General features: G+C 50.3%; 2 long non-coding RNA genes across 3 annotated transcripts; both read left to right on the top strand.

Annotated features, from left to right (window-relative positions):
• Window positions 1-1,521: 1,521 nt before the first annotated feature.
• On the top strand, window positions 1,522-10,205 carry LOC128854011 (uncharacterized). 2 transcript variants are annotated; one of them, XR_008452900.1, is made up of 3 exons: window positions 1,522-3,888; window positions 5,607-5,659; window positions 9,677-10,205. It is a non-coding gene; the product is annotated as an uncharacterized LOC128854011 (long non-coding RNA). The 2 variants fall into 2 exon arrangements; XR_008452899.1 differs by lacking the exon at window positions 9,677-10,205 and adding an exon at window positions 5,988-6,297.
• A 417-nt stretch (window positions 10,206-10,622) lies between these two features.
• Window positions 10,623-72,060, top strand: LOC128854010 (uncharacterized). The gene is made up of 3 exons (XR_008452898.1): window positions 10,623-11,068; window positions 17,928-18,433; window positions 70,284-72,060. It is a non-coding gene; the product is annotated as an uncharacterized LOC128854010 (long non-coding RNA).
• Window positions 72,061-121,896: the final 49,836 nt, after the last annotated feature.

The following is a 121,896-nucleotide window of genomic DNA, read 5'->3' as shown; positions in this document are numbered from 1 at the left end:
CGTGTTCTTACAGGAACAACGAAACCATTGCAGACCCGGCACATGTTCTCTCCCCCCACTTTGTCTCGTACAATCCTGTGCCTGAAGCAGAAAACCAAACCACTGCTCCAAAACCCATATGAAAATAGGAAAGGAAGAGAATGGCCTGGATCTGCTTTCCTTTTACTGCAAAATAATTTCCTTGCCATAAAATTACCAGCGAGAGCCAAGGGAAGATTAGGTCATATGGAAAAATGCCGGTTGGGAAACAATGGAGGGAGGTGCTGGTAACAGCCTGGGTGGGGGACTCCGCATCACCCTGGGGTCCCCCCCAAACCTCTGTCTCCACCGGGACCCCCTCTTCTGCTGGCCCTGAGCCCCAGCGCTCCTCCCCTGGCTGCAAAAGGCTCCAGCACCCCCAACCCATTTTATTTCCCTTTCTTTCCTGAGGTTAAAAATGGCAGGAAAATCCCAGTTTCTCCCAGTTTGGTGTTTCAGTCCAGGCTGGTAGCAGGAGCAAGCATGGTGTTGGACTTGGAGCATGAAGTAGCATCTTACATGGTGCTTTGTTTTCCCTCTTCCATTCCCTCTTTATAATTTGTCCTGGAGCTGCTCTGCCTCCATCCCTACCAACTCACTTGGCTCTGCTGGCAGACGAACAAACCCTCAAGGAGGTTCAGAGGTCACTTTCCCTGAATCTAGAGTGACTTTTTGTGTCCCTGGAAGTTGGAGACCCCTAGGAATTTTGGGGGAGATGTCTTAAAACTTGTCTTGGTGCAGGTTTCAAGAAAGCCCTCCAGTTCTGGGTGGTGGCTGCCTGCACCATGGAGAAAAACCTTTCTGAGACCAGGGAAACAAATCCAGACAACAGGGGCCCCAGGGCCTCCCAAGTCATTAAACAAATTAAGTTGTTTAGAAGAAGGAGGCCCAGGTGACTGGGTGTGAAAGCCCCCAGGCCTCGGTAATTGCTGTGTAAAGGCAGCACTGGTGGGTGGAAAGGAGACAAAGAGATTTTGGGGGATTTTTTCCTCCCCTTTGGCTTCATGGGGTACTCGTGGACTCAGCTGTGGTGGCACTGGGAATGCAGGCTGGGCCAGCTGATGTGATGCTGTGGGCCAGTGAGATGTTGTCCTGGCCCTGGGCTTTAGGGATGGGTGGACGGAGAAACCCTTCAGCCTTCCCAAGTGTGGTTCATGTCTTTAAGTGGACTTCGGCTCCAAGTCCTCCAAGGTGTTTCATTGCCTCTGAGCCTGCTCCTTGCTTTTGCTGCTTCCCCAGGCTTAGAAGAGGCCCAGGGGCAAAAGGGATATTTCTTTTTTACCTTGTGCAATTCTTTTTCCCTTCTGCTTTATGCAAAGGTGAGCAGAGTTCACCTCCATGCCAAAATACCAGGTATTTTTGGTACCTAAATTTCTCGGAGCTCCAGAAAGAAATAGAGGAGGTGCTGCCTTGCCTTTCAGCCAAAGATGCAAAATTCCCAAACTCGGTTGCCTCTTAATTCCCAGGGCTGGCTACAGGCTGTGCTCAGATGAGCCAGTAAGGCTGAGCATTGTGGTGAGTGCAAGTGGGATGCTGTGGCTATGGAGCTGCAGGAGGGAGTGGGAATTTCCTTGGGACTTGGACCCTCAGCTCCTCCAAGCCCCGTGTGCTCCGTGCTGGCCGTGTAGCGTGCACTAGGCATTCATTTCTTAAGAACATCAGCCTTTCAAGTCCATTTTAATTATTATTTGATCAGTGCATCTCAAATCTGAAAATATCAGCTGGTAACACCACCTTCTACTGCAAAGCTGCAGACAGAGAAGGATCAATGTCCCTTCCAGAGCGCAATGCCGAGTGTTTAATCACAATTATTCAATACAGCCAGGACCAGCTCCACTGGGCTGCTTAGCACTGTGTGCCTTGGCTCGGGCTCAGCTGGGCTGTGCTCAGAGACCCCTTTTGCAGAGTTTAAGATCCAGTGAACACAGAGGGGTCTCCACAGGGTCTTGGGCTGCTGGTAATGCAGCAAAGCACCCTGCACAGCGTGGAAAATGCTGGTGAGACCCAAGAAGGAGTTGGAGGTTCCTCCTCTGGTGGGCTTAGTTTCTCTCTCATCTTTATTTTTCCCTCCCCCTCTCCTTGAAGCTCTCTGAAACAAGTGCTGTTTTATTGCAGATAATTTACCAGCTGCACAAAGGCTGCCTTGTGCCGCTGAGCTCCAGATGTTTAACATTTCACAAATCCCCCTAATCATAAGGTACCTGTTTCACTGGAGGACCAGCTGACCTGGATGAGGAGAGAAGCTGCCTTCCAGCCTTTCCCTTCCCTTTCACAGGCAGCTGCCAGCAGATCCTAGTTCTCGAGAGAGCAGATAATAGCGGGTGCATCGTAGGGGACTTGGAGTCACAGTTCATGCTGCTGTGGTTTGGGGCACAGTGGCTGTGGAGTGGGACCAGTGTGGCTTTGCCTGAGATGTGCTCGACAGGAGAAATTTCAGAGGCTGTTGCCTTTCACTAAATCCTTTTGCAGAGTCTCTCCGCAGTGGATCAGCCTCCGATGGCTCTGTTGGAAGGTGCCTACAGGTAAGGCAGGTAGGAATATCTGTTTCCTAGCTGTGACCCCTGCTCGTGGAGAATGGGCATCTCCAGGATGGGTGATGCTGCCTCAGCAAAAACAGGTGCCCCAGAGAAAAGAGCTGGAAGAGTTTAGACCAGGGATCCAGGGATTTTGCTGGCTGTGGGGACAGTGGTCTGCAGGTCTTGGTTGTCTGCAGCAGCTCTGGCACAGGCTCAGGTGTCCAGCTGCTCCGCAGCTCTGTTCTGCGCAGTGAGAGCATGCCCCTGTCCCGAGGCTGTGCGAGGATCCCCGCGCCACTGCCCTCACCGAGCTGCCACACCGCTGGAGGTGCTGGGCTCCTCCACAAAAAGGTGGCCCCAGGTCCCCACTCTCAGCTAGGGACCCGCTCCTGCAGAGTCCTCAGGGCTGTGGTCCTGTGGGAGATCAGTTCCCTGGCTCTGCTCCATCCCCACCCCATTCCTTTGACTCCAATCCCTTAATTGTTTCAAAAAAAAAAAAAAAGCACATGGCAAAAGGCAGGGAGATAATTATAGTCCCTTGCCCCCCCTTATCTCTGGGGAGAGCATGTTGGGCAAATAGAAAACAGAGAATTAATTCTGGTGGTGGCTGGGGCTCCGTGGACCAGGCTCTGAACGGCAGGTAGGGCTGATTTACTGCCGTTGTTCACAGCTATATTCAGCATTTTATTGCAACTATAATTATTGTTCTCTGTCAGGATCTCAGGGAGACATCGGGCCAGCACCAGGCATTCCCTGTTCCTCTGGGCTGAGGGCTGGGCAAGCAGGACTGTCCCTGGCATGTCCCACCCTGGCTGAGGAGGGCAGATGATGCTACTCAGTGTCCCCAGGCATTTGGGGGCATGGAATCACAGAATAGTGGGGGTTGGAAGCAACCTGAGGAGATCCTTCAGTCCGACCGCCCTGCTAAAGCAGGGTCACCCAGAGCAGGTTGCACAAGAAGGCATCCAGGTGGGATTGGATCTCTCTGGAGAAGGAGATTCCACAGCCTCTCGGAGCAGCCTGTTGCGGTGCTCTGTCACCCTCAGAGTAAAGGTTTTTCTTGTGTTGAGGTGGAACTTCCTCTGCTCCAGTTTGTACCTCTTGCCCCTTGTCCTGTCTCTCAGCACCACTGAAGAGTCTGGCCCCATCTTCCTGACCCCCACCCTTTAGATATTCATCAGCATTGATGGAATCCCTTCTGTCTTCTCTTTTCTAGGCTAAATAGACCTAGGTCTTTTGACCTTTCCTCCAGAAAGAGGTCCCCTCATCATCTCTATGGCCTCCATTGGACTCTCTCCAGTTGTTCCATATCTTTCCTGAGCTGAGGAGCCCAGCACTGGACACAGGACTCCAGGTGAGGCCTCAACAGGGCAGAGTAGATGGGGAGGAACACCTCCCTCTCCTGCTGGCCACGCTCTTCTCCATGCACCCCAGGCCACCGTCGGCCTTCATGGCCATAAGGGCACATTGCTGGCTCATGGTCAGCTTGTTGTCCACCAGGACTCTGAAGTCCTTCTCCTCAGAACTGCTTTCCAGCAGGTCAAACCCTCACCTGTATTAATGCATAGGGTTATTCCTCCCGAGGTGTAGGACTCTACACACTGGCTTCCAGCCAGCAGCAAGCCCCTGCCCTGGCCATGGAGCTGCCATGAAGATGAGTGTGTTTCTGGGATGCCTTCCTCCCCAAACCCTATGGCTGTGAGAAATGAAGGCTCAAAGCGTAGCCAGCCTAGAGCTGTGGATCCCTCTGTGCACTGGGGGTATTTTCTGTGAAGGGTTATGGTGAATGGAGGAGGTGAAGCAGGTGGTGAATGGCCAGGGGAGCATCTGGTCTCACGTGGACAGGGCAGAATCTGACCTACTCTTTGGCTGGATGAGACATCTCAACTTTAAGATGTAGTGTGAGATCAAGCGGTGCCTCGGTGGTGGAGGTGGAAAGCCAAGCACACGCGTTTGCTGGAGAGGCAGGAGGAGTGCTGCCCATCCTTTGCGCCTGTCGGAAGGGGAGCTTTGCTGTGGGACAGCCGAGCGGCCACCGGCTCTCCTGGCAGCTGAAAGGCCTCAGGATTGGACTGACCCACTGGAAAGTGCTCCCCAGCCAAAGCAGCCCCTCATTCTCATGCTAAACGTGGAAGGGGGAGGGAATGAATCCCTCCATTGGGGAGCAGAGCAGGGCAACTTTGCAGCAATGAAGTAATCCTCCCCCAGCACCCTGAGCATATAAAGCACCACGGAGCACAAGTGCCTCTCTGTCCTGTGTCTTTCTTCTCCTTCCCTTTAATAATCTTACTCTTTTGTCCCCATACGTTCACCCTTGGTGTCATTGTCCCCTTCTGCTCTAGTAGCTGGCTGCCCATCGCGGCTGGACCCTCTGTCTTGGAGGTGCTCACAGTGCCACCTGTTTTCCCCACTTTATTTTCCAGGACACCTGATGTATTTATTTTCTTTTCTTTGGGTGTTTTTTTTTTTTTTCCTTCTGCTTTAGGGTCTATTAAGTTTACTCCTTCTTCCCCTGCCCTGGGAGACCGGTTAATGAGTAACCATAGCGTGCTCGGAGGCAGCTGTCTCAGACAAACTGACGGAGACTTTTTTGGAGCTGCATAAGGGAACGTTTGTTCTGCAGCTTCTCAATAGATCCTTGTGCAGGAGGCAAGAAGTGTGGGGAGAGAAAGAAAGAGACACTAAATCACTGGACTCCTTGAAAATCTCACTGCGTGTGTGTGTGTTTTTATTCCTTTTTATAATAGATGTTAGATGAGTCACCTTTTTGAGTTTAAATAATGAATTTATCTTCACAAGGGAGCACACAATGTACTTTTTTACTGCATTTTGGCTTTAAAGTTCTTTTTAAGTAACTTAAGTGTAAAACACACAGCCTATATATACACTGGCATGGGGTTAGCATCACATGAGGGTGGATTTTCTTTGTCTCAGTCCCAACATAGAGCAGATTTAGCTCTTACAGTTCGTAATTTTACCTGTTCCCTTCCTTTGCTTTGGTTATACGGAAATGTTTTAGGGATTTTATCAGATCTTTACCATCTGGGTTAAAGGCTGTTTTGTCTTCCCTAGGATGCCGGGGTGAGGAGGAGATTGCCCATGTGCTGTGGAGGAGAGCAGAACAGGTGAGCTGGTCCTGTGCCCCAGACCTTGGCAATGGCATTTAAACCTCTCTTCTCTCCTTTGCTTTTGTCACTGTGCAAACAGGTGACGGATGTGCCTCTTCTCATACTTGCTGTGGCTTTTTCCTTCCTACTGTGCTGGGAAGCTTGTGGAGGGTGGATGGATGTTGGGAGTAGGCAGAAAGCCATGGGAGCAGGATACCAAATTGCTCCTGGTTGTCTTGAAATGCCTCTCCCTCTCTCTGTGGCTCCTTAATTCTTTGGTTCATGTCAACCTTTGTGTTTCTTGTGGCCAGCTGTGCACCTTGTGGTGCCTGTTGTGTGCTTGCAGGGCTTGTTGTGCGCTAGGGAGCATCACACCAACCAGGCACTGTCCCCACAAGGCAGTGGGAGCATGCGGACTGTTGCCTGTGCGAGAGCAGCCCGTCCTTCCCAGGGACCCACCAGCGAGCGCTTGTGGTCCAGGCTGTGATCCAACAGCGGGGAGAAAACTGAAAACATGTAACCTCACTTTTCCTCCTCTTTTACAAAACCTCAGGCTTTTTTTTTTCCTTTGAACTTTGGGATTCGTTCAAGTTTTGGGTAAAGATTCAAGTTGTTTGTGTTCTACCTGAAACGCAGCTCCCCGTTCCCTGGAGCAATGGTTCTTTATTGGCTCTTGCTGACACTTGGCAGTCTCAATGCATGAAATAAAAAGCTTTTTGTTTCCATATTTCAATATATTTATATATATTTCACTGGTTTGAGGAGGGTATTTGAAGGTCAGAGGACTTTCAGAGGTTACTGTGCTGGCCAGGCCCTGGGAACAGCTGGCCTGTGGGAACTCATTCCCAGCTCACCCTTCCTGGATCTCTTTTCTCCTTTATTTTGCCCATGCTGGTGCCCATCACTAAATGCTTTTTATTAATGTTAAAATCAACAGCAAAGTCCACAGTGAACTTTATAGATGTGCCATTCACAAACTGGCATGTAAAGGTAACACGACCTCGAGCTGTGAACCCAACGGTGCTACCGAGAAGGTGTTTGTATTAACGACACTTTTTACAACAATAAGCACTTTTGGGGCTCCACCCTCCCACAAGAGGTTGATGCAGCTGCTGGTTTGGGCAGACGGGCTCCCGGCATCTCGTGGCACTTTCCCTTCTTGTCTGGAGGAGGCATCAACCCAGATCTTTTCTCCCTGCCGAACGCTGACCATCAGCAATTCAGGATCCCAAGGATATTTTTAGTGAGAGAAGAATCTGTGCCCATCCATCCTCTTGGTGGTATTTCAGCCTTTTTGGCAGCCTAGCTTTGACACAGACCCTAACCCCAAAGCCAGCCCTAGAGCAAAGCATAGAACTTGCTTCTCCAGCAAAACCCTCTTCCCTTTCCATTTACCATTGTGCTGAGGATTTCCTCTGCTTCAAAGCTTTCACAAAGCAACTTGAATTCAGAAGAGTCAACAGCCGCAGGCGGTTTTGCCCTCTGTTTGGCAGCCCTTGGACCAAACTGCCCTGTACTCCTCACCAAGGATTACCTGGAGTGCCTATCCTCGTGGGATAAAGGATGCTTTCAGCTGCTCTAAGTGGATCTGTTGGGAAACCGCTGATTTTCTACGACTTGGAAACATCTGGTTGACATTCTTATGTCCACAGGCTCTTGTGTAATTATCCTTATTACCTGATCCGCATGCTCTTTATCTTGCTTTGTGGGCAGTTCTGCTCTCCCTCCCTGCCCGCACCACCCACCACCATCACACAAGCACACGGGCCACTTTCTCAATTAAAACTTTGTGCTTTCTTCCTCTGGCTCAGGTCTCCCCTCCCCATCTCAGCAGTGGCCGAGGAATGCGAGACAGGAATGCTGTCCTCTCGCAAGGAGACGGGGAAAGGGGGGGGCAGCTATCACTTAAAAACAATGTCTTTGTGTTTCCAGCCGGTTGTAGTCACGCAAGGCCATGCTCGGGTATGCAAAGCCGCCCGCCCTGGGCCTCCTCGCCTGCTGCCTCACCTGGCACTGACACGGTAGAGTTCAGCATCTTCCAAACCCTTTTACCGTCACGTCATATTCTTGCAAAACCAGGGCTGAGAGCATCTCATAACTCAATGCCAAACTCTGCGGTGAATGAGTAGCTCACCTTTCCATCTCAATGCCTTCCTCGGAATGTTCTTGGAGGTCGGCTGGGGGTCTCTGTGCAGCGCAGAGATTCCTCACTGGCACCCAGGTGCTTTGCCTGGTCCTTTACGCCAGTCAGAAGTTACTGGCAAAAGCCCTTAGAGCAGTGGCAGAGCCCCCCGGCACTGCGAGTTGCTTTGGATGATGATGTCTAACAACGCTGAGTCCTGTGGGCATGTGGCTCTGAAGGAAACGTCACTAGAAAAGGGTGCAAAGCTCCTTAATTCACTTAATGGTAAATGGTAATTTGCCTTATGAAATCCCAAGCCATCCAACTGCACAGCTCTGTGCTCCCAACCTGTGCCCAGCTGATGGGACCCCCGTGGAGACCCAGTTCAGGTCTTGTTGGCTCAGCAAGAGCCTTTCCGTTGACTCTAATGATCTCTGGGTCTCATCCTGCCTGTGAGCATCACAAGGCCAAGTGCTCCCATCCCACCCAACGTGATGGGTCTTTGCTGCAGGGTGGCTGAGCCAGTTCTGCATCCATGTGACTCTATGTCCATCTGTCCATTTACGATTGAGCCGCTTTTGGGGGGAGTTCCTGGTTGAGACAGGTGAGGGACAGATTTTTCCAGAGAGCTGGATTTTGGTGTGCATTCCTCTTCTGCTTGTTTGTAAATATATTTGATGCAGTAGCATCACTTCTCCTTGGTGATGCCTATTTTTAGTAGTAACTGGCTTAGATTTAGACTGTTTTGGACTCAGACTCTTCTATCTGGGGGTTCTTCTGTATAAGAAATGATCAGAGCCTTAAATTTTAGGAGATCAAATGTCTTGGGCCACACCCGCTTTTCAAGGGAGTTCCTGGTTGAGACAGCTTAGGGACAACATGCCTGGACCTCAGCACATCCAGCATCTCCTCCCTGTTATAAATACAAAATTAGCATCTACTGGTTTTGGTTTTATTTTCCACGATCCTGAGTCACCCCTGAGGTGTCTCACCTGGTGCCCAGGGCAGGACGCCTGCCTCTGTTTCTTATTTGCTGGTCCAATTCCTGCCATGCTACCTCTTACGAGTGAAGGATTCCTAAAAGCAAAAGGGAGTTGGAGCCAAAGTGGGCTCCAGAAAGGAGGAGAGGCGAGAAGGCAGTGCTTCTCTGCCCATTACTCAGAAGCAGAGCAGCAAGCATCTGCTCACACACAGCCAGCCGGAGGAAAACAAACCCCATCATTTTACTGATGGGTGAGAAATGGGGGGAAAAGCAAGCAGCCAAATTTCTATGCTTGAATAAAAGCAGTGGAGCTCTTGGAGGATGAAATCACAACTTTTCTGCTACTTCCCAACAGGGAAGGATCATCAGACAGACAGGGCTGCGCTCTCTTGGGCCTCGAAGCTGCAGAGACTTGCAGAGGCGCAGCGCTGGGCTGGTGCAGGCAGCTCCTGAGGGATGGCAAACCCGGTGGGAGCAGGGTCCGGAGCCTTGTTGCTCTGTATGGACATTGCCCCACCAGCTGAGGGATAGGGGGACACATGGGGGCTGCAGCATAGCCCTGCGTTGGCGCATTTTCCCAGCTCTGCTCTCCGCTGCAACTCGCGCCCTGGCGCTTGCCAAACAGGTTTTAATTTCCACAACGCGAGTATGAAAAAGCAACACAGCCCCCTCCTCCACAGTGCTAAAATATCATTTTTTTCCCTCTTTTTAATATACCATAAACGATGACCTTTTGCCTCCTTACGAAGGCAGCCAACACAAGCACAACAATGTGATTTGTGCGGTGTTTCAGTTGCGGTTTCTTCAAGAAATTCATCTGGTCTCGAAGCAATTAAGGGAAGGGAAGCATTTCCACTCCAGCTTTGGGCCCTGAAAACCTGCCAGGAAGGTTTTTTTTCCTTCCCCTTCACTCTCATTCTTTCTTCCCCAGCCCCTCTTGCTCACTTGTCCTGGAAAATTTCTGTGGTTTCACTTCAGCAACGCTCCTGAGCTTATGAAGAGAAATCCTGACCTGGTGCAGGTGGGAAAACGCTGGATCTGGGTTCCTGTCGCCGTGCAGCCGATGGAGTGGGACATTGCCCACCTGGAGCCAAGCCTGGTGGCCAGCTGGGTGAAGGGTGTGCAGGATCATCCCTCTCCCCTGCCCAACATCCAGTCCTCCCTTTGGCAGAGGGGCTGTGCCTGGAGAGGGCACTGGGCACAGTGGCATTGGCCACCTGCTTTGTGCTTGGTGTCCCTCTTAGGGCATTTCCCTGCACTGTACAAACCTCTGGATGCAGTTAAAAGCACGTGGTTTCACAGAGCAGCAGGGAATTGTGTGGGACAAGACCCCATCCTGTGAGGACGTGGGGGTGACTTTGCCTGGCCCAAGCGAGCTTGCAAGAATGAGCCTTAAATTAGCTCCTAAGTCAACAGCACAGTTAATTGCTCATTCATTCCACTGATGGGTTAATAATTAAATTAAATTAATAATTGAGACAATAATTAAACTAAACAATAACCAATACACGGGACAATTGAAGTAATCGGTCTTCATGCTAAGTATTTGGTGGGGTTACTCATTTACCCGGGGGTTCACGGGACGGATTCTGCACTCGGCCACTTTGGCGTGGGGATGGTGAGACGCAGCTCTCGGAGTCCTGTGAACTGCAGGGCTTTTCCAGGCAAACCCATTGGCTTTTCCCCTCCCTCGGGGACCTCGAGGAGCTGCGGGGTCCCAGTGAGGAGCAAAAGCGACCCCGGCGCCCTCCCCCACTGCCTGCGCTGTCCCTTCCCCGCGGTGGGACAGACGGAGGGAGGGACGGGAGGATGGAGGGAGGGACAAGAGGATGGAGGGAGGTGGCTCCCAGCCCGCGGGGGAGGAACTACAAGTCCCGTGAAGCTGCGCCGCCCGCCCGCCGTCAGCGGGGCTATATAAGGGGGAAATGGCTCGAGCACTGCGGTGAGAGCATCTCTGGCTGCAGCGGCAACGGTCCTGGTCCTGGTCCTGGTCCTGGTCCTGGTCCTGGTCCTGGTCCTGGTCCTGGTCCTGGTCCTGGTCCTGGTCCTGGTCCTGGTCCTGGTCCTGGTCCTGGTCCTGGTCCTGGTCCTGGTCCTGCATCAGCCGCTTCCCTCTGCAGCGGAGGGTCCTGTACGCCGGGGGGTGGGAGCGGGGTCGTGCCCGGACCCCTGGAGGGAGAAATAGAGATGGAAATAGAGATGGATGAGGATGCTGATGCCGCTTCCCACGCTGGGACCCCGGGGCTGTTTCGGCGCTGGCAGATGCAGCGAGGGGATGCGGGAGGAAGCGGCTCGGAGGAGGCAGCAGCGCAGCCCGATGGAGGTAGGTGCCCTGCTCGGCCCGGGGGGGGAGAGAATGGGGTACGGAGGGGTCGCCTTCCTCCCTCTACCACCGCTTCTTCCCCTCCTTTCCCCCCGTACACTTGCACTTGCTCCGGTCCCGTTACTCGGTGCGGCCCCGGGATCCATCCCGGCTCGAGGGATGCTGAGCCCCGCGGGGCTGGGCGGGCTGGGGTCCCCCATCCCCCCGGTGTCCCTTCCACCGCTCCCGGCTTGGCTCTCCCCAACACCAGCCGCTTTTGTGTCCAGACGGGGGCGAGGGGGCTGCGACCTGGGGATGCTGAGCGCCGAGGGGGGGTAGGGAAGGATACTGAGCGCCGAGGAGCGAAAAGGATGCTGAGCGCCGAGGTGGGGGAGGGAAGGATGCTGAGCGCCGGGGGGGGGGGCGAGCGCCCGGTCCTGCCTGGTGGCGAGAGGGAAGGATTCCTCTTCTCGCTAAGAAAATCCGCGTGGGTGTGATTTATTCATCGTTTTTTTATGGGGGGGGGGGGAGGGCGCGACACGAATTCTCCCTTCTCCTCCCGTGGGAAAATCGTGTTGGAAAGGCTCACAGCGGCTCCTTGGTAGGGGACAGGCTGAGGGGACAGGCGAGGTAAGGTCCTGGGGAGCCCAGCACCCCTTCCGCAGCCCCTTCCCCTGCTTTTGCTGGGGTCTCCGCAGCCTTCGGTGCTGTCTGGCACGAGCCCGGCGGTGAGAAACACTTGATCGGGGTTGGTGATGCAAGGTATCTGTGATGCACAAGAGCACTTTTGTGTGAATTCTGGAAAAATATGAATGACTCCCTTATTTTCCTTGCTACAACAAAAAGACCACACCAGTCTAGACCTGCAACCAGTAACACACACAAAAATTAGTGCTGTCTGCTCCGAAGGACCCAGTGCATTGAGGACAACACCAGCCTTAACAGCATGTGAGCGTATGGAGGGTGAGGGATGCTTGTTTGGGGAAAGGATGTTTGAGGTTACTTTGACGTAAACAAGAGAAGCTTTTATTGCCCAGACATTGTTAGTGTTGCTCTTTACTGGCTTGGAATATGTTTCCTCTGAAAGGTTTTGAGACTAGAGAAGAATTGCTCAGCTCTTTTTCTAATTGAGACATCTTTTTATAATCATGGTCACAGCTGGTGGGATGAAAGCAGGGGGAGAGGGATGGTGTGCAGTGACTCAGGCCTTGGGAAGAAGCTGCATCTCGGTTTGCCTGGCACTATGAAGGGGAGATTCCAGCTGGGAGGCTGGAGCAGTGTCTGTAAGGGTGTGTTTATTCCTTGCTGTCAGGCAGGTGATGTTTTCAGGACATTAGCTTTCTCATTTCCCTGTAAAATTAAGGATTGGGGCAGGTGGAAATCTTTGCAGGTTTCCTCAGTTCATCTCAAACCTTCCTACAGTTGTGAGATCCAAGATGTGTTAGTTTGAGCCCCCTGACAGGGAGACACCATGAGGCAGAAGGTTGCTGCAATACATTTGTGCTTTCCTTTCTCAAAGGCTTTATTGCAAAAAGAGATAACTACCTAAACTTACTCTTCCTATCAGGCTGCCTGTTACTTTCCACGTCTAGGTGTCTTAGACAAAACATTGCCTGAGACATAACACCGCTCAAGCTTCACATGATGTGTTGGCAGCAACATTTTTGGGGTGCTGTCAAACAAGAGATTTGGGCTCTCTGCAGCCCCTGTGACAGTCAGGCTGTAAAGCTTTCTAATAGGAAGAGTCCATAACTCAAAAATGTGAAGGTGCTTTGCAAGCACAATGTATGTGAAGAGAAATACAGTCCATTTTTTGCACTGGTAGGAGGAAGTAAGCTTTGCTCTCATGGCCAGGAGTGCTCCCATCGCAATGTCTCTCAGGCTGTGGGGCAGGAGGGCTGTGCTGTGGGAGTTTGATCTCCATTTGCACAGCAATGTGGAGCGTGAGGAAGCCTGAAGCTGTTGAGGTGAGATGTTGGCTGTTACCGGCAGGTTTCTCAGCAAGGCTCAGGTGCTGAGCTCTGGTGTGTTTGATTTACAGCAGTCAGAGATGCTGGTGCTGCGGGTGCTTCTGCCCAACAGACTGGGAGCAGGAGTGTGTGTGCCTGCCCAGTCACCTCTGCTGAGCCGGTAAATGAGTGGCAGTAGAATCCAGAACAGATCTTTCTGCCCGCATCAATGCGGTTGTAAAAGCCATGGGGGAAACAACTCGAATGGTCTCAAACCCAAGTCTCTTGGACTTTGTCAGGACCCAGTTCAAAGGCTCAGAATTGGATCTCCTTCTCCTGATGAAGGACCCTTGCCAGGGTTCTGCTGGAGCTGTGACCTAGGGAAGGTGGATTCACCCCTTCTGGGCTGGAAGAAGAAGATTGCCCTAAAACAGACTGGGAAAATTGGTGGTCACACTGTCACTTGCAGTGGATGTCATGAACTGTTTGAGGGCCAGCTAGAAATTAAACTCCATATTACAGGGCTTTCAGCCGTTTCTAAACCGGGCTCTGGTGCTGTTTCATCTACACTTGCATGACTTGGGGCACAGGTTGTAGGGTGCAAAGCAGAGAGGACTTGAGGGATGCTGTGACCTGGAGCTGGGACCCGACTCTTTCCTAAGTGAATGCTTCTGTTTGTATCAAGGCACAAGCTGTGAAATCTGAAGTCCTGGGCTTTTCTAAGGGCTGGATTTTAGTGTGCATTCCTCTTGTGCTTGTTTGTAAATATATTTGATACAGTAGCATCACTTCTCCTTGGTGATGGGTGTTTTTAGTAGCAGCTGGCTCAGATCTAGATTGTTTGGACTGAAAGTCTTCTGGGAGTTCTGTAGAAGAAATGATCAGAGAGCCTTAAATTTTAGGAGATCAAATGTCTTGGGCCACACCCGCCCCCCCTCCCTCTGGCTCCAAGAGTCCCAGACAATGAGGGGATAATGGCAGGAGCACAATGCAGCTTGCTGGGGGGTTTTTTGTTTGTTTGAACTTTGAACAGAAAAGCAAAGCAACAAAAGAGAGGGCAAGAAAAGCACAGTGTTTTGCCAGTTGCCAAGGCCGGCCAGAAAGTTATAACTGCCTTACAAAGGGCAGCCTTGTTCGGAATGGCTTATTTCATCAGAAAGATGTATTTAAAACAAAAATGAAGGGGTGAATGCTAGCATAAAGTCCCCCATGTTAGTATAAACGCCGCATGAAAACACTTTTATTACCTCCTATAACTCCCTAATAAATACTGTTCCTTTTTGATGAAAGCTCTTAACACAGGATTAGGGTTTACAGCGCGTTGCCTTATTAGTCCCTGGAGACAGAGCCCGTGTTCAGTGTGGCTTCAAGTCCTGATCTGCAGCCTGAATTCAGAGCTTCAAGGGTTCCTCCTTTCTTTATTTTTGGGTTTCCCCCTCTGTGGCAGCACCTGAATTGCAGGCAGCGCTTTCCTGGACAAGCACTGGAGAGAAAAACTGGAATGAATGTGGTTAGGGAGGTTCTAGTTCCTCTGTAAGTGTGTCTTCTCCTAAACAGAGCTGATGAGGTGCGAAGACCTTGGCCCCAGGGTTGTGCTGCACCCATGCCCTGAGAAGGCAACATTTTTCCTTCAATTGCCTGGCTGTCTCTGCCAAGCCACAGATGTTTTTTGACGGCTAAAACCTAAGCCTTTAAATAAATGTGTTTGATCCCTGGGTGGTTGTGCAGCTTTCCTGCAAAAAAAAAACCCAACCCAGAGTGGGTTTGATATTGGGAGCAAATGTTATCAAGTCGGGCTCTTTCTAAAGCTTCTTATGGGGTTTTATTGTCGCCTTTTCTTCCTGGGAGGGGATCAGAGCTGTCATCTGTCTGGTACTGCTGCAGCAAAATTTTCTGTGGTCTCATGGAGGAGGAAACAAACAGTGGTGGCACTGTTTTAAGTAAAGATTAGCTGAATACAACCTTGAACCATTCAAGCAATATGACTTAGTCACAAGGGCCGAAAGGTTTTTGCATGGTCCTGTATGGGAGTTTTAGACTGGCTTCAAAGCACTGTTGCAGACTGCTCGAGTGTGTCCTTGAGTGCTGGGTCAGATGGAAGCAGGATGCTTTGGGACCTCAGTGTCACATCCTGTATCCTCTCTGGTCTGGGATGGATGGGGGCTTCAGTGCTGTGATTCGAGTTTGCTTCAGCTCCTGCTAATGGTCCTCTATACTGCGCTTTCAGACCAGTGCGTTTCAGAAGTGGCTTCTGAATTTTGGAAGTTTTTTCCAAAGTTGGTGTGAGAAAACACAGTTCTGATGTGTGTGGGCTCGCGCTGGCAGCCAGAAGGTGCAGAGAAGGTCCCTTTAGGACTTGAAGGTCTAATGATCATAGTGTTTCTTTGTCTGGTGGCATTTTCCTCTGCCCATCTTTGTTCTTTGCAGATAAGCTCAGCGCTGGGACTGGCACATGTCCAGGTGGGGTGTATCGCTGCTGGAGGGACAGGAACCTGCTGCCAGCGTCTGGGACCTGGGGTGCCAGTGACACCAAGAGGCAGTCTGACTCGTTCTGTAGCTCAGTGGCCAAATGCATAATGAACTTGATGTAGACTCTAGGAATTAAAGCTGACAGGACCTTCTCTACAATTCCAAGTCTATGGAGAAAAGGCTACCTTGCCTGCTGGACAGGGGCTATGTGTGAGCTCTAGCAGCTTTCTTCATGGCCAGCTAGAGCTCTGCCATGGACCTACTTTGTCCATGTTGTTCCAGCATCTCCTCAGCAAATTGGAGGTGAGGAGGAAACAAGGAAGTCTGGTTGAGTGAGACCCTAGTGAGATGCTCGTACACTTCTGGGGTGACAATGTCATGAGCAGAGCTCAGTTTGGGAGTGGGAAATTGTCAGCACTTGGGCTGTGACTGCTGCTGTGTGAGATGCTAGAAATGCTACAGTGCAGCTCTTGGAGGTGCAGGTACATCAGTGTCCTGCTTCGCTGCCCTTTGGAAGGGGGCTTGGTCACCAGTGGACATGTGAGTAGCAAGAGTCCAGTCTGGAAGCAGTTAGGATATGTGATGGTACTGGAGCTGAAGCTCAGCAGCCAAACCACTGTGCCTTTAACTCCTCTTTTTGGGCTTTATAAGACTGAGCGTGGCTGCAGAAAACTCCATCACGGTTAGGGAGCAAGAGCTGCTCACCTTGAGGTGGCTGGAAGGTCTCTCTCCATCTGAGTGGTGGGCAGGTGGAGTGTTAGCCGTGGAAGTACCATCCTCTCTGCATAGATATGGTACAGGCTTGTATCTGAGGGCATGGGGATGCACACAGTAGTTACTCCTGTATCACTGCCTGGATGGTGGCATCTTATTCCACCTCGTCCATCAGAGAACATTTGAGTCAAACATTGCTCCTGCTTGCAAGGTCCAGGCAGCTCCCTTGGCAAAGGGAAACTGGATGATGACCATCATCCTACCTTTTACATTTGTCCGAACGGTATGTGTCAAACGTTCCCAGCAGTGGACTCAGGAGGGGGAGGGAGGGCTTCCCAGCCCAGCAGACTGGATGGGAAATAATGATCCCCTTTTTATAGCTTCTTCAATTGTTCCTGAAAATCCTTTTTAAAAGGAGGAAAGTTCCTTCCTTCCTTTCAGCTCCCGGTATCTTTAAGAATTCACTCTATTGTGAGCCCAGGACAGAGACCCTTCTATGAGGGCTGCATAGGCACTCTTCAGAGGCCCCCTCCCCGCGCCCCCTCCCACCCCATCCCAACAAGCCCCCATTCTCCTCTGAAGAGGGTCCCTCTGTCTAACGCCAAGTAACTCTTAAGGGTAGCATTTATCCTGGGGCACTCAGCTCACAAAGAGTGCTGGAGTGTCAAATAAACTCAGTGCAGCCTGCAAAGAGAAGAGGAAGAAAATACAAAACCCCCTTTATTTCCACCCCTGCAGGGAAACAAATACGGACTTTGTGCTGGAGAGCAGCAGCGCCCTAACGAAGCAGGGTAGTGCGCGTACTAATGTATCTCTAATAAAATTGTGTGTGCATGCACACGTGACAGTGTGTGCACGGACCTGGCAGGCAAGCAATAAATCAAAATCCCTCCGTGCAAGCATTGGCCATCCTGCGTGGCTGCTGCTTTCTAGGCAGAACCAGTTACTGCTAGCTGGGAGCGTATCAGTGGCTTCTGTGGGTTTAGTTTTGGAGAGGGGTGCAGGGAGGAAGGTGCTGTTCTGTCCTGGGCCCTCTGCTGAGGTTGTCACCAAAGGTAAGGGACATTCGGGAAGTCTGTGCTCTGCTATATGTTTAATAGTCTGGTTTAAGCTCTTACCAGACCTTTGGAAGGGCTCAGCACAGCTGAGCTCTGCTGCAGGTGCTGATTTCATCAGGGAACTGTTGTGGGAGGGGAATTCAGCTCCTTGCCCTGCTGTGGGGGACTTGGCCACGGGACAGGACCATGTGCTGCTGTTGGTGTGACACAGTGCCTTCTTGTCAGCCTTGTGGCTATGTTTGCTGTATTTGCCACTTCTGCTCTGTGGAGGAGACGTGCTGCCCTGCAAAGAAATCATTGTGTCTTTTTTATGGATGGATTTAACTTAGAGTCCAATATGTCAGAAACCAGTGTTACCAGTACTGACCAAACAACTGGGACAATAACATCTAAGTGAGGAATTGGCCAATGCTGCCTGCTCCCTGGGGATGTCTCCACCAGTGTGGCCAGTACCTCTGCTCAGCAACAGCAAGAAAAATCCTGCTTAGTGATCCTCTATCTTGGCACAGTCCTGGCTTGTTAATGCTGAATTTGGGAATATCTTGCAGCTGTGCTACATGAGATGTGCTCAGCTGCTCTTTGATGTTCCTGCAGCTTACAGCAGACCTGGAGAACGAGGAGTAAGTCTGGCTGTGCTGTAGTGGCCAAGGTCACTGCTGTTCCCTCATCCTGATGTTTGTTTCTCTACAGGTTTTGGTAGCTTGCCATTGCTGAAAGAGGCAGATGCCATTCGCCGCAATAGCTGTTGGACTGTCTTTGTACCAAGAAGTGAGGAGATGAGGAGTCTGACCACGTGCAGGCTTGGAACTTCTTCCCTTCCACCAAGCAAACTGTCCTGAGCCAAGAGGATTTGTCTCTACTGGGATCTCTGGATTCATAAGCCCTCATGGACTGGCGTGGGTTTTGGATGCTCCCTTCTGTCCGTACATGGGAATGTCGTGGTTGGAAGGCTGCAAACACCTGCTTCTCTGAAAACCTGGTGGATTACTTCTTTTGGCATTATTCTGCCGGTGCTGTGGTTTTTACTAATCTGGTGGACCTGGCCTCATTACATGAAGTCTCCCAACTGACAGATGTGGAAAAGGAGCAGTTGCAGCCTAGTTCCGCAGTCCCCTCTTTCTGGGCTACTTACTCTGAGTATGGTGGCTCTGGAGGAGGAAGGAGTCCACATGTAGGACTAATCCTGCTGGTCTTGGGTGAGTCAAGAATACGTATTTTGCTTCCCTTTTCTTAAAAGTATCCTTTATGCGGGAAGAGCTTCTTAGAAAACTATATTTTCACCGCCTTGAGGAAAAAATGCTGAATCTAGTGAGCTGCTGTTCCAGAGGGAATAGGAGAGTAGGTAGACTTGTTTCTACAAGCTGAAGTGGCTTTCCCCTCCTGCTTTAATCAAAGCACTAACTTTTTAGTACCATTTGAGCTTGAAATCCCTAATAAGAGTTTTCTTCCTGGAGTTATATTGCTGAGTATTGGACCAAGGAGTTAAAGCTGCAAGCAGGTTTTTCTTTCTTTCCCTGGCATGGGGAACCCTGCTGGCTTTTTGCACTATAAAGCATGTCAAAGCAAGCGGTGGTGGCTGTCGGGCGAGCCTGCTACTTGTTGGGCTTACTGGGAACAACGTATGGCTTGTTTGGAGAGTACTGTGGGGCTCCTGGTGCCTGGGTGGATGCAGAGGATGAGCTGAAAGGCTTCCTGTGGAGGGGAGAGTGATGTAAGCCTCCTTGCAATGGAAAATCCACTTACCTGGGGAAGGTAGAGGCTGATAGAACGTGAGGGGACTTGTATCAGCGTTGACATCTTGAGGTGTGATTCTGGGAGATGTGCCCAAGAGGCTTTGCAAGAGTAGCTGTGGATGCGTGAGGGTTTGTGACCTGGAGAATGAGGATTAAAGGCGAGCACTTGTGCTTAGGTGGTGATTGAGTTGGTGACTCCTGTGCTGGTGAAGATGGGTTTTGCCGTCACCAGCCCTTGGGTGCTCTCTGTCGCCCAAAGGTAAATGCAATAATCCTGTCATGGCTTTCCTCTGGAGCTGGTCTGCTAGAACACCTGGTTTTCATGGTCCTTGTGTGTTTTGGTGAGGATATTCCCCTTCAGTCCCTGTTCCTTGTACAGGCTCTGAGCCTGCAGCTGCTGGGGCCCTTTCCTTTGAACTGTGGTGGATCCAGCTTGGTTTTGGGGCATGGAGCAGAACCGACCCTTTAGCTTGGGAAGGTGCTACAGTTCACCCTGCCCAGACATGCTTTTTCATGTGTGTCTTTTTTGTAACGAACTTTCTTCTTGGAGAATGAGCCTAAGAGATGTGGTGAATAAAGGGAAAACTTCTACTGGGAAAGATGTGTATTTTTTTTTTTCTTAAAAGTACACTTCTGGTTTTGATTAGTGCTCATCTCTTCTTGTTTGGTAGTGATCAGTCCAAGAAGTCTAATGCAGGCTGGCAGGAATGTGAGGTCTATGCTAGTGTCTGTTTGCGAGCAGTAAGGCTGTGTACATGTTCTGTAGCAGCTAAGCAGCGGACTGTGCCGGTATGGTAAAAGAGAAACTGAGAAGAGCTGTAAAGCTGCTGTTCTTCCCTTTTACTGACCACGGATCCAGGAGGATATGGTGTGTGCCCTCTGCAGGGAGACAGCTCTGCCAGCTGGGTGCTCTTAAGGAGGATGGAGATGGCAAATACCAACCTGAAGAGCCAAGTGGCCAGTGCTTGCTTGATTTCTGTTCTTCTGCGTGGCAAGCTTGTGACCGTCTGAACAGAGCTGGGGTGTTTTAATTTCCTTCCCTTGTCAGTGTCTGACTGGTGCTGTTATAACTGTCTCTTCCCAGACCTTTGGGATTGTGGTTTTCCACCGAGCATCTGAATGTACCAAGTATTTGACTTCATTTCATCCCTTTGCAACATCAATCCCTTGGCTTCCTGTCCTCAGAAATGCAGGGAGGAGGGATGAGTTCATGGACATCGTCTTGCTGTTCTCGAGCTCCTTGAGCTAAGGCAAGGTAGAGACCTTCTACCCCAAACTTGCATAAAGCACCTCAGCCTGCTTGGCTCTGAAGAGGTTTCTGTGAAAACGGGACAGGCTTGTACGTGGAGATTGGTTTTATTTTTCATATCTTCAGCTTTTACTGAGAAATGCTTTATGAATGGATGCCTTTGTCTGCTTGGTTGCTCTCTGCCTACGAGTCATGCACTGAGCTCTGCTTGCTCTGAGGTCCTTGCTGGCAGCCTGGGCCCCTGGTGCAGATGTCAGACCTCCTGAGAGGCTGCTCAAGGTGGCCACATGGCGAGGCAGACTTGGGTGGCTGAGTTGGTCCTGTTTTGTACTTCTCAGATCCTGCAGGATGGATAAAATTTAATCTAGCTGCAGAAATCCTTGTCTCTAGTTACAAGCAGCAAAACTTTTTAATGCCATCTTAAGTAGCCATCCCTTGTCATACAGGCTGTCTTGTAAACTATTCCTTGTCAGAGGATCTTTCTCACCTTTAATTGCTCAGTGGAGAGCAATTTCCCTGGGCAACCATGGAGCAGAATCTGTCCCCTGCCAGAGGCCCTGGTGTATGGTACCTGGTACCACTGGCTTGGTGGATGCTCCAGGGAAGCCCAGCGCTGCCGGGTGGCTGGTGAGGTTTGGGCCCAGGGGAACCCACATACAAACTGCCAAAAAGCTTTAGGCACGAAGTGACCCTGCTCAGTCCCTCTCCTTGCATGCATCCCCACCTTGGCCAGGCACTTTTCCGTGGCTGCCTGCTGTGCTCAACCTCTGGGGCATGAGGTACCGTCTTGGAGGGCAGCTTGCTCTGCATTCCTGGGAGCGGAGTGGTCTCCTCGGGCAGGGGGATGCTGCAATGCTCCAGGCTTGGGGAAGGGCGGCTGGAAAGCTGCCCAGTGGAAAAGGACTTGGGGATGCTGGTTGACAGCTGGCTGAATATGAACCAGCAGCAGCTTAGGTGGCCAAGAAGGCAAACAGCATCCTGGCTTGTATGAAAAAGGGGATGGCCAGCAGGGAAGTGATTATTCCCCTATATTCAGTGCTAGTGAAGCTGCACCTTGCATACTGTGTTCAGTTTCGGGTGTCTCACTACAAGAAGGACATCGAGTGGCTGGAGCACATTCAGAGGAGGGCAGTGAGGCTGGTGAAGGGTCTGGAGCACAGGGGTCATGCGGAGTAGCTGAGGGAACTGGGATTTCTTAGCCTGGAGAAAAGGAGGCTGAAGGGCAACATCGTTGCTCTCTATAGCTCCTTGAAAGGAGGTTGTAGTGAGGTAGGTGCTGGTCTCTTCTCCCAGGTGACAGAACAAGAGGAAATAGCTTCATGTTGTGCAAGTGAAGGTTTAGATGGGATATTAGGAAAAATCTCTTTGCTGAGAGAATGGTGAGGCACTGGGACAGGCTGCTCAGGGCAGTGGTAGAGTCTTCATCCCTGGAGGGGTTCAAAATGTGTGTAGATGTGGCATTTCATGGTTTAGCAGGCACAGGGGCGTTGGGCTGACGGTTGGACTGGATGAGCTTAGAGGCCTTTTCCAACCTGAACGATTCTATGATTCTGTGATTGGGATGGGAAGGGGCCCTGGCCTTGGCTTTTAGGCTGCTTTTTGGCTCTGTGGCCGCTGGGTCAACTCCTTTGGGACCTCTCTGTGCTCCGCCTGAGCAGATGGAGGCTGAGGCATTGGGTGCCTTGGGAAATGATGCATGAATAACAGCCTGATATAAATGTAATTTTGTCTGTTACATGGGTATGGTTGTAATCATAGAATAGATTGGGTTGGAAGGGACCTTAAAGATCATCCAGCTCCAATCCCCCTGCCATGGGCAGGGACACCTCCCACTGGCTCAGGCTGCCCAAGGCCCATCCAACCTGGCCTTGAACACCTCCAGGGATGGGGCAGCCACAGCTTCCCTGGGCAACCTGGGCCAGTGTCTCAGCACTTCCATGGTGAAGAAATTCTTCCTAACGTCCAGTTTAAATCTGCCCCTCTCCAGTTTATACCCGTTCCCCCTCATCCTATCCCCACAAGCCTTTGTGCACAGCCCCTCTCCAGCTTTCCTGCAGCCCCTTCAGGTGCTGGAAGGTCGCTATAAGATCTCCTCGGAGCCTTCTCCAGGCTGAACAACCCCAACCCTCAGGCTTCCTCTCAAGTTTTCCTCAGCAGCAGCTCTGTTAAAGAGAGGCAGAGAGTGGGCAGGGTGGGGAGAGTCAAGGGGTCTCTAATGCCCCACTGCCAGCAGCTCACCTTTCAAAATCTCACACCTGAAAAAAAGCCAGCAGAGAGCTGAAAAATGTACATTTATCTCTGCGGCACCGTTTTCAGTTGGTGACGGGTGTTTTCTAAGCGGTACCGTCCCTCAAGGGGGACCGAAAGCCGAGGGAAGGGCTGCAGGGCGGCTGCTGGGGGCGCGCTGCCCCCTGCCGGCAGTGGCGGGCAGAGCCGGCAGCTCCGAGCGGGGCCGCCGGGGGGGGGGGGGGGGGGCTGCCGAGGGCCCGATCCTGAGGCCTGCTCAGGGGAACCGGCCCCGGGTGATGCGGTCCCCCGTCCCCAGGGCGGGACCGTTGGCTGCTGCAACCCCAGGGCTCCAGAGAGATATGAGAGGGAACATCGCGATCCACAGCGTGCTGTGGGGTGGTGCCGCAGAGAGAGAATCATAGAATCGTTTGGGTTGGAAAGGACCTTAGAGATCATCCAGTTCCAAACCCCTCTGCCATGGGCAGGGACATCCCACTGGCTCAGGCTGCCCAAGGCCCATCTAACCTGGCCTTGGACACCTCCAGGGATGGGGCAGCCACAACTTCCCTGGGCAACCTGGGCCAGTGCCTCACCACTCTCATGGTGAAGAAATTCTTCCTTATATCAAGCCTAAATCTGCCCCTCTCCAGTTTATACCCATTCCCGCTCATCCTATCCCCAGAAGCCTTTGTGAACAGCCCCTCTCCAGCTTTCCTGTAGCCCCTTCAGGTGCTGGAAGGTCGCTATAAGATCTCCTCTGAGCCTTCTCTTCTCCAGGCTGAACAACCCCAACTCTCTCAGCCTGTCGTTGTATGGAAGGTGCTCCAGCCCTCCGATCATCCTTGTAGCCTCCTCTGGACCCATTCCAACAGCTCTGTCTCCTTCTTATGTTGAGGAAAAGATGATGATTGAAGATAAGAGCCCATCAGAAGAGCATCCCTCATCAGCAAAGTCCATTTCAGGCACTTCAGATGCCAGGAGAGAAGAGAAGGTGGCTGGAGGGACTTGCAAACCACAAATATGATCTCCACAAGAGTGGCAGAAGAGATTTATTGGTTTTCAGCAGATTTCCAAGGTGATTCTGTACTCAGAAGCAAACTGAGTCAAGGAGAAAGTATGAACAACATGCCCCTTTTTTTCTGATGCTCATTGGTGGTTGTTTTTTTCCTGATTCTCATTGGTGCGACCCCTCACTGCTGCACCACAAATGTGACTGCCTCAAGCGAGTGGCAGAACAGATATATTGTTTTTTGGCAGATGATTCTCTGCTTGGAAGAAAACTGAGCCAGGGAGAAAGTATGAACAACATGCTCTATTTTTTTTTTTCTGATGCTCACTGGTGGAACCCCTCGCTGCTGCACCTCCATAGCCCCGCAGGGACAAGAGAGGGAACTTCCTGATCCACAGCACACTATGGTATAGTGCCAAAGAGAGAGAAAAGGTGGTGATTGCTGATGAGAGATGCTTCTCTGAAGGGTTCTTGGCTTCAAAGTGCATTTTAGGCACTTCAGACAGTAGGAGAGAAGAGGAGGTGGCTGGAGGGATTTGCAAACCGCAAATTGACCAATGCAAGAGAGTGGCAGAACACATTTATTGTTTTCCGGCAGATTTCCAAGGTGACTGTCTACTCTGAGTCAAGGAGAAAGTATGAACAACATGCTCTTTTTCTTTTTTTCTTTCCTTTCCTGATGCTCATTGGTGCTTTGACTGACAGGTGGAGAAATTCTCCCTTTGATAGCTTTGAGCATTGGCTGGGAGGCTCGGTTCAGCTACCAAATGCTTGCTGGCTTTCCAAAAAGTCAGCAAATGAAGAGTCCTGCTGCTGCTGCCCCCATGGAAGGAGCTGGAGACTGTGACCACAGCCAGGGCAGCCTCTGTGGAACGCCTGAGTGTGTGGAGAACATCTCAGGAGGCCTCCTGATCCTCCTTTTCTTGCTTCTTTGCCCCTGCTCGTACATATGTGCAGGAACTTGTTCTGGTTGTGCATGAGGACCCTGTGGCCAGGGTGCTTTTGGCGCAGGGAAGATAATCCCACCTGCAGGTATGCACTGAGGGCTTGAAGCCTTGTCAGAAGGAGCCTGAACTCTTCTTAGATTGTTCTCAGGGGCAAGGAGGCACTGGAAGGTGGGGAACTAGATGGTGTTTACGGACCCTTCCAACCCAAACTGTTCTGTGATTTTTATGAATGAAATCAACACAGACCTCCTGCTGCTATGTCTATGCTTATCCCCAGTGCAAACGCCTCATGCTGTCCTTGTTACCCTCAAAGCTGAAAATGGTACAGTTGGACTTGATGATCTTGAGGGTCTTTTCCAGCCAAACAATTCTATGATTCTTTAAAAGCTGAGGGGAAAAAAAGTGTGGAGAAGGGAATCATAGAATAGTTTGGGTTGGGACCTTAAAGATCATCTATTTCCAACCCCCCTGCTATGGGCAGGGACACCTCCCACTGGCTCAGGCTGGCCAACGTCCCATCCAACCTGGCCTTGAACACCTCCAGGGATGGGGCAGCTACAGCTTCCCTGGGCAGCCTGGGCCAGTGTCTCACCACTCTCATGGTGAAGAAATTCTTCCTTCTGTCCAGTCTAAATCTGCCCCTCTCCAGTTCATACCCATTGCCCCTCATCCTATCCCCAGAAGCCTTTGTGAACAGCCCCTCTCCAGCTTTCCTGTAGCCCCTTCAGGCACTGGAAGGTTGCTATAAGATCTCCTTGGAGCTTTCTCTTCTCCGGGCTGAAAAAGCCTGGAGAACGGAGCCACCAGCTTCCTGGAGAGCAGAAGTTAGGGCAAGGCTGCTCCATCCAGGCAATTAAGTGGGTTATGGGGGGGAAAAAAATTCGAAACGGTGTCTGCTACGGCAAAAGTCGGGAGTGCAGTGCCGGAGCGGGAGCAGAGTCCCACGGCCGCTGGGGGGCAGCGGCGCTCCGCGCATCCCGCCCCGCTGCGCTGGTGGCTGTGAGCGCCTCCCCCGACCCTCCGGAGGTTTGGGAAAGAGGGATCCGCCGGGTGCTGCCGGGTTTCAGGATGAACCCGTGCAAAGCAGGCGGTGAGATGTTGGAATCCGCAACGTAAGAAGGAGATGGAGCTGTTGGAATGGGTCCAGAGGAGGCTACAAGGATGATCGGAGGGCTGGAGCACCTTCCGTACAGTGACAGGCTGAGAGAGTTGGGGTTGTTCAGCCTGGAGAAGAGAAAGCTCAGAGGAGATCTTATAGTGACCTTCCAGCACCTGAAGGGGCTACGGGAAAGCTGGAGAGGGGCTGTTCCTAAAGTCCTGTGGTGATAGGATGAGGGTGAACGGGTATAAACTGTAGAGAGGCAGATTTAGACTGGACATTAGGAAGAGTTTCCTCACCATTGGAGTGGTGAGACACTGGCCCAGGTTGCCCAGGGAAGCTGTGGCTGCCCCATCCCTGGAGGTGTTCAAGACCAGTTTGGATGAGCTTTGAGCAGCCTGAGCCATTGGGAGGTGTCCCTGCCCATGGCAGAGGGGTTAGAACTAGATGATCTTTAAGGTCCCTTCCAACTCAACTATTCTATGATTCCGTGTCCTCTTTCCCTCCTGCTGCCCAGGCTGAGCACTCATGGTGACATTCCTGCAGGGGTGTAGCTAGCCAAGCTATGCTTGGGGTTTGTTTTCCATTTGAATGTGGCTGTACAGAGAGATGGGGAATGACTTTTTGAGAGCTGGAGAAGGGGAAGGTGATTCTGGATTAGGACCATCCCTGGGCCAGCTGGAGTGGAGGATATAGGTAGCTCTTGGGGTGTGCTTGGTAGGTGGCTGGCCCACTGCCAAGGGCTCTTGCTGGGGCTTTGAGACCTGAATTAAATCCCTTACAGGATTCTCTGTGACAATAGGCACCCAAATAGGCCACTGCAGGGCTGTGTCTCTGCCCCATCTCCCAGCAGTTCCTAATCTCCTGGGATGCTCGTGAAGGTCCCTACCCAAAAGCAAGTACACCGAGACCTGGGTGTCAAGGCAATAAGGGATGACGCTGGGGAGGGATCAGGTCTAGGGCTATAACTATGACACTCATGAATCTGGTTTTAGCCAAAAGCATTTGACACTTAGGAGAACTGTTAAGTTGTAACTACAAAGCTGCCTATCCATGAACGTGACCTGGAAATGCAGGTGTTGAGGGCAGGGCTGGGGCTGAGGACACCTCACATGGTAACTCTGGGCTGTACCTGGGGAATTGGGGCTGGGGTGTGCAGGGGCAGGAAGACCTAGGAAGAGCAAGAGGCTGATGTTTGGATGATGATCACCTTAGGGGTGTTGATGCAGAGGCATCTGCTGTCCTCGAGTGTCTCCAGTGCTGCTGTCCTCGAGTGTCTCCAGTGTGCTCTGAGCAGGCTACCTACACTGTGTTCCTGGAGCTGTGTGGCTGGCACAGGGTTGGTTTGACATGCTGTCTTCCTCCAAAGAAAAGGTGTTGGAAACCTGCTCTGCCTCTCCCTTCCGCAACATCCCTCCTCTCTGTTCTCCAACTCCCCCAGGGAAAGAGGGGTTGGGAGTGCTGTCTGGCTCCACTTCCACATCGCTCTGTCTGGAAGTGGGTCAATTATTGCTGGATAAACCAGCGCGTTTGGCTGTCTTGAAAAGCACTCCCAGAGAAGTTGCAGACTACTTGGTCAGGACTATTCACGTTGAAAGGTTTCACTGTCCAGGCTGCCTCCTCGATAGCTGGAGCCAACTGCAAATTCCACCAGCGCTACCAGCCCCAGAGACGGGTTTCCATGGTGAATGCATTTTGGTTCTGCACCTAAAAGCCCAGAGCTTTAGGGAAGTTTGGTTTTTTTTTTTGCCATGGGTGTCACAGCTTGCCTATTGCTCTGTCCTGTTATGCTGGAGGAAGTCCTCTGGCTTTCCCCAGCTATCTACTGCCTTTTAGGGGAGAGCTGCCTGCCCGGCAGAGATGCTTTAAAGGCCTCTGACAGCGGATGCCTTGAGGACAGGCTCATGAGCTTTGTTCTCACGCTGCTGTGGACTCCAACACACCCCTCTGCCTCTGGGGTGCTGCGTGAGGTATGGGTCTGTCCAGGGACCTGTTTTTTCTCATGCCAGGACCTGTCCTTGCTGCACCGCGCTCCTTCCATGCATGCCTTGTGCCTTCCAGTTGCTGGTTAGAACCCTGGTTTAATTTGCCAAGGTGCTAGCTCAAGCCCTCTTGACACGACTTGCATTAAAATTAAATGAAATGTTTATATAGGGACTTTGCATTGAACGAGCTGCAAGTTGCACCCTCAGGTAACCAGGTATGAGCGTGTGCCCATCCCACTGCTCTGCACAGCCCTGGCCTGAGCCTCCTCTAGCACTGCTGTCCTGACTCCCTCCTAGCCTTGCATCTGTCTCTATGAAGCAATAAAACTTGTTTAAAAACTTTATCTAGGCTTCCCGTGCGTTCCTTTGCATGCCATTAACATGCAAAGGAGGTTTTGAGTTTATATATTTGCCCTTCCTCGGGGGTGCATCTGCCCAGCTGCTCTGCAAGGACATCTCCCGTGCTCCGGGAGCTGCGCTGCGCCCTTGTCCTCTGGAATGCTCTTTTCATTGATATTTTCTGAGAACAAAAATGCCTGCTTTGTATCCACTGCCTCTTTCTTTCCCCACGCAGAAGGGGAGGGAGAAAACGACTAAAATATTTTCTTGTAACAAAAGGCTGAGGGTGAATCTAGATCAGCCATTCGGATCCATTTAAGGCAAAATCTCCAGGGTTTTCAGCAGAGAAATTAAAACACTGGCGCTTTCTCTTTTCTTCAGAAGAACAAACAGGAGCGGTAACCACTTCCTCTAGCTCATAAACAAAACCAGCCCGACGTCTCCAGGAGAAACCCTGCCAAGAGACTTTCCTTCCTAATTGTTTGATATTTTTTCAGTTCTGATTAGTATTCGGGAGTGCCTGGCACACAAGTGGGAAGTTTCAGGAACAGGCTGTAGATCTTGCTTCGCGTAGATCCTACCCTCTTTTTCAATCCCTTGCCCTCCTTGTCTGTCCCACTCACTCTCTCCCTCCCTCCAAGTTTTTCCTGCTTTGTTTTCCTTCATCTGCCATTCTTTGGTGGCTCGTAGTGGTGTCTTTTGGCCACCAAACTCTGGCACTTGCTTTTCTTTTTGAAGTTTCGCTGCCTTTGCAAGAATTGCATCAAGGCTCTAAAGGCTTTTATTGACCTGCTCTTCTGCAGTTGCTTTTCTTTACTTTCAGGCTTTTCTCTGCTCTTGGACCAAACTTAGTAAATGCTATAAAAGAATAAAAAGTCCCACAGTGCAGGGCTGATGTCTGAGATGGAGTTGGCTGCAGAGCTGCTCCCCCACCTGTACGCAGTGACATCTTCTCTATCTGCCCCCGCATCTTCTTAACTTTAAAGCCAGTAAAAATCCTTTCTCTGAAAGGCCAGAAGCCTCAAGCTGCCCTTGGAGCTCCTCGGTGAGGAGTCCTGCGTGGCTGCTTGCTTTGTCATGGGACAGTGACTCATTTGAGACTGTCCCAGGGGTAGGAGGGAAAAGCTGCTTGGATTTTTTACCTTTGACATTCTTCCCTCGGCAGCCAGTCTGGGGCTGTGCCTGCTGCCAGTTCTTCTGCCCAGGGAGATGAGCTGCTGCCCTGAGCCCTCTTTTCCAACATTATTGTGCAGAGGAGAGCTTTCCCACATCTCTGTTTTGTGGCTGGGTTTTAATGTGTAACGTTGTTCTGAGTTCTGTTCTTGCATCATGTGCTAGAGATTAGGAAATCGGTAGCGATAATAAATATCGCTGAATGAGTGGGTGTGGGCAGAAAGGAGGGAGAAGAGTGATTTAAAGGGCAAGGAAAATAGTGCATTCCCCACGGGCAATACTCTTTTTGCAGGGATAGCCCTTTTATTGCAGGAGGCACCTGTGTGATAAAATAACTCATTTTGAGTATGTGGTTGAAAATGCTCACCTGTGAAACTGTGATGTGCGAGAATGTGGTGTGCGTGCTCTCAGCACCCCATCTTCCCTGCAAGCAATGGCCTCAAATCTCCCTCCCGCCCTGCCAGGGCCACTGCTGGGCTGGAGGGGACCCTCAAGATGCAGGATCCCCGTTAGCCACGTGCTGTTGTTCAGTCCCTTTGGGGACGAGCACCGAAATCCCTTCTTTGGAAACCAGTTTGTTGAGTGCCTGGTGCACGCTGCCCGCCTCTGAGAACACACAGCCTTGACTCCGTGACTCAGCCTGAATTTCTTAATCATAAAAACAACCATGGTGTCTTGGGCTTTTCTCACGCTTTCCCTGCCATGGTTTCCAAGCGTTTTGTAAACCACTGACGGACTCGGGCTGGCAGCCCCTCTGGGCAGGCAGGTGAAGCGGCCTTTGCTTCCATTTCATTTTTCAAGGGGGGAAATTGAGGCTCGGAAACATGAAGTGACTCATCCAAAATCATGTTGGGAAGTGGTGGCAAAGCACAGAGCCCCGAGGAGATTGCACCTTTGCTCAGTGGTGGCTGAGCTGACAGCTTTGCTCCTTGCAGTCTGCCCTGAATACAGGGCAGAGAGGCAGAGCAGACACCTTCACTTGCTGTTCCTGATTTTGAGCAAGATGTGCAGATATCTCTAAATGCAATTTTCCTCTTTCCATGAACACCATAGCTGCTGGAGCAGAGGAGTCTTCTTTCCAAAGGAAAGGTGCTGCTGCAGCAGCGTTTGGGAAACGGTTCTTCCCAGAACGCTGTGCTCAGCTTGTTACAAAGCTCTTATCACTGCAGCATTTGAGCAGCTTAAAAATGATGTTAGCGATATTCCTCTGGGGCAGGAAGATATTGTCCTCTTTTTGCAGGAGGGAAGGATGACTAACACAGTGCAGAAGGATTAGGACTGGGATTTTCTAAAGCCTGCTGGTTAAGACGACTGGGACTTGCAGGTCATTCGAGTTACTCTGGAGTCCATGTGTAAGATTTCTGGCTGGAGTGGAATATTGAACTCTGTCTATGATGGTTCAGCACACCCAAGCTCTTCAGAAAGCAGTAAGGCACTGCAGTGATTGTGAATCCCTTAAAACATTTTCATAGCACAACTTCTTAATTAAATTTCACCTGTTGAGGTTTCCATCCCATTTTTTTTTCTTTCCTGATGTTTACCTTGTGACCGAGCTGGGATGGGGTGGGAGAGGCTTGGTGGGAGATGGAGGGAGATGCCGTTGGGTGGGGATGATAAGCAAATCTTTGAAAACAAAGTTCAGGCAAATAGATGTCTGAGTGGAGAGCAGGTTCCCCTTAGTGGTGATACAGCTCACTTGGAGCAACCTCCACAGCATTGGAAAGCAAAGGGAAAGTATCGCTCTGATACTCCGAAGAGATTTGAGCGGCATCCTCCCTCACTTGCATAGGGCAGTTGCTTCTTGTTGTGTTGTAGCTGTTGCACTCCTGCTCAGTTCTTCTCACGGAAGGCCTGCTTTTTGTAGGTGCTCTTTTTTATACCCCCCCTTGCAAATTTTAAATGTGCAGATGCAGCTTTTTACCTTCAGGACTGTTGTACACTACTTTTGTACAGCTGGTTTGTGTTCAGACTGTCCCATTAAAGCAAGACATCAGAGCTGTGTGTGTAACTTCATCAAAGTTGCTATCAGTTTTTATCATGGGCTATTTTTCCAGCTCGGATGTGGGCATAGCTGGCCATGGAGCCAGGCACACTCAGTGCCCATGATAGCCTCCCCTTGGTCCTGGGAAAGGCTTTGCCTTGGAGGCACTGAGGATGAGAATGTCTGAGGAAGGAGAGTCTGGTCTTTTCTTTTGTAGTCTTTTGGTGGGACTGGGTGAGAGAAAACGGCTGTTGTTGGCAGCAGTGAAGCTGAATATCTGGCAAATAACTCCAAGTTATGCAGTTAAAACCCAAAGGGGCAGGGGCATTGTAGCCTGCAGATGGAAGGGCAAGACACTGGTGCTGCCAATGCTGAGCAGCTGCATTGAATGTTCCTGCCAGGACATCTCCTGGTCCAATGCTTGGGTAAAGTTGTCTGCGTAAGAGCTGTATTTTGTTTCAATGTTTTTTGGCACCCCTTCCAGCACTTGGAAAAGATTTGATGTGATGTCAGTACAGGTAGAGTGAGCTCTCTGCTGACCTCCCTTTCTTGGCCAGGACTCATCCGGATGCTCATAAAACCTGCTTGCTCCAACTCCTGAAACTTGTTCCAAGAGGCTTGGGCTGGTTTTGGGAGGCATGAGCGTTTGCCAGTTAACAGGGAGCAGTGTCTGGAGGGTGGTAGCTGGAGGGTGGCTCCCCATCCTCTGTGTGAAGTCCTCGCCATGCTCACTTAACCCTGTCCCTCTTTGTAGAAGGGAACTCAGCGGTATGCAGCTTCCCCGAAGCCCAGAATGAGAGCAGAGGGAGCTGTTTTGGTAACGGATCTAACAGGCGACTCTTTATTCTTCTTAATGTGTTTAGGCCTGCAGAGAGCATCCTTGTGAAGATGCTGGTGGAGAGAGGCTGTATAGGTCTCCTTGTTGTCTTAAAGCCAGGCCAAGACCAGGTGCTGGGAAGGAGCTGGGTGGCCTCAAATGCGCTGTTCAAGGAGCGGTGATGTTGGGAAGCTCAAGGTCAGAAACATGGGCATCTGGAAATGGATTGCATCAGGAAATCCCCTTAGAGCAGGACCCTGCTGTTGGTTCCTCCCTTGGACATGGTCCATCTCCAGCCCTGAGTGGGAATTATATGACAAACATCTGACCACCAGGGTTTGTTGCTATTTTTTTCAATACCTCTGACCTATGATCTGATCTCAAAATAGCATATAGGCATGGAGCCCTGCTGGGCAGTGGGAGAGGGCAGTGCCAATGAGGCTGTTGACTTTGTGTGTGCACTTCAGAGTTTCTTGTCTAAGTGCTTCTGGTTCTCTGCAGACCTGGTGAGCTCCCCTGCTGCAGGGAGTCCTCGCTCATAAAGAGCAGCCCTAACAGAGGATTAATGGTTAATCGGTTGTTCATGGAGGGTTATAAACAACCTGCCGGGCTCTTTAACACCTTTCACTGATGTGCTCGTTCCCTTCATAACACATTCCTGTCTGTCTGATGCAGCCTTATAACCTCTATTAATCACTCGTTAGCTCCTGCTGCAGAATGCAGCTTGGATGGTGCTCAGCAGCCCATAGACCTCACCTTCTGTGCCAGGATTTCCAAATTCCTCAGGGGACCCAGCAAGGGTTCAATAGGGCACACGAAGAACAGGAAAGCTCAGTAGGCTTTGTGCTCAGTGCTGTGCCCTCCCCACACTCAACTCTTCCCCAGGTAGAGTTTTCAGGATGTCAACAAGCAGCTCAAAGTTGGCAGGTCCAAGGAAGGCCACCTGGGTAAGCCTCACTGAGATGGGCATCCAGCACTGAAGGTTTCTGGATCCATTAAGCAGATGTAGAAACAGAGCCTGCTCCACTCCAGGGCAACTCCCACCTCGCAGGAGCTGAGTCCTGGCCCCACACTGCTCTCTGCTTGGTGGAGGAGAAACGTCCACCTCTCCTGTGCTGCTCTTGGTACTCTTTCCTTCTGGCACTTGGGATACAGTGTGCACCCTTCCTCTGGGCTGCCAGGGAGCTTGCCTGGTTAAGCAAACACTGCTGGGATATTGCCTGTCTGTTAACCTGTCAGCACTGTTTTGCAGCTCCGTTTAATCTCTGGTTGTGGAATTTCCCCTGCAGTTTCTGCCTCCCCCCTTGCTGCCCCCTTCCCACGATCAGGGTAATTAAATATTGTCTGAGTCCCGTCACTTAATGACCCAGTTGTTTGCCAAGGGGAGATAACCGAATATTTGCTTGCCGTAGACCAAGGACATGGGCAGCTCATGCCCAGACAGGGCAAGTCACCAGGCCATGGGGTGATGCTTGCATGTGACATCTGGCTGCGGTGGCAGAGCTCTTCCCATGGGGAACAGCCGGCACCTGTGGCCGGTACTTGAAAGGGGTGTGTCTGGAACAACCTCTGCCCTTTGGATATGCTTCTTCTATGGCTTGATTAGTTAAATACCAGTGTTGTTGTGCCTTCAGAAGCTTTGGTCAAAGGAAAGGTCTAGCCATGAAAGGAGCTTCTGCTTTTTATACTTTTATATATTCCACTGTTTATATATTTTTTTTCCTTGCTTTTTCTAAGTTCCCGTTTGGATTGGCTGTTGGTAGATACTCACCCAGGACAGGAGAGTTGACCAAGCACTGCTGTCCCCACTGCCGCCCTGGCTGAGGTAGGCTGGGAGTGGAGACAGCAGTTGGTTCCAGATGGAGGAAGCAGAGAACAAACATTTGTTACAGGCAAGGCTGGGGGTTCCTGCGCTCTGCTGCGTGTCCTATAGCTGTGTGCTGGGGTTGGAGCAGGAGTGCTGGGGCTGGAGCAGATGAACTGGAAGCTGCCATGTTTGGTGAACATGCATTCCTTTGCAAAGGCTGATCCCTCCCAGCCATACCTGTGCTGTGCAGTGAAGGTCAGTGGTTTATGCACCCATGTCAAATGGTCCCACAGCCAGCGTGTGGGCTGGGCTCTCCTGCCTGCCCAGTGTCCTGCAGGGACTATGTGTTGAGATGTGGGCCAGGTCCTTCCTTTGTGCAATGGTGATGGAGGTCTTGCAGCTGAGCATGCCCTTACCAGAGCCATCATTAATCCCTTGGGATGGGGCAGAGGATGTGGCATGAGTGCCAGAAGAGCCTTTCTGTGCCCAATGGATGGCTGCTGGGGAGGGAAAAAAAAAACCCTAAGAACCCTGTCAGCCTGAAAATCTGTCCTGGATTTTCACTGTTGCACTCAAGACTTTGCCAGGGTTTAAGCTAAACACGGTGCCTGGGGATGAAAGCGAGCCGCCCCATCTGGAGCACGCCCGGGCAGAGCAGCAGTGATGTACTACAGCTGTCACCTACCAGGCACACAAACCATGGGCTCTGGTTTATTGCTTGTTTGCTGTGCAGCAGGGTGGTAAGTCTTGCCTTTGGGGAAGGTGGTGGGCTGGTGGCACAGCTGCTTTGTCCATACATCATCCCTTCTCCCTGCCTTGCAGTGCTGGTTCAGGTGCCCCGGGGTCTGTTTTAAACACCTTGGTGCTAGAGAGCTTCATGCTTGGGCAGCATGAAGAGGTTTATAGACCTGCTACTCCTAAGTGAACAGGCAAGTCAGGTTTTAAATCCCAGGAGCTCTGAAGTCAGTCCACAAAGTCTGCCCAGCGGGTGGAGTTTCACTTGTAGAGGGCTTTGAGATCCTCTGGGATGATAAGCCATACGTCAGTGTTGGATTTAATACTTATTTAAGGCTGTCTCTGAAAGCCAACTTTCTTAAATCAGAAACAAAGTCCTCTAGTGGAAAGCTCAGATGAAAGAAAACTCCCAAATTATGATTTCTGGATTCTGTTTAATTTTAGGGATTAGGAGTCCAATTTCTGCCTTTCTCCAAGGTTGCCATGAGCACAGTTAAAAATTAAAATTGCTGCAGAACTGAACGCTGCTGCCAGAGTTCTCAAAGTCTGGATACTGCTTGGCTGCAGATGTCCTTGCTTCACCTTTCCACAGTCGAGGGAAAAAACCGTTTACACTTGGCTAGAGAAGAGTGCAAACAGTAAAATACTGAGCTGGTGCCCTGTGAAACCCATCACGTAGCTGGGCCCCCCAGCCTGGCCCCGCTCCCCTCAGCCGGGCTGGGCTCGGAACGGGCTTAATGCAAGGAGCCAGGCTGGCCCTAGAGCCCTGTCTGTCCTGGGACATTCTTCCAGTGCAGACCTGGCTCTTGGCTGGTGCTTGACCTGGCCCGGCGCTTAGGATGGATCCTGAGACACGGTGATGCTGGATCTGCTGTGGAGGGATTTGCCCTAGGCTGGAGCTGCCTGTGCGTAGCTGCTCCCGTAGCGCTGTATGCTGCAGGCTGCAAAGCAAATGAAGGCAGTGCTGGATGTTCTCTATTTTCCTCTGATGTTTGCAAGACTACGCATCTCTCCCCAGCTCTTAATTTTTTTCAGTTACATCCTATTTCTGTGCCACGTTTCTAAGGTCTGTCCTGTGATCCCAGAGCAGTGTCTTGCGGGGCTTTCCTCAATGCCTCTGACAGCAGGATTTCTCTCCAATTTCGGAAGGAGCTGTGCAGACTGAGTGAAACACAGACCCTGTGCTCTTGTAGCCTTCCACAGCTGCAAGGAATTCAGAGGTTAACCAGCCCTCTTCCTCCTCCCGTAAGATGATAAGCCCATAATTACATGCATTGTGTTTTGGAGCCTGGATGGTGGGGTTTTGCTCTCACAGCTCTGCTCTTGGCAAGATTGATGCCCTGGGTAAGTGGGAGCGACAGTTCCATGGGCACTGAGGGACAGAAGCCCAGCTCAGAGCATCCTGGGAGGCAGCCAGCAGCTCCCCCAGCATCCCCCTGCTGTGGGCAGGAGCTCCACCAACAGTTCCTCTGTTTTTCCCAGTCCCCCTGAGCCATACCTGCACAGGGCTCTGGCAGCCCCCCAGCCTCCCCTGCCAGTGCACTTCAAATTGCTGACTGTATGGGCTCCCTTTTGTCTTTCCTTCCTGAAGCTTGTGTTACCTCTTGAGCTGGCTCAAAGGCTGTCCTTCAGGGAGGCTCAATAGACACTACAGAGAAAAGAGAGGAGGAAATTAAACACGGTGAGTGTTGGGCCAGCACCCTGGAAGCTGCTCCGTGACCAGGCTGCCAAAGACCCTGGCTCTGCTTGGCTCAGAAGTCTCTCGGTGGAGGGAGGAAGGAGGGCGAAGGGCTCTCCTTTAACCCCCAAGAGGCAGCAGAAGTCTTTCCCAGAGAGCTAGGCTGAGCCCTGGGGATGCGAGATGCAGCCAGACCCTGAGCCCAGTCCCCAGCGCTGCTCTAGGGGGGACAGTGGCATTGCCACCCCTGTGCTGGGGGACGATGTGTGTAGGGTTAAGCCTGCTCCGAGCTCTCCTGGCTGCAGTGCTTGGGGCAGGATAGGTCTCTGTCTCAGAAAGTGCATGTGCTTAACTGCCTGTTCATTTAGGATGTGGTCTTGGTGCTGGCATGATTGGGGTGACAGGGGCAAAGCCCTCACCATTGTAGGTACTGCATCCCCTGGTGCTCATGGGATTTTGTATTAAAAATAGTTCAGGGATGGCTTCGTGTGGTGCATCTCCCTCTTGTTCTGGCTTTCACAGAGATTTTGGTAACGCAGACGAAGGGCACTTCTGAGCAGATGTCACTGCTTGGTGGTGTCCTGCCCTGTGTGATCCATGCACTGGACACATCTCTGAGCCAGAGCGGAGAGGGCTACAGTGATGGCAAAATCTGCTTTTTAAAGGTTTGGAAATATTTGGATTTTTTTTCTTAAAATTTGAGATCTGGGTTTTGGGTTGAGTGCACTGTGATCTCACTTTTCTTCTTTATTAAGTAACTTTATAGCTCTTTTTTTTTTGTAAAGTCAGGTTTGAAAACACAGCCCTGAAGTTCCAAAAGCCAGAAAGCAAATACAAAGGAATGTAAACAAGATTTTCTATACGTTAAGATCTCAGGATTTTTTCTTTTTAAACCCATCTCGTGGTTTTCAGAGAGCAATGAGCTCAAGGACCAATACAATTACCATACGCTGGTGGTACCCTGTAGTGCCCAGGGAAGCCTGCTATTAATGTTGGGTAATCCTGGAGATACCTAATTAAGATTAATTTAAAGAAGAGCTGTTTCTGCTGAAACTGACGGCACATTAACTTCCCTTTCATATACCACAAGCCTGAAAGTTGGTTTGGAAAGACTTTAGAAGAATGCTTCTATGGCTGAGCTGTGTCATCGTGCCAAAGAGGCAAAGTCCCAGCCTTGCTGAAGCTGATGTTGCCTCTGGACCTGTTCCAATAGTTCCATATCCTTCTTGTATTGTAGATTCCAAAACTGGACACAATACTCCAGGTGAGGTCTCACAAGAACGGAGTAGAAGGGCAGAATCACATCTCTCAACCTGCTAGCTACACTTCTCTTGATGCAGCCCAGGTTATGGTTGGCCTTCTGGGCTGCAAACGCTCATTGCTGGCTCATATCGAGCTTCTCATCAGTAAGCACCCCCAAGTCCTTCTCTGCAAGTCTCACTTAGGTTCATTTACGTAGAATATTCCTCCAGAGAGGGGTAAACACAACCACTAAAATAACTCCCTAGGACGTATGAGCTACTGACAAGACCATGCATACTCTAGACTTGCTGTCCTATCCATTAACCCATTTATATATGGATATAACCTCCCCGCGTGCCCACCCCCAGCAGCTGTGGTGCAGGGCTGCAAATGTCCCCTCCTTGCTGTTGCTCTAGTTGCTTTGATGCAAGGAGAGGAGGTCCTGCCTGTTTTGAGATGGATTGACACATCCTATCAGAGGTGATGATGACATCAGAGGTGGCCGTAACCTCTTCACTGTCCCAAGCAGGAGCTGTTGGAGCCTGGATTGTTGCTCACTCCTGTGGGCGGCATTGAGGCAGGGTCAGAGAATCATCGAATGGTTTGGGTTGGAAGCGACCTCAAAGCCTATCCAGTTCCAACCACTCTGCCATAGGGGTCATGGTCAATCCACCTCCCACTAGGTCAGGTTGCTCATAGCCTCATCCAGCCTGGCCTTAAAAACCTCACTCCAGACTAATCACAGCCTGGTCTTTCTGCCCAAAGCTAAAGTTTTATTTAATATACTTTTTTTTTAAGCTAAGATTCTGTCTGGGTCCGGTTTAGAGGATTAAGATCCCTGAGTGTGTGTTGCTCCGCTGCAGTATGGGAAGGCAGCGCGCGAGGCTGGCTTACCTATAATGGCTCATTACTGGGGACAGAGAGATTTTGGGTTTGCTCTCGCCCTCAGCCACGTGAACAGCCTGGCTGGCACTGTATGATTAAATTAGTTTCTAGGAGAACAAATCCCGGATTAGCGTAGCCATTTGCCATGCTGAAAGTGGAGCCCTGCTAATTAGGTTTATGTAACGGGCTCGCATGGCGTTCCATAATCGGCCAGGGGCGCGGGGGAAAGCTGGGACGGCTGTGCTGGTTAATTGGGAAGCACGCTGGGGTCCCTGGTGGCCACTGGAGCTGCTGAAATCTGGGCTGAACTGCCGCAAATTAAAAAAAAAAAAAATATCTAAAGAAAGCATTGCAAAGCATTGCTTCCAGCAATACTGAGAAATGCGTGCCGTGCAATCGAACTACTGTGGTTCATTGCCTGTTGCCGAGAGTGGAGATGTCTCTGACTCCTTGTCTTGTATCACAGATACTTTTTACCTGAGATCTCAGCAGAGCAGAGGCTGTGGCTGCTCCCTGGCCGTGCTAACCCTGCTCAGCGATGCTGAGCAACCTCTGCCCAGCTTGCAGGAATAGGTGTCTGTGCAGCTGGAAGGTGAAGCAGTGTCAGGAGGTGGTTATCTCACTGATAACCTCCTTATGTGGGGTTAATTGTAGTGGCCATGGGACTGCATCGATGCGTTGCTGCATTGCCCACGGGTGGGTCAGGGATTGTGCAGCAGCCGGCCACAGCAGGACCCCGTGAACAGCATGCTGCTGTTCAGCTCCCAACCACAAGTGAGGTCTGAGCTTTCCCAGGGCCCCAAATGTGGGCAGATTCCTCCAGGAGGTGCTTTGTTTCCTGGCATTTCCCAGCTGGGTAGGCAGCGTGCAGCATCTGGATGGCCCAGCCAGCTCACTCCCTCCTGCTGAACAAACTCAAGTAAAAGTTGCCTAGCGAACCTCAGTAAAAATTAATGGAGTAGTCAAAGGCTAATCCATCGTAGGGAAATGTGGATTAAATCCCTGCAGGAAAGGGAGCCTTTCCTTCCAGCTGTGATGGAATTGTGGATTTTTTCCCTTTGCCGTTCCAGCTGCTGTTCCCCCTCCTCTGCTGGCAGCGGTGAGGGAGAATCATAGAATCCCAACATTGGAAACAACCTTTGAGATCATCAAGTCAAACCGTACCTGTCTACTACTAAATCATATCGTTAAGCACTTCACCTACCCATCTTTTAAATACTTCCAGGGATGGTGACTCAATCACCTCCCTGGGCAGCCTCTGCCAGTGCACTAAAGGACATCGTTGGCATCATGGTGACAGGGGAAAGTAGCTGGCCCTGTGACAGCTTGGTGGCATCTATAGCAAGAGGCTGAGCTGCCATTCCTGCAGAAAGGCGAGACAGGGATTGCAGTCAGCTGTGGATGAGGATTGCTCACTGGGGCAAGTTTCTAGGGTTGAGGGGAAAAACTTTTGTGTCGACTGGTAGTTTTTGCTAAAGGTGATGGGAAAGTGGAGGTGGTGATGCAGTAAGACATGTCCTGTGTGTCCTGTGTGCTGAGTCTGCAACAGTGCAGTTGGTGTAGCAGGCGGGGATCTGTAGGCATCAGCACATTGCAGAGCAGAGCTGCCAGGCAAACGGCCGGGGAGCTGTAGTCCCCTCTTGCGAGTGTCCTGTGAGCCCCCCGGATTGAGGTGGGGAGCTTGGTGTGACCCTCAGGGCTTTAAATGGGGACACATGTAGCAATAGCCAGATGGGCAGGTGATGTCCCAGGAGCATGGTGGGTCTGTTGCTTTTCGTATGGGCTTTTCCTGCTCTTCGTGCTCCGTGCACATCCGTCCTCTACTTTATCCCTGTGTGTCCAGCTCACCACCAATAGTGTTGCGTAGCTTTGATCTGCTCCGAGTGATTAAATTCATATCATCCAGACTGACAGCTTAATATTCCTCAGTAAGGCTGCGCTAAATTAGTTATGTCTGTCTTGCCAAAGCTGCAGAAATGCTTTCTGACAGCTACAGGCACTTGATACATTATTTTTTTTCTTTAGTGTATAGTAAGGGTTGCTTTTGCTCTGTTTGGGGCATCCTTCCTCGAGTTTCATGTAAACTGCTTCACCGCTGCTGGAGTCGCTTTCTGTCTGTTGAGTGGAAACAGCTGCCCTGGAGCGCGGCTGCGGGTGTGGGATCCGGTGTCCGCGTGGGAGCGGGCTCAGCGCTTGCATGTGAAAATACTGTGTCGTCATATTTTTAGATTTATATGCGTGTATATATCTCTTAGTTTGGGTTGAATTTTTGTTCTTTTTTTTTTTTTTTTCTGAGAATGATGATCACAGAATCATAGAATCACCAGGTTGGAAAAGACCTCTTGGATCATCGAGTCCAATCATTCCTATCAACCACTAAACCATGTCCCTGAGCACCTCATCTACCCGTCTTTTAAATACCTCCAGGGATGGGGACTCCACCCCCTCCCCGGGCAGCCTCTGCCGGTGCCAAATGACACTTTCTGTGGAAAGTTTTTTTCTGATGTCCAGCCTCAACCTCCCCTGGCGGAGCTTGAGGCCATTCCCCCTTGATGTGCTGGCTAAGTCTGGAGCAGTGATATTGGTCCAAACTCTCCTTGTGTCCAGAGGTCTCCTTGGCAGTCAGACCTGTCCTTAGGCTGGTTGACCATGGCTCACGTCATGTAATGACTGTGGGTCTGTGTTCGTGGTGTTGCATCGACGCCCCTAAAGCTGCATTTCCTAGCTCGTCCTTCCATCCCCAGTGGTGAGGAGGTCGCTGCTTCTTACTTCCAGGTGAAACTCATGGTCATATACAGTTCCAGCGGTAGCTCCCACGATGGTCAAGCCCGAGGGGCAGGGATGAGCATCAGTTGACAGCAGCCATCCAGCGTCTGAGTCGCTGGCAGAGGTGGGAGAGGGGAGGGCTGTCCCCAGGCTCAGGGCAGGGCCAGCCCCTTCTGGTGCTGGCAGAAGTAACTCAATGCCTCTTGTTTTGGGATTCCCTAGAGTGGAAGATGCCTTTCATCTCCCTATGGATGCTCCAGGCCTGGTTTCCTCCACCAGCGAGCTGCAGCCGTTCCGAGGTGAAACACAGCACTTTGCTGGTTTGCTGGAGGAGGAGCAATTAAAATGTCTTTGATAGGATCTGCTGGCAGCACATCAGTTCCGCAGTGTTAGATTTATGGGCCAAATTTACTCCCAGCGGGACTGGGACAGCTTCTCCCTTCTTGTTTCAAAAATGGACTGTGCCTTCAGATTTTCACATGCACGATGACAGACTGGGGTTAGGAGACAAGGGGCAGCGCCTTGTGCAAGAAGCTCCTGTGGGTTTGATCAGAGAGTGAAAATGAGACTCAAGGTTCACTTTTAACTAACGCTTTTTCTCCGACTTGGAGAAGGTGTTCTCCTTGCCAAGAGCTTAAAGAAAAAAACAAACACCCTTCATAATTGCCACATTTAGAGGAAGGAATTCTAAATAAAAAGTTAATCTCCTCCAAGGATTAGCAAAGCATGCGCCGTCTTGTCAGATGTGGAAGCAAAGCGGAGGCCTTAATTTTTTAAGACAAGAGAGATGTTTCTGTTTGAGCCTGTCTTCACCGCATGCCGGCCAAGCGACCCGCACGTGGCTGTGGGCTCAAAGGGGCTGAGGTCCCACGTCCTGTCTGAGGAGGAGTTGGTACCCTCAGACAGTGCACGACTGTGGTGAATGGCAGTCTCGCAGGTGGCTGAACTGCCTCCCCCAGCTCCTGCTCCTCTGTGTAAATAACTTATTTTGGCAGAGAATTCCTCGTATGACAACGGGCAAGAGATTGGGATGCTGCTCTTTGTACGAAACTCATCTCACTCCTTGAAAAGAGAGATTGCTGCAGCATCTTTTCAGCTATAGGAAAGAAGAGCTTAATGCCTCAACTCCAGTCTGGAAGAGGTGGCCACTGGCTTTGGGGGTCGCTGGTTTTGCCAGTTGAGCTGTGAAAACACTTGTACAGTTTGGATTTCACAGGGTCTGAGCACACAGAGTTATTAGTCGCTGTTAATTGCTGTAGGAGGTTTGGGAGTTGAGCACATTTGATGCCTGGATGTGGATGCATGGAATTAAAAGGTGCTGTTTCCAACTGTGTGAGCCCTGGGTTTCCTGGGTCAGCAGGGATGTTTTCTGACACAGGAATGAGGGAGCTGCCACACGTCCTTCTGTGTCCTAGAAAAAACCAGCAACGTGTAGGTTTGGTTCTTTCCCTGTGTTTGTGGGTTATTTGTTTGTAGTTTGTGGGTTATCTGCTCTATGTTCACTTCACCACTGATAAAGGCATATGCAAAGCCCTGGCTTGGCTTTTGAAACACGGATGCAAATGGCACACGTTTACCTCGCAGATGTTGTCTCCACCATGCAGGTGGTCAGGTCCTCCCCAGCCTGGCTCCCCGGGCACACCAGCCCTGCCACCGGGTGTGCAGGGCCAGTGGTGGGAGGCATCTATGGGAATTGCCCCTCTTTTCCGTGGTCCAGCCAGGCATGGATGAGCCAGAGCTGAGCAAAAAGGAGACAGTTCAGCAGGACTTATCTTTGCTGTCCCAGCTCCCTGCAGCTTGCCCAGCATCATTGGGTTCACTGCTGCTCACTGGGCTCTGGTTTAATATTTTCTCTCTGCTGAGAGAGCTTGGGTGAGCCGAGGTTCTTCCTACTGGACCCAGACATGGGAACGTCACAGCGGGACTCAGCGGGAAATGCTTATCCCACTGCCCACCCCCATGTTTTCCATCACTCACTGCCTCTCCGGTATTGCATGCTGACCTTTCCTATTACTTAATTTATATTTATTTACTGTGTTTTTTACTGATTATTATCAGTTGATGCTGAGAACGCTTGAAGAGGTTAGCGTGTGCTGGGTGATTGAGTTGATGCTCGAATGCCGAGCTGCCTTTTTCCTGCTAAGGGCTCACAGAGCACGGTGTCGGGAAGGTGCTGGGAGGACCTGGAGGAAGATGCTTTTGCTGCTGGTCATTTACACCTGAGCTCAACTCGGCAGGGTAGAGGCTCTGTGACTGCAAGAGGTTAAAACTTTGCCCCTGTGTTTACTTTAGTTGGCCGCCACACTGCATAATAACCTGTCAGCACTTCAGGTGGGGATTTATTTGTGCATTAAAAATTGCCTGGGGCGGGCGGATGCAGACACTCTGCAGCATGCTGGAAAATGTGCCTCCAGCGTAAAAACAGCCTCTCCAAATATTTCACCCTTTTAATAAGTGCATTTAATTAAAGTCATATAACTTTTTTTATTATTATTAAAAAGGAGGGAGGGGAGGGGAGGGAAGAAAAAAAAGAAATGGGGCCTACTGAGGCTGCAAGCAAAGGCTGGAATACAAAGAGGGGGTTTAAATGTGTGTATTTAATGGAAAAGTCATCAACAACATGTTGTGTTTCTCTTTATTTCCCAGCATTGCTTTTGATTGTGGATAGAAAGTTGATGGGAGTTTCTGGGTTTCCAGGCTGCCTTTTCTCTCCCTCTCTCCATCCACTTCTCTTCTCTCCAATTTTGCAGAATTAATAATTTTTCCAAACGAAGTTGCCAAATGATGTTGCTCTTGGATAGAATCATGATTGCTTTCTCTTTGCTTGTTTAACCTTCTATTTCTTTAAGTTGGATCCGGGTGAATCTTTAAGCCACCGCTTTTATTGTGAGCACCTCCAGGGCTTGCAAAGCAGGTTCATTTTCCAATCCCTGCGAAGGGAGGGGCTTTGCGATGGGGCAGTGAGGCGGATGATATTTTGAGATCCATCAGTGAGAAGATGCTTAGGTGAGCCTGGGCTGATAACCCTGGCTGTGCTGGGCGAAGGGTTGTGGGTGCCTGGGGGACCGGGGGGAGCCTGGTGCTCACCAGCCCCATGGAACAGGAGCCACGAGGCCACCCTAAGCCAAAGTCCTGTTTGTTTTCTGAGTTGCTCCTGACCTAGAGCTTAAGCTGAACTTAATCTTCCATGCAGGAGCATGGCTCGCCTCCTGCAGCTGGGCTGGTGCTGCTGGGGCTGGGGTGTGCCAGTTCCCTTTAATGTCACAGCTGATGTCTGTGGCTGTGTGAAGAGTGAAGGAGCAGAGGGGGATTTCATAGCTGTGCTGAGATAAGTCCAATTTGATCAAATTCCATATGGGAATGTGTTGAGAGATGTACGTTACACAAAGCGCCTTTATCCTGACGCAGATGGCATTAATACGAGATGCGCTTCAGTGCGGCACGGCCAAGGGTAGGGCAAGGCTGCTCTGTGGCAGTTGACTTCCCTCTGCTGTATGCACACAATGCTTGAGATGCAGCTTGGAAATAAACAATTTTTAAGGATGATTTTGCATTTTTTTTTCTGGAGCTAAGGAGATGGGAGAGACCGCTTTTCATAGCAAAAATTTGTGATACTCTTGAGATATGTCGCTGTTACAGATACAAGTGTAGAACAAGCTTAGCATTTTCCAGTGAGAGCCCTAAACGCTGCTGCATTGTTAATGGGAGTTTCAAGTCTTGAACTCATGCAGGGAATTGCTCTGAAATGTGATCTTGCTCCTGTTCCCCACGAGCATCACTGAAACCGGTGAACGGGATCAGTGAATGGGGGTGCCTGGATTCATCCCGAGCAGTGAGATCTATGTACATAGTACTGGTGAGGATGGGATGTTGTGACAGGTGTTTTCTTCCTCCTTCCAAGGAAGATAAGACTTGCAAAGAAAAAAAAAAAGAAGAGAAATAAGTCTGTTTTCACTGCAGGGCAGCCAGGCTCTGCAAGTGCCAAACGCTCCTGGGCTTTTCTGTGATGCAGGATTGTTGTGCATTGCGTTTCCAAACTCAGCACCCAAAGGCTTTCCCCATATGTTTCTCTGAAATGCAGTTTTGCAAGATTTTAGTGCTGCTGCTTCTTCACATATTCTCGCGTGCTGCTCCCTCCCTGCCAGAGACTGTAGTGGACGATTAAATTTGTCCTCACTCTCTGAAGACATATTTTTATGCTGAAGGAGAAAAAAAAAAATCTGATGGATTTGAAATCTGAGGAAGGGCAGAAGGGTGGATAATAATGGATGCTGTCCTTGGCGTTGGAGTCATGCTGGTGACGAGGAGGTTCATGGGAATTGAAAGCTTTGCAGACCTGCCAATACAAAACAAAATGATTTTTAATAACAGAGAGGGCAGGTAAAGGGTGGGAAAATACAGCACCCCACACCCCAGCTTTGCTGCCCCTGCCTGATTTAGAAGTGGGAGGTCAAGGACCATAAAGGTGTATTTGGAAGTGCAATAAGACGGTGTGATCTGGTGCAAATCCTGAATCACACTGGAGCGCAGTAACTGCCAGGAATGGATGCTGCTGCAGTGCTGCCCATCCTGCCGGAGCGCAGAAAATGGCCTTCTTGTGCCTGCTGAGGCCAGAGCAATATTCCCGTCAGCCAAGATCCACAGAAGGATTTGGGCTCTGTGCAGCTCTCTGATTTCCTTGGGAGCTCAAGCACTGGAGGAGGAGCTAAGAGCCTTTCTGCTTTGGGGCTCTGGCTGATAGGTGTGAGAGGGCTGTTGGCCAGCATTAAGCAGTGGTTTCTTCCAGAGATGCTGTGTGCGTGACGAGGATGAATTTTCCCCTACGGGACTAAACCAGCAGAAATTAGACGGGTGCAGGGATAAAGGAATAGCTTCTGTGCTGTTGGAGCATGGGTAAAACAGCCTGGAAGAAGGTGAAGACTGTGCTTTTTGCTGTTCCTTTGCAACGGGATAGGTACAGGCATGTGTCCCTTTGCCGCTGGAGTTGGCTCAGGGACTGGCTCCTGCCTGAGCTGTCTCCTTCCAGCTGATGACTGTCTGGACTTATAGGCCAAGGGGAAAACTAGATGGTGGCTGGGAGGTCCCTGGCAGGTTGGCTGCTGCTGCAGGCACAGGAGGAGCGGTAATGATGTTCCCTGGGGGGTCATGAGGAGCTCAGTGCTCCCAACCAAGCAGGTTTCGTGGCCAGGGTCAAGGTTTTTGGAAGAAGACACTGAATGAGGCTACAATGGAGAGGGAAAGTGGAATGGCTCTCTGGTCCTCAGGCAGTCACCAGATCTCATCCCAGCCCTAAATCCAGGTCATATGAATCTTTATTTTTCTTTTCCTCTGCCGCCTGGAGTCCGCTTTATTCATTTTTGTTTCAAGCGAATGAACCCACTGTAAAGGAGACTTGCATTCCTCTGGATAATCTTGGGCAAGCATGGCCTGGCTGCAGTTTCTCAATTAAGCAGTTTCTCTTGCCTTTCATTGCCTGTGTCCTGGCATCCTAATTGGACGTGCCGTGCCCTGCCCCGCTGCTCCACGGTCACACGGGTACCTTTGGCGTGATGCACAGGGTCATCACTGGCTGCATCAGCATGAAGAACCAATTTGCCATCGGGGTGCGGGGCCGTCCTTTGCACCGCTTGCTCCATTTTATTTTCTTTCTGGCAGAAGGAACGAATTTCCTTTTGCTTGAAACTGAATTAATTTAGCCTCTCCACAAAGTAGCCCTTTTGTCTTTCTCTCTTCATCTCACTCCTGAAGCTCATGAGCGTGCGTCGCCTCCCCCTGAGCTGCAGGGGTGGAACAAGGGTGCAGGGCTGCGTCTCCCCTCACCTCCCTCTTATCTCCCTGTTCCTCTTCATTTACCTGCGGCAGCCAAATGAGCTCTGAAATGTGAAGCCTCTTTCCTTATGGCAGGCATGCCTCGTGCTGAGCCTTCCTTTCCTGCCTGCGAACCAAACCCAGCTTTCTGTGCCTGTCCCTGATCCTGATCCGGGTCGATGGGATGTGGCTGGAGAGCCTGCAGGCAGCTCCAATGCTCCTCTGCAGAGCGTGGTTCATCCCTGCTAATGGCTGATGGAAGAAAAGAAGCGTAAAACTGTAAAAACAGGTCTGGGAAAAAGCTGGGAGACGGCCAATGTGGGCCACGGTGTGGTTGCTGGATTTGTGGCCGCTGTGATAGGTTCATCCAGCTTCTACTTCCAAGGAGGCTGTTGGCACCATCCTTGCAGTCTGTTCTGTTGCTGCTGCAGCTTGAGCTGCTGCCACTGTGTCCTCTCCCCAGCCAGGTTGTTTCCTTCCTCTTTCCAGCAGTGTTTTGCTCATGAACCCATCTCCCTTCAGCCTGCTCCTCTCCATAGCGGTTAGGCAGAGGCACCCACGCCTGTCTACGTAAGTTCAAGGGGCAAAGATGCGACTGCTCCAACCTTTGCAGTCTGGAGAAGAGCTTGGGAATAGGGGTATTTGCAGGATCTGGCTGTCCCTGATCATAATGGGGTCTCCCTTTGCAGCCCTGGCTGCTCTGGTGGGAGCATGGAGATGTTCTACAGGACTCAGCAAAGTTTATGGGATTTCTTAACTTCCACGCAAACTTTTTTCTTCCCCTTCTTGCCTCATTTTTTTTTTCCACTCTTTCTTTTCTATTAAAGAAAATTTCAAGTTGGAGCCACCAAAAACAGTTCGTCCTATTAAAACTGAACTCTGCTACAGCACTAAAATAAACACACTGCTGCTCGCATGAAACCGCGCTCAGCTGCTGTGTAAAGAGAATAGAAAACGTGGTGTCAGACCTTTTGGGCCTTAGAGGTGTGGAAGTGTGTCTGCAGAGGGGCATCGTTGCGGCACAGGGATGGTAACTCCCTGTGTACCCACAGATGCTGGTAATGGGGTGTGAGCAGAGCAAATACTGAGGCTCACAGCTTTTCCTCCACAGAATTTGGGTAGTTACTGCTTTTTTTTTTCCAATATGGTTTTTTTTTGCAGCAGCAGTTTTTAGCCCTGTTCGCACCAGCTCCAGGTCACGGGGCTCACACCCTTCGCTTGCCAGGGCTGCAGTGGGCTGCTCCCAGCCCTGACGTGCTGTGCCAGCAGCAATGAGCCGTGGGGAAGGTACAGGTCTTACGGCTGCTTTGCACTTAGGGAGGGGACAATAAATTCATGTTTTGGCTTTCAGAAGAGATGAGGCTACTCTTGCAGTCTGAAAAATCTCAAACGGACATTTTTCTTCCTTAGGTACCTCCAAAGGGAGCACCCTTTGGCTTCTAATTGCCCTCTAATTCTGGAGAGGAAGGGATGGATGTGCTGTTCAGTGTCAACAAAGTGGATGTGGCCTTGGAGTACAAACCCTTTGGGAGGGTGTGGGGGGAAAGAGAGGAGTCACTGCAGTTTGGGCTATTCCTGCCAAAAGCAGAGACAAAGCATGATTGGAGCAGGAGCTTGGTGGGAATTCCATTGACACGGGGTTGTGGAGTCAGCAGGCAAGCTGGGGGAGATGCATCAATGAAGGAAGGAGAAAGGTACTGGAGAGATTTAATACTGGACATGGGACAGGACACCAGGAACAGATGTCAGACTGGCAGAGTGTTTGGGATGAAGTTTTCCCTGAGTACATGTAGGATGGAGAACCTCCATGGAGAGGAATGGCTTTGGGGTGCCCACGGGGAAAACGAAGGAGCACAGCTTACGGCTGTGGGATCAAACCTTCTTGTTCCCCCAGCTGGACACAGTGTGCAGCTATGTGGGTCTGACAGTGGGGTGAGTTGGGGAAAGACTGGGAGAGTCCAACCCTGAGGTTTGAACAGGTCCAGGATGGGATGCCAAACCCCACCGCGGGGCAGCCGCTGCCCTGTGGTCCTGGCAGTGTCTGCAGCACAGCAGCCACGGTGCCGCTTGATTGCATGGAAATCACTTGGGTGTGTGGGTTTGGGATCTGCCTCCCCTGCAGTCCCACACACCCAGCCCACTGCTAAAAGGGTTTATTATGCTGCCTGTAGATGCCAGGTAAGCTCCGCTCCTCCATAAAACTCAGGCAGGCGCTAGGAAAACACAGCCCTGCCGGGTCTGTCTGCTTTGGGCAAGGGGAGAGCAAGTTGAGGAGGGGAAAGCTGTTCCTTCCCCTTCATCTCATTCCCCTTTTCCATCAGTGCTGCCACAGGAAGCTTTTTCCCACCTAGCAGGAGGAGCAGGATAGCAGGGCAGGAGCGGTCGCTTCCCACTGAGCAGGGGAGAGTAATTCCCAGGTTTCTCTTGGTGTGCAGGCGGGTGGGTTGCAGAGCCCTCCTGCTCTATCTGCCATCCTATGAGATGCTCAGGTCAGGACTGGTGGCGTTTACGGACTGATCTGATTTGTGTGAGCGCTATGAGCATCCTGCAGGAGTGCACTACATCTCCAGTGCATCCTCTCTGCCTCTTCCCTCCTAGTGATTGGGAGTCATGCTCATATTTTTGCTAGTTATGCTTCAGGAGAGAACAAGATCCATTCACATGGTGGAAAGACACTGTGGTCGTGTGTGGTGTAAGTATCCCACTGCATGGGGGCTCCTCTCCTGCCTCTCCAGATGTTGCATTGTGTTTTATGAGGAGTGATGGTTTTGGCTTCACCAGTTTATTTATTTACTCGAGGGAATTGGCTGGAGACAAAGCATTTTGGCTCCTTGGGTAGTCAGTATGATGCTCGGAAAGGGTTTGCTGCTTTTTCCACCCTCGGTGAGCAGGAAGGGCTGTGGTGGGGCTGGTGTGGGGTGCCTGCTGCAGGCGTGGGTGAGCACCGCGGGGTGAGCGTCGCACCGGCGGGACGGGATCGTGGCCTGCGCTGCAGGTACGGACACGCAGATGTGCGGTTGGGCGAGGGAGGCATGCAGATGTTCCTGGAATTCCCAAGCCGGATACGAAGCGGTGAACAGGATGCATCGTTGGGGGGAGCTTGCCAAGAACTTGACATAACGAGAAGAGGATCGTTTTCTGCCCTTCCGATGGCTTTGCAGGGCTGCGCTGAGGTGCTCAGGGCATGCTGGGTCTGGGAGAACATTGCAGTAAGGTGCAGGATGCATCCTGAGCCCTGGGCTGCAGCTGGTCCTGCAGCTCAGCCCCCGGCCAGGGCACCCAGCACCACTTGCAGGCATTGTACCAGGCTCATTCCCCTCCCCATCTCAGCTCTACTCTCTTATTCATATGTGGCTTCTCCACTTGGTTTTCAAACTGATTTTTCTTGCAAACAAGCTGCACTCATGCAAACTAAGTTGACCAACCAAGCAGGTTGGCTTACATCAGAGCACCTCTCCTCTTCCATTTCCTATGGTCCCGAAATCACTGTGGAGCATTGTGATCCGAGGCTGGGCCTGCCTTGCACTGGGGAGGGGGGTTTCTGCAAGCGCCTGCCCGCCTGCCTATGCGTATTTCCGATGATTTCTGCTCAAGTTGTCTGTGCTGTCGAGGCGTGTGACTGATTTCAGCAAGGCAGCTGGGTCCCTGGAGGTGATGCTCTGGCTCTGTATCATCCCTGCTTATGTGGGGCTGGAACCAAATTAATTAGCAGGAGTATACCTTTGGAAAGCAAAGAGTGGTAAGATGGGAATCCCATAGGCAGCAAGAACTTGCTCTGCTTTACTCCTAGGTGTTGCTCCTGTGCATGATGTTGCTGGCATGGACCACTCTGCAAGCTCAGAGTATGGGTACAGGGCTTCAAAAATGTGTTCAGCCAAAGCCCAAGCTCGGGAGTTTTCCTTATTACCTCCGGGAACACATTGGAAGTCTCTGCCAAGAATTAAACATCTGCATAATTGATACTTGGCATGAAATTTTAAAATTCATGTGTGTTCCCTGAGGTAAGGAGGGAAAGTGCCTGGATCTGCAGATCTGTCTCCGCTCTGTCCCCAGGCCAGGAAGGAGCAAGACCAAAATCCGTAAGCCTGAGGGACATGGGACGATGTGGGCTCCCAGAGTGATTTGGCTTTTGGATATCGTTCTGCCTCATGGGCTGGAGTTTCTCCTAAATTTCAAGTGATGATGGCATGTTCCAATGTCTGAAGGGTGGCAAATTGTGCTGCACATCACCAGCTGAGTGCATGGGAGGCTCTGCTCCAGCAGTGATGGGGAGAAAGCTTTGACTTGCTGACACAGCTTGGATGTATTAGCAGTTCTTGTTGCATCGGCTGCTCCATGGCACCCTGCTGCCTGCAGGCTCCTGAGCTGAGTCCCTGGATGCTCCCCAGGCTCCCTGGGCAGGGATGGGGCTTTGTCTGCCTGCTTTACTCAACCTAGAGCTGCTGCAGGGGAACTGTGGTACCTGCCTTATCACTCTTCTGCGTATAAACGGAGGCAAGAACAGCCAGCCGGGCTCTCAGGAGTAGGAACTAACTGTGGTGGCACCTTGGGTTCCTTGTGCACATTTGCCATGCTGAATAATTGAGCGCCCTGGGGTGCCGTGGGATGCCAGGAGCCCGGCCAGGCTCTTCCCAGCAGCTGCAGCGCCTTTAAGATCCCCTGTGGTCTGACTATGAGGCTGACAGCCAAAACAGGCTCCTGGGTGTTGCAAACCAGATGTTTAAAAACCACACAGCTGTCCTTTCAGTCCAGTGCAGAAACTCTTCCTTCCTGGACCATCAAATGAAAATGCAGCTTGCTCTCTTGTTATCTTGGCTTTAAAAAGGCCTCTAGCTCAAACTGCAGCTGGTAAATGCCCTCTGTTTGCAAGAGGTGATTTTGTACCCTGGTTGGTCCCACGTGGGAGCTGGGACAACCGCCTCATTCCTGCTCCTTGCCTTGCGCTTACTCTGGGTGGCAGGTGGGTTTTCTGCCGCTGTCAGCTGGAGATCGCTGGGGTGATAATCCTCCCTGAAACAAAAATAAAGAGCAGAACCGGTTGGACAGAAAGTGCAGTGGCAGAGGGGGAGCGCAGAGGGCACCCAGGGCGTGCGCGGAGCCGGCACCGCTCTTGCGCGAGCGCTGATGAAGAAGCAGGGAAGCACTGCAGCATCTAATTATTAGGTTAATATTGTTGCTATCTTGCATGGGGTGAGGCGAAGCTCTTTGATTTAAGAGAGCTCTCCTGGCCTGCCTGTGGGAGTTGAGCTAAAACAAGTCCATCCCGCTGGCAGCATTTCCCAGGTGATGAGTGTGGCTGTGGAGGAGTGAGCTGATGTTCCTGCAACCCTGGGCAGCCTTTCGAGGTCTAGAGCAGGTGCTGTGGAGTTGACTGCCTCCCTGTGCCTCCGTTTCCCCATCTGTGTGATGCAGACAGTGATGCTGCTGCTTTGTAAAGCAGTGAGAGGAGCTGGAGTTTTATTCCTTGCCCAAGTGAAAAACTGGAGAGTTTGGTTACAGCAGAAGAAAGTGCAAAGAGATTAAAAAAAAAAAAAAAAGCTGGATTGAATGTTTTGGAAGGAAACAAACCCATGGGTCAGAGAGAAGGATTTTTGTTGTACCACCTCTTAAAGCATGACAGCTGCTGAAGTGGTATTCAGTTATTTCTGAAAGACCACCACCAAGTGACAGCTCGGGGATCCTCAGCCCACTCTTGCTCACGTGGTGTCCTGAGCTGAAGGTGTGGAGGGTGAAACTGCAACCCAAGATGTGCTTTCTACTCGTGGGGTGGAGGCAAGAGCAGACTCTTCACCATGCTGTCCCTGACATGGAGATGGACGTTGCAGTAGGGTTTCTGTTTTCCGTGTGCCGCTCGTGTGAGCGGAGGCTGCAGTACAGTGCGGTGGCCTCAGCTGCTGCAGACCAGGATGACCCACGTGCCAGGATAAACAGAGGCAAACGACTTGCAGGGTGTGTTGATGACTTTTCCAGCAGTAATTAAGTGGAACACAGCAAAAACCTGAGGGCTTCTGCCATTTCTGGGCTGTACAGCAGTTTCCATGCTCTCTTCTTTATCCCAGCTAGTGGTAGCCTCCTCACTGACCTGATGCAAGGACATCTCTGCACATCAGTAGCAGTTGCTTATTATCACTGTGACTGCTGGAGACACAGTTGCTTTCGTTTCCCCAAGTCCATGCTTCCTGGAGCCTGTAGATATAGGCAGCTCAGTCCCAAAGAGGATGAGAAAACACACAGGACCGTCTTGGTCCATGAAGCAACAGCTCCTTGAACAGATGACCCCCCCACCGTCCCCAGGGTGCCCTGCCTGCTGTGAGGTGTCAGAAGCATTTGGCTCGTCTCCCCTTTCCTGGAGAGGTGAGAGTGAAGGGACACTGTTGTCTTTGTCCACCTCCTTGGGCTTGAGAAGGGGATGTAAGCAGGGAGTTGTACCATCCAGGAAAAATCCTCTTCCCCTGCACCAAACCACAGGGAACTCACCGGACCCGTGACTTGGATGGAGCATCAGGGCATGTGGGTTTTTCCTTCTTTACCTTTTGCTTGCCTTTCCAGCGTCTGTCTGTCCTGCCTGGCTCATATTTTGGGTAAACCCCAAGAACACTGAGTTTACTTTGAGAAATGTCCCCCTGGGTGGACCCAGCTGGGGAGGGACGGTGGCTGGAGGGAACTGTGCCTCCCCTGTTCCGAGGGCTTGTTTGAAGGTTTCTGTGGTCTGCACAAAGGCTGCCCACAAGGACCTGAGGATGTTTGGTGTGAGATCATCTGGCTGCTTATTTAGGGACCACCAGCGAGTTGCTGAGCGCCTTGGGAATCGGGCTGTGGCCACCTTTTGATATCGCAAAGGCAAATATTGAGAAACTCTTTTGGGGTGGGGGAGCCGGGCTGGGCGTTTCTTGGGTGCTGGCAGCCACCGGTGCAGGCAGCAGCTGGGGTGAAAGGCTTGATGTATTTCAGTGGGGTGGCACATAAAAGGTGTGGAGAGGTCATTAAAGCAGGGACCTGGAGCCCCTGGCTGCTTTTGGGAGACCACCAGAGCTCTGTGGGGTGTTTGGTGTTTGGGCAGAACAGCACGTATTCCTCCTCCTCCCTTCATCTTTAAATACCACCCCGCAGATTTCAAGGAAAAAAATAAATGCACTTAAAATGGCATCATTTTGTGGTGCCTTGAGGACTATTTATATTTTTATTGCTCCCACAATTTTTGTATAATAGCCTTTTTCATGAAAACATCAGTGTGTATGTGTGTGTAATTAATCCATGCATCATCTTCAGAAAGCAATTTTATAGCTGAATTTGGGGCAGTGGCACACAGTGGTTGGGATCCCAACTGCCATCGGATCCTTTACTGCACTTTCCCGTGCCAGCTCCGGACTTGTACGAAGCTAATACGAGCACCTATTTTCCGGGCTGTGGTGGAGGCTGTAAGCTTGGTTGGGCGAGTTATTCTCTCCTTGAAGTCCCACAATGTCACATGAAAATAGCATTTCTCAGTGGTGAAATAAGTTAAATGTCCACCAAGCTCATGCACAGCGGGAACCAGACTGACTTCATGCCATCCTGCTTTTGTCTGTAGGTTTTAAGGATAGAAGGTGGCTTTTGTGTTGCCTTTTCTGTCCGGTTCTGTAGTGCAGCGCTGGGGCTGAGTCTCCGCTCTCTGCTGGCAGACTCGCCTCTCCCATTCCCTGTGGAAAATGAACCAAATCTCCCAACTTCCGACTGAAACATTAGATGTGAGATAAGCGTTTACTGGAAAGCTCCTGTTGCCAAATAGCCTGGAGACTCTTTCCTTCCTCCTCCTCCTCCAAACAGGACCATCCAGGTGTTAACTGCAGCTCTGTGCGATGCGATGCTCAGCGTGTTCTGGGCTGACATGAGATTTTTACCTTTGTCACAATAATTCCTACTTTGAACAGTGTACAAACTCCTGCCTTGTATCGAGTGCCTTTTAGCAGCTTCCATACCTCCTCCTCCTGATGTTTGCTGGTGGGAGCTGATATTTCTGGCTGCTACGCCTGGATCTTGGGAGAAAAGGGAATGAAACAGTGGCTCCACTGAGACAAAACAGCTTCTGAGGGCCTTGTTTCTACAAATCGCAGAAGTGTGGACTTTGTTGGATCAGCACCATACTGGTGGTCCCACATGATGATTTGATGCTGCTCTTCCCCTTATTCCTGCACCTCTACAGCTGTGCCAGTGACTCAGGCTGAGCAGAAGGGACCCTGCACAAGCTCCAGCTGCTCCATAAAGACCCACTCATGGACTCCGTGGCTCTTGTGGTGGGTATTTCTTCACTCCCAGCTGCTACAAACCCTCTGTCAGAGCTTCCTTGCAAAGCTGGTGACCATTTCTTGGTGCTGTGTGTGTGAAAGAGGTGAGGGGGGATACAGGGCTGCTATAGGGTGAGGTGGGCAGTGCCGTGAGCCTGGAGCTGCTGTTTAATATCTGTGGTCCAAGTGCAAACGGAGCAGGCTCCAGCTACGGTATGTTTGTCTTGGAGATTAAATCTGGAGAGCCTCCGGTCTCCAAGTCCATGCTGGGAAGAGAGGGGCGAGGAGGGAGGGGAATCCAGCCCTGTGGGTGCGCACACCTTTTTAACCCTCTGAAAGCTGCCGGCTTTCTTGAAAATAAAGGGTTAGAGGGCAAAGTGCAGGTAGAGGGAGAAAGGGTGGGGAAGCCCAAGTCTTTGAAATAGCTTTGAAAAGGTTGGCACAGCCTGAATCGTTGCACCTGCTTGTGAAGTTTTTTTGCGGCAGGGATCTTTCCTTGCTCTTTCTGCAAGATGAAGCGTTACTGTGGGGACCAGAGATACTGAAGCCAGAGGCACTCATCCTGCAAATGCAGAGCAACTGCACCTTGTCACATGGCTAGTGTGTGTGAGACCTCAGTCCTGGGTTTTGTGTCATTCTCAGGCATCTCGTGGCTTTTTCTGCAGCTCTTTTTGTGCTCATCCAGGGGGCTGATTCCCTCTCTGCCTGCTCCAGAGCATCTAAGCCCCTTGCTGTGCTGGCTGCCCAGCACCACTTGCACCATCCATCTTGCTTCGGCAGGGTTAAGTGGTGTGGGAGCTTCTCTGGCTTCATGCCCTGGATCCCCAGGTGGCTGAGAGCATCTCGAGCTGTAGCACACCATCCTCCTCCTCTGATTGAGCCTAGTGCTTTAAGGCTGAATCGTGGGGCAGGCAGGAGGAAGGGAAAGCATCTCCCCCAGGTATCCATTGCAATAATGTTCCCAAACACTTCATCTCATGTACAGTGCGTACTACAAGTGTTCCTACAGTGCTCAGGGCTGTTTTTGCAGGGCTGTTTATATAAGAGATCGTGCATGGTGCCTACATGCTTCTGGCACTTATAAACCCAGGTAGGCTGTGTTTATCCTGGGGATTGGCCCCAGTTGCAGTCATCTGGGGCTCAGCCAGCAGCGTAGCTAGACTGATATATATATGTTATTTAAAAAAGCCTTAGTTGTTGAGAGGCCAACCCTGCTTGCCACACCGATGAAAAACATGACTTTGAGCAGTTTTACCCAGCCTGAACTGGTGGAGCTGTGCCAGTGGGCAGGCAGGAGCTGGGGGATGCACCCGATCCTCCATAGAGTGCAAGAGCAGGTTTTAGCATCACCACCCTCGATGAGATGCTTTAAGGAGCCTTGTGTGGCTGGAAGCTGGACCTGGTGGGTCTCCTCCTTGCCACAGGGGCTGGCAAGAGGGTGCAGGTAGGGGTAGAATTCCAGTTTTCCCCCCTTACTCTTGTTGTTTGAGGTCCCACATGGTGCAGAGTGGTTATGGCTCCTCTTAATGGTGTGGGGATCTGTGACTGGCTCATCCATGTCTGGAATTGGGGACAATCTGCAGAAGAGACCATATAATTGGTGAAAAGCTGGAAAATCACAGGGGCTATCGCTGACATGACTCATTTCATTGAGTCCTGAGCAGCCCAGCGCACGGAACTTGTTAGCTGGGTTATGTGTGCATCACCGTCAGTAAAGGATGTGTTTCCACTGGCCACATATCCAAAGATCTCCAGCTCCTCTGAGCATCCTCCTAGATGCTGGGTCAACTTCTCCTCCAGCTTCTGCCTCCAGCCTGAGAGGGAAAACCCAGTGGCCCTGGGGCTTGGCAGCTGGCCGGCTCTATTCCTCCAGCCCTTGGCTGGGCAGAGTCCTCTTATTTGATCTAAAAGGAAAAATTTAATTAAATGAGATGTAGATCTCATCTGCTGGGAATTCTCCTTATGGGCACCGTGCCTTGGATCATACCCAAGGCAACAGTGGGAGCTGGAGGAAGAGGAGGATGGTGGGAGGAAGGCTGGGCAGTGACTTGTGCCCTGACGTGCTGGGCTTCTCTCGTCTCCTGGCCAGGTTTCTCTCCTCACCTGCCCTAAAAATGGGGTTGAGATGAGGCTGCTCTGCTCTTGGGTTCCCCTCCCAAACCCCGGCTTCAGAGCTTCAACCATAAAACTGCACCCAGGAAGAAAAGGGGAACCTTACGGGTGCGAGGGGTTCACCAGAATCCTGCACTGGGAGACTGGGGAGATGCTTGCTCATGTCCACACTCCTGCGGCACAGAGGGTGGTGTAGGGTGGAGATTGTCCTCCGCTTCGCAGATTTGTGCTTTTATGCCTTAAAGTATGAAATCAAACTCAGTTGTTGGGGGTTGTGCCTGGCAGAAGGCAAGCTCTGTGCTGGGGCATTGTCATGGGGTTTAAAAGAGGATGGTTATGTGCTGGGGAGAGAATCACCCCTGAAAGCTTAACCCTGTTGATTTTCTATGTTATATACAGAAATGCACGTTTGTATCCCAAAATGAAATGAATTCAAAGAAATTTAAATACGTATATAAATCCAAAGCATCCCTTGCAAACTTCCCGTGCACATTGGTTCTACTCAGCTGCCTCAAATATTCAGGTCCCATTACCCTGATGTGTGATGCTGTGGGGTTTGCTATTGTGATGCTTGTGAGCATGAGGTGAAGACCACACGTTTGCTGCAGGATGATGTTTCTTGGACCACAGGCAGTATTTTGTCTCTGAGGAAAAAGAATGGATTTTGAAACGGCATAGAGGTGGGTGTAGCTTTGAAAAAAAAAATCATATTTTGTGCCTGAGATCCTTTCGTTATCACATGAAAAGAACTTTCTTGGAAGTTTTCTTTGCTGTAGACTTGCTTTTGTTGTCTGAGTGCTGGGAACTGAGTGCTGGGAACTGAAAGGTGCCTATCAGGGGGCTGGACCGTCATCTCCTCATGATGCTGGAGGGTGCAGCATCCAGAGGGGATGCAGCTGCACTCAGCTTTCTTTCTCCTTAGATCAAGGTGATAATGCTGGGGACTAAGGCTCATTGCTAGCAGCAGGAGAGGCTCTAACTTGGGCTGCCTGTGACAGGACCCTCTAGAGCTGCCGTGCAAGCAGCCTTCCTGCAGAAAACACGCCAGCTCTAGGGGGATGAGCCTCTAAAAGGGAATATGCCAATCAATAAATCAAGGCACCTGAAAAATGAAACCAGGAGGTTGGAAGAGAGGTTTTAAAATCAAATCGCAGGAGGCAGCTGGCGTGGCGTGCTGCAGAGAGCTGGGCTCAGCGGCCAGTGAGGGTGCTGTGCGGTGGGCGCTGAACGCAGTCATGGCTGCGTGGGTTTAAAATTAGCTCTGTAAATTACAGCTGCGCCACGTGGAAGTGTTGAAAAGGGATCAGCAATTCCCCAGCTCGAGAGGGGAGAGGGCTGGGGGTGCCCCACAATTGCTGGGGCAATCATCCATTTGTTTGGAAGGTGGATTTTTGTGCTGAAAATCTGTCTCTATGTGGATCTTAGGTTGGACATGGATGAGGGGAGGACAGTGCTTGTGGGGTGGGTTGCGTTAAGCCTAAAGGGTTTCTCCTAGAGGTCAGTGTGGCATCGCTGCTGTTTGTGTCAGGGTTTGAGGGGCAAATACTCAGGTGCATCCTAGGCAAATCCTGTTTGGCTCTGGGATACTTTTGGAAACATGGAAGACACTGCCATTACACACCACCTAGTAGGTTTTTGGGATCAGACATCTGGATGCATTTCGATGGGTGGTAGCACCACTGCGGTTGCACTTGAAGTCATGCTGGGAAATTGCTGCCTTTTGGATTTTCCCCTCCTTGCTTTGCCCCAGGGCACGTCGGAAACACCAGGCTGATTTTGTCTCGATGATGGGAGCAGGCGTTTACTGCTAGTCGGTGCTTTAAACGGTAGTAGAATACCTGGAATAAGTGGGAAAGACGTAGGAATTGTACAAACCCAGTGTCTGCCCTGTGGCTGAGGACAAGCTGGGGCAGGCTGAACAAGCCCTGGCAGCAGGAGCTTTGCCGCAGCGGCACTGCCGATGCCCTCTGTCCGCAGGCACCGCAGAAACAGCTCCTTTGCCCTCTATAAACCCTGAGGTTTGAGACATTTTCCAGGTGCACATTGCATCAAGCCCTTCCCAAGCTTTTTGGCTGGGTACGGCACCGCAGGGCTGCTTGGAGGAGGCATCGCACTGAGGAACAAGGAGCTTTTCACTTGGATGCTTTTTTTTGCTGCCCTACATTTTTATATTCCTGCATCAAGTTGAGGTTTCAACCAATTGGAATTTCTCAACCAGTAACAGTTGTGACAACCTCCTGACTAATTCTAGGAAATTCTCGGCTGAAAGTACGTGTCTGCGTGCCCTCTTTGAGGTCAACCCAACGGCTGGCCTGGCCAGTGGGTACTGTTTGCTTTCCGTCCTGCTGGGAGCAGTCCCGAGGGACTCCCAGAGGTCACCAAACCCTCACCTTGAACCTTCCCCATCTCAGGACTGAATTTTGGAGCCCTCCTGCCTGGTAGAGCGGTGCAAACCCCTGCCTTGTCTCTCCGCTGGGGGCCAGGGAATGACTGGGACCGCACTGGACTACCCAGGGGAAATAAAACGTGATCTGTTATCTCTGGGTTGTGCCAAGGCCAAATAGTCGTAAATGTGACCACGCATGGTTAATTCTTGCTTGCAGAACAATCAGCAATAGATTTGTGTTATTGAGGGTGCAGTAAAACCATTATTATTTCATTTGAAAGTCCATTACAAATCATTTTTCTTAAAACTTGCTTTTCCCCCACAGCATCCCTCACTGTCAACAAATCAGAATTAAACCAAAAACCTTTTTCTTGCACTTTTCCCCTTCAAGCCGTGCAGGGATTCCTTTCTGTATCTCTTTTTGCCCTCGGGTTATAGTCTGAGTGCAGCAGGTGATGGGGAGAGGCCAGACAGGGCCTGGGTGGTGGCAAGGCTCCGTTCCACATCAAGGATGATTTGGGACTCTGCCAGTGGGGATGGGTTTTGAGTTGTGTGTTGGTTTGAAAGGGATTGTTTTGTGTTTTTGGGTAAATGTCCTTGGGTTGGACCAGACCAACTGTGTAACTTGGTTGGTTTTTTGCATCTTTTTTTGTTCCGTTTAAAGGGAAGTTATTAAAATGTAGTAATTTTTTAAAAAAAATCCCCAATTTTTATGCTTTACCATTTGAAAACAAAGGAGCAGTGTGGCTGTGGTTCAGACTTCTGTCTTGATTTATGCACATAAAGGCTTTTTGTTGTTGCTCTCCAGTTTCAAGCACCCAGAAGGAACAAACAGTCCAGCTTCACTCCTCTCTAAAAGCCAAATTTCGAGTGAGGGCCATTGCTGAAGCTTCCCACTCTGCCTCAGCAGTAAGCCCTAATCCTGACCCGGGAGCCCGTCTCACTGTGGGTGAGAGATAGTTTTACCTCTTGATCTGGTGTTGAGGTCCATTGTGAGAATTAAACGGCGTTTTGCTGTGCTAATTTACTGCCACGGATTGTATAATTATCTTTTTATAGGGATGGGTGTGTTTCGGGCTTTCCTGCTCTATTGCAGAGCCGACTGTGCCTGTGTCTGCGTGCAAGAGATGTTGTGGCATACCTGGCTTCTGCTGTGGGTTTGCTCTTTGATTTTAGGCAGTTAAGTAGGGATTATTTTCTATTACAGATCTCCATCCATAGCGCAGGGGTGTTGGGACTTGATGGAGGTGGAGATGCTGTGGATGTGGTACTGCAGGGAAAGGAGTGGTGGATGGGTCAGTGTTTGGTGGCTCCCATGGGAAGTGCTCTAGATTTGAGGGGTGTGGAAGTGTGTCTGCAGCTCCAGAGCTGCTCTGAGATGCCAAAGGGTTAATCTGGCTCAGTGAGCTGGATGTGATGGATCAGCTCCCGGAGTGAAAGCCGGACCAGGATTTTGGGAAGAGAGATGACTGGAGCTATCTTCCTGGCTCTTGCACAGAGACCTTGCAAAGAGAATTGCTTTTCCATGACTGCTAGAGCCAAGTGCGCAAGGATGTCCTTTGCAGTTGTGGTGATGGCAGGTGATGGGATATGCCTTGTCCCGTTGGAGCCTGTCCGTGAGCTCATGTCACCTCAGCAAAGCCGTGTCCTGAAGCCAAGCACCCCAGAGGCTCCCCAAGAGGTGCAGTTTTGCATCCCCCCCAGGTCTTCGAGCCTCCCCAGTTCCTCTCTTTAGGAGCAGCAAACCCCAGCGTGTCGCTGGAGTGCTGGGCTATGTGCTGCTGTGAGTGACAACACTTGGAAGAGGAGGCTCCTGCGCTCGGAGAGCGGCAGCTGGATCGTGCCAGGGCAAGTTTCACTGCTCTTATATGAGTCCCCACCAGCGTCTCTGGTACAAGCCAGTTGTTTCCATTGCACTGGGAGAGAAAGCTGGTGCCAATGAGCCTCACCCTGACCAGCTGGGATCTGCGGGCAGGGTGGTTTCTCCCCTCCCTGGGGGTTATCGGTTCCTTTGCACTAAGAAGATAAAGATTATAAAGCTGTGGTTTGAACCTGACCACACAACCAGTGTGAGAGCTGATGGCTCTGTGGGGGAGGCAGGATCTGGCCTGCCGTGGGCTGAGGGAGCATCCTCCCTTTGCTTGGCTTGTGCTCGGCGGCTGCGTCCCTCCGCCTGGCTCTGTTTTGGCACGCTTTGCTGGTATTTCATATCCTCATTTTTTTTTTGTGCAAAGGGAAGGGGGGGGAATAGAGGGGAGAAGGGGGGCACAGCGAATTAATCAGCTTAGGGTCAGAACAGGAAAAAACACTGCTTAAATTGGTAATCCCCAGGGACAGAAATCAGCTCAAAGCTGCAAAATAATTGTGCATCTGGATGGTTTTTCCTCCCTCGCTGGTAGGGTGGATGTCAGAGGGCAGGGGTTGATAGCAGCAGGGATCCTACCTCCAGCAAAGGTGGGATTCCGGTGGGGAGGCTTTTGCAACCTTTGTCTAGGTTGAGGTGGAGCAGAGCTTATCCATAGGATGGGACCTTGTGGGTTGCATAGCTGAACCCATCATCTCACTGCAGCCAAACAAGGAGATATTGCAGTGCTTCTCCCCTCCTGTGAGCCAGTGCATCTCTGCATAAGGGTGGGAGCAGAGGCAGGTGTGTGAGAATAAGGATGGTACCCCCCTGTAATCCCTTTTATCCTTGGGATCCGTCCCTGCTTGCCTCTGCTTGGATGCAGGAGGTGCCAGAGAGCAGTCCAGGGGGATGTTGGCAGTGCTGTGTTGTCACCGGGCAGTTTGTGCAACCCCTGACTTGAGAGCCGTGGGGGTTCAGGTCTGTCTTGTATGATTACAGGATCCAGAGCCCCCCAAAAAAGGCTTAGGCAGGACACAGGGATAGCTCAGCAGCTGCCTTAGGAATGGAGTGTAATCCTATGGTGCTTTTGCAGTGCTGTCCTGCCCTTCTGGGCATGTCAAGGAGCTCTTCTGTTCTCCTTTACCTCTGCTGGAGCACATGGCGAGTGGAGATCTTGCTCCAAGGAGACCCCAGGGTGCTCAAGAGAAACTTGAATGCAGGGTCTGAGTGTGCCCTGTTCTCCCACTCTGGGATTAGACACCCCAAGGTATGTGGAAATATTGTGCTGATGGAGAGTAAAAGCTGCTTTGTGCCTTCATGTGATGCTGTGCTGGCATCTGTGGCTCTTCTGGTGTGACAGCCCAGGGGATGAGAAGCTTGAGCTTGGAAGATGGGAAGGAGCTGTTTGAGAAGTCTGGAAAGCAGCTCTGCTGTTGTGGGAAGGTGAGAACACTCAGTCCCCTCTCCCCAGGCTCAGCCAGTCTGTGATTCCTGGCAGATTTGCCTGACCCTGCATGCAAAGCCAACCACAGCCTTGCCCAACGGGTACCAAGGTGTGCACATCGGGTGAGGATGCAGGGAGGCAGCTGAAGAGGTAGATTACACCTGCAGACTGCAATGGGGAAGAGCTTGCTATGGAATTAAGCGAGATCCTAAGGCATTTGTGGGTTAAGGCTGAATTATTTTAGTCCTAATGAAGGAGGATTTAGCTGGTGGGGAGGCAGAGCAGGGTATGTGGGGCTGTTCAGAGCTGAAGGAAGCCCTCGTGCCTGTGTTGGAGGTTGTCCTGTGGACGCTCAGGATGTGGCCTCGTAGTTTGGGTGTTTCTATTTCCCCAGGGTTTGCTTTCCCTGTTGCTGAGGAAAGCAGGGAGAAAAGTCCTCCAGGCCTTTTGGAAGAGCCCAGGGATCAGATACATCATCAGGGGCTCTTGCTGATGGCAGAAACTGCAGGGAGCTGCTTGGCTCCCGTCTGCCTGGGGTGGGGGACTGCTGGAGCCCCAGCCAGGGAAGCAAAAATGCTGGGAGGTGACCAAAGTTCATGCTCAGGGAACGTTGTTTCACTGCTTAGGCCCATCGATCAGAGGGTTATCACTTTGGGGATGCTTTTAATAAAGGAACCAGAACTGTCATCATGTGCCAGAGCCTGCCCGAAACCTGCCTGCAGCCTCTCCTAGTTGTCTGTCTTGTCCAAGCCTTCACATCATTCTCTGTTTATCACCTTGTTGCAAAAATGAAGGAGAATGGGACTTTCTTCATTCTTTCGCTTGCCTGTCAGCCTCGATGTGACACATCGCTTTAAAGAAAGAGAAGGGGAAGGAGGGGCAAAAATTGCTCGAAAGAGCCAGAGAAGGAGGCAGAACAGGTTGGAGTATGTGAGCAAGGAGAAAGTATTTCTGTTGGGGGGGTTAGCAGGTTTATTTTTAGCCTCACTTACTCTAGGATGAGTGCCTGTGTTTAGATTTGATTGGGGCTGGTATTTGAGGAGGAAACCTGCACCTGCTGCTGGGAACAGGTTGAGAAGATGCTGTGCTGGGTGCATCGCCGTGGGGCTGAGCTGCTGCCAGCGCTCACACGTGGGGCACCTCCATCCCCGGCTGGCAAACAGCAGCATCCCTCCTGGACCCTCACCAGCTGGGATGCAGCTGGAGTGCGTTGACAATCACAGCCATTCCGTTTCATTTCTCTGATAGGAGAGCAGGAGGCTGCTGCCACGCTGGGAGCAGGCACGGGGGCCTTTCTGCAAAATCTGCCTCTGCGTCTCAACCTTGTGAGCGAGCTCTTAACAAATGTCCTTTGCTCTCTTTGAGTTAAATAGCCAGGATTGCAGGTCGAGCGAAGTGATTCTGCCCCTCTATTCCTCTCTTGTGAGACCTCATCTGGAATACTGTGTCCAGTTCTGTAATCCTGAACGTAAGAAGGAGATGGAGCTGTTGGAACGGCTCCAGGGGAGGCTACAAGGATGATCGGAGGGCTGGAGCACCTTCCGTACAAGGACAGGCTTAGAGAGTTGGGCTTGTTCAGCCTGGAGAAAAGAAGGCTCAGAGGAGATCTTATAGCGACCTTCCAGCACCTGAAGGGGCTACAGGAAAGCTGGAGAAGGTTAGAACTAGATGATCTTTAAGGTCCCTTCCAACCCAAACTATTCTATGATTCTATGATTCTGTGACTGAGAAAGAGGTCTCAAACAATCTGACCCCTCAATGGCCCAGCATTGAGCATCCCTGCTCACCCCTCGGGCCTTGACGATTGCATGGACCTGCGTTTGGTTCAAGATACCGTCTCTCCATGAGTCACGGTGCTTTGCACTGCGGCAGGTCGGTGACTCACGGCAGCTCTGCCGCGAAGCTGACAGCACCTGTCTGGGCCACGGTTATTTATTAACACGTTACCAGAAAGGGCGGCATGGGAACAAAACACTTGCTTCGCTTCCTCTAGCTCAAGGAGTTTTAATGACATCGCTTCTGAGGCTGCCTGGGATTTTGGCAAGGCTTTTCGTATCGCATGCTTAGGTTAGTAAACGAAGATAATCTCTTTGGACTGAAACGCCAGGAATTAGGTTGGCTCTTGCAACAGTCTGGTGGTTTAAGGAGAAGGCTCATTTGCATTGCAGCAGTGTTGAAGAGTTGCACCAAGCCTGGGAGCTCCTTTGTAGACAGTTTAAAGCCAGATTGAGTGAGACATTTCTCTGGAGACACGTCTGGATGGGGATATGGGGAGAAGCCACTTGCTGGGGAGCTTGAGGCTGGGCTCCCCACTCCAGCCCTGCTGCTTTTTCCTCTGAAACACTCAGCTTTCATATGGGAATGATCCGTTCTGAATGTGGTTTTCATACAGCTCCAGATGTTGTACATCTCTTGTGTTCATTTGTAGGGTGGAGACCTCATGGGGTGGGGTCGCATGGGCTGGTCACTGCTGGGTTCCTTTTTTCCACTGCCTGAGGGTCTTCCGTGGGATCCTGGGCTGGGGTTCGGTGCCTGTGCTGAGATGTGGACAACTTGGCTCCTTGTGGGAGGAAGGGGCTTGTGGGTCACCTCCACACCTGCAGCCACCTGTCCCATGGCAGGGGTGCGTGGTGATGGTCTATGATTGGAGTGTGCCGCTTCAACCAGAAGGAGCTGGGAGATGCTATCAGGAGTCATGGGGTCTCCAGGGCCAGCCTGAGCCCCTCGCAAAGCCCAGGGGCCACCCTGCCTCTGTGTAGGAGCAGGTAGCTGGAGGCAGCAATTTCAGATGCAGGGGTGGTGCTGGATATCTCACCACGCACCATGCTGGGATGTGGCATGCCTCGCGGTGTGGGTGATGGAGTGGGCAACGTGGCAAGCATTTTTTTTTCCCAGGAGTCCTGGGTTTCCACCTCGGGTCACCTCTTGGGTTGTCACATCTGCATGGTGGTGGAGCTGGAGGGACCCAGATGGGGTATGTGCTCACGGTACGCGTGCTGGACCCAGTCTCCCCTGCAGAGCCCCACTGTGTTTCAAGCACAGCCTGTGCATGGGTTGGTTAACAGTGAGGTCAAGCCTGTTTTTTTTTTTTTTTTAAATTAAATATTGGCCTGTGGATGTGAGATGGCCATCGTGTAGGTGCTGCCTGTTTTGGAGCAGGGCTGGCTTGGCAGAGCCAACAGGTAGGAGTAAAGAAGGAAGGAGATGTGAAGAGCTCTATATGAGATGGGACTTGTGTGAACAAGCAGTGAGTGGTGTCCCTTGGCAGGACCTGGGTCACACCCTGCTCCAGCCTGCCTGGGGGACTGCTTGCAAAGGGAGAGCCGTGGCAGGAGTCTCTTTGCTGGAGGTCTGGCTGTCCCCTGTGTGGGAGGCTGCTTGGGAGGACACGGCACGTTGGCAGGCGCAGGCTGTGACTCAACGGGTCCACTTCATCTCCTTCAGATCTTTTGGGTTTTTTTTTTTTTCCTTAATCCACTTGCCTCATTGACTTTATTTTACAATCCATCACTGGGTTCACTGAAGAGCACTTTGGTCATTAAGCATGTTGGGGCATGTGAATAAGCCTGCATCTCCAAACTGTAAGTTGCTTTAAAGTTGGTGTCAAATCACTGGCTGAGATGCGAACGGTGCAACACAGCTTTGCGTGTCCATCCTGCTGCCCCTCAGCTCCATCCTCCCCCACCTCCATGTGTTGCAGGTCTGGAATGGGAATGGCCAACTGGGGTGTGCAGGTCTGAAGCCCCATCACTTTACAGGTCCTTTAATGTGTCCAGGTCCCCGTTTCCCTCTGCAGACCTGGACACGTCAGGGCTTCCCTTTCCCTTTGCTGGAGTTTGGGGCCAGGCTGAGCTCTGCCTGAGTTCAGGGACAAGGCAGTGAAGTGCTAACGTGGCTGTGCTGGGACCGGTTCCTGCAAACAAGCTCTAGCTCCCTAGCTGCATTTTTCTAAAGCCAGTCCTTCGCATGGGAAGCGTTTCGACAGTTAAAGTGGAATTGGGGCATGTCTGAGCAAGGCGAGGGGTCTGAAGGAGGGACACCCGGGAGAGGGAGCAGCAGGGAGGTATGAGCGCTGAGCGAGCCATAACGTGAGCGCTGCCAGAATCGTTTCCCTGCCTATTGGCTTCCTTTCCTGTTTGGCTTTGCTGCCCACACAGTTTGTGCTCAAGCTGTCTGTAGACTTGATGCTCTCATCCTCCATAGCCAAAAGTGCCGCTTTTATTCCTCCGCTCCTTGCAAGCACATGTTTGGAGGGATGGGACAGAAGGCAGATCCCCATCTCGAAATGCACAGACGATCATCGTTCCTGCTGCAAACTCAGCGCTTCCTCTTCTGTTTGCTCTGGACGGATGCACTCTTCTTCCCAGGATGCTGCTGAGTGTGGAGGCAGCTTGTGCCCTTGTTCCAGCGCCTGCTGTATCCCTCCTGCTCTCCTGGGGCGTTGTGGTGAGCTTGCAGAGAGGAGAACAACAACGTGGGGGCTGGTGTCCAGGAGGAGTGTTAGGCACCAGTGGCCTTGGGGCTCGCGGTGTGTGGCCTGGCTGTGCTCATCCTCCTGGAGCTGGAGTGGTCCAGGGTGTGGGGAAGCAGATGACGCCTGTCTGGGGAGCATGAGGATTGTGGGAGGCATCCAACCCAGGGAAAAAATAAATTGCACCTGGGATATTACTCTCTGTGTAGGTTTAGTGCTAGGGGTTGTGCAGGTGGTGGGAAAGAAGGGAGAGTTGTCCTGAGTGGGGTCTTTTCAGGTCACTAAGGTCTGGGGAGGATAGAGCTTCATCGAAGGACAAAATGAAGTGGTCTCATGTGGTTAAACTGAGGCAGCTGCGTGGCATTGAACCTGCCTGGACTTTGTTTCCCAGCAAGAAGGGTGACAACAAACAATGTCCCTGTACTAATCCGTGACATAAGGATGTGCTGCCATCCCTGTACCTTATCCATGCAGTAAGGATGTGCTGCCATCCCCGTACCTGATCCATGGAGTAAGGACATGCTACCATCCCTAACTTGAGCAGGATGACATCCTGCAGCAGCCACCTAGGCTGGACACATCATCCCTGTACGCGATGCTTCCATCCTTGTGGCTGCAGCAAGCACAGCTGCGTGGTGGTTCCTACCCCAGCAGCGTGCTCCGTGGTGCTCTAGCTGCCTCCTGGCCCAAGGAAGGATCGTGCTGGCCGAAAGGCTTCACTGAGTGGAGCGCATCAGGAAGCGCCTTTGATCTTGGGATGCTAACACGTTTTCAAATGAGCCGCAGAAATGACTGCCCTCCTCTGCGCTGGGGAGGGGAGATAACACATCAGAGCCTGCACACATAGCTGCGATATCGCTCCTTTATGGAGCTTTGATTGCTACCAACCATGCAGCTCCCTCAAGGGAACTTCAAAAGCAGTGCGCTAGACCTGCAACGCCCTGTGCAAAGAGCCCTGAGCCGGGCTTTCCGCACACACACGTACACGTGAGTGGCTACGTCCGGGGCTTGTCAACACGGCTTTTGTCCTGTCATATCTTTATGCCAGCAGCAGGTAGTTTTTGGGAGACCTTCAGGCCCTGCTCGGTTAGATGTGAAGTTGGATGCATGAGTGGTGAGCTTGGATCCTCCAGACCTTCTTGCTCAGCATGTACTGGTGGGCACTGGGTGCCTTTGGGTGCCACCAGCGATGTGTTTGTTAGCTCCCTGCTCTGTCCCAGTTCCTACTGTGCAGCCTGGGCATTTGGGGATAGTGCCTTGCAAACCCCAGTGATGCTCATGAGGCAGGAAGATGTTCAGAGTTGGGAGGGAGGATTTGCAACCACTCTTGGCACGTTCACCAGCAGCGTGGGAGTTAAGAGGCGTAGTTGGGGGAAAGAGGAGGAAAAGGGTTCGGACCTCCTCTATTCCCCCCCTGCCGTCCCCCTTGGCTGCTGTGATTTCATTGAGGCTGTGGATTGGCCTCTGGAGGATGGAGCTGGGTAACACCATAACACAAACAGAACATCTGGAAGCTTTTAAAGGGTTTTATTTTTTAACACATTTACAAGAGCCAGGGACACTTGCGCACAGCATTTTGCAAACTTGGAGATGCTGCTGCTCTTTTTTACCCCCAAAGCCCAAAACTGATTGTCAGGCTTTCCCCTGGGGAAAGGGGCACAGGAGCTGTTTTTTACCTCCACGCTGCAGTGCTGAGGGTGTGATATCTTGGCCAGGAGGTGCCAATCGTGCTTGCATATTCCCTGTGAAGTCCAAAGCAAACAAATGATAAGTGTTGTGTGATAAATGAATATAAACCTCTACCTTTCTTTCTGTGTGCCCCTAGTTAATACTGGAGCAGGATGGAGAGTCAGGCAGGGTATGCTTGGGAGAAAAGCTGCTTAATGGTCTTATGGAATGAACAGGGTGAGAATCAAAGAGGAAAGCAGATGATTGATCTCCCCAAACGGGCCAAGAGCTTGTCTGAGCCAAATGGGAGCTGGCTGTGCCACGCTTAATGGTGGAGTTTGGATCCTCCAGTACATTGCAGCTCATTTGAGGGCTTCTAGGGGGGGAGCCCATGAACAGAGAGGGATAAATGACATCCATTCTCACTCTGCTGTCTGACTGTAGTTTCCTCTCCCTGTCGCCTTCCAAAATCCTGCGGCAGCTTGGGAAAAGGTGCCCAATTCTGATGGCTCCTGTAGGGCAGCCCAGGACAGCAGCTGAGGGCACAGGAATGGGTGGCTGCAACCTCCCCAGTAGGCAGAGGGGGTAGAGGTGAAACAGAGGTACCCGAGCTGTCTGTAGCTGTGATGGGGAATACTCCTCTCCTTGAAGTCCTCTCTGCTAGCACAGCAGCTGCCCCACATCCCAGTTCAGTGCTGGGATGTTTAATCAATGACTTGCACATCCCTTGGACCGTGTAACGCAGCCCACATGCACACAAGCAAGACGAACTACTCTCCCTTCCTCTGTGTTCCCAGATGCCGTTGTTTTGTCTGCTGCACGGAAATGGCCATTTGATTTTTTTCCATCAGCCCCCGGCTATGTCTCTTATCCACCCTCACGTTACCCTGCACCCCGATCTTTCTCCTGATCCCATGCGAGCTGAGCCTCAGGGCTGCTGCTGCTGCTTTTCAGCTCTCTGGAGCAACGTGGCTGAGTAACACTGGTTTTCCCATGGATGTTATCAGCACATCCTCTGCTCTCACTGTCCGAGTGGCAGCACCACTGAGAGTTGCTGTGGATGGAGGGCTCCTCCCAGCCTTCCTGGGCATGGGCTATGCAGCCACAATGGGTCCCCACCAGTCCCAGGGCTTGGGAAGGATTCCAGCCTCCAAAGCATGCGGCTTGCAGCACTGCTCAGTGTAGGGTGAGCTCGAAGGCACTGGTGCTGAAGATGCTTTTAGGGAAGGTGTTGGAGCTGCTGACGCGTCCCCTCTGTTACACATTGCTCCAAACCTTTAATATGGCGACAAAGAGGATTAATTATTTGCTTCATCGCAACCAACTGCCCACCAGCCTGCACCTTCCATTAACACCGTGTTCTTCCTTCGCAGGGTCCGTCGTGAAGGCTCGGGGTGTGGGGACCTGAGAGGATACAGCCAAGGTGCTGTAGCACTGATCATGGCCAAAATGACCAGGAGCACCCTCTCAAGGATGGATGCTTCAGCTTCGAGCGTGGAGAGAGGGACAACAGGGATCAGCAGTTCACCCCAAGTTTACTGGGGAGCGTTGGAAGATTGGGGGCTATGACAAGCTGCTTCACCCAACACCCACCGCTGAAAGCAGCTTCTCCACTAGCCATTGCCCGTATGTTTGCTGGGCTCTACATCCCCAGTCCAGCGAGGGGAGTTTTCCTCCTGCCACTGACCTCACTCCTGACTCCCACACAGAGCCGAAAGGACTTAATTAGCTGCTCTCCACTGGGCTTTGGAAATTATTCTCTAGACCGGCAAGCGCTGGTGATGAATGGTGAAGTGGTCTTGGATCAAACCATTGCTTGATGCCGTTCTCTGCAAAGGACGAAGTGCTAACCCAGTTCCAAGGAACCGTTAGTGGATTTTTTCTTTATTCACCCTTCTGCTCAACTTTTTGATGCCCTTTGGAGTCTTGGGCTCTCTGTGAGGATGGCTGCACTCAGCATGCAGCATGTGGCGTACACGAAGTGCCGATACTTGTGGTGGGAGCTGGAGGGGTGAAAGCCTTCAGAGGAGCTGTGGGGTGGAAGCTGAGTTGGCAGTCCTGGTGCCTTGGGGTTTAAAACTGTCTGCCAGAGTCTCATCTTGTGCCAGGGGTGTTGAGTGGTCTTGGGAGGGTCCTTCTGCTGTGGGCAGCTGAGCACCCTCAGCCCTGGCACATCCCGTGCGGAGCAGCCCACGTGGGGCTGGGGAGTGGGGGACGCCAAACTGCAGTGAGGGGAACATCAAGAAGGGGGAAAATACCACCCTCAGAAACAATTAAACTTCTTAATAAAACCCATTGCCTCTGTGAGTGCTCAGTGTTCTTTTCCGTTTGCCTTGGCTCAGCCACACTTACATCACGGCCCTATCGCGGGGCTGCTGAGGGGATGCGTTTGATTGTACAGGAAACCAGTGCTTTGGCAAACTTCTCTGCCCTAATGAAGCCAGGCCAAGTGTTTAATGCTTTTGCTTTGCAGAAAAATTCTCCCCTGTCCTTTTCTCCTTCCCTTTCTGCGACCCTTAACCATCACTGCCCGACTGCACGGCCAGGCGAGCCGCCCCTCGCGTGCCTCCTCCTCCAAAAGCGACTGAAGTGATAATTAATTCCCCTTAAATCATGTTGTTTCACATTGCTGGGCTATGTGTTCCCTTTCACCCTGTAGACTTGATGCGAAACACCAGAAGGTGCCATATGGAAATGAGAATAAAAGAGGATATTTATGTAATGGAAATAGCTGTTTATTAATTTTTTACAAGATTTAGACCCATTATGTACAAAAGGTGTCTTTTCGTCTAAAAAGCACAGTAGCCTCATGAGCATGGATTCAGTATAACTGGGTTTGGTGTGCTGCCACAGGGGCTTGATGTCAAACTCACTGTAGGATCTCAATATAGCTCTGACTTCTTTTCTCCACACAGTGAGTCTCTCCCTTGCAGAAACTTGGTTAGAACCATAGAATTTTGGGTCCTTTCCTTTGAAATCCATTACTTGAATCAGAAACACCTTGGAGAATTTAAGAACCATGTTATGCCCTTTGAGCAGAACTATGAGAGAACAGCAAAGCCCAGAAATACGTGAAACTCCACTCGATGATGGATTTTGGAAGATGCTAATGAAAGCCAATGTCAAGCTCATACGTGCTCATTAAGATGACCCTGGAGGTGCAAGTGAGCAGCCAGAGGCTGGTTCTTGCATGCCAGCAAAGCCGTGATGGTGTGCATGGACACCCTGAGTGTGGTGGGATGGAGGTGATAGTCTGCCCTTTGCCACTGCTCATTTCAAGGTAGGTCCAAAGCAGAGGGTGATTCTGCTCTTCCTTTTCTCTGGATCCTGGGGGTGTGGGAAGAGATTTGATTGTTGTTACCATGCCGTGGCAGTGCTGTACGTGATGTCATTGCTCCTTTGTGTCCAGCTGACCCTTAGCAATTAAACCAGTGTGGGAGTAAGGCTGGTGTTACTGGGTGCTCTGGGCTCCTCTGGACTCTCCCTGGTAGTTTCTCCTCTTGGATCTGAGAGGGGTTGTGAAGCCACGGCTGTGCCCCAGACATCAGCGGTGCGTAGGAACAGTCCTTGGGCAAATTATAGGGTTACCACCCATGAGTCAAACCTGGATTTTCAGGCTAGCTGTCTCAGCTCACCGGGGAGCCGTAGCGTACCTCTCCTGCTGAAAATACAGACCGTGGCTATAGGGAGACCCCTCAGGTGGTTATCCCTGCCACAAGAAGTGATGCTGGCTGATGTGGTGCTGCCACGTACGGTACTCTTTGTGTCTGGCCCCCCCATGGGCCAAACTCTCTTTTCAGCTCTGTGTGTGAATCACAGCCGTATAGGAGAGCCGAGGTACGAGGAGGTTGACTTCCCACAGGGAAGGCAGAAGCTTTGGATCACCCAGATGTGCCAGCCTCAGTGCACACCGGTGATGCCACAGCCAACACTCCCACCATGGCATCCTTTTGGGAAGCAATTCCTCACCTGGGAGCTGCTCCTCTGTTAATCGCAGCCCGGGTGGAGCTGCCGATGGGCACCAGTGCTGCCTGTCCTCTGGCCCCACGGCTGCAGACCCGGCTCCGCGGATGGAGAGGGGAAGCTCAGCGCTCGGATGCGGACCTTTTGGAGTTCATAACTAATATTTACTTCAAAGGCTTGTTACCTTTCGTGTCGGTCAGTCGTATAGTCCTGGCTTGTTTAGAGAGGCAAGCAAACAGAACGCCAGGCCATTAAAAAGGGGAAGGGTGTGGGTGCTGCTATTTACCTGTGTAACCGGGAGGAAAACCTGCCTGTCATTCTTCCTAATAAATACAAACTGGAAGCATGGATAAACTCATGGGGATTTATTAGTTTGCTTTACCAAATGCAAATATTAAGACGAGTTGGCTCAGCCCAAGGGCTGCCTTTTGTGTGCGCTGCACCGGCTGGCGCCCATGGATGCTGATAAGGGTGTACTCTCTGCTCAACCAGCTACACTCAAGGAGTTTCTTTTGAATTATTTCTGTCCCCCTTTTGCTCAGGGCTGATCCTGTGAGTTGCTGAGCACCTGGTAGGGATGCAGGGCATAGTGCTGGCTGGGTTGGTTGTGCTTCAGCCTCCCCAGTCCTGACCTACACCATCTCCCTGGGCAAGGTGAACTCCCCACCAGCGTCTCCACCCACCCTGTGCCCTGGGATGGTTTTCAGCTGGTGTTTGGATTTGCAGGGCCAATCTGGAGCAGGCAAAAGCTCCCTGTGCTTATTTTCAGTGTAAAGGGTAACACATGATCCTGCCCTATTGATTATGGCCCTTTTTATCCTTGCATTGAAAGCAACAAGAAGCGCTTCTGATGTGGCTTGGCTTGTGCCCGCAGCCCTGCGAATCTGGCTTTAAAGAGCCCCTTTTTCCTACCTTGGTCCACTGTGCTTTCTCCTCTCCATCTGTTGCCTTCGTAGCGCCTGCTTTGCTTTTGCTCCTCCTGAGCATTGCTCAGAGCGTGCTTACAGCCCCCTCTGTCTCCAGGTGCACCAGAGGCAGAGGGGAGATTTGCAGCTGTGCTTCCAGCAAAAAGCTCAACCTGCAGCTCTGTAACTCCCCTCGGGGTAAGCTCAGAGCCCAAAGCAGTTCCATCTCCAAAGACGACCATCCATGGCCACACCAGGCATGGACCAAGGTGTGGATGCTCTTGGGAGCAGGGATGGCTCAGGGCTGGGATGCACCCAGGGCTTAGGGTATCAAGTTTGGCAGCAAAACTGCTGAGGACAAACGGACGTGAGTGATGGCCAAGGGGAATTGGATTTGTTTTTCCTTGGGTTGCTAACATGGGGATCCTGTTCCCTACAAGGCTCAGCAGTCAGGAGGCCCCTTGCTTGTTTGCATCCTACTGCTTGGGAAAAAGGGGGAGCAGAGTCCAGCTGGGACTGAAGAAGGCTCAGAGACAGCAGGCGGATAATTTTTTTTTGCTTCAAATGGAATAAATCCAAAGACAGAAGCCAGGAGCCTTCGCAGAGAGGAGGAGGAAGCCAGGTGAGCAGCCAGGGCAGGAGCACGACACAGGTCAGCCCCAGCCGTCCCCCTTACTTGCAGTTTTCCGTTCTCATCGCTGTCTCTGCACCATTTCATCTGTTCCTGCATCATCTGGTGTGTATTTACAGGCAGTTAGAGATGTTCGTCTAGATGTTATTTTTCCTCTAAGGCTCATAAAACCCATCTGCTGGAGCTGCTGGCCAGCTCGGGGGGGAATTTCCAGGCCCTGCTTGGGTCTCAGAGCTGACAGCATGTGGATTTGGAAGCTGTGTGTGCTTTATTCCCATGTTTGTTTTGACAGCTTAGCGGTGTTGGACTGCGGCTGCAGGTGTGCGCAGGATGCATCCCGCCCAGGATGCTGCGGGGGCACACGGACAGGGACCCCGCGTTACTCTGAGCTGAGAGTTTGGGGGCTTCCAGCAAATGCTATTGTGGATGGGCTGTGGGTGGTTGAGCTTTTCTGGAAAAGTGGTTTTTTTTGGTTTTTTTTTCCCTGTTTCTCAATTTTTTCAGGTTTTCTCAGTCACCCACCCCTAAAATAGTGAGACACTTGCAAAACATCACAAATCTGCACAACTGTGGCTGAAAAGAGTGGTTTTAGTTTCGTACGTAATTCTCCAACGGTGTTTGTGTGTGTCAGACAAGGATCTGTTTCTTGATGCTTCTCTGCAAAGAGGGAACCCTTTAGTATCCTCTCGCTTTCCACCTCAGGACACTGCTCAGGTGCCCCTTTGGAGTGGTTGGGGAAGGTGGGGGCTGCCCTTTAAATGGAGTGGGGAGGAGACCTGGGGGGGCTTCTCTGGCAGAGGGGCTGCTCCTGGAGCTTTGCTGCCTAGTGAGTAGTTCTAACCTGTTTGATTTTTCCCTCAAATACTAAGTTTTGTTATTATTTTGACTGCAAGCAGAAAGGGAAATTGTTGCCTTGCTAGGAGATATGAGTACTGGTGCAAACTGGGGGTAAACTTTGCCTGAAGCCCCCCCAGAAGCTGGGATTTCTGTATAAGCCTCTGGGTCTTGGTCTGTCTGTGCTGGACTTCTGTCACCAACTTGGAGGGAAAGCTCTGTCCTAGACTTATGTTCCTTTGCCATTGCTGTGTAAAGGCTCAAAAAGTTGGTTTTATCTTTAAGCAGCGTTTTCTTTCTTAAAGACCAAAAGAGGGGAGGAGGTGAATGAGGTGTGGTATTTTTCGTAGCCCATGAGAAAGATGGAAAGATGCTTTTGGTTTGCTTTTTCTTTTAAGTTCTTTGACCTTAATAATAGCTGGATAGCTGGAAGTATTGTGTGGGGAGAGAAAAGCTCTTTAAGTTGGAGACTTTGTATTGCCTGGGCCTTAGTTCCAGTTATATTGGGTACCTTCGCAGCTCCCTGCAGTCACACTACGCGAATGATAGCCATTAATAAGAATATTTGCGATTGCCATATGTCTTTGAAACAAGGCTTGGTTGTTCTATAGAGCAGCAGCTTCAGCCTCTGCAAACCGCCCTTTTGGGTTGTGCACAGCTTTACCCACTTCTTTAATCCTTGCTTGTAGCAAACCACACCTTTGAGCACCTGTGGGTAATTTTTGACCCCACCAACAGTTTCCCAGATGCCTTAGCAACTCTCAAAGGCCATCCAGGTGTCCCTAATTCCAGTATCGGTCACAAGCTCCGTGCAGAAGCCGGACCCTCGTTATGCGATGGGGTTTGGCAGGAGAAGCAGCAGCTTGAAGGGCGGTTTCCTTTGCACTAGAGGACGTGTTGGAGGATGTAGGTGAGGTAGGACCTCTTCTTCTGGTTTTTGCGTGTTGTACCGGGCTCCTGGACTTGGCTGAAGTCCGTGTAAGCTGCAGAGAAACGAGGCTGGGGGTTACATGCCGTGGCTGTCGTGTCGGTGTGATGTTGCCAAGGGATTTAGTGCGCGAAGAGGGCTGAACCGAGGAGTGAAATAGCTGATTATTGTTTTTCGTTCTTCAGACAACACAGCTGAGCAAATCCAAGCCTGCTGTCTGTTCATTAAAGGACTAATCCTTTGTTTTCCCCTGGAAAAATCCTTTCCAGGAATCCCAAGATTTTCCTAAGCAGGGCCAAGCCTAGAAAATGGAGGAAAATGTAATATGTCTCTTTCCCATTACATCAGATATTTCTCAGCTATTTCTTCATTTCTTTCCCTTTCTTGTTTGTTCATGTGTGCTTCCCTCCTCTTTCCCACCTTCTGCATGGAAACTCATCTGGGAATTCTGAGGTCCCTTGAGAGCAACAGTCAGGTCTGGTGTCTTGCAAGGGATGAGCTGGCGTTTCAGCTGGCCCTTGGGCAAGTCTCTTGCCTCTACCTTGCTGATGAGTTTCTCAAATCCTATAATAATATCTTTGTCAAATTAAGAGGAGATGTGGGTTGGGAACTGGGCTGATAAAAGATCCCTGCCTTGGTTGGAGCTGACCCAAACAAGGTTTTCTCAAAGGGTTAAAGGCTGAGAAGGGGAAGGCTGCTCCATTCCCAGTCACCTCCTGATGCAATTTGGTGGCACTTGCAGCGTGCTTTACCCCATCGCCTCTGAAAACAATCACAGAGCACGAGCAGACTGTGGTGTTGCCATCAGGATGCTTTTAATTTATTTTAATCCTAATGTGCCCTCCCAGGGAAGTTCTCCCCAGTCGTGTTTTCAATTGTAATGACTACTGGTGTTTTAAAGCCCTAAGCACTGCGTGCGCGGTGTGGAGATGGTCCTGCTCCATCCCCTGCGCTGCCCTGCCGGTGCATCCACAGCCCTGCTGGGATGGCCAAAGGGAGGTAGACATGGGGGCAATGTGTGAACTGAGTGGGGGCACAGGTTGGCTCGTTCTCCTTAGCATTTTACTTGGCTTTCCTTTGCTAGTTGACAGGATCTCTATTTTAGCTGGAGACTTGATGAGGATTAGACCAGTGCGTGCTCTGCTCTTGTCCTGCTGGAAAGCAGAGGGAAGGTGGCTGCTGGTGGCCTCAACCACATTTCTAGGTGGTGCCTTGTCTCCTGCTCCCACTGGTCTGGTGGCTCTGCAGTCACCTGCAAACTGGGACGCATTGCTGAGGCTGCAGTCCCATCCATACCCCTTTCTTCAGGTAAGCTGTGGGACCGGGTGGGCTGCAGCTCAGCCCTTCCCTCCCGATCCTGCTCTGGTACCCACCGTGGCCAAGGACACAGCCTGGCTTATCACCACAAGCCCCTCGTTTGGATGCATGTGTTTCAGGACCACATTTCACACTCTTCTCTCCAGGGCTTGGTGTGCAGTCCCGTGCATCTCAATAAACCCCTCTGTGGAAGGAGCAGGAGCATCGCGGTGCCCCCAGACCCAATCCTGCAGGAATGCCGATTAGCCCAAAAGCTGCTTGGTAGCAAATGCTCAAAGCTAAGCTAGTTTTCCCCTCTAAGCCTTCATGTTTTGGTTGCTTTCAAGGGAGAGGAAATTTTCCTGCTGGAGATAGCTCTGTTCCCTTCTAACAGAGCAGTTTTCTGATGCGCAGAAGTCAAACTTTCCCATCGTGAGGAGGGTGTGAGAGCCCTACAGTGGTTTGTTACCATGCTTGGGGGCGCTGGCCCTGCTCCCCACTGCTTGGGCAGTGCCTGTTGCCACTATCTGGGTGCTTGTAATGGCAAAACCTTTCCAGAGCAGGGTCTGATGTTCTCACCCTCCTCTTTAAATTAACGTGCCAGCCGTGTCTCACCCTAGTTAAAGCCAGCAAAGAGAACTGGACCAGGATGTTGCTTCGGAGGCTGTAAAATTCTAGGACAGTTTTATGTAGTGCAATTAAAAAGAAAGTAAAAAAAAAAATTGTTAAGAAATTAAACACTAATTACTTTTTTTTTCACCAGCTGAACTGTTTTGGCAGTGGGGCTGCAAGTGGGATGCAGAGGCCTGAGATGGCTGCCATAAATCACATTGGTCAAATGTTCCCTTGCTTTTTAGCAGTGTAACTCATCTGCTGTCAATTAGCCTAAATCACATTTTTTCAATTAAACAGGCTTTTAGAGGCCTGATAGTCAGGTCTGGGGGGGGAGGGAAAGGCAAAGCCTGGTTGTAAGCAGGGAAGTGGAAATATCTTTTTAAAAGGTGTGATCCTATTTTAGTGTTTTCCATATAAAACGTGATATTATTGTCTGTGCCCTGAGGAGCAATAAGAGCTGGAAGCCCAGCTGAGGAGGGAGCCTGTGAAGCAGAAGGGAGCAGTGCCCCATGGCAGTGGCAGGTCCAAGATAGCCCGAGGGATTAGACAGGGAATCCCAACCTTGGATGCTTGCAGGTGTGATGGCGAGTTACCAGCTTGGCAAGAAAACTCCTTTGCGATGGATTTCAGATATTCCCTGGAACTCCTGCCCTAATTCCCAGTGGTGGGGTAGAGGTCTGCAAATACGTGCAGTGTTTTCTGGGTGAAGAGTGGCGTAAGTGCTCAATTGTGCTCCAGGGAAGGTGAAATTACCCCGTGGTTTGCATGCGACCAGCAATGGGAATGAGTGGTTTGTATGCAACCACCAATGGGAATGGGTGGCTTGCATAACAGGTGGCATAATTTGCCTTGGATGGTGAAGTAAACCACTGTTTCCTCTCCCTCTGTCTAGTCTTGCTCACTGAACCTTTTCTTTCTTGATTAGGAAAGGAAAACAGGCTGCGAAGTATTTGGGAAGAGTATGAGGAAGGGTGGGGTTTGGAGTAAACAGGTGCTTTTATACCTGCATCCACTCTGCGTCTTCAAGACAAAAAGCAGACAAAACCTCCTTGGACTGGAAAGAAAGGAGTAACTGAATTTGGAAAAGGAGCTGGTCCTGACCCCGGGAGGAGGGAGAAAGTATGTGGCTGGCTGATTAGTCTTTTGGTTATTACAAATATTCCCTGTCTCCTTGCCCTCCTCCTGGTGCTTGGTCCCTGCTGGGAGAGCAGGAGGTGGCGGGGCACTGGGGTGGCCTCTGGTCTGGCTGGGGAGTGCTGGGCACAGCGGAGATGCGAGCACGGGGGCTTCAAAAGTCCCTGCAGATATTTGTTGATTGGAAATGGAGATCCATCTCTTTGGGTGCAGGGTTTTTCGGAAGCTGATGCTTCCTCGATGCTCCGAGGTGGGGGGAGACACTTGTGGTCCCTTCCACCTCACCCTGCACCAGGACAGGATGGGATCCCATCCCAGCACTTTCAGAGGACCCCACGATCTCATCCTGCAACACCAATGATTCACCCGACTGCTGCAAGAAGGACTTTGGCCTCCCAGTTCTGCCAACAAGCCCCTGCAGGTTATCCTGTTGGGAAAACCAGACTCGTTTATTAATACGCATAACGTTAATTGCTGTAATTTGAAGGCTGGCTTCTCACTCCTGGGGATGTGGGTGTGTGCTGCTGGTGTGGAAATGTGCAGAGAAATATTTCCCCGCTGAGCCCCTGCGGTGAGAGGATGCTGCTGTGGTTACAGTGGTGATGACCAGTTTGCGCTGTGGGTTTGGGTTCACGTGCTAAAAGGGCAATGAGAAAACAAAACGCATCTTTCTGTCTTTGGTGTTTACTCGTTGTAGGCTGACAATACAGCCAAGCGGATATTTAAATGTTAATTAGTATAATTCATCACTACCACATCCCCAGGCAAATCTGGCAATTTAGAGCACACTTCATTATTCCTCTCTGCCCAATTTACTGCCCTCAGCTTCCAAAAAGATCTGTGCTGACCACCTGGAAGGGCTTGAGCCAGGGTAGCTCAGGCTACTCTCATAGGATGCAGGAGGGCAGCGATGCCACCATACCATCAGTGCCAAAGGAGCTGGAGGTGTGGGACCAATATGACCCTTGAGGCTCTGGATTTGGTCTGCCCTTAGGCTTTGCCAGCACAATGGCTGGTGAGGAGTGGAGGGAGGGAGGAGACCTGGCTCTTGGCTCCCAGCAGAGCTGGGTTTTCCTAACCAATCAGCGCTGTTATAGGAGAGGCAGGAATGCTCTTGCTTCTCCTGCAATGCTTCTGCTTCTGGTCTCCCTCTGGGAGAGGCTGTTGGCTCCAGCACTGTCCCCATCTATGTGGTTGTATCAACAACAAGTCCAAAGCTCTGCTGGAGATAAATTGAGCAGCAGGACCTTGGCTCCTTAAGATCCTGGCTTTGTGTTTCTCACTCCAGGAAAGGGGAAAAAAAAAACCCCACCATCAAAACCCCCACCATGTTTATGGTCATCTAGCAATGCCAGTAGAAAGCCTGGTTCAGGGCCTCTGTTCCTATAAAACCAACAAAATGAAGTCTCTCTGTGCACTGGGTGTTTTGAGCTGTGCTTGGGAAACAGGTCCTTTGCCAGGAGCACGTGTCCTCGCGAGCCAGATCTGCTGTTCCAACTCTCTTGCCCCGTACCAACGTTTGCTTTGGAAAAGTAGCGCTGGTGGTTTCTGGAACATGATCCATCTAACCCACCATCAGAAAACAACAAAACCAAACCTGTAATTGCCTTGGGTCTTGAGCAATTTGAGCTGGCTTTGAATTGGCCACGAAGGGCTGAAAAGCGCTGTGTGCCGCTGGGATGCAGAGCCTCACAGGGACAGAAACGCTGCTGTTGGTGGCAGAAGTGAAGGGATGGTGTATGTGAACCAGGACTAACCTCCCCTTTGTCCACCTTTGCTAGTCCACGTCACCCTGCATCCCAAAGTAAACCCACTGATGCTCAGGACTCCACTGGCATCAAACCTAGCGTGAAGCTGCAGCTTGGCAATAGCCTCTGCTGCCTGCGTTGGTGGGTGAATGGCGCCACGGGTCCCGGACCCAGCTGAGTGTGTTTAGCTCCTGTGGAGGATTATTAGAAGTGGAGAATTAAGCATTGCATTTCCTGATTTTCCAGGCTGGTGCGATGCTAGCCGCCTTTTCCCCTGCCCAGCTTTGCACAGTCATTAGAATTCCTTTTGGGAAAGGGGAGTGGGTGAGGGGGGGAATAAATCTGATTTAATTACAATGACACAACCTGCATGGCCCCAGCGGCTTGGTGGGTTTAATCTGATTTGGAGAGGAGAGGCGGTGCAGCGGCTGTTGCTGGCAGGAGCGCCGGCTGCACGTGATGGGCTCAGGGCAGTGCCAGGCGCAGGCTGCCCTGGTGTCTGGCAGCAGCAGGGGGAGGCCTGGGCTGCCCACCTGGCGTGGTGGGTCCTAGGGATGGGGTCCTCAGCCTTTTGCAACAGGGAGCTGCTTGAATCATAGAATCACCAGGTTGGAAGGGACCCACTGGATCATGGAGTCCAACCATTCCTAACACTCCCTAAACCATGTCCCTCAGCACTTCATCCACCCGTTCCTTAAACACCTGCAGGGAAGGTGACTCAACCCCCTCCCTGGGCAGCTGTTCCAGTGCCCAACGACCCTTTCTGTGAAAAGTATTTTCCTGATGTCCAGCCTGAACCTCCCCTGGTGGAGCTTGAGGCCATTCCCCCTTGTCCTGTCCCCTGTCACTTGGGAGAAGCACAGGACATGGAAGCAGAAGCTGTTTGGCCTGGGAAAGAGAAGAGTAAGGGGGTAATCAACATCAGCCTTACGCTATCTACAGGGAAAGGAAACCTTAAGAGACTGAGGCAGATTAGTCTCCAAGATGCACAAGACAAAGATGCTCAAAAAGACAAAAATCAACAGTCACAAGATGCAGCAAACGTTATTCCAGTGAAACATAAACAAAAGGTTTTAAAATAAAGAGTGGTCAGGCACTGAGCACTGGCCGGAGAGGCTGCAGGTTCTCCATCCTTGAAGACTTTTGAATTTTACTTGAGAAAGTTCCTGAGCAACCAGATGTAACCACAAAGTTAGCCCTGAAGTTAGGAGGAGACTGAATCCAATGAACTCTGGAGGTCTCTTCTACCCTAAACCTTTCTATTAATCTGATTGTCTGAATACGCTACCTAAGTCAACAAGGTTCCAGTTCCACAGGAGCGCTCTGTCTTCTCTTGCTTGTTCTGGAGGTGGTGCAATGCAGGCAAAGAGATGTTTTGGGTTGAAGTGACTTATCTTGTGTCCCTCTCTGAGGGTAGGAGGGTTCTGGGCTAGTCAGAAGCAGCTGCAAGGCGTGAAGGCAATTAAACTTTTAAATTCCAAATTTAAGAGCTGCTTCTACTCAATGATCTGGGGGGAGAAAAGCTCCAAACTTCCTAAAAAGTTGAGGCATAAGTGGGTCCTGGCTACTGCAGCTTCCTCTGTCTGTCAAGGGAAGGAGCTCTCAGGGTGCTAATGCTCCCTGTTCGGGTGCATCTCCGGTTGCAAAGCTGCTCTTTGCAAACATGCCCTTTGGGATTCTTTGTCCTGAAGCTTAGCAGATTGCCTTGGGCTCTTAGTGTAACCGCCACCCAGCTTCCTCCTTCACAAGTGTCCTCTCGCAACTGAGAAAGGTCATTGCTTCAGAGAAGAAACTGTCGCACACGCAGGCACCTGCCAGGGAGGTGTCACCTTCAAGGTGCTCCTCTTGTTCAAGTGATGGTTCCCTCAGCCAGTGTGGTAGAGAGCTACCTTGGATGAAAGCCTGCTTTCTCTCTTCTATGTCACTATAGATGACTTTGGGTAGTTAAAGGAGTTTCAGTGGCAAAAGTGGACTGGCTTTCAATAAAGTTGAAGGCATAGGTAGTTGGGAGAGTAGTGGTTACCCCTGCACGACTGCACTGAGGAGCAGTGCCTCAGGATCAACTGCTATGGTCTACAGACTGCCTGCGGCAAAGCACAGGCTGTGAGGTCCCACCTTTCCTTGTAAAGCAAGATGTTCTAATCTGGTGGAAAGAATAAAAGATTCCAAGGATGTAGTAACTAATTGCAACTTTCTTATCAATGCCTTGTCATGATTTTCTGTATGTCCACCCTATGAATTCCAACCCAAATTGGGCTTCTACTCCTGCCAGTGCACAAGACCATGCTTCTTGGTGTCACTGGTGTCTTTCAGGAAGTCAGAGATTAGCGGTTGTCTGAACAGGCTGCTCATCCTTAATACTAATACACCTACTGTCCTCCAGGACCCTACTGCTCTGCAGCTCCTGGGGGGCACAGGGAGAATGGGAGCAGTGGGAATGTCACCTCCTGCCCTCTCTAAGGCTTTGGTAAGGCAGAGAACTCACCCAGCTGGGGTGGAGGAGAAGCCAAGCCTGGATTCTGCAAAGGCTGGCAAAGAATTTTCCGGATAAGGGCAGGAGTGCATGGGAGAGGAGTGTAAACCTTGCAGAAAAAAAGTTACTTTTAAAAGTGACTTTCTGTGCAGTGATGTTCCCCTGCGAAGTCTCTCTCCTGCAGCTGTTGGATCCTGATGGAGATACCACTTTCTTCCTTTTTCTTTCCTGAGAAATATCCAGCTCTTGCATCTGGGTTCCCAGACAGCGCGAGGCTTTTCTCTGAACTTTTGCCTCTGTGCTTTCCCTGCGCTGCTGTGACTTCCCAGGCTGGACTGTCGCTGGTTGGGTTCAGGCTGAAGACTGCAATAGAGGGTTTTTTCTGGGCAGCCCTTGAGTTGCATCACTGTATTCTTGAGCAAAATCTCTCCTGGCATGAGTGAGGGAGTGCTGCCAGGCTTGGGTACGTGCGAAGTGCAGACCAGGCACTCCAAACCATGGGGATTTAAAGAAAAACCCTAAATATATATATAACCCAATAATATATTTTGAGGTTCTTTTTGTTTAACTTCTAGATTTTAAGCTTAAAGTTGAACTGCTTTGTTTTCTGTGCTGTCTGGAGATCTGGGAGCACTTCTGCAGCGAGAAATAGTAAAATACCCACCTATTTGTGCCATGGCAGTTTGAGCAACACTGGGGTGAGGGCAGTGGGCGGCACTGCCGAGGCCCTGGTGGATGATTCCAAGGAAGTAAAAGTGAGAGACCAGTTTTCTCATTGTCGTTTTTGATTGATGAGTTCTTCTTGGGGAAGCGATGGAGCAAGCACCATGACCCAATGCCTGACATCCCAGACCACTGAGTTTTTGCATTTTTGCTTCCAAGAATGCTCGTTGTCAAGCCCTCCTGAGGGGCAGCACCCTTATTATCCCACCTTGAGCGCCAGGAGGTGGGAAATATCCTCCCCTCTTGGTGGGCCAGTAGCTGGTGCTGGAGCATCCCTGGGGTGCAGATTATGTCTGCAAAGCTGCTCCGTGCTGGTGCCTGGGGAAATGTATGTGGGACCTAACCCAGTTTCAAGTGAGGTGTTTCTGCTGACACAGATTTAATTGCTTTAATTGTGGATTATTAAGAACTGCTTTTATTTTAAGAAACTGGCCTCTGGTTACAGTACAAGTCCCCAAACCTTTTTCCCTACAAAAGGGGTGTTGTGCCTCTTACCTTTCGGCAGCACGCGTTTTAATTTCAGTTTGCAGCCTTGGCTGTGTAACCTAGAGGTGGGGGGAGCTTTCAGAGTGCTCTCACTCAATAACTCAGCCCAGCCTACAGCTCTAGTGAGGTATTTTACACTCTGCCAAAGCAGATAATTAATCATTCCTGAAGAATGAAGAAATACTTCTGGACCTTCACCCCTTCCTTTTTTTTAAAAAAAAAAAAAAAAACAGGGAGATTGAAAACTTGATGCCCCTCTGATAGGATGGAAGGAAGGGTTTGGGATGATGTGTGGTCCTTCCCCACAGATGTCCAAGTGGGAGCAGGATAGAAAAGGAGAGAGTGGTATTTGCCACCAGTGCTTTCAGGTTGCCCATCTTGAGGATTTACCGGTGCTGTGGGTCGGATTCTTCCAGTGGCCCTCTTGTCATGTACGTGATGTGCTTTGTGCCCGTCTGTGTGTCTTGGGGCTCACTTTGGTTATGTGAGGTTGTGCTGATGGCCCTCATCAAATGGATTGCTCTCAGCTTCCCAAGGCTGATTCAGAGGAGTTTGTGGGTAGTGAGGAAAAGTCCCCTTGGAAAAACTACCTGCCAGCTTTTCAGCAGCTTATGTTCCCAGCATCACCGTCCAACTTGGAGCTGGAAACACACGTCAGCTCTGCTGAGAGCAAGCCAGCCCTTTGATTGTGCATCTCCTTGAAATGATATTGTGGTTTACTTAATTAAAAACACAGAACATTATTGTGGGAATGACAACAAATTAAAAAGATTAAATCTGGGAAAAGACCTATCTGACCATCTAATCCAGCCTAACTCTGCTGTTCTCCAAGGGATCTGTCTTCACCCAAGCCACCTCAAACTACATGGATGTGTTTGCTCCCCGTTCCCCAAAGAAACCTTTCCATGGTCTACTAGAGAGCTGTTTGTAGAAGTGGGTAGGTGGGCTTCTTTGGCACCCTGCTGCTTGGTTAATCTCCCAGCTGTGTTTCCACCCAGCACTGGGATTACTACAAAGCGTGACCAGCCCTTGCAGAAGGCTCAGCTCCTTGCTTAGACCTTGCTGTTGAGCTGATGTGTTCAAGGATGATGCCCTTGGACAATGTGAAGGTGGGGTCCTTCCTCCTCCATTCATGGCTATTTTTTCTAGAGCTTCGTACTAGCAGGTTCTTGGGTTGCACTGCAGATCATTTGCTGGCAGGCTAAGGAGCTCTTCCTGAATATGCACGTGGGCTCCAGGATGCCTTGGCTTCCTGCTAGGCTGTTTAAATTCATGTTTTGGAATGTTCTGCATTAGCTTTTAGACTGATGAGTGTTGTACTTCAATCTGGAGGTTCTGGAGCAGGAAACACTGCTTTGGGCTTGGTGGCATTCTGACGGAGCATCTAAAAACTGAGAAGTATCAGGAGGAAATCCTCAAAATAACATTTTCCCCACTGTGTCCCAGAGAGGTAGATGCATGTTGGGAAGATGTAAACTAATACCGAGGTGGTCTGTGGTCTTTTTATGGCTGTAACTATGGGCTCCCTTCTCCTCCCCCCCATCACGATCCCTTTGTGAACAGCTCCATCCCCACCTGCAGAGATCCGTGTACTGCAGTGAGCTCAGCCAGGGAGGACCTTGTACAGTTGTGCTACCAGGGCCTTGCTCTCAGCAGGGCGCTTTCCACTCTGTTTTTAGAGGGAATGTCAGTCTCTTCAATATCTTTGACTAATTGGAATGCTTTTGGTGAAAACCTGTCCTTTCCTCCTCTGTACATCAATATGGAAAAGTGAACTTCCAAGTGCTGAGGGTGGTGGAAACTGAAGATCTGCTGTTTCTGGGAAAGAGAGAAGCACCAAATTAATTCAGAGGACAAACTCTGCTGTGGTGTCCCTACCCCCCACCCCGTAACCTAGGGCTGGGTCAAGTCAAGCAGCCATAAAGGACTGCAAGGAGGAGGATGGTGAATGGGGGTTTTGGAGACTGAGGCAGGTGCTGGTGGGAAAACACTTCACCTCTGCAACATGGATCAGAGTGGTGGGACGTGCAATGGTTACCGTAGTAATGGAGTGGTGGGAACGGTCCCAACCACACTCCACCAAGCCACACGGTCCCAGGTCTGCAGCAGGGATTTTGCCCACACCTAATGCTGAGGATGTGCAAACATGAGCAGCTGCTGCTTAGGGCAAAGCTGCCTGAGGGTAGTCCTGTGGTTAAGTGCTGTGATAAAGGAAAGACCGGTATCACCATTTCCACTGCCCCTGGATCTCGTTTGACCTTGGGCGAGTTGTGTTTTCTCTCTGGCTGCATCCTGGAAGGCTGCATGTGGAGTTGGGACCTGCTGGGATGTCTGGGTGTGGGAAATGTGCGTTCCTGGACTCCACACGACAATGCTGCTGCCCACTAATGCGTTGTTAAACACGGACTATTTGCTGTGCCTCGTCGCCATGAGCTGTGGTTGGAGGGGGCTGACTGGTTCGCCAGGTGGTCACAGCAAAAATTGGGATTTTATTCCCCTTTGGAAAAGCTTTTCTCCCTGCCTGTGTCTCTTCAGCAGATATCTGCGTGTTGCCCCATGTTGAGAATTGCCAAAACAGAAATCATTACCCTGGTTATGTACCAAGGTTTGCACTTTGAAACCTCACCTGGTGAGTGACACAAATCCCGTGGTGGTTTTCTGCACACGAGGGAGTGACTCTTAGCTCTGAAGTAGGAAATCAAAACCTTTGGCGTTTCCTACTGAAAACGTGCCCTTTGCCAATACCATTGCTGCCTGTGCTCTATGGGTGCTCGCTTGGGTGCAGGAGCAAACACTGCTTCCCTGCAAAGTTCTCCAGCTCCACGTGCTCTAATATACACGATGGGCATGTAAAAATGATGCAAGCTCTTTTTAAAGTTAATCTCATGGAGTTTTGATTTGCCTTCAAATGTCAACCATTTGGTGTGTGTCCCAGTCACCTGGAGAAAAATAGCCCTGGCAGCCAGCGCGATGGAAAGGTCATATTTTTAAATACAAATCCTAAAGTTGAGGTTATTGTTTATTCCTGTGGCTCCAGGAGTGGAGGCTTTAAGAAGAGCTGCTAGTTTTCAACAACCTTCTATTAGTCATGGGAACTGGCAGTTCTGAAATCCATATTTGCAGACCCTTCCCTCCCTCCCCTGCTCTCTAGTTAATGCAAAGAAAACTCTCACCTCCAGCCTGACTTCCAAGTATGTGATTGAGAACATGTGAATCCACAATGATTGAACTGCGAGTGACCTCTGGGGAGTAAGTGGGTTAATCAAAGCTGGGCTCTGCCCCACACTTCAGTCGCTAAAGCTCCTGCATTTCCTCCTGATGGCTGATAAGGAGGGATTGAATTTATGAAAGAGATGAAGATGTTCGGATAAGCTACAGTACCCAAGCAAGCCTGCCTGACAAGTCAGGGCCTGAGGAAGCCCATGGAGTTGGAGGGGGGTGGTTGGTGGTTTTTTCCTGCCCCCCCCAGCTGGGTTTGTGTAGGGATCCCTCCAGAGATGCAGCTGTGGGGCTGCTGCTCTGCTGTAGCAAACCCTGGGTACCCTGGCTGAAATGATGCGCTCGGAGGTTCAGCTTGGTCCTGGGCTCTGCAAAGCATAGCCAGGCTGCTTGGCAGCTTGCAAAGCCTCAGCCCTGCCTCTCTGCCCTCTTGTCAGCTCTTTGCGCAGGAAACGGTGTCTGTTGTCCCAGCAAAGCTACTGCCACTGCTGGATGTGCTGCTTCCATAGCAGAGGTGCTGCTGTACTGGTGTGATGGGGACTCACACTATGAAAACCAGAGGATTTCTATGGGAACACCGGCACACAGTGGCCTCAAACATGTCCTGGTTCTTCCTCACCCCCACCTCTGAGAGGTGTGGGGGCTTTGAGACACGCTTGGCCTGCTTGGTCCTGTCCCGTTGGCTGCAGGCAGCCCCTGGTGCATCTGAGTTTCTTTCCAGGTCCTAAACAAAAAATGTGGGTTCACGTTACTGAGCACAACATTTGGTTATTTCCCTGTTCTTTGCTGTGCCAGAAAGGCCGACACCTGTGTCTCAGAGATCATTATCTCTGTGTATTTTTAGACATGACTTATCAATGCCGAAAGAGGTGAATCATGTTTGGGAAAGGGAGATGCTTCTCTTTCAAATGTGTTTTGGAAAACAGACCTGAGCTCCAGGGGAGAGGAGGGAAAGTGGCAGCCGGGAATAACCTGTCACAGGAACGTGGCATCTCCTCGTGAGGAGGATAGCCTGTTCCCCCTGGTTCAGTGGTTCTTTGTATGGGACACAGTGGCTTCTCATGGGACATTGAGCAGCCTGGTTCCTGCAATGGGAAGGGAGGTGACAGCTCTAAGGTTTTCCTGTGGTTCCTCTTCCCAGTCCTAGAGTGGTGGCCGTACTGTGGTAGGCTCAAGAGAAGCTGTTGTGGAATCCTCGGACAGTCACCTACATGTTGTGGCTCTATCTGGGCTATCACTTGCAGTGCTGCACGCTGGAGGCTGAGCAGGGTCTGCTGAGCCTCTCCTGTAGTGTCTCATCCATGGTCACAATGCCTTGTGTGTCCTCCTAGAGACACCTGAGGAGGAGTTCTCCACTTGAGTGCAGAGACATGGAGTGAAGAAGCCACTGGCTCTGCTTCTCTAGGAAAGCGTGGCCTTTTGCTGCTCTCCTGGCTGCCTTTCTTCCACATGGCTAAAGTTGGAGACCCTGGATGCTGCTGCCCGTGACCCCAACGAGACAACTCAGAGTGACCTTGAAGGCTTTTTGCCTTCAGAAGGCTTGCAGGTGGGGTAAGGAAGGTAAAGCTTTGGAGCTCTGAGCATGATTATTGCCCCCCTCCTTTGATAGCCCCCAACGTCCACAGGAAAAGAAAGTAATTTGGGTTGATGTCTCCATTAAAAAGCTGCAGCAGTAAAGTGGTTGTTTGTGCCGAGAGGGGAATGCCCACAGGTAATTTATCTTGACATTTATAGAAAGCATAAGGGTTTACTCATTCATAAAATGAAGGAACAGGGTGTTTTCCTGCACTGGCTGTGCTCTGGAGCTGCTCGAACATTATTGTAGCTGATCATAATCGTTTCCGGACATGCCCCAGTATGCCTACAGGGGTTTGCATAGGAACAGTAACAACGCGGGACAGGAGAGCAAACCTGTTGGACAGGAATGGGCCCGACTGGAACTACAAATCCCTTTCTTCTCCAGGCTTTTCTGAATGGCAGGCAATGGCAAAAGCCAAGGGGAGGACCCGCTGGTGGCTGGCACCCAGGAGCTGGTGTGCAGGGGACTCTTGGCTTGTTTTAACTGGAGGGAGTCCTTGTGCTGGGACTCCCCATGCTTTGTAGTGCTGAGGAACAGCAGGGAACGCTCTGTTTTCAGAACAAACTGTGTTTTGAAAATTATTTTTGTTGCATGTTGTTCAAGCACAGAGAGAAATGTTGCTCTGTGCAGGATGGAGCAGAAGTGGATGGTCTGGCTCCAGCCTTGGAGCAGAGACAGGAACTAGATGCATCCTAAGATTTCTTCCTGTGCTGGTATTTGTCTGTTTGGGAAAGGTCTGTAGCTTCCCTTGAGCTCAGACCTGTCTGCTGCGTGGACAGGAAACCAGCGCCTATGGCTAGATTGAGTAGGAGCACCCAGGCTTGCTGTCAGTGCTTTGGAGAGGTGCAGGGTTTTGTGTACAAATGCACTGGCTCGCAGAGCTTTTCTCTTCCCAACGTTGCATCCACAGGCTGCTCTTGGCAAATCTTAATTAGCAGATCAGACTATTGTGGAGGCGCTCTGTCCCATCTGTCTCTGCTGTTGAGCTGCTCATATCTCCTCTTGGCAGAGAAGCAGGTATGTTAGGTTACCATAAAGTCTGTGGTGATATTTCAGCATTTTATGGCTGACCTTGTGGCACTGTGCTGCTGAACAACCATGGTATCAGAAGCGTTATCATCGTTAATCCCTTGTAATCCAATTTGCTAAAAAGCCTCAGTGTCCCTCCTGCTAAATTAGCAATTGTAGCAAAGCCATCTGTGATGGATCAGGAGATGAGAAGACCCGTAGGTCTTTGGGAGAGAGAGGTTTCAATCCTCAGGGGCTGGAGCTGGCCCTTGGGTGACCACCCCTAGGACATAAGGCAGTGGGCTATGATGGGGAGGGCAAGATGTTTTCTGAAGAGACCTCCTGGTATTTCTCAAGGCTACAGGATGCTGAACAAATACACCGAGCTGCAGTAACTGTGACTTTTGTTTCTGCTGACAAGGAGGGCCCAATGCTGCATTGCAGGCAGCACGTTACCTGACCCACGCTGCTGCACCAGGGAGAGATGCTGAGGAATCTGCAGCTTGGGACATTGACTGCTTGGCTCCCAAAACTGTATTCTTGGCTCTAAATGTTTTTTTTTCTCTCTGGTTGCTGCCAACAATAAATGCCCAACTTGGGACTGATTCTTAGTGTTGGGCATCCGGTGCTTATCAATCCATGGTAGTCACTAGCCTAGAAATTGCAGAGCTTGGGAAAACATGGTAACACTCTCCCTTGAACAAGGAGCTGAGGGAGCAGCTCTAGCTGCAGGACAGCTGTGTTTGAGCTGGGTGCTGCTGGCATCTTGCAGCCAGGGTGGATAAAAAACAATCGCCTCATCTTCTCCCGTGAACTGGAGGAAAGCGGACTTGCCTGTGCTTTGCTGGCTGGGCACGGCTGGCCTGCCCGGGTGTTTGAAAAACAGCGGAACAAATGAAGAGAAACCTGCCTGGAGTTGTCTTAAGGTGATAAAATTCCTGTGCTGCTTGAGTGAACTGATTAGTGAGGCTTTATGCGAGATGACGCTAGGTTTGTCTTTGGCTTGGAGTCTCCTCCGAGAACCTTGGCAGCTTTCTGGCCATGTACCCCATCTGCCTTCATTGCCACGGGGATGCAGCACGTACCTGATGGGAGGTGGCTCCAAGCGACACCTTTCTGTCCTTGCAGGATGGGTGAAGAGAGGGAGAGGAGGGACTGGGTGATGTCAGTGGGGCCACTTGCCCACCCCGCACCCATCCTCTGCACCTAGGCAGGTTTTTCTCCCATCTCTTGGGGAGTGGCTGAGCCAGAGTTTTGGCAACAGCATCTGGTGGGGAATGACGTGCCCAAGTGTTTGAGCAGGTGAGCCTGAGTGAGGCACGGGCTGTGGCTCGGATGCACCCGGCTGCTCCTGGCACCGTGCCCAGGACACCCAGAGCTGGGGAGGTGCCCCTGGGCTGGAGGTCCTGAGCCTGGCGTGGGGTCCTGTGCCTCTCATTGCATGGGATTTTAAGAGCTTGGGTTAATCTAAACCTTGGTGGTGTGCTTCATCACTGGTTTCGTTTGAAGTGGGTGAGTCGCCCGTTGAGTCACGCTGCTCCCATGCCAGGTGGGGGACCAGAGAGGGGACACCGCCCTCAGATGTGGCTGAGCTGCAAGGTCCAATGCTCTCCTGATGCTGCTCTCAAGCTGATCTCCTTCCTGGTGTACTCCTAGCACTGACATCTGTGTTGACTGGTAATGCTCTCTCTGCTTCCCCTCGTTTTCCTCCCTGGATCTAGTTCTCCAGCAGTGACTTGGCTCCAAACCTCCGAGCCCTGATGCCCTGGCGCACACCCTGTCTGCAGCTCCGCAGTGGCCGCTCTCACCGTGTCACTGAGACTTTCCCTGTTTGATGCTTTTACAAAGTCACAACTCGTGGATTCACTGCAGTGTCAAGTATATATCAGCTTGTGCTGGGTGTCCGGCCAGGGATGCTCAAAGCCTCAATCTGAGCTTGGGGTAAAATCCCAAACAGTAAAAATAAAAGAAAGGAATTTGGCCTGACTCATAGAATAGTTTGGGTTGGAAGGAACCTTATCATCTAAGTCCAACGCCCAATCTCCCCCAGCTCTCAAGATGCTGATGCTCCTTTGCTGCAGGCTTGCAGCGGGACCTCCAGCTGAGGGGAGGTGTCCCTGTCCCCTCAACCCTGCTCTGAGTGACATCCACTCCGATGCCCTGGGCCAAGAATATCAGCAGGGGTTGGGGTCACCCTGCGGTCCCCACTGCACTCTGTGGGGCGAGGCCATGACATCACCACCGCTCTTGCCCGTTGGCTGCCCCGTTGGTGATGTCATCGTCACCCTTGCTTTATTCACTGCCCATCCCTTTCTTTTTTTGCCCCGGCGGGATGCAGGGTTGCCATGGCAATGTGATGTGTGCTCCCAGGCCACGGGTCCACACACAACCAGGCAGGGTGGAGGAGGCACATATATTTCACTTCTTAACGCAGGGTGGAATAACTTGTGTGTGATGAGTTATGACACTTAAGAGAGTTTATTTTTTTTTTTTTAATTAAAATAAAGTCTTGATGTGTTGACATCCAGTGCAGGATGGGAGGGAAACTAAAACTCTGAGCTGACACCTGAAGCAGCCTTTGGTTGCATCAGTGGGAGCAGCCTGTCTGATGCTCTGTGTTTTTAGGGAGTCAAAAAAGCTGCTTTTGTTTCAAATGGCAAGAGACTTAATCTTTCACCAGCCCAGAAATAACAATTATTAAGGGACTGGCTGCTGTCTTTCGGAAAGCAGAAAGTTAAAAAGGAATTTTAAAACATTACAAATGAGATATTTCAAAAATAAAATGTAGTCCAAAGGTTTCAAGGGTGAGGTGGTTGGAAATAGCTGTTTGAAAAGCAGCTGGCCCCTCCAAAGTGGCATTCCGGGAGCAGAGGCTGCACTGCTGCCCTCCTCCAGCCCACGGTCACCATCCCACTATTGTCTGCTGCTGGCTGCACGCTATTTCCAAGGACAAAACAAAACTCTTTACCCCAGAGTTCAACTTTGACCTTGCCATGGCAGGATTAAAATCTTGTGAAGATGGACAACTCGATTGCAAAGAGTTAATTCCCTTCCCTCCCTTCTTTTCCCCTCTGTTTTTTCACTCCTTTTCTTTCCAACTGGCCTGGTTTGCTGCTGAGAAATTGGGAAAACAAACAGAAAATAGACCGTGGCCTTGTGGGTGCTGCTGTCTGGAAGATGACGCAGGCGACCCAGTGCTGCTGCAGCCTGGGAATGGATGCACAATTGGGGCTTTATCTGCTCCCTCTTACATCTGTGGCTCCGCACTTCGCTGTTGGGGTTTGTTTCTTGGGTTTGGAGCATCTTGCAAGAGGTGGGGTTGTAGGGAGCCCCATGGCCCACAGAGGGGCTGTTTGTGAGTGCAAAGATGAAAAGCATCACTGGCTTTCTAGAGTGGGCTGTGAAGCTTGCAGCTGGCTGGCATTGCCAGCTCGTGGCACTGAACCCCAGTTTTGCCTTGGTACGCTCCAAAAAGGGCTGTGCCTTCGGCACCAACCAGCTGCTTAACGAGGACACCTCCCTGCGCCCACCCTGGTGGCATTTCCATCTCCTGATTGCAATACTGCTTGGTTTTTTGTAGCAGGAGAGGGGTTTTACATGTGCAGGCAGTAAAGAAAGGGATGGGGGTCCCAGTCCTACTTCCAGTTGCAGGAACTGCTATGGAAACACTATTAATGCTCATTTTCTCAGGAGAGAGAAGGGTTTTCCTAATACAATGCAAAAAAGATTTATCCTTTTATTATCTTCTGTACTAAAATCTGGATTTAGAAACAGTTCTGGTGAAAAGCTGAGTTTTACAAGAGTTAGGTTTCTTTTTTTTTTGTCCCTTTTAATGAAAAGAAACACCTCCCAAAATTTCAAGTGACTTCAGCGACAACTTTGTATGCATCTGCTCTTCTCCTTTCAAACTAAAACCTTGGTCACAGTTTCCTCGGCTAATGTCCAGCCGAGCGCTGGTGCAGCTCGTAGAGTCAGAGCGCCGATGCAACACTCGGGTCCTGGTGGGCTCATAATTCTGCTCTGTATTGCAGCTCCTGTTTCTGCTCCAGCTGCCTACTGCATCGCTGCTGGGCTGGTGGGACCCACACGGGGAAGAAGGTTGATACAGAGGATGGTTTGAACACTTTTGCAGAGAAGCTGAGTGCTGGCTGGCTTTGGAGAGAAAGATGTCTCATTACTACAGAAAATAACACATAGTCAGATTTTTAAATGGACTTTTAAGAAGCTGAAATAAGTGAAAGCCTGCTTTGATCTCCTAAAATCTTGTCTGTGCTACGAGGCAGCCACCTGTTAGGTAATAAATGAAGGGAGAGAAAATAGATGGAGGGTAGGACCTGCTGGTGTGGTCCTACCCTTAAATGGGAAGCTCAGGGTGCAGCTTTGCGTCTTGCAAGCCCTGGCGGTGCTCTCTTTTGCTGCCCAGGAAAATACATTTTTCATTTATTATATAACGGCTGAGTGTGACTGACATAGCTGCTCAGGAGTCGGAGCAAACCTCTAACTGAAAGGCTCCTCCAAGCTCCCAGAGAGGGAGGGGGATGCAGCTGAAGAGTTCCCATCTCTTTGCCAAACTCAGGCTGGTCCCTGCCAAGAAGCAGGGATGCGGGTGTTTGGGAGAGTGGGTGGGTGGCGGTGGGCGCCTGCGATGCCGTTTGCAGGGCTCAAGTGTAAGTGAAAGCAGATGTGCGATCTCCAGGCAGGCAGAGAGCATCACTGGAGCCGCTCAGACTGGGCGTCTTGGAGGATGCTGTGAAGTCGGGGCCAGATATACTTAGGCGCCTGACTCCTATTGGAAGTCAGTGGGACCTGGGCTTTAGAAGCAGAGGCTGCGCCAGATCCTGGACTGAAAGGCTCCTGCCCCCTTTAAGGCCAAGATGAGGGTTATTGTTTGCCTACAAGCAGGCTGCCAGGAGCTGTTTTGGACGCAGCACCCGTGCTATAGCCCCTCGTGGGAGCTGCTGGGATCCTGCGGAGTGAAGGGGCTTCTTGTTCATGGTACCCTGGCCAAAAGCATCAATGTGTCCTCCTGGGCTCTGAGCACTGCTGAGAGCATCCCTGAGATTTACGTAGGGCAGGCAGAGGGAGTATTTTACTTGCTGTTTGTACCACTGGGAAAGCAAGGCTTGTGCAAACCTGTGTTCGGTGATGGATGCACTGGAGCTGCACATCCTGGTGCAATACCCTTGGTGACTCCCATGCCTGCGTGGTCTTGCTTTCTTACAGTGAGTGTGGAGGATGCTCAGGAACACAAGAGATTGTCTTGTGCGCATCCTTTGTTGCCCACCCAGGTCTGGTGCCTCAGGTCATCTTCCTCCATGCAATGTGGAGGGTGCTCTGAGGAGGAGCTGCTTTGTGGGCCAGGGAAGAGTTGAGCCCTGTTGCTGTTTCATGGCTGTAACAGTTCAGAGCATGTGTCTTTCAAGGGAATGGTAACTGCTGGGTGCCAGTGTGGGTGTGGAGGGTGCTGAGATGGTGCAGCTGACCCCAGGGGAAGTAGAGATGGTGGAAATATAAGCAGTGAGGGCAGAGAGAGAGCCCAGGGCGCATCACTCCTGCAGCTGAGGTGCAGTGGTGAAGCCGCCTCCAGCCCTGGGTGAGTGGGGCAGACCTATGGGGAGGGTACCCTGGGACAGCTTTTGCTTTGGAAGGGATGTGGAGCCTGGGTTTCAGGCGTTCAGCATCACAAACCTTCAGGAGCATCCTCAAGAGTCCGAGGAGATGGGCAGAGCTGGCTGCTGGGGAGGAATGGGCAGAGCATCTCCGCTGCATCCAAATTATAGGGAGCAAAACTCCACTCCAGGCAGGAGTAATTGCAGTGTAAATCAGCTCTGTCCTCCCTTTGGATTTCAATAGCCTTTTTAATTTCTTTAATAAACCCTATGCTATCCTCTGAGGACTGCAGAGGGCAAAGGGGGAGGACAAACCTCCTGGTTTTCAGCCCGGTATTACTAAGCAACCATGTCCTGAAATTCACAGCCCAATGGAGAGAACTTTGTTTACCAGGAAGAAAACACTTGAAAAGGGGAATCTTTGGCGGAAGCATGACGGGATTAACGCTGGGGTTTCTTTAGGCAGTTTTGTTGTTTTTCAGGACCTGACCTTAGTGCTCTGATTCGCTTTTGCCAAGCGACTCTTTCCCTGCCTAATTTAGAGCGTGGTATTGTGCTGGGGTGGGAAGGGGGGAGGCGGGAGGGCAAGGTTTGGCAGAGCAAATAGGAGCCTGAGATTATCTGGTTTAGAGCATAGGGAGTCGATCGTTAGATGCCGTGCTTCTGAAAATCCCGCTGTAATTAATTTTCTCCTGAATTAATTAGAGGAATTGTGAAAGGAGGCTGGGCTGGGAAGGTGTGGGGGAAGTTTTTCAGGGTGATATATAGGTTGTTGGCAGTGAAGGAATTAAATTGCCTTCCTCCCCCCTTTCCTGGGCTGCTTGCTAGAGCTGTTGCCGCTTCTCAGACGTGACTGGCGCATGGGCGAGGATGCAAGGTCCTGTGCACAGCACATCCCTGGTGAAACTGCCCCAAGTGCTGATTTTGGGGCATTTACCCCCATTTTCTTGTGTGCTACTGCCACAACTGGTGTTGAAGTGGAACAAATGGGATAGACGGCTCTATGGGCTGGTGCTGAGCAGTGCCGGGCTCTGCGAGGGACCATCACCTCCAGGTGCTGCCCAGGACGCACTCCTCACCACATGGGCCAAACGTGGAGGAGGAAACTCAGTTTCAGGCTCCAGCAGAGGAAAGAGTTTAGGAAACATCGGTTTGTTCTTGGTTTTCCTGTGCCTTTGCTGCTGTCTCAACTCTGCTCAGAAACAGGGGAGCAGTTAGCGATGCCATGAGCCTTTGGTGCATGATCGCTTGCACGTGAGAGGGTGTAGGAGTGGGGGTGCTGCATCTTGGGGTCACCGTGCTCAGCAGAAAGGTCTGCAGCATCACTCCCAGCTTGGCTTCCTGCACCCAACCTCTGCTGGTGTGTCAAGCAGCAGAAATTCCTGTACTAGTGGGCGTGCACTGGTTTATACTGGTATGTGGTAGGTGTAAGACGGTGAAAATTCCTGTGTGGAGCAATTCTTCCCTTTGCTTTACTGGCATCTCCACTAACTGCCAGGCAGATGGGCCAAAACACACATGGGGAGTGGGGGAAGGATGAGGAAAATTCATGTTGGCTTTGACAGAGCTGTGCCTGCACGATCTGTTGGGAGTTCTTCACCCTCTGGGAGCTCACCTGCTCGCGTCGCACTGGGGCGAAGACTCTGTGTGCCCCATGGGCCCCAACTTGGGCCGCTTTGCGGTCAGAGGTGGCTAATCCTTCCTTCCCTGCTCGGGGCAGGTGGAGGCGGGTAGGAGGGGAGGGCAGGCTGACGAGCATGGGAATCTGGAAAGCTATTCATCAGTAATTATCGGCCTCAATACTGAGCGACGGGGAGGAGGGGGGGAGCTGGGAGAGAGGGGAAGACCCATGGCGAAAAGCAGCATGAGGAGATTCCTCCCCCTCCTGTTGCCACAGAAAGGGAGCAGGCTGGGGCCAAGGGGAGGGATGGAAGGGATGACATCTTTGGGCAAATCCTCCTTCCCTGTGCTGAGGATGAGGCAGGTGCGGTGGCTTTGCTTGCGATCTCCTGCGCCAGCTGGTCCCCAGGTGATGTGAGTACCAAGCCTGTGTCTTGGTGTCGGGGTCCCCCAGCCAACTCCTGACAAGCTGGTTATGATGGCACAGTGAAATGGGCTGTTACAGCTGCTTAATTAACCCCAATTACTCCAAATGCTATTGCTTGTCCAAGCAGTGGTACCTCCTAGGGGACAGAGGCTGAAGGGAGATGGGGCAGAGCCCTTGCCAGCAGCTGGTGGGACCCGGGCAAAGAGCTCTTGAATGCTCCTGCGGTGAAACTTCCAAAGTGCCTGATTTGAAAATGGGTGTGACATATTCAAACCTGCAGCTGAAAATGGGGTTGGGGTGTGTACACTTGCACGACATCCTGTGTCTCCCCATCAGCCACACACACAGACTGTAGAGGTCTGATGGCACAGGAACAAGAAGGAATCGGACTGTGATCTGCAGCTCCTTCAATCCCTTTGGGAGCCCCTACCCTGAGGGGGTTTATTTAACACTCGCTTTCCCCCTTTAGGGTACTTTTGAAGCATGCATGAAGGATGCTGGATCCAATATCTTGTGTGAGCAATGGAAACCGCACTGCTGTTTGCTCCGGGAACTCTCTGCTAATCCTCTGGCAAAGGGTTTGCTCTCCCAGCCTAGTTTCACCTTCAAATGACTATTAAATATCTCTTCCCTTAAATTTCAGCAGATATTTTATTTATCAGAGGTTGGGTATATCCTTCCTGCCAGCTTACCAGTAAAAGGCATGCTTCGAGGTTTAATCCCACCTCTGACAAGCTATGGCACATCATTTGGCTCTGGCATTATCCTTCACAGTATCCAAACCTGGTTGCCACACAGGGACTAGAGCTGGTGTCTCCAGCTCTTTCCACCTTATGCAGACCAGGTCTAACAGCAGCCCATATGCACGCACGTTTTTCCCACCCCCCTCCTTTTTTTTTTTTGCCCTGAATCTGGGAGATTTGCAAGGCTGCATTGAGGAGGGGCTCAGGTTGAGCTTCCCCTCCGTTCTCCAGCAGGTCCTGGTCACGGTGGCCTCACCATGCTGTCCTGCTGCAGGTGCAATGCCCTTGGCACCACTGGGAAAGCAGGACCCGCTTCTATTCCTGCCACTGCATCTTCGGGGCTGCAATGCTGAGGGTAATAATACCCCTGAGGTCCCTCTGCCCTGTGCTGAATGGGAGCTTTGTCTCTGCAAAGAAATGACTTGAAACCGATCTAGGGAAAGGCGATTGTTATCTTGAAGGCTCCTGAACTGTTTGGATCCTGACTTTGTTAGAGATCTTGTAATTTAAACTTCAACCTGCTTATTAGAAATTTGAGATAATAGTTTAATAATAAAAAGCAGATTTTTTTTTTTTCTTGATTCCTGTGTTCCTGTCCTCCTCTTTCTCTCGGTAGCTGTAGATATTTAATCATCTGATATGCCCCCCCTGCACCTCCCTCTTTCCTTTTTAAATAGTGGGATAAAATGGTGAGATGTTTCTTTTTGAGGCTTGCCAAGGAAAGATCACGCAGCCTGTCCCTGCGGTCCCTGTGCGTGCATTTTAGAGCATGCCTGCAGAGAGCTGAAAGGAGCTGGAGTGTATGCCAGCTTGTGAGTTGTTCTCAGTTCATGTGGGTCCCCTTCCCTTTGAGAGCCTGAAAGTCCAACCAGGTGAAGGGATCTCCTCTGAGGAGGGCGCTGGACCCCCTCCTTGGCTGCTCAGTGCCTGTGCTCAGCCCTACCCTGCTGGCTGCAGCCTTGTGGCAGGCTTGGCTTGGGATTTGGGACCTCTTCCCAAGAATGATCTTCATCCAAATTCCCCCAGCTGGGCACCAGCTCCCTGGCCCAGAAAGCACCCAGAGGAAACGTGTTTGGACATGTGCGGGGTGTATTAGCATTCCTGTCACCATTCACCGCTCCGCACTGGGGGTGGCTGCTCACTGTAGAGCCGGAGGGGTCGATGCAGAGTCCCCATTGGAGCTGGGTTGCAGCAGGGAGATGCTGGCACCCCACGAGACCCCGCTGGGGCTCATGGGTGGGCAGGAGCTGTGGTTGTTCAGCGACAGGCTGTTACGTTCTGTCCTGGTTCCCTGCTGCTTGCCCCGATTAACGGATTTGGTAGTGCTGGCAGGGAGCGCGGTGCCAGAGCTTGCGGCTCCTGGGGTGCAGGAATGCAGAAGGCTGGGTGGGAGCACTGTGTGGGTGACCCCAGTGGGTGTGGGACTACACACGGTGGAAGCCACCCCAGTGGACCTACATTGCTGTTTGCACTTGGGTACCTTCAGTTCATCCCCTCGGCTGCTCGCATGGCTTTTTTCGCTTCTGTAGCTGCCTCTTGTTGGGAGTAAATGCTAACTGAGCTGGGTGACCCTGGGCAAGATGCTGTGGCTCTGTCGCCTTTTGGAGGTGGCTGCTGGGCAGTTCCTTGCCCACATGTGGCTCTGTCCCGTGCTCATGTGCTGTTATTTTGTGGTGATTGAATCAGTGAGTTTAGCTGGGGCTTTATGCTTAGAAATGAGAGGGGTGGGTTGAGATGCAAGACAGGGCTGCAGGCACTGGAAGCCTGTGGCTACCTAGGTTGCATTTTGGTTCTGCTCACTGCCAAGTGGCTCATGCTGTGAGGATGCTCTCTGTGGTCCTCACAGGGAGTGAGGAGAGCCACAAGGGCATCCTGGGGGTCTTGCCACCATCGCAGCACAACCCTCTCCTGTTATGCATGGTGTGGAGAAAATGCTGTTACAGATGGGCAGAGTGCAGCAGTCCCACCTGGAGCAAAAGGCTGGGACTCAGCCAGGAGGGATCTGGTGATTTTAGCTTTCACGGAGGAGGTTGTTGGATGCTGATGGCTCCCATGGCTCTCCCTGGCTAAGAGGCACTGAAGGGAGACAGAGCTCACCTGGAGCCTCGACTACTTTGAAAATTTGGCAAACTTGCTGTTTAACGACTGTAGTCAGGCTCGTTTGAAGGCCAAGTATCAAACTATGAGTTACCTGCTCGCAGTCATGTTTGTGAGCTCCAGACTTGCTCAGGTACTTCAATGGGGATACTTAAGCCCTGGGCTTCTTTCCAGGGTGGGCAAGGGGATGTGCTTCACCCTCCGCACCCCTGTGCTGGGCAGCCCGCAGGGGAGAAGAGGAGCTGTATATGATGTGGCTCTAAGCGCTCCTGAATGATTTCCTGCTGGGCGCAGGTTACGTTGGTTCATATTGGCTCCTGCTCTGGATGCCACTTCCATGACATCATTTGGCTGTTGAAGAGTGGAGGAGGTGAGACACTTCTGAGTGATTATCTAGTGCAAACAGCCCATGGTAAATAGACTCAGTGAAGTATTGACACCGAGACTGTTTCTCTTCCTAATTTCCTGTTCTCAGCGAGTTTGCCCAGTAGCCAGAAATAGGGAGGGGATGACCCAAACCCTTCAATCCTAACCTCAAATCAAGACTTCAAATTTCAAGTCAGGGCATATACTGCTGTCATCCAGGTAATTGTACTAACAGTTAATGACATAACTTCCACCTGGGATCTTGGCCTAGGACTAATTTTAGGAAATGAGACTCTATTTAGTTTGTTTGTATTAGCTGGGGATCTTCCTTGTGGACTGGTGCTCTGAGGTTCTCACTGTTATGCTGCCAAAACCATGGTCCCTGCCCTGAACAGAGCCAACCTTCCTGGGAAAAGTTGTCCTAAAACCATTAAAATTAGTGCCTGTTGATGTGCCTTGTGATTCCCTCCTCCCCAAATGGCACCTACAATAGATGCATTTCCAAGGCAAGGAAGGAGTGAATGAAATCCTTCAGGGCTGATGCACCTGAGCCATGATAAGCAGCAGTTTTCCCATTGGAAAAAACGCCCTGTCCCCTGCCCAATCTCTGTCCTGTGGAGAGAGTTCTGCTGGAATCTTTGTCTTGCGCTTCTCCTGTAGCACCCTCCCTTCTGGCCGTGCATGGGGTGAGACCTGGCTTGACGTGGGGGCTGTGGCTGCGTCCCGGGGCGCAGCAGATATTCCACGCTCTTGGGCTGGCAAACTTTAACTAACAGAGCCCGTTTTTTATTAACCTGCATTTCCTTCTGGTTTCACTATTACCTCTGCTGAAAAGAATCTGACCCCTTGCTCTCAGCATCACCTTCACTCTCTTTTCCCCCAGCCCCCACTGTCGCTTTGTGGTTTGGGTGAAACTCTGCAAAACCCTTCTAAGGCTCCAAGCGATCCCTCGGCTGCGTCGCTGCTCCCTCCTGCCTTTGTGCAGAACTCCTGAGAGAGCTTTCGGGCTGGCACAGCGATGGCGTTAAGCCCGTCATAGGTCCCTCTTAATTAAATTTGAAAACTGCTTGGATAAGAGGGCTTTCTGAACGAGTCAGGTGCTGGACCATGGGCCTGAACGACTGCCACAGACTAGCACTACCACCCACAGTCCTGATCCCCATGACATGTGTACAGATTATGGAGAAATCCCTCAGCAACGAGGCTGCTTTAACTCCTTCACGCTCTGGGGCTTTTGCACAGAGCTCCGAGCTGTCCCCAGACCCTGGCTCCAGCGGAAGGATGTGCTGGTGTCCTTGTGGTCCCTTTCCAGGGGATGGATCAGCAAATGGTGTTGGTAGTGGTGGTACAGGCAGTATCTCCATCCTCTAGTGCTGAGGTGAAGGTGTCCTGCAGAGCTTGCTGGCTACATGCAACCTGTATGGGGAAAGTGCCATCTAAATATTTTCTTTGGATGCAGCACGTAACGAAAGGAGGAACTTCTCTCGGGCTGTGTGGCCAGCAAGGAAATAGGGAGACCTAGGGTCACTGTTTTGCCAGGGAGGGGTAAGTGAGGGGGTGGAAGTGGTTGGAGTCCCATGAGAAAAGCTCTGTGAGATGCAATGGGATGACTTGCTTTCTTCTGGGAAATGCCGTGTTGCTTCATCCCAGCCTGACTGGGTCTGGCTTCCCAGGGAGTCGTGGCTTCCCAGGGAGTCGTGGCTTCCCTGCCTGCGAAGCGGGGCCATAGTCCCTGGTAAATATAAAATAAACAAAAAAAGGGGGGATGGATCTGTGCTTTAATGCCCCTGCTCAAAACAGACGTGACTCCTGCAAGCTCTGAGACTCATTTTCGCTTTGTATCTTTGTCATCTCTTGAGAGCCCTTTCTTGCCACCCACCTGCATTAGGCATCTTACTTGTCACCGTGGATGTTCAGCATGGAGCCGACCACAATTGCTGGAGGTTTCTTTAAAAAACAAATGCCTTTTCCATCTTCACTTGGAAGAAAAGAAAGTCCAAACTTGAGCAAACCAGTCCTGGTCCTTTAGGCGCCTGGATTTTTTGCTTTGGAGGTTTTGCCAAATGGATGGTCAGTGACGTTAAAGGTGTACTCTCCTCCTTTTCCTGAGGTTTCCCCTGCAGATACATGCTGGGTTCCAAAGCTCAGCACTGAGATGGGTGAGAACAGGAAAAAGCCACGCAGGGCTGTGCGCACACAGTGATGTGTGGCTTTGCCTTTTATCACAGCTCCCAGTTCTTGACTAGTACTTTGGTCCATTGGCAGCGTGTGTTTGAAGCAGAAGAGAGAGGTGGTTTAGGAAGACTATTAAAAAGCAATAATGAAGCTTGTTGAAGTATATTGAGGCCTTCGTCCAGCCTGGAGTTTTGCTAGAGTCAGGGTTTTCTGTCTCCTATTAAATCACACGTTCCCAAGGAGCCTTTGAGCCTGGCGCGCTGGGCACATTTCAGAGCTGAGCCAAAACCAACAATTATCTCCAGTTTCAGGAAATTTGAAGCTGTGGTTAACAGTGTCTTCTTGAGGACTGACAGATGACACAGGTGGCTTAGCGTGCAGCCAATGCTAAATCTGCGTGTCGATGGCATTAATCATCTCAACAGGTTGCGGTGTGGCAAATTGCTCAGGGTAGGTCTTCCAGTTGGGAGGTCAGGGGTTTAGGTCTTAGAGGCGGCTTGTGTGAGCATGGGTTGCAGCTGGCCCTGTGCATGGATGAACTTGCCATGTTGGACCAACGTGACCCACAGTAGTCCATTTGCTAACATACCTCGCTGTTTTTATTTCCCCAGGTGGTGGATCCCTAGCAGAAATTATTCTTTCCTGCAAAGAAATGGAGGTAGAAATTTTTATAGGGTGTTATCAGGCCTTTACTATTAAGTAAGGGCTGAGGGAGTACTTTATCTGCTGACTTTCACCTTTTCTACAACTATTCTGATAAAACATAATGAAAATTTGGGGCTCCAGATGCCCTTCTGGAGGCATTCCTTTGTGTATCCCCTCCTCATTCTGACCCGACTCCCCTTTCATTCAGGCTCTGATGGTTTTGGGTTCATGAGGAGAAAAGGGAATTGTCTCTGCTTGGTGTGTGAGCCAACAATTTTCCTAGTCTTGTTGGCAAGCTCAGGGATCTGCCAGCTCAAGGGTTTGTTTGGCATCTCTCCATGATTGGAAAATCCCAATCTGTCTTATTCTAGGGGAATGGAGATCACAAGCTCGCAGGAGCTGCTACCCAAATGCCTGCAGTAGGGAGGAAGGATATGTTTTATCAAAGTGAGTCCCTGCTGTTTGAGTTCCTGGTTAGGAGCTTGATATCATCTAAAAACCAACACAGGGAAGTAAACAATGACTCTGGCTTTATTTTAGTCCTCTTTCTCTTTCTCCCATTATTTAACCTTTTAATTACTTCAAGAGAAGCCTTGGGTCCCAACAGATGTAATGGTTGGTTTGTTGGGAACCGCCGCTGCTGATCCTTCCCCATAATCCTCTAAAAGCCAAGAAGAGGAGGAAATATTTTTCTAAGGGCAGCTGAAATGAGTCCTCCTTTGGCTGTTCACTGGAATAGTACTAAGTGTGAAAAACTTGCTGGTATTTATGAGCAGATGTGACTCAGGAATAATAAAGACATGAGAACCTGTCATAAGATCATGAGGATCAATGAATCATCTGCCAGATATGGCAATTTTAGATATCAAGTTACAGACCTGAAACTGATGCTATTTTTGTGGTGTCCAGTGGCAGTGGAACTTGTGGTCACTGAGCAAGTCCAAAGTGTCCCCAGAAGGAAGAGAGAACTGGCTGCTTTAGAAGAACTTTACCGGGAAAGAAACTTGAGTTGACAGAAACCACCGCTTGCTGCTGTCTGCAGCTTTGATCAGGAGATTTATATTTCTGTTGAGCCATGCAGAGAAAACAAACATCACCCCCATCAGCTGCCTTCAAAGGAGAAGCTTCTTACCCCTCAGTTTTGCCAGCCGCTGAGTGGTTAACGTGGCACCCATGTGCCTGTGGTGAGAGCCTGGGGAAAATGCACTTTTTGCACATGTCCACAGGAGTGACTGGAGGAGGGCAGTGATGTGCAACACCAGGCAGTGATTTTGTATGGAGCCACCCCAGCCCAGCACCCCTGGCTCTCTTGGACTCCAAATGATCAAGATCAAGGGATTTGTATTTCTTAGCCAGTACTTCTAGAGAGCCACAGAAACATTCTTACCTGGTCTGTCTTCATTTTATATCAGCTAATGGCTGACCAGGGGCTTGAAAAGTTTGCTGTTGCTTTTACAAAAGCCTTTCCTTGCTGTTTGTCTTCCTTTCTGTGGTTTTCCTCCTGTGCTTTCTCCCCTTCCCTCTTCCGCTCTCTCTTGCTTGAAGTGCAGGGAAAATATGCACAGCCTTCCCAAGAGAACATTTTGGCATAGTCTTAACATGTTAAATACTGTAATTAAAATATTTTCCTCATTAACTTGGAAATAATGTTTCTTTCTAAATTATACCGGAGGATTTTTTTTTTTTGCTAATTAATTTTCCAGTTTCAACAAAACTGCTTCAGAAAAATCCTGGAGTTGTGAAGTTGCTCTTGCTGGGTCCATCAGTGCTTCCTTCAACCAGTATCACCTGCGAAGCAGGGGGAGGGGTTGTCAAAGGTGAAGTTTGAAAAGGGTCTTCTCTGGTTGGGTGGTGGGGCACAGTTTGGAAGTTCTTTGCAAGAAGATTACCAGCCTGGTTTGGTCTAGGAGTGTCTTCTAGTGTTTCTGAGGTTTCTCGAAGTGATGTGAATCCCTCAACGGTCTTGGTTTTGTGTTGGGAAGCTCAGAAATGCAGGAGTTCACGGCTGGAGTCCCCGTCCTCGTGGGCTGCACAGACTGATGGAGTGAACCAGCGGAGCAGGTGTATATCCAGGCTCCAGAGGACTTGTTCCGTGCCCTGTCCTCCGCTGACCGCATGGCCCTTTCTCTTCTGAATTAAGCTAAAGCAGCAGCAGGACAGAAGTGCTCAGAACTGCTGGGACTGTTGGGCAAAACAAGGAACAGTTTCCAGTGGTCTTGATGATTTTCTGCAGGTCTACAGATTTCCTTCCAGGGAAAGCAGAGCACCAATGGGGATGGGGGTGGAGCGTGTGTCTCCCACAAGTCTCCTGTAAAGGGAAACAGGAGCCGTATTCTGGAGGTGTAGGTTTCTAAAACAAAAGGGGTTGTCAAAGGTGAAGTTTGAAAAGGGTCTTCTCTGGTTGGGTGGTGGGGCACAGCTTGGAAGCTCTTTGCAAGAAGATTACTAGCCTGGTTTGGTTTCTAAAAGAAACCTACTGAGTTTTTTTGCTTTAAGTGTATTTTTGGTCTAGTTCTGTCTTGGTGGCTTTCCAGGCCTATTACTTGTCCTTGCTCAGGTGCTGAGGTGTAAAAAGCCTTGTGCAATGGTCCAGGGATCTCAGCGTGGTGGAGTGTGCAGGTTGGGTTAATGCTGTTAACTTCTGAACCCCATTGTAGTTTTCTCTTTGGAGCATTGCCCCAGATTTATCCCATTCACTTGAAGGGGTCTGTTTCTCCTTGTGTAGCTGGTGGGGCTTTGCTCTTCCTGCGTGCAATTCCACCCCACAAACTTCTCTTCTAGTGGAGGGTTTGGGGTCCCCCTTCTCACTTGCTGGATTTAGATGCCAGTACCACCTTGGGGGAAGCTCCTGGGGAGAATCCTCACCTCCTAATAGAGTTTGTTGTTAGATGAGGTGATTTGTGTTTTAAGAAAGTCTCCTTTGAAAAAATAAATGTCTTTCCTGCGGTTGTGTGTTCCCTCCCAAGTGTTCCTGGTGTTGGTCTCCTCCTCCCAAATGTGGATGGCTTTGGGTCTGTGCAAAGCTGGGTGGTGTCACCCTGGCTGTCTGTCTTCCTGTGGTTTTCAGCATCACTCACGTTTCAGGGGGAACGGGAGCTGTCAGGAGCTCCAGGGGCTCCCCGCAGCCGGGATCTCTCAGGTTACAATCCCAACCAAACATCTTGTTCTGCTCCTTTGACAATTACCTGTCCACGGATCCCAGTTGAGTGTTTTCTGTCAAGCTGGTGATTGCGGTTCAAAGCAAGGACAAACTTATGTACACATCACCTTGGCAACGTTTAGGTAAAAGCCTCTGAGAAGCACTGGGGTGCATATTATGGGCTGTTGCCTTTTTCTGCCTGTGCACATGTGGGTTTTTTTTCTGACACTAGCCTGAGGTGCATGGAACACCCGAGCTGGTTTAATTACCTTCCCTGTCTTATGCTTTTGAATCTCTATACCTTGTGTGTTTTTTTGTTGTGTTTTTCATTTTGTTTCTTTTTTTAATTTGTTTTTGTTTTTTTTTAATTTGTTTCTTTTGTGTGGGTTTTTTTTTTTTTGACTTATATTTGTTCCAGACCCCATTGCAGATCTGTGCCTGAGAGTCTTGCAGGGACCAACTTGGTGGTGTTAGGTTTTTGGTTGGACTCCATGGTCTTAAAGGTCTTTTCCACCCCAAACTATGCTGTGATTGTGTGACAGAGCACAGCAGGCGTGACGTGACCGCAAGGCATGGTGTGAGCTCAGTGGACCTGCCTTGAGCTGGAACAAGCAAACCGCCCAAGGGCTTGGTAAGGAGAATTGGTGGCCCTTGGGTTTACTGAGTGTCTCACCAAGGCTAATGCATCTGGAGAGCCTTCTGCATGAGGCTGCTCAAACGTAACTTGGGCCAAACTCGTGATCCAAAAAGTTTTTTCCAGCCTAGTGATTCTATGGTTCATCACAATTAACTTAGTCACTTAGAAATGAAGACCTAACTGGAGAAGTCAACTGATCGGCCTTGGTCCTTTATTGTATGGGATGTAGGATTCCAGCTTTCTCCTTCAGCTCCCAAGGGAAGGAATGCAGTAGCTGGAGCGGATGACTGCTCTGCCTGGTGAGAGATACTTCTCTCCAAGGAGTTGATAGTGTTTGGAATACTGGGGTGAAGGGATTGCATTTATTCCTGTTTGTACACTCATTTTCCATGAGGGCTTTCTGAATACTCAGGGGGGCTTTAAGAGCTAAGAGGATGATACCAAACCTAGTTAATATTGAGCATAATATAGCAGGACTGAGCTTACAGACCACATCAATTGGGCTCAGAGAGAGCGTTTTACTGAATTGCTGTTATTTGAGAGCTGTCAACTAATTTACTTAAATTTAATCTGAGCCTGCTGATGGAATCATTAACTTCAAAGATGTCCTTCTCTGCTGCTTTCTGAAGCTAATCTAAGTTTTGAAATGTTCTTGAGCTTCTGTCTAGGCTTTAGCAGCACTAACTGAAGGTAGTGCAGAATACAGAGACTCCTGAATTTTGCTTTGCTACCGGTGGCCTTCAGAAACCCTGGGCCAATGACTTTATCTCTCTATATCTCCATTTCCCCTTGTGCAGAATGGGAATAGTGCCTCCCTCCAGCCAGCACAGGTTGCAAAATATGTTTAATATTACTTCTCCACTTGGGAAAGGAGTAAACTCTTCTTTGTGTTATTGTTGTCTTGGGCAGCTTTAATAGAAGCGTTCTCAGAAGAAGTGCTTCTCGGAGTGCTAACGCATTGTAAAGAGGAAACAACATGCTTGGTCTTGTCTCGCTCACAACATTCGCTCACTGCAACCAGCTTATGGAAGAGAGTGTATCCAGTGCCACTGGGCAACTGGAGGGCTTGTGGCCAGGGCATGTGAAGGTGCTTGAAACTGAGAATAAGTCAAACAGTGCTTGGTTGTGCGTTATAATTCATGGCGAGATACCCAACTCTGAAGTGGAAGACTGCAATAAAATCAGTGTTCAGTTTTCCTCATCGCCAAGATGCAGAATCTAGGTGAATATCAGTTAAAACAGCTTTCCCCCAACCTTGCCACTGATGCTGCATCTCGGGGCTTGTACATCTATATATCCATGAGGGATAAGTTTTGTGGGTGTCAGTGTCAGATTAGCTGATGGAATTTATTAGCTCTGGTGGAACCATTTTTAAGCAAGATGTTTTTGCAAACAGTATTTCATCATAAAACACTGCTGTCAATCACCTGTAGGCGAATGACTCAAAAACCTAACCCTAGATTGGAGGAAATGATAAGTAGTTTTGCTTGTCCTAAAAACACTTCTTTTCTTTTTTTTTTCTCTTTATTTAATATATTGCTGGGTAAATAATTATTGGCCTCCCGTACAGCAGAATGGGTGTGGAAGGTCAGCAAGTGTCTTAAAAATGGTTTCAGTTCTGCATTCGATAGCAAAGCCAGACATTTCAATGAGCAAACAGGACTGACCACACTGCATTCCTCCAGCCTAGGGTGGGTAGTCAAAGGCAAAAATGCATCTGAGCTGCTGTAGGAGCCATGCCCTGGCTGGAAAGGTGAGATGGTGGAAGGAGAGCTCTGGCCACTGCTGTGTGAAACCTTCAGTGCTGCAGTGGTGGTGATGGATAGACCTCAGCTGGGGCTGCCGTCCTTCAGGGCCAGATCAAACTGCAGAAAGCTGGGATTTCCCTGTGGCTGCACATGGGGTGTAGCTCTGATTTTCAGTAGGAATCGTTGAAACAAGGTGATTTTTTTTCAGTAGCAGGCACCAACTGTGAACTGTAGCCTGGGAACGGCTCCTCCTTGGCTGCGTTGTCTTGGCTGCGCAGCTGGAGATTGTCTTTAATTGGGCACAAGGCATCAGAACTTTTAATCTACATACCCAACATATTCATGGCAAATATTTTAAGGATTGACTCAGTATAGAAGCAGCACCTAAACGGGGTGAGTGGTAAGAGATGAGGTGATGCATCTTTCCAAGAAGGTGTTTGATACATGAACACTCTCAACACCAGGAAGCACAGAGACACTGAACACTGGGAACAGCCAGCAACCAATTTTGCACTGGAAAATGTATATAGGGGCATATTTGGAGTTTAATTAAATGTTGGATCAGCTTGTGAAGAGGAGGAGAATAAATTCTCCATCGCTTGGAGTCTTTAGTGAAAGCAAGCAGCTTTCTGAAAGTCACACTGCCATTGCAGTATGAGCTGCTGATCCATGCACAGGAACTCACCGCGTGAGCTCCCAGCCTTTTCCTCTGATCCAATCCATCCTGGCCACAGCAGTTGTGGAAAACCACCTTTAAGGGGGCTGTGGGTCTATCCTGGAAGCCAAATCCCCTGCAGCAGCCGAGAGATGGACCGTTAGCCAGGACTGCTCTTCTCCAGGAACAGGAACAGGGCTGGTTGTGGCACACAGCCCTTCCCAGCTCCTGACAGCATCTCCTCAGCTCCAGCTGCTTTCACCACCTCCGTTGTTTAATAGCAGTGTCACTTTTCTCGCCTGCTTGTTTTCAGTGTTGTCTCTGACAGTTACTTTTTCTAATTGTGATTTTTTTTTTTCCCCCCTCTCTGTTGCTACCTGTTCTAGCCCTTAGGCGCTGAGCTCGGAAATGCATTTGCTGGGGTTTGCCCTGGCCTGCCGCATACATCATCCCACGGAGGATGCATCTGTTTGGCATTTATTAATCGTTGCAGCTTGACAGAGTTTCTTTGGCTTCTCATGTTTTCTTTTCCAAAATTATCTGCTTAAAATAACAGAGCGGTGATTGGAAGGTGGTGGAGAAATGATGTTCCTCGTGCCCTTGTGTGGGTTTCTCAGGTGCACGTACTGAACACATTGTTTGGAAATTTTCTGTCTGCAGAAATTTGCAGGGATGCAGGCAGTGCCCACTCCCTGCTCCATGAGAAACAAGAAAAGGGTGGGCAGCGTGTGGGATTCCTATGACAATGTCTTCTTATCTTTGCTTATCAGTTGAAATGAAGTTAAGATTAATAGAGGCCAAGACTTGCTACTGCTTAATAGCTTCCTGTGCATACTACCCTTTCCTGTTACCATTAAGAGAAAATCAGCTTTTGCCGCTGACTGCATTCACTGGGACACCCCAGTGCCTAATTTGTGAAGCTCCACAAAGAACGATGCTCTGATCTGACACAGCTCTGCTCTCCAGGGCTGGCACGCGGGAGGACTGTGGGTTTAATTCCCGGAGCCCTCTGCTCATCTCCGGCTTCCCGGAGCTCTGCCTGCCTGTAACCTCACAGCAAGCCTGTAAATGCAAACATTGCAGTCTCAAAGGTTTCCTGGTTCAGGTGGTGCTTTGCCTGTGAGATGCGTTTGATCCCAGCTCCCTTTTCCAAAGGTAGAAGTCTTGCACAACAACATGCTCCCTGGTTAAGTGGAGACTTCCCACCTTTCTTCTTCTCTGGAAATACTTAGCTATCAGCCAGCTAAGGGCAGAAGAAACTTGTACAATGTTTTTTTTCCATCTACAAGTAATAACATCTTTAGCTGTATGTAATTAACTCAGAAGTGATAGGCTTGTAATTACCCAGCAGAAGCCTGTGAAAAGTATTGCGTTAGGCTTTATCTCAGGAACTTTATTAACAAAGACGTTCTGGGCCATTTTGGGATATGCTGAAATGTCTCAATGTGGTGCTTGAGCCATATAGAGCCCTGGATGGAGGCAAAGGCTGTTGGAGGGCTCTAGCTCAGCCCTGGGCTATCCCTGGCAGCAGATGGCTCCAGTTCTTGGTTTGCTGATGACCTCTGTTTCGGAGGTTCATTTGAGACAACAGAAGTCTGCCCTCTGGTCTTTGGTTGAAACAGCTGGTTACTCTTGTTTCTGTCTATTCATGGGTGTCACTGGAGGGGTGGGAAGGAGGAAGCCCGTGGTTAACTTGCGGAGACTATGCTGTGTAGGAAAGACTCACAAAATAACCACATGACGTGAAATGACTGTATAGCTCTAGGAATTAATACCTATGGCTTCTCTTGTTTGAATGTGATGAGACCATCGCCAACTCAGTATATGCACATTGATGTACTGCAAGAATGCTGTTACAGAAATGTGGGTTTTAGCTCATGGTTCCCTCAGAGGGAGAATAAACTTAGTGGTTTTATTTCTTTTTTTGGTATGCAACTCTCATCAATTTGTCTTCGTTATCACTCTGACTGGGAGAGACTAGTTAAGTTGGTCAAATGGAGATGACTCAGAGCTGAAATCATACGTTGGAGCCTTCTTCAGAAGTTTTGAGACAAAAAAAAGTCATACAAAATACCACCCCCAGTCTCAGGGATTAGACCATGAGTTGGAATTAGAGGTTGGTGTTATTTGAGGGTAATCTACTCTGATTTTGCTCAGCCTGTGATTTCTGAGTGAGCAGTGTTTCCCTTTGACTTTGTAGCCCCTGAGAGATGGACATAGCGCTGGGAGGCAAGGCACACCCTGGATTCTGTAATGTTACTCATGAACAACACCCTGCAGAGGAGAAACAGGATTACTTAAATACGATTCTTTGGATTTGCTAGAGGTAGTTCTTGGTCATTGGTTTTGTGCCTTGAATCCATAGGTCTTGGGGCATTTCATGGATGTTGTCTTTCACACCACATCCTTGCCTGCCTTTGAGCCAATGACAGGCGTAGGATGAGAAAAGAATTGCCTTTTAGGTCCAGATATTGCTGTGTGTGTCATCTAACTGTCTTGTTAGCACCTGCGGGGTCCTGCCGTTTGGAATAATGAGATGGTGGATAATGTGGTTAATGGTAATTGGTGAACAAGAAAAAAAGCCAAGCTAGTTCAGTAATTTATTTGATAATCAATTATTTTTTCCTCTGTCATCTGAGGGATTAAGAGGAAGAATGGTACATGGATTAGGGTACCGCTCTACTACTTTGGAAAAGGAATTTTTTTTTTTTGTTCCCTGCTGTGGCCTTGTTGTATAAATTTGGGCAAGACATTTCTTCTCCTTGTGTTTTGAGTCTAACTATACTAATTTCAGTAATTTCTATAACTCGTGGGAAAAAAATACGTTGTTACATTCAATACTGTTCATATTAAGAGTCAAAATATAGCAGAAGTAGCGCTAACTACAGTGGAAAGGTTCAGTTTAAATAGGTACTTTGAATAGTAACACTTAAGGTGTTTCAAGCATATATTGACTAATTTATGTGATGCTCCTGTGCCAGTGGTGTGGGGACAGGCAGCGTTGCTTGCAGTTTGCAACAGAGAAAGCGAACACAAGCTATCTCATGCTATCACAAAAGAGCATTAATTGTCATGAGCATGAATAGCTCTCATTTATTAATGGAGATGTGCTTTTATCAGAATTATTATCCTTTGGAATGGGCTCTTTATCTCCTCCATTTCTTGATGTCTCCCAATCAAGGCTAGGATTGTCTTGCTGCATGCGGTGTTCAGAGCCAGTTGTTGGGCTTGGTGCAGGCAATGCAGGATGCCAATGCGTGAAGAAATTAGAAGAGAGGCTGAGAGAGGACTGATGTACTCCCTGGTGGAGGGAACACCATATTAGAAGGAATTTTGTACCTAAACCATCGGACTCGTATAATGATTTGGCATTCACAGCCACAATAATCTCCTGTAAGTTCCCAAACCTTTCCAAATATCAGGACTCTCTGCATCCTCACAAACTGGCCATGTGCTGCAGGGTACCACAGGGCTTCTGGCTCTGCTGGAGCCGTGCAGGCACCCACAGCCCCAGAGCTCAGAGGAGGAAACACAGTTCTGAGCTGCAAGAAAAATTAAGCCCTTAACAACAAAATTCTAGGAGGACACTGATATTTTTAGTCCCTTTTTTTTTTTGCCTACATGGGTTGGGTAAAATTCTTACCTTCTGCACCCTTTAATTTTAACCTGTCTGTTTTTTATGTTTTGTTTTAGGTCCTGGAATCGTGAGAACTTCCAGTGACTTGGCAAATCTCTCTGAATCACTAATGTTTTGCTGCCACCTCCACCCATCCCTGTCCCTTGCCTGCTCCCTCGCCGGGTGTCAGTTCTCCAGCCTGCGTGCTGAGAAGAAAAGTTAAAAAGGTAAAAGTCTGTAATCTGATTCCACAGTGACCTGTCTAATCCTGTTCCCCGGTACAGTGAGAGCTGAAATACTTGTACTGCAAAACAATGACTTGAAGAGACCAGAGAAGGAAGATGAGAGTCTGCAGGGATTTATTTTTACTTTTTCCCCCTCCATCTTCTGTCTTTTTCTCACCGAAAGCTGTCGGCTGGAAAGAGCTCGGGGCTGAGCGTGTGGGTAGCAATGCATTGGGCTTCACTTTATGGGAGAGCAGAGAGATGGTTTCAGGTACCCCAAACTAAATTTGTCTGGTAGTGGTTGCACTGATTTGTCCTGGAGGTGAAGGGCTCAACTGTGATGAGTAAAGCACTGCAGCTCCACAAAGAGCTCCTGACTGGTTTGCTCCTACCTGTGAAACTCCCAAAAACTTCAAAATGTTTCTCCATTGGGCTGAAAAATGAGTCTTTTGAGATGTGGTTGGACTGCGTTGGTAGTGCCTGAGCTTTCCGGGCTCCCCTGGGACAGCAGTTCAGACCTTTGCTCTGGCCCTGTCTGCTTCACGCTTGGCTGCAGCTGCTTTTGTAAGACCAGGGCTGGTCTACTGGTGTTTTCTTCCCCTTAACCTTGTGTTGGACTGGGGAGTTGAGCCCACACTTACTGGGCATGGGTGGTGGTTGTGGGAATTTCCTATTGTTCCTTGTGCCATGTGAACATGTTTGTGCAAAATCCTTCATGGAAACAGCTCTGGATATATGGCATTTTTTCATCTAGCTTCTTGTTGAGAAAAATGTTCCCTGTTCCGAGCCTTGATGAAGGTTCCACGGAACCTACCTGCCTCTGCAAAAGGGTGTTTTGGAAAAGCAGCCTCTTCAAATGGGAAACAGGGTTGTTTCAATGGGTTCTGCTGTGGGAGCTGTGTGAGGTCTGGATTGCAGAAGATATGTTTTGAGTTTGCTGTTGTGTTGGAGAGGTGTTCTTCATAAGCTGTTTTGTCCTTTCTCATAGAGAATTTCCTGCTGTTGGGGCTCTGCAACTGTGCTTTCAGAGCAATTTCAGCTGGGAACCTGAGTGTGTGGTTCCTCAAACTTCATTTCTCTGAAGTATTTTGGCTGGGTTGCATTATTTCCTCCCTTATTATTTTAGGCGTAATACCCTCCAATCCATCAGATATTGCCAACACTGTTCGTGCGTGTTGTAGAAAGGGAAGGCTTACAGAGCATGAAATTAGTCCAAGGTCAACTACAGCAGTGCTGGCGATGTCTGTTGAGGCAGCTCAGGGTGTTTGCCTACAGAAGGTGTCCCTCTACAGAAGGCTAAAGCTTGTTATGGTTTGGAAGGGTGCTTTGGGGTTAGAAAGCTTAGTCTGGAGCGTGGCTGACTTCTGTCAAAGCTGCATCCAGCAGAAAACACTTCTCATGGAATTCATGCAACCAAGGCTCTGTAATGGAAAATCTGCCACACCTTAAATGCTATCGTATTACTCATGAACGCAATACTGGTAATTAACCAAGTTAAAAACCAGATTTATTGCATGTCAGTTATCACCTAACAAGGTGGCGTATCTGAGAGATGCATCAGAAGCCGGATGTGCTGGTTTCCCACCTCAGGTAAGAGAGGTCACCTGCCTCACCACCAGTAGAGAGTCAATGGGTCTTGCCATGTTTAAATATAACCTTGCTGGAGGTATGAGAATGTGTTTTTAACACCACTGGGTTGTAAAGTTATGAAGTTCTCCATTGTAATGAGATGCAAAATATCTAGTAGTTTCATCATATTTTTTTGCGTCTCTGTGGAACCTCTCGCATCTCCTGATTGCTTCTGACATCAGAAATGTTCTCAGGCTTCACCCTCCACCCTGATCCACAACAGCACTGTGTAAATGATGGGCTGGATTTGAGCTCATGGTTGTTAACCGCAATGAAGGCTGTGGGAATCGAAGTGATTTGCTGATTCAGCTTCTTAGGAAGGAGATCTACAGGTACCCTATACATGCAAGGTCTCCAGGTAACATTATTACAACACCTGGACTTAAATTTGCAAATCATCTATAGCTTTGAGTCACAGTTTAAATCCTATTCTTTGCTTTAGTCTTCGCCGTTAAATCTTTTAGTCCAGGACATGTCTTATTTTCTTCTTCTCTTGATGGCTGTTGCAGAGCTGAGGTGCTTATTGCTGCTGAAGCTCTACATCTCATCTATGTTTAAACGTTGGAAAAAATCCAAAATGTGTGAACTTAGTGTGTCTGCAAACTTCACTGTTTTTAAAGTAAGGAAGATTAAGTATTTAGAATCTTAAAGGGAACATAGCTTTGAATTTCTTGGTGCATACTAGGAAAATTTTGAATTCTGAAGTTCAGGTTTTTCTAGGTGCACATAGACACAAAAAGACATGGTCCCTGGTTTTTCTATAATTGCACGCCTGTAATAAGTTATCTGAGTTTGCTCAGGCCAGCAAAAACTGGACAGAGAAGTGCCACTGCCTTAACTAGCCTGACGCCTTATCCTCTGAGACCTCCAAATGGCAGAAGACTGAATGCTTGGGAGAAGATGTGTGAATGTGGTGTGGATGGGCTATTTTTGGGGGTTAAAGACAGTGATGGTTGGAGGGAGTGCTGCAGCCTGGAACAGCTTTTCTGCCAGTCATTTGCAAAGCCCAGGGCTTCCTGAGCAGTGGCTGCTTGACAGAAAGCGTGTGATGAGAACCAAGAGCACAGTCTGAACTCAAATCTTGAATAGAATAAATAGATAGCTGCTGTGCTTAAGCATTCCCTGGCGATGCAGTGATCTCGGTAGGCTTATCCGTCTTACTTAAAAGTGGCTTTAGTCAACAGATGACATTTGTGCTGGGAGGCACTGGAAAAGAGCAGGCAGTGAGCTTAGAAGGAATCAGAAGTTCAGCTGGTTGCTGGCCTCACTTTCCTAACCAGGAAGTCTGCTCATCTCCAAGATAATCTCCTGATTGCACAGACCTGGCAAGGAGATGTGCCAGCAGAGGTGGGACAGGTCAATGTTTGAGCCAGCCCAGCCTCTGCTCTGCTGTCTCTTAAGCTGATTTTCTATTTCACAACCTCATACTGAGCTTCCCTGATGCCAATCCAAGGCTAAAGGGCCAGCTGGGAAGGGAAGTCCCTTTCTTTGCTTTTAAATGGATAATTGGTTTTCAGTTTGGGGTGTGTTTTTCAGTCAGGGCTGTGGTGGGTCATTCCCACATGGAGAATGGATCCCACAACTTTATTTCCTGGAGGAGAGAGCACACAGCCTTTGCAGCAGTGTCTCCTGGAAGTCAGCGAGAGGTTTCCTATTGTCTGTAGTGGGAAGGACTGATGCCCTCAGGCCCTGCACATTCTCCTGTCTCACCTTTCCATGACAAGCCTGGAGCCGAGCAAGAGAGGAGTGCTCCTCCCTGCTGCCCATCCATCCTGCCTGGCCTTGCCCCAAAGCTGCGACCCCTTTTCCTTCAAGTCACTCTTGTTCCTGTAAGCCAAAATTAAAAGAGAGAGCTTTCTGTCTCCAGCAGGGGCTTGGTTCTCCTCTCTCATGGGATGTTGGATTGGGAAAGCCCTGGAAGAAGCAGCTTGTAGCCTTGCACAATGCCCTGGCCCCTCTACGTGATGGAGCTCTGGGTAGGGACTGCTTCTGTGTCTACCTTTTCCTCACCTACCTGCTCTGCCAAGGTCCTCAGAATTTATCCTAGATGTTGCCCACAAGGAAGTGTTTGATGTCCCAGATATTCTGGGTTTTTGAGGTGTAGTTCTAAAATACTTTAGTAACACTCAAAAGTTTTTCTGCTTGAAAACACCTGAAAACTCCTCCAGGCACTGTGTTGTGTCAATGTTTGTTTACGTAGTGTTCTCTCTGTAGCACTGTGACTCTGTGTTATACAAAGCTGTTCCCTGAGCTTATGTTCCAAGTGCCGTATCTTATCGGGGTGCAGTATCTTATTGGGGTGCAGTAACGAGTGCTTTTGCAGAATGGGGCAGAGTGTCTGCAGCAGTGGAGGAATTTGGTGGTTTAGTAGGGTGCAGCTATGCCAACTTGAAGCCCAAAGCTTTCTCATCTCTTGAGAAGTTCTTGGCTGCCTCAGGTGTGCTATGCAGGGGAAATTGCCATTTCCACTAGAGATTTACATGAGGATACTTCCTCGTTTCCCTGAAATTTGAACCTAATTAAATTCTAATTCTTAAGCCATTAAATTCCTTTAAAGACAACACTTTTTCCCTTGGCACCTTCCACCCAAGGTATGTTCTTCTCTGTTCCTGAGATGTTTGATCTGCTGTGTTGTGGCTACTTTGCCACATTCTTTCTGGTTAGACAATAAATCATGTTTTTCTTTCTTCAAACATGTGGGGGAGATCCCAACAAGATTGATGACAGAGAAGAGTGGCTAATATTTCCCTGTACAGAAAGCAGTTTTGTGCAGTGCAAAGCATGGAAGTGATGCAGCTACTGTCTTGCGGGATTATGTGAGATAGTAAATCAGAGCGCTCGTTCTCATCTTGCCACAATCTGTGAGGCTACAGCGTGGGAGCGAGATTGCATTTGCCTTTGGAACAGGGTGCTGAAGGAAAGGGAGGTGCTATTGATGCTGATTTTGATCCTACTGTCAAGGCAGGCGTTGTGTCCAAACCATCCCATCCTCTTGCTGCCCATTCCTGCTCCTCTGTGTGGGTTCTAGGACAACTCTTTGTGGGGACACCCCTAACCTTAAGCATAACTGTAACTATAAGCTCCCCAACAGAGAGTTGTCCTGCAGAGAGTTGGCCACAGAGAGTTGTCCCTTCCCACCCCGCATGTAGCCCAGAGGCTGGGGCAGTGCTTTGGTTTGACCTACACCACGATCCTTGTAAGGATGAGGATGCCAGATGTGTTTTGGGGTGAGGGTATGCTGTGCCATGTGGGATGCTGGCACATGCTGATTGGAGGTGTGAGAGTGCAGGAAAGGAGAGTCTAAAAGGGCGGACAGTGATATAAAGCAATATGAAAAAAGAAGGAAATGCTGTTGAATTTATTTTACAAGCTGTGTTTGTGTCTGTGCTCAGCCTGCTGCAGCTGGAAGCAGCCAGCGAGGTGTCCTGTCAAGGTAGCGCTTGGACCTCAGCTGACGTAGCTATACCAGTTATATTCCATTCCCCTCTGCTCTGAGAAGTGAGTGCGGGCAGTTCCCAGCTGTCCATCCTTTTCCTCAAATGGGCTCTGGTTGAAAGGAAGAAAAGAATAAATTCATGTGAAGGCCGTATTGCTCTTCCTCTCCAGCCAGCGAACCTGTCTGGCTGGAAGCAGGACAGTAGGCAATTCCCATCCCCCTGGCCCTGTTAGCCCCTCTCCCCCTTCTTCCCCGCAGCCCTGCCTTGCCCTTTTGTGGAGATTTATAGAGCCGAGTGGGCTGAGAACAAATGAGCAGACATTAAGGCGATGTGTTCTGCATACTAATGACAAGATACTGCTTCTGCACCTCGGGGCAATACTGGGTCGGGCCAGTTTAGCTGTAAACTTTATTTATGTGCTTATTACATCGCAGCTGCAGTTTGCCAGCCCGGGCTGAGGGCTTAGGGATGTGTCCGGCAATAAATTTTGTTTGTTTATTTGAAATAAGATGCCCTTTCCCCCAACCCTTCCTCTCTTTCCTTCTTGCTGGGGTGATGGTGGAAATCCCTTCTTTGCCTCGACAGATTTGTCTGTGGAGTGATGAAGGTGGGTAGAAGAGGTGAGGAAGGAGAGGTGATGAATGAGCTTTGTGGAGAGCAGTTGGATTTATTTAAACCTTGCTGAGGTAAGGAGTATTTTACTCTCCTCAGCAGATAGCAGTGGGCAGAGAAGAGGGAAGGGTCTTTTCATCAAAGCTTTGTGAGACCAGGAGTCCTTCCCTGGGTCTGCCACTCAACACTCTGGCCAGGCACAGTCAAGTCCCTTTGCCTCCAGTCCCGTCTGGTACCTGAGACTAAGACACCCTTTTTTGTCCACCTCGTTTACACCAGGGACAGGTTTTGCTGTGCTTAGGACAAGCCATGGGGAGGTAGGTTTGGTTTGGGCGAGTACTAGCTCTGTATTCCCGAGATCAGTGGAGAGATGGGTGATGATTTATGCCCACAGCAAAGATGTTCTAAACCATCCTATTTTTATGGTATCCCCTCTGGCCTCCAGCTCGTTTCCTCCTCATGTTACATCTTGTCTTTTGAGTTTATAAGTGCTCTGAGGGCAGGGATTGCCATTCTCTCTCATCCTGGCTGTGAGCTGCTTTCTGCCTTGCTCCATCATTCAAAGCAGTTAAAACACACTGAGAACACGATGAGTTTTGAGCAAGAGCTTTGTCCACTCCTGCTTTCGCACAGAGAAAGTGGGAAAGGCTGAGCAGAGCAGAATTAGTTCCTGTGTGTTTTTACAGAGCCTCCTGTGAGATCCCCAGCCTGGCTGGGTCTTACTGGTGTTGCTGTGATATAAATGAAGGATGCCCTCTCTGGGCTGGTGTTGGGACTTATAAGTGGCAAGCCCTTATGAAGATAAGGTGTTATTTTACTCATTAGCCCTGACGGACTCTGATTCTTGGCCCTGAGCAGGGCTAGATGCCATTGCCTGGAGCTGGATCTGGTCACTTGGAGCACGGGTGCATCACAGCTGGAAATGAACTGTGTCAAGGCGTAACTGTTGGCCGGGCTAGCTGGGAAGGTGGTTAGGAAGAGGCTTTGTAGACCCCATCGCCTCTCTGATGAATACATCTCCAACACCTGCTGTTGGTGCCCAGCTCTAGGATGTGGCTCCACGATGTTGTCTGCTCTCAGATAAGCCTGGCAGGTAAAATTTCAGCCTAGTAAGCAGGCAAAGACTCTCTGTTCCTCTGTGCTGACAGAGATTTCAGCAATAATCATGTTAAGCATTCAGGCCAGCTCATTTCTCATCCATCAAGGTCAGAGAGAGTTTAGGTTGTGATGGGGCTCCATGTGCCTTGTAGGGGACTGACAGCTATTGCCTGAAAAAAAAAAAAAGAAAAAAACTCCCTAAAGCAATCCCAGCAACAACAAAAAGTCCCCTAAACACTCCTAAGGCTTCTTAGTTTTGTTCCCTGGACAGAAATCTCCATCCCTACCAAGCTTCCTGGGGGGAAGCGGTCCCAGCACCACTGCTCCCTGTTGCCATGAAGTAGACTTGAGCTGTAATTGGAGTGGACTTGATTTCCCAGGCCCTCTCGCCTGGCAGGGGCTCCAGATGTCCCTGAGGTGATGGACCACGGCTGGGGTGAGGCAGGATGGAGGCAGCAGGAGGAGGTCCTGGCTGCCATGGGATGTGTCCGGGGGCCCTGGCAGGAGCACTGCTGGAGCAGGCTCTCCTGGCTGGCAGCCTGCTCTCTCAGCCGGAGGTAACAGGCCAGCCACAAATGCCGAAGAGGAGATCAACGGGGGGTGGAGGAGGGATGAAAGAAAACAACCTTCAAAAGAACATGCCCTGCCTTTTTCTTTTTTCTTTTTTTCTTTTTTTTTTTTATTATTATTGAGGGAAAAGGTACTGGACTGGTGAGGACTTCTAATGAGTTTTCTGCTGGGAAAGTCCTCTTTTTGCATTGAACCCAGAAATACCCTTGCCTGATAAAAATATACACGTGTGTGTGTTTGTATGGCATTGCATATTGCTTTTTTGTTCCTAGTCATTCCAACAGCAGAAAACTTTGCAGCTTGTAGGCATGTTCCCTGTCTTCCAAGATGGTCTCCAGAGGGTTGTCTCCTCTCTTTGTTCCCAGCTTACTCTTGTCCACCACTTCTCTAACAAATA

Source organism: Cuculus canorus, chromosome 18 (assembly GCF_017976375.1).
Source record: "Cuculus canorus isolate bCucCan1 chromosome 18, bCucCan1.pri, whole genome shotgun sequence".
NCBI lineage: Eukaryota > Metazoa > Chordata > Aves > Cuculiformes > Cuculidae > Cuculus > Cuculus canorus.
This window is presented reverse-complemented; position numbering and strand designations above follow the sequence as displayed.